The sequence below is a fragment of the Silurus aristotelis genome, assembly GCF_946808225.1.
Source record: "Silurus aristotelis genome assembly, chromosome: 4".
In the NCBI taxonomy this organism is placed as follows: Eukaryota; Metazoa; Chordata; class Actinopteri; order Siluriformes; family Siluridae; genus Silurus; species Silurus aristotelis.
Window position 1 is genome coordinate 8994031 of NC_139577.1, and position 132889 is coordinate 9126919.

The 132889-nt window shown below is 37.8% G+C and overlaps 4 protein-coding genes across 15 annotated transcripts in view; 1 reads left to right on the plus strand and 3 right to left on the minus strand.

Annotated features, from left to right (window-relative positions):
* Positions 1-908: 908 nt before the first annotated feature.
* LOC310725168 (signal-induced proliferation-associated 1-like protein 2) lies at positions 909-94057 on the plus strand. 2 transcript variants are annotated; one of them, XM_083539858.1, is made up of 20 exons: positions 909-1128; positions 10461-12167; positions 28090-28223; positions 48360-48548; positions 49673-49847; positions 50094-50197; positions 53547-53704; positions 53953-54529; positions 55710-55984; positions 57630-57881; positions 58571-58720; positions 62564-62676; positions 63595-63677; positions 70960-71342; positions 71741-71894; positions 73840-74059; positions 82731-82862; positions 91374-91491; positions 92010-92091; positions 92425-94057. In XM_083539858.1, exons 2-20 carry the CDS (start codon positions 10805-10807, stop codon positions 92578-92580), a joined length of 4818 nt encoding a protein of 1605 aa, XP_083395984.1. In that variant the 5' UTR covers positions 909-1128; positions 10461-10804; the 3' UTR covers positions 92581-94057. The 2 variants fall into 2 exon arrangements, with proteins under 2 accessions (XP_083395984.1, XP_083395985.1); XM_083539859.1 differs by having other exon boundaries at positions 71741-71882.
* A 4786-nt stretch (positions 94058-98843) lies between these two features.
* On the minus strand, positions 98844-104865 carry tsnax (translin-associated factor X). 8 transcript variants are annotated; one of them, XM_083540108.1, is made up of 7 exons: positions 104527-104865; positions 103458-103571; positions 103151-103225; positions 102712-102826; positions 101735-101865; positions 100888-101009; positions 98844-99466 (listed from the first exon to the last, which is right to left on the minus strand). In XM_083540108.1, the coding sequence occupies exons 2-7, from the start codon at positions 103471-103473 to the stop codon at positions 99098-99100; spliced, it is 828 nt and encodes a 275-aa protein (XP_083396234.1). In that variant the 5' UTR covers positions 103474-103571; positions 104527-104865; the 3' UTR covers positions 98844-99097. The 8 variants fall into 8 exon arrangements, with proteins under 8 accessions (XP_083396234.1, XP_083396228.1, XP_083396232.1 ...); XM_083540102.1 differs by lacking the exon at positions 104527-104865 and adding an exon at positions 104357-104382; XM_083540106.1 differs by lacking the exon at positions 104527-104865 and adding an exon at positions 104323-104382.
* A 2706-nt stretch (positions 104866-107571) lies between these two features.
* On the minus strand, positions 107572-117305 carry cacul1 (CDK2 associated cullin domain 1). 4 transcript variants are annotated; one of them, XM_083540114.1, is made up of 9 exons: positions 117151-117291; positions 116628-116733; positions 114725-114851; positions 113970-114072; positions 113778-113873; positions 113538-113640; positions 111895-111984; positions 110125-110263; positions 107572-107952 (listed from the first exon to the last, which is right to left on the minus strand). In XM_083540114.1, the coding sequence occupies exons 3-9, from the start codon at positions 114847-114849 to the stop codon at positions 107913-107915; spliced, it is 696 nt and encodes a 231-aa protein (XP_083396240.1). In that variant the 5' UTR covers positions 114850-114851; positions 116628-116733; positions 117151-117291; the 3' UTR covers positions 107572-107912. The 4 variants fall into 4 exon arrangements, with proteins under 4 accessions (XP_083396240.1, XP_083396241.1, XP_083396238.1 ...); XM_083540115.1 differs by lacking the exon at positions 116628-116733 and having other exon boundaries at positions 117151-117305; XM_083540112.1 differs by lacking the exon at positions 116628-116733 and having other exon boundaries at positions 117125-117279.
* Positions 117306-129102: 11797 nt separating this feature from the next.
* The window catches only part of b3galnt2 (beta-1,3-N-acetylgalactosaminyltransferase 2), a 32961-nt gene continuing 29174 nt past the window's right edge, over positions 129103-132889 (minus strand). Inside the window, exons 11-12 of the mRNA XM_083540020.1 lie at positions 129983-130039; positions 129103-129546 (exon numbers count right to left, since the gene is read on the minus strand). Coding sequence (XP_083396146.1) covers positions 129418-129546; positions 129983-130039 — 186 coding nt within the window. The 3' untranslated portion in view covers positions 129103-129417. The remainder of the gene's footprint in view (positions 129547-129982; positions 130040-132889) is intronic.

Here is a 132889-nt window from a genome sequence, read left to right on the forward strand (position 1 = left end):
TGAGTTCGTGATGTTGTAAAGATTCAATATTCTTGAAATCACAGATTTGGAACGACCAACTTGTTTTGCTATGGCTGATAGGGTCATCCCTTTGGCCTTCATCTGGACAACCTGCTGCCGGAGGTTTTCAGTCACTTTAGAACGGCCCACCATCTTGCAGAGTCAGTGAAACTGGAAGTTAGGCTGCCAGTTAAATAGGGGTTGACAGATAATCAAGGAAATTAGCACCAGGTACCAGATTAACACCAATAACTGGGGGGTATCTGAAAGTGTTCTCTAATTTTGATCAGTGTGTTTTCTGCAAAATAATGTTTTTTTTTATTTTTTAAATGCCTTAGGTATTTTGTGGAAAAGGTTTTCTGGTAGCATGGTATAGACAGGACAAAAACTTCTTCAACTGTTGAGCAGTGAAGATGACATTATTTCAGAATTGTTTAATTGTTTATAAATTGTTCTCTAATTTTGATCTCCAGTGTACAAGAGACTGGGGTCAAACCCATTACAGCGATTTGTCCTCCTAGTTTCCTTCATGTGTTATTGACTGTTAAACATGTGTGTAAATATCTAAACATGTACACATCTCTATTCAAGGTATAAATGACCAAATAAAATGTATATTGCAAGAGTGCAATATTGCATATACTTTACCTTTTTTTAACCTGGAAGTAAAACAATTAAATAATGAATTCCAATTTAAAACCTTATTTAACCATCTGTTGCATTTATTTATTTATTGGCTTATCAAACAAACAAACGGTCATTTTACAGCAACATGCGAATCAGTAAGATCTTTAAAACTCTAATTTAAAAAGGGCCAGAAAACAGAAAACAACAATATCAGTGTGAGAAATTACGTACCTTTATGTTTAATGCTTCTTTACTTCTTTATTTATTTATTTACTTATTCTGTATTGCCCTTTTTGTGAACTGATGGCTGCGTTTTAGAAAAATCATGGCGTAAACGTGGGGGCGGAGCTTCCAGGTTGCTTGGAATGTCGGGGAAAGCGGTCTCAATAATCAGAGAACTGGGTTCTGTGGGAAGGGTGCAGGGATTTGTGTCTTCAGTATAACGTTCTCCTGTCTACACGTTATTAAAACTATTCGGATTTATGTCCACTAATGTTAAAGGTAAGATCTTTTTGTTTTCTTGATCGAGGCAGCATCCGGTAACGAGTAAGTGGTAAAATTAGCTTTGTGCCGTCTGTTGCATTCAGCCTGACAATGTTATTATTGATAAATAAACATAAAATATAAGCTGAATAAACGTTAACGCCCTAGGGAAACAGTTTTTCCTTGTTTTTAAATATGCATTTGTGTTTCTTTTGCCTAACTTAACCGACTAGCCTACTTTTTTTGTGATGCTCTAAGTAGGCTACGTTATTCGGTTTTTGTCTCTTTACCACCCCATAGAAAGCGCGAGCAGCATTGTGTTTGTGTTTGCGCTTTTCCCAGCATTTCTCTCAGGTCGATTCAGATCCAGGTGTATGTTTCTGATCAAGGTCAGATCCGATCACATAGTGTCCACTTCCACATTTATCGAAGGCGTTTTGGAAGAAACTGCAGGCCTTTCACCTTTGTGTTTGTGTGTGTGTGTGTGTGTGTGTGTGTGTGTGTCCCTGTTCTCCACACTGTTCCCCTCTCATGTTTCCCACATGATGCTGCCAGGCCAAATAAGGTGAACTCGGTTTCAGAAGCTGATTTCAGCAGCTTATTTATTTATTCATTTTTGTTTTAATGCATTTAAGGTTTCTTTCTGTCCGAGGCCGTTAAAGTGACCTCTGTTGCTTGAACTGTAGCATTTCTGGTACATGGCTTATAGTAGTCCTCTTGTATGAACTGTATTATTTTGTACCGTTAGTATTAGCGATATTAGTTTGGGAGCAACGATGCATATGTAATGTATAAATTCCTGATCACTAGATGTGTGTGTGTGTGTGTGTTTTTTTTTTTTTTTTTTTACCCTCCTTCATTTAATACATGTGTTTCTCCTGGGTTGTGGTTACTCCCGTCATTCACATGATCTAACAACACCAGTCGTTTTGTCCAAGAGCCGAGGCCACTTTTATACATGCAACGCCAAACCTCAAATGGAGGAGGACATATTCCATTAAAATACCACGCAGACCAGAACTATCCTTACACTCCTCTCATGATTCCTGTCACACTATACTGAACATGAGTGTGATAAAAAGATTAGGACTGAAAAACTGTGTGCATTTTTGGACATATGACAGTAAATAAAATGCTTTGCCTACTTGGGGCATCACAAGAAAAGTAGGCTAGCCTTCAAAGAAAAAAAATGGTGTCTGGCCAAGGGATTTTGCGAACAATTGAGTAAAACATAATGAGTTTTGTAGCAGAAGTTCCAAAACATCAAAGTGGTTCTAAATGGTGGACCAAAATTCTCGCCTTCTTTTGTCTTCTTTTGTCTGGTGTTTAAAATCCTCGTAAGAGATTTTTTTTTAAATGTTAAAATGTTGCTATGCTTCTATATAAATTAATGTGTTATGCAGGCTGGCCATAACAGAATGGAATATCAGGCTGTCAGAAAGTCTTGCTCTTTTTAGAGTTTAACTCTATGGGTTGTGCAGTATGGACCTCTGAGGCATCATTTATAAACGGTATTTACACATGAAAACGCTTTAAGGTATTTTTTTTTTTTTTACAGTCTCATATACAGAAACTTATTTTTGAGGATATTTCTGTCTCGAAATACCTACGTGTATCACCTTTCACAACATTTTATAAATAGCATGAATTATGAACAATCTGAGTATATGTTAAGAAGTATAGCGAACGTTGCATATACAGTGAGGAAAATAAGTATTTGAACACCCTGCTATTTTGCAAGTTCTCCCACTTTGAAATCATGGAGGGGTCTGAAATTCGTAGGTGCATGTCCACTGTGAGAGACATGATCTAAAAAAAAAAATACAGAAATCCCAATATATGATTTTTAAACTATTTATTTGTATGATACAGCTGCAAATAAGTATTTGAACACCTGTCTTTCAGCTAGAATTCTGACCCTCAAAGACCTGTTAGTCTGCCTTTTAAAATGTCCACCTCCACTACATTTATTATCCCAAATTAGATGCACATGTTTGAGGTCGTTAGCTGCATAAAGACACCTGTCCACCCCATACAATCAGTAAGAATCCAACTACTAACATGGCCAAGACCAAAGAGCTGTCCAAAGACACTAGAGACAAAATTGTACACCTCCACAAGGCTGGAAAGGGCTATGGGGAAATTGCCAAGCAGCTTGGTGAAAAAGGTCCACTGTTGGAGCAATCATATTAGAAAATGGAAGAAGCTAAACATGACTGTCAATCTCCCTCGGACTGGGGCTCCATGCAAGATCTCACCTCGTGGGGTTTCAATGATCCTAAGGAAGGTGAGAAATCAGCCCAGAACTACACGGGAGGAGCTGGTCAATGACCTGAAAAGAGCTGGGACCACCGTTTCCAAGGTTACTGTTGGTAATACACTAAGACGTCATGGTTTGAAATCATGCATGGAACGGAAGGTTCCCCTGATTAAACCAGCACATGTCCAGACACGTCTTAAGTTTGCCAATGACCATTTGGATGATCCAGAGGAGTCATGGGGGAAAGTCATGTGGTCAGATGAGACCAAAATAGAACTTTTAGGTCATAATTCCACTAAACGTGTTTGAAGGAAGAAGAATGATGAATACCATCCTTACTGTGAAGCATGGGGGTGGTAGCATCATGCTTTGGGGGTGTTTTTCTGCACATGGGACAGGGCGACTGCACTGTATTAAGGAGAGGATGACCGGGGCCATGTATTGCGAGATTTTGGGGAACAACCTCCCTCCCTCAGTTAGAGCATTGAAGATGGGTCGAGGCTGGGTCTTCCAACATGACAATGACCCGAAGCACACAGCCAGAATAACCAAGGAGTGGCTCTGTAAGAAGCATATCAAGGTTCTGGCGTGGCCTAGCCAGTCTCCAGACCTAAACCCAATAGAGAATCTTTGGAGGGAGCTCAAACTCCGTGTTTCTCAGCGACAGGCCAGAAACCTGAGTGATCTAGAGAAGATCTGTGTGGAGGAGTGGGCCAAAATCCCTCCTGCAGTGTGTGCAAACCTGGTGAAAAACTACAGGAAACGTTTGACCTCTGTAATTGCAAACAAAGGCTACTGTACCAAATATTAACATTGACTTTCTAAGGTGTTCAAATACTTATTTGCAGCTGTATCATACAAATAAATAGTTAAAAAATTATACATTGTGATTTCTGGATTTATTTTTTTTAGATTATGTCTCTCACAGTGGACATGCACCTACGATGACAATTTTAGACCCCTCCATGATTTCTAAATGGGAGAACTTGCAAAATAGCAGGGTGTTCAGATACTTATTTTCCTCACTGTATATTCTCTGACATGTAACACTTTGGATCAGATTAGCCTGCCCCATAAATGCAAACACTCGTCAAGTTAAGTCAAAAAGCATTTAATTTTCATTTCAACCATATACAGCTGACACAGCGAAATGAAAAAACATTCCTCCAGAACCCTGGTGCTATATTTAACAACATAAAGCTACATAAAAAAAAACAACTAAGGACTAGTAAGTGTCCTCGCCACATAAAGTGCACCGTGTGCAAGACAGACAGTGCAAAGACAACACAAGACCGTGTAGTACGAATACAGAAAACACAAAATAGTGCTGCCAGTAAACCTACTGTATATTATGCAGTGCAGTGTACTGTAGTGCACTCTACTTGTAGTCAAATATAGTTATAGTTATTGAGCCAAATATGCAGCATATTTTGCAGTTTAAAATGTTTCATTCTCCTTCTGGAAGAAAAGAAAAAAAACCAGCCGGCTTAAGTCACCGGCAGTAAGTCACTGTGGTTGAGGTCATCTGCAAAATGCCATAAATAAAAATGGAAGTGGTAGCTCAGTGGATAACACTTATGATCAAAAGTTTGTGAGTTTAAATTCCAGCACTACTAAGCGGACTTTCCCGGGCTCTTGAGCAAGACCCTTACCCCTTAATTGCTCAGTTGTAAAGATGAGATATTAATCTTCCTAAGGATCTTTGCCAAATCTTGTAAAATTATATTACACTTTTTCACACATTTACGGATTTTTGAATCAATTATTGAATAATGTGTTTGCCACAGTGGTGTTTTAGCATTTTTAGAGTACAAGGCGGACTGATATACAAGGCAAATGCTTGCTTTTAGAGACCATAAGCATTTGCATTTGCAAGCACTTGCATGACAATGACTTCCTGATGAGCAAGTGTACATTTTGAAGAGTACATTTTTGCAGTAACTTGAGTTGTCCTCAGGTTTAACGTCATCAAATCATGAAAAAACTCATTCACAGGTTTGACCAATTCAGGAATTCTTGGTTACTGGTTGCTTCTGAATAGAATTGTCTTATGACTAAGAAAAATCCTTAAGCCCCATCATATCAAGTGTATTCTAGTTGGCATAATTAAATTGCCAAATTTATACATTAGATTTTCTATACATGGTGAGTGAACAGGCTACTGTCGAAGCACAATTTGCTGCAGTTTCTCAAATTCATCACATGGCCCAGTGTGTAGGAAATATACATAATTGTATAGTTTATTGACTGTATAGTTTAATTGGCTTATTGTTAAGTAAAAGAAACACATTTGCATATGTATTGAGTTTTAAACCCTTGTAACTGTGCCTTACTTAGTATAACTGCCTTAAACACTGCAGCTTTCTAGCAGGTGACTGTGGATATCCGCTGCAATTATTTGGCTTCATTCCGTAACCCATAAAGTGCAGAGGAGAGGAGCTGCAATGTAGGGCTGCTGCTGGTGATTATTTTAGTAATCGAGTTTTCTAATGATTATTCCATCGATTAATCGGATAAGAAGCACCTTTTCTTTTTTAAAGAGCAACACTAAATATGAAGGGGAAAATAAGACGGGTCTCTTAAAATTATTATTTTTAGAAAAATTTACATTTTTATTGCTGAAATTGCCTACAAGAATATAAGTGAAAACTTAACCATTTAGTGATTTTAATTGCCATATTACATCTCCTTCATCTTCTTCTTCTTTTTCTTCTTCTTCTTCTTATTTCGGCTTCTTCCATTAGGGGTTGCCACAGCGGATCATCCTTCTTTATACCCCCGTCCTCTACATCTGCCTCTTTTAACCCAATTACCCACATGTCTTCCCTTACCACATCCATAAACCTATTTCTGATCCGCATGTTTGATTTGGCATGTTTTACGCTGGATGACCTTCCTAACGCAACCCTCCCCATTTATCCGGGCTTGAGACCGGCACTAAAAGTGCACTGACTTGTGCAACTCTAATGGCTGGGTTAATTGCCATATTACTTCAAAACACAAAAAAATAGTGCGTGCAAAAATTTCCTCCACAGTGGCCGTGTAGAGAAGGGTATGGGAAACTATTCGTTTAATTATTCTCACTCGTGTATTTATGTATTAAATCTCACAGAGTATCATGATGTGGTTTTCTTGTCTCCAGAAAAGCTGCTTGAAATTTTCCACGCACTAAATCTTTGTATTTATCGCCAGCTCTGCACAGCTCTGCACAGCTCTGCACGGCCACTGCGGGGGGACTTTTAGAACACGCCGTATATAAATACAAATCTAAAATCAATTTCAAACTACTTTAAAATGGTAACCGCACTGTACAGTGCTTTCTTTATGTTTTAGTCTGAAATTACCCCTTGGCTTCAATCTTCTCCTTGCCCCTCACTGTTTTCTCCCCCGTTTTTCCATTTTTTCAGTCTGCAGTGTCTTTTGTGTTTCCCTATTCAGAGCACTCCAGAGTTTAGCAGGTGGTGTGTCAGTAATAATGGTCCGTGGGAAACACAGTGCTCCATGCTTAGTTAAATGGACTAAACAAATCATCAAGGCAATTTATTTGAAGAATTTCTGTAATCTAATTACTCGAGGAATCATTATAGCTTTCCTACAGTGACACACTCTCTTTCAGTCAGTGGGTTACCCTTTGGTCTATTCAAAGGGTTATAGGGATGCAAGGTTTTGTCATGTGGAAGACTGTTATACAAAGCGAAAAAGTCTGTCACATTGAGAGGCCATGTGCAGTGCTGCACAACATAGCACAGCAGAAAGTCCTTCACTCATCATCTCCCAATATCAACAACCTGATTGCCCTGACCCTAATCCACCAGACAAGCATAATCTTCGCTGTGGGAATGGCTGGGGGATGTAACATGTAGATTGTGAATAACAATGCAAAGGTACATTCTTTTACTCACACTGTTAATGTCACATATTTTGAGATTATACCTTTTTATTGCTTTTATTTAATTTGTCTAATTGACAGCAGTAATTGTGTCTATTTGCATTTGCAACACAGCATCTGTTCGAATACTGGAGATGATGCTAGAGGCATGTCGGGAATTCACCAGAGAATCCACAAGAGGCTTGTGGGACAGCAGAAATGCTGCAGGTCCACAGTCTTGAGACCCCACCACCTTTATCCACACCAGATATTTTCTCTACTAATTTAAACAGTTTCACTTAAGATAAATCTTACTATTGTAGAATGTATTTGCATCTTTATTTAAACAACAAATCCACTTTTCTTTCAGTGGAATTCCCCAATAATCAAAATTATTTTTACATTTTATGTTTTGGGTAATAGTGTAGGAATTCTGTCTTTTGAATACTTTTTAGTATTGCTTGTGTTGCAAACATTTCTGCAACAACTCAGTAATCTTGAATTTACTGCACATAGAGTTCTAATTAGACTTTTTCTTGTTTCACTTTTTAACACAAGCACATTTACTTTAATCACCGAAATTTTCTCTTTTGTTTGCCATTGCTGCAGTGATTTTCCTACAAAAAAATTAAAAAGCCTGCATTTAAACGAGTGACTTAATTTGCACTGACCATTCATGGATCGTTGTGGCAGTAAATGAGTATGACTTATTTACCTTTTCACATTTCTAAAGGAAGTGGTTTATAAAGAAGGAATAGTCCCTAAGATGTACGAGAGAACATGTGCCACGAGCATGTAAGCCCAATAATGTCTGCTTTGTTTTGTTTTGCCTTGATTTGCTTTGCAAGCACCACTAATTTATAAAATACAGATTTCCACCATGTGGATTTCCACAATGCACATTGTGACATTGTGACATTGTTGCATGTGGTTGCATTGAGTCATGGTGTGTCATTACATCTATACTACAGTATGTAGCTAAATAACCACAATGTGATTATTTTATAGACAGTGGAGGTGCACAGTCAAAGGTTGATGTGGACAATAAGTGTGGAGAATAAATGTTTATGAAAACTGTGACAAATTATACTATCCGAAGTTTACTCATGTTGTCCACTGGGAACACTTTTGTGTTTGTGCACAGATGAACAAGCATCTCTGTTGGAAAGAAGGTCAACAGTGAAAATAATTTTTTTTGGTTGAATGTGTTTTTAGTATTTTCTTTCCTTTAACTAAAAAAAACCCCTTCCATTTAGACCATTAATTTTTGTTTATGGAAATATGAGATAATTTGGATATATACTTTTGGTCACAACTTTAATAAACGGTTAAAATAATATCAAACAGATGTTATTTGTAAACAGTTTGGCTGCAAGACCTCAATCAATTCAAAGAGGGTAGAGAATAATTTACATATATATAGCTCTAACTCACAATTGCTTGCTTGGTTTCACACAAAACCTAAAATACACATACAACATGGGAAAAACGTGTATACGAATTGGGAAAAAACAACAGTTAATAATGAAAAGCTATTTCCTACTATGTCATTAAATATGGCTGAATGCATCAAATCTGGCCCTTTGTCCCACTTACCACATCCACTCAAAGAAAATACATTTGTATATTTTCTATTTGGGTAATATTCAAACTATATTTTTTTATAATCTAGTCATTGGATTTTTTTTTTCGTATGCTGATAAAATTGGGGTCAGATTATTTAGAAGATTCTAATATTCAAGAATTATATATATATATATATATATATATATATATATATATATATATATATATATATATATATATATATATATATATATATATATATAAAAAGATAGCACATGGCATTACAGCAACGTTGATTGTTTGGCTCCTCAGAGTGATACAAGACAACGACCCCGATCATGACATTCATTCATATGATTTACAAAGATTTTAAAACCCTAATCTTTAAACCTTGTTATAATATGAGAGAATTGGTGGTAACACAGCCCAAAAAAGGTCACATTGTTGGCAGTGCTTTATTGTATTGAGGGAAAGTGTAAAGGCTATGTGGAAAAGCATGTCCTGAGGGAGGAAGATACATAGTTATTTGACCCTTTTGTACCTCGTACCATGTATAATTGTACCATGTATAATTTAAATACAACTTCTGTCTACTTTGTTGTGTTTAACTGGCTTAATATAAACATCCTGTTAGAAAAAAATGACATTAATTAGCATGAGCCCTATAATATGCACATTGCTGGTAATTACAAAAAGAACTAATTTGTTATTTAATACTGCAAGTCTATGTAGAAATCAGGCTTTCATGCTTTATAATTAATCTGTCCATAAATGATGAAGTGGCTACAAATGTAAACTTCACACTTGGATGTCTGACAAAGCAGTGATGCATTAGAATCAATTAACAGTGAAATGGTTTTAGCTGTGGATAGAAAGAAAAAACCTTTTAGACTGAGATAAGTTCCAAAATTGACCTAATAATAACTTTTAAATCACATTATCTGAAATCTTATTTTTACAAAGAATTGTATAGTAAAATAGCTTTAGTGCATAAATTCAATCAGAGCCTCATAACAATGATACAGCATGGCTAGTGAGTTTCACTATTCCACTTTTAAACCTGTAAATAGATCAGTTTAATGTTGTCACCATGGTGATAGGACAAACACTTATAATCCATTAAGAAATAATCACATATTGCTGTTTTATCAGTGGCAGTTCAGGAAAGAGTATTTGTGAGTGGTTCAGAAAAAAACATTGATAATGCATTCCCCTTTATTTACTGTTAACGCTTACCTTTGCATATACTGTTTTGTGCATTATTTGACACTATTTTTTTTTTTTTTATGAATTATATAAATTGTTAAGTCAGTGATGTACAATCTTATGCAGAAAGGGCTGATGTAGGAGCAGGTTTGTATTCCAGTCAGGCAGAAGACACACCTGATAGTCTGTTTTAAAAAACTATTTGAATTGGTGATTTATGGTTTATTGGAATGAAAACCCGCAATAAACGGACCCATTATGGCTTAGATTGGAAAACTCTTTTTGTAAGAGTTCTGTGTTTCAAGATATTGTATAGATCCGTATAGCAACATACATTACATCTTATCTGCTAATCTTTTATAGAAATTTGTCTTTATAAATGTTTCTAGATATCTGCAGATTTTCTTAATATTAATGCATTGTCTATCTTTGTGTTTTTTGTTGTTGCAGATTCCGATCTTCCAATGCACTACAAAGATCACTCCCTGTCTAAACCTTATTTTGCTCATCAGCCAGTCTTACTACCCAAATTATTTTTTGTCTGTCACTGACCAAGCCAATCCTAAGGAAATATGGACTATGGCTATTTGCCTTATTAAAGCTTATTTTCCCATCTTTAAAGAAGCAGGAAGCAGTCTTGTTTTGTTTTAGTGCAATGTAATTAACAGGGTACGTGCGTTCCTGCTTTCTCGAACATTTGCAAACAGGGTTTCATCTTCAGCATAAAACCTGGCATTGACAAGACAGTTCTCTAGGCTGCAGTGACTGGAGGCCTTCAGGTCTCCTATAAAGTCATGCAGTCTTCAGAGGAGCTGTTCAACAGGAAACTCAAGTCATTAAATGGAAACAAAGAAATTCCAACTACCAGCCTACAATGCAAATTTAATGGCACATTTGCCGTGCCTAAAATGGGGGTGCGTGCTCGGATATCAGACTGGCCACCCAAAAATGAAGGGTGGGAAAATCGATGTGGATCAAACTATGAAAGAGTTATTATGGCCTTTCAAAATGGACAGCCAGACCAAAGCAGAGAGATCACTGATGTGAATGAAGCGCCCTTAGACTTTGATCATTCTGAGACAGAATATTCACTGAGTGACCTTTTGAGTCAGTCCACTTTAAAGGGACTTCATCCTATTCGACAACGAAGCAACAGTGATGTGACTATCAGTGATATAGATGCTGAGGACATAAAGCATCAAAAAGCTGTCAATCCAAACACAGGTGCCTCATTGCACCGGGAGTATGGCAGCACATCCTCTATTGACCAACAGGGTCTAAGTGGGGATGGAGTCCTTGCACTGTTAAAGGGTTACAGAGTAGATAAATTGGGTCATTTGAATACGCACTCAACTAGTTTCCCAGAGATGCGATACAACAGTGCTCTCTCACCTAGCTTGCAAACAGCAGCTCAGATAGCACGTGGAGAGATTATTTGTATCTCAGGCTATGATTACGTAAGCAGTTCCCTTCTCTTTAGTCAAGAAAGAGACAAATCCTTTGTGCACCGGCTCAAGTCAGAGTCATCAGAAACATCTCTCTTCCGAAAGTTAAGAACTATTAAAAGTGAGCATGAAAGTTTTAGGGTCTCAATAGAACAGGACGACCGTCAATCTCTTGGTGTCCCGAAATGCTTTTCTCACTATGATGTGCAGAGTGCACTCTTTAATGTTAGTGATGCTTCGGCAAATCAAGTCAGCCTTGTTCATAGGAAGAACACTACTACTGGTGCCTCAGCAGCTTCACAGTATCAAGTCCCATGTAGTGGTCCAGTATATGGAAATACTAGTGGAACTGCACCACTGTTTGAATCTCCTTTGGGGAGTGAAGAGTTGAACCCTAAACAGAATCTTGACACAGATGAGGGGGATGGAAAGAGCAATGACCTAGTGCTAAGCTGCCCACATTTCCGGAATGAGATTGGTGGTGAAGGTGAAAGAAGGATTTCTCTGTCCAGAGCCAACAGTACCAACTACAGTGGAGGAGAAGGCTGCTCCTTTGAGTCCTCGTTAAGCTCCCACTGCACGAATGCTGGTGTTTCTGTCCTGGAGGTACCTCGGGAAAACCAGCCAGTCCATCGTGAAAAAGTGAAGCGATACATCATTGAGCACATTGACTTAGGCGCATACTATTACCATAAATACTTCTATGGAAAAGGTAAGCATTGTTTGCTCTCATTATTATTAATTGGGTATAATAATAATAATAATTATTAATGTTGTTGTTATTAAAAACTGGGATTGGAAATGCACGATGCAGTGCTAATTAGAGGGGATTATGTACAATAACAAGCCAAGACTGGGTGAAGGACTATTATTTATTCATCTTCATTTTTCCTTAAGGTTTCTGGAAAATTATATTATAGAATTAGCCTTAGACTTAGGATTACTTTATTTGTCTTTAGTTCTTAGTTTGTTTCCTGTTTTTATCCTCTGGAAAACAATTACTGTATGTAGTATTTAGGAAATCTCAACCATGCCTAGTTATGGATTAAAGACACAAATTTATCCATCAGAAAACATCGTACGACCTATTGGTTTGGCTATAAGGTTTACTAAATTAAGTAGCATGAATGTTGTTCAGCTAAATAATTATATTTAAAATATAATAATAATCATATTTAGTAACCCAGCCATTAGGGGGGCACAAGCCAGTGTACTCTTAGTGCCGGTCCCAAGCCCGGGTAAATGGGGAGGGTTGCGTTAGGAAGGGCATCCAGCGTAAAACATGTGCCAAATCAAATATGCGGATCACAAATGAGAATTTCATACCGGATCGGTCGAGGCCCGGGTTAACAACGACCGCCACAGGTATCGTTAGCCGACAGGGTACCGGTGGAAATTGGGCTACTGTTGGCCGAAGGAGGAGAAGGAGAGGAGGAAGGCGTCTACAGAGACGGCAGGAAAAGGAGCAGTGTAGGAGAGTAGAGGTTCGGGTTGGTACTTTAAATGTTGGTACTATGACGGGTAAAGGGAGAGAGATAGCTGATATGATGGAGAGGAGAAAGGTAGATGTGTTGTGTGTTCAGGAGACCAAGTGGAAAGGGAGTAAGGCCAGGAACATTGGAGGTGGGTTTAAACTGTTTTATCATGGTGTGGATGGGAAGAGAAATGGTGTAGGGGTGATTCTGAAGGAAGAGTACAGTAAGAGTGTAGTGGAGGTGAAGAGAGTTTCTGATAGGGTGATGATCGTGAAGGTGGAAGTTGAAGGGATGATGATAAATGTCATCAGTGCCTATGCTCCACAAGTTGGCTGTGAGATGGAGGAGAAGGAAAGATTCTGGAGTGAATTAGATGAAGTGGTAGATGGTGTACCTAGGAAAGAACGATTGGTGATTGGGGCAGACTTTAATGGGCATGTAGGTGAAGGGAACAGAGGTGATGAGGAGGTGATGGGTAGGTATGGTTTTAAGGAGAGGAATGTGGAAGGGCAGATGGTGGTAGATTTTGCTAAAAGGATGGAAATGGCAGTGGTGAACACGTATTTTAAGAAGAAGGAGGATCATAGGGTGACATATAAGAGTGGAGGAAGGTGCACACAGGTGGATTATCTTCTGTGTAGGAGATGCAACCTGAAGGAGATTGGAGACTGTAAGGTGTTGGCGGGGGACAGTGTAGCTAGACAGCATCGAATGGTGGTCTGTAGGATGGTTTTGGAGGCGAAGAAGAAGAGGAGGAAAGTAAGGTTTGAAAGAAGAATAAGATGGTGGAAACTGAAGGAGGAAGAGTGTAGTGTGAGGTTCAGGGAAGAGGTCAGACAGGGGCTTGGTGGTGGTGAAGAGGTGCCGGATGATTGGGCAACTACCGCAGGAGTGATGAGGGAGGCAGCTAGAAAAGTACTTGGTGTGACATCTGGAAATAGAAAGCAAGACAAGGAGACGTGGTGGTGGAATGAGGAAGTGCAGGAGAGCATTAGGGGAAAGAGATTGGCAAAACAGAAGTGGGATCGACAGAGTGATGAGAAAAGTAGGCAGGAGTACAAGGAGATGCGGCAGCAGGTTAAAAGGGATGTGGCGAAAGCCAAGGAAAAGGCATATGAGGAACTGTATAAGAGGTTGGACACTAAAGAAGGAGAAAAGGATTTATACCGATTGGCCAAGCAGAGGGACCGAGCTGGGAAGGATGTACTGCAAGTTAGAGCAATAAAGGATGGAGAGGGAAATGTGTTGACTAGTGAGGAGAGTGTGTTGAGAAGATGGAGGGAGTATTTTGAGCAGCTGATGAATGAGGAAAATCAGAGAGAGAGAAGGTTGGAGGATGTGGAGTTGGTGAAGCAGGATGTAGATAGGATTAGTAAGGAGGAAGTGAGAGCAGCGATTAAGAGGATGAAGAATGGAAAGTCGGTTGGACCAGATGACATACCGGTAGAAGCGTGGAGATGTTTAGGAGAGATGGCAGTGGAGTTTTTAACCAGATTGTTTAACAGGATTCTGGAAGGGGAGAGGATGCCTGAGGAATGGAGAAGGAGTGTGCTGGTACCGATCTTTAAGCATAAGGGAGATGTGCAAACCTGCAGTAACTACAGGGGAATTAAGTTGATCAGTCACACCATGAAGTTATGGGAAAGAGTAGTGGAAGCCAGGCTGAGAGAAGAGGTGACCATCTGTGAGCAACAGTATGGTTTCATGCCGAGGAAGAGCACCACAGATGCCTTATTTGCTTTGAGGATGTTGATGGAGAAGTATAGAGAAGGACAGAAGGAGCTGCATTGTGTATTTGTGGATTTAGAGAAAGCGTACGACAGGGTGCCGAGAGAGGAGTTGTGGTATTGTATGAGGAAGTCAGGTGTGTCAGAGAAGTATTTGAGGGTGGTGCAGGACATGTATGAGGACAGTGTGACGGCAGTAAAGTGTGCAGTAGGTACGACAGACTGGTTCAGGGTGAAGGTTGGACTACATCAAGGATCGGCCCTGAGCCCTTTCCTGTTTGCAGTGGTGATGGACAGGTTGACGGACGAGGTCAGACAGGAGTCTCCCTGGACTATGATGTTTGCAGATGATATTGTGATTTGTGGTGAGAGTAGAGAGCAGGTTGAGAAGAGCCTGGAGAGGTGGAGATATGCGCTTGAGAGAAGGGGAATGAAAGTCAGTAGGAGTAAGACAGAGTACATGTGTGTGAATGAGAGGGAGGGCAGTGGAGTGATGCGGTTGCAGGGTGAAAAGGTGAAGAAGGTGGAGGAGTTCAGGTACCTGGGGTCAACAGTGCAAAGTAATGGAGAGTGTGTTAGGGAAGTAAAGAAAAGAGTGCAGGCAGGGTGGAGTGGGTGGAGAAGAGTGACAGGAGTGATTTGTGATAGAAGAGTATCTGCAAGAATGAAAGGGAAAGTTTATAGGACTGTGGTGAGACCTGCGATGTTGTATGGATTAGAGACAGTGGCATTGAGTAAAAGACAGGAGGTGGAGCTGGAGGTAGCAGAGCTGAAGATGTTGAGGTTTTCGTTGGGAGTGACGAGGATGGACAAGATTAGAAATGAGTTTATTAGAGGGACAGCACATGTAGGATGTTGTGGTGACAAGGTGAGGGAGGCGAGATTGAGATGGTTTGGACATGTGCAGAGAAGGGACATGAATTATATTGGTAGAAAAATGCTGAAGATGGAGCCACCAGGTAGGAGGAAAAGAGGAAGGCCAAGGAGGAGGTTCATGGATGTGGTGAGGGAAGACATGCAGGTAGTTGGTGTAAAAGAGGCAGATATAGAGGACAGGGTGGTATGGAGACGGATGATCCGCTGTGGCGACCCCTAATGGGAGCAGCCGAAAGAAAAAGAAGAAGAAGAATCATATTTAGTAAAATGTGGCAGGAACCTTTGAAAGGAGTATATTTTGTTTAAGGGATCTGACTTTTTAAACTAAAGCATGATATATTATTAGAGCATGCATATAAAAAGGTCATTATCACCCAGGTTTTGTTCTACATGAAGTTAGGTGGGTCGAACCAGACCTGGCTGTAATCTCAAATATCATTGGCTAATTTATTATTCTGGGAAAAGTTCTTATTGACATTTTGTCACTGGATTTTCATTGAAACACTTACAACATACTACCTTATGTAGCTGTAATATATGTGAGAAAAAACAAATCTTTACATGTTTTCAAAAAAGTATTATTAATAGGTGTTTTCTTTAAATTTAAAATTTCGTTTTGCAATGTGAAAAAGACCAATGGTTTCAATTTATTTACTTTATTTCATATATCCTTCTGAAATGCTTTGGAAGCAACCTTCACAATATTTAACATTTAATACACTATGTTTTTTCTTTGGTGACCTGCATTGATAAAGAAGAATTAATTGGTTGCTTTAATGTAGTTTTTGTTAATCAAAGATCTGACATTTTGTGGTATTTACAAAGATTACAAAAATACTTCCCACTGGGAAGCACAATGCATGGCTCTAGTCTTTAAAGTTTAGTGGCTCCAGAGTGTTACTGTTCTATCCATTTTGGCTACTTCAGCTAGCTTTTAAAGCTACCTGCATGTAAAATAATGATATGATTTGCTTAGCCCACTTTCTTACATTTCATTCTCCCTTTGCCACATTTAGAGACATTTGGCTCACATTTCTATTTGCAGCTAATGAATCCCATGCAAAGTCCATAGAATGCTGGATAATATTTGGATTCAAAGGGATTAACACATTGCATCAAAGACAGAAAGAGTCCACAACTTTAGCCTCTCTGCATTCACAGTTATTAATAAGCAGACAACTAGGACTTGTGTTGCACTGTGTTGCACATTGTGTTGACAACTAGGACTTGTGTTGCACTGATACTTAATTAATCGAGGAGCCATATCTAAAATCCAGAGGAGTCCTAACGTGGCCTCATTTAGATACATAAATATTAGCACATTAACAAAGTCAATGTTATTGTCACTGTATTACAGTATATTAGAATAGAAACTAAATTCTAAGTGATGTAGATTATCACCCTACAAACTACACAATTAGACAAATGTTTGTAGACACCAGACCTTAAGATTAAAAGTTAATAGGTTGGTGTTATAATAACTTTCACTCTTTGGGGAAGATGTTCCTCTAGATTTTGAAATGTGGTTGTGGAGATTTGTGCTCATTTAGCCACAAGGGTTTTAGTAAAGTATCAATACTACCGCAACCAGAGATGTACAGATGTCCTATACAAGTGTGTGCCTCCAGCTTTTTCGCAACAGTTTGAGGATGAACCACATACGACTGAGAAAGGCTGGAGCTTACATGAAGACTGATCCACTACCCTTAAATCGTTTGAAATTGGCAATGACTGTATTTGTGTGCGTGTGTTGTGTGGGTGTGTGTGGTGTGTGTATACACCATAACATTAAAAACACGGACATGTGAGTTGAATAAAATTTATTATCTGGATACATTGGCTCTGTCAAGTTATAAGATATAGCAGGCAGGAAGTGAGTAGTCAGTTCTTGCATTAACATAAACACGTAGGTTTTCTGAGAATTTTCAGTTTTAGCATTTTGAGCTAAGATCGAACTATCAACAAAAAGTCTAACTTTGTTTAGAAGGGCTTTAAGCCATTTATAACTGCACCGGTTTACTGAGAATCTGGTTGTAATGATCAGGGATTCCCTCTGTTGTTTGTCATTCTGACAGGGGTTCTCTAAAAATATTGTTTTGTCAGCAGTGTGAGCTGTTCTTGAGTGGAATCAGTCAATGGAGAGTGGTCAATGGAATAAAGGAAAATCGGAGAAATGTCAGGTACAGGTTGCAGGAGAGCACTTGATGATCACAAGGGGCTTCTTAGCTGCAAGTCAGTCTCATCTAGCTGTTCAGGGGCAAGAACGTCTGAAGGTCTTGATTAGCACGGCCTCTCCCGCAGTGGTTGGTCAGACAGGCTCTCGGTTGGACTCAATATGGCAAACATCAATGTGAGTTAAATGTCTCTAAATGTGGCACAGAGAGAATAAAAATGAAGAAAGCGCACTAAAGTAAAACTTTGCAACCCCAAATGATTCAATACATCCTTAATGGGCTGAGCAAAGCATTTAATTATTTTTTTTTTGCATAATGCTGAAATTTTGTGGAATGCCAGAATAAAGGGGGAGAAGGTGTTTTCCTGTGGTGTTATCTGTATGCTCTCAAGGACACAATACAGAGCCATCTGGTCTTGGCTAAGGCTGTAAATCCATGTGTTTGACAAAGGTTGGTTCTTGGCTTAGACGGTACCCTGTTTGGTCAGCTCTCCCAAAACACAGACTAGTCAGTTGCAATCATGTCATATTCGATATATTAAAAGTGTTAAAAGAAAACATATATATGTTTTCTCTGAGTCTGGATGGGCAAAATTAGAGACGAAATATAATGCCTTTTGCTTGGATTATTCAACCTACATGCATCAGTAAGCCCCATTTATGACTTAAATTTTGAATAGATTTTTTCTTTATCTGTGCATGTGTCTTGCATGAGCGTTTCTCTAAAATAGCATCAATCGTATCACTTGATGAAAGGACATTTGTTCCTTTGTACTTCTCAGGATGTTATTTATCTTATAAAAAACAGTGTAAATATTACATGGCACCAATTATCCCTATGAGCTATGGCTTCTACCCATATAATGTGTTTATCACCTTTAGTTTGCTTTATGAGTACAAAACGTATATTTCATGTACCAATATGATCACACCATTGTGCCATGGCAAATATGTCTGTCTAAGATGGCATGACTAAGGAAGGCCTGCCTACATTAATGCTCACCACACCTCTTAGTGCCTACATTAGTGCTTGCAATTATTTTATACATTGTTTTCTAAATTATTGTTTGCATTATGCTTAATGATAAACATTTAACAATATCTGGTTTAATAATAATTAGGACTGTAATGATTTCTAATTTGAATAAAAAAAATTAGCTTTGTAATAATAAAATTCAATAATTGTCTAATTATTTTGCCTCGATGCTTAGTTTAGTCTATTTAACTAAACATAGAGCACAATGTTTTCCACGGACTATTATTACTGACACACCACCTGCTAAACTCTGGAGTGCTCTGAATAGGGAACACAAAAGACACTGCAGAATGAAAAATGGAAGAACGGGGGAGAAAACAGCGAGGGGCAAGGAGAAGATTGAAGCCAAGGGGTAATTTCAGACTAAAACATAAAGAAAGCACTGTACAGTGCAGTTAACGTTTTAAAGTAGTTTGATTGATTTTAGATTTGTATTTATAAACGGCGTGTTTTAAATAATGGACAGCAGCAGTCCTAATAATAACCACATATAAGTTCAACAAACCTAATTCAACTTAAATTTGAATATACCGTATTTTTTCAGACTTTAAGCCGCTACTTTTTTCCCACGTTTTGAACCCCACGCACACGCCTCACCACACTACGTATCCTTAAACTTTACAATTTTTACTTTTTCTTCTTTGCTTATCTTAATTTTCGTCACAGTCTTCGCTTTCTGGCTTCGCTTCGCCATCTTGCAACGGCGTCTCGAGCTCGTACCTCAATTTTTTGCTTGCGTAACAAAGCAAAAAAATCGACTGAGTGATGCTCGTACCTCGGAAAACTCGTACATTAATGCACTCGTAGGTCAAGGTGCTACTGTAGTTGTGAAAGGAAGGAAGAAGACAGTGAACAATGACTTACTTGGTCGACTACTGTTTAGATACAAGCCGTTGTAACGCGTTGAGTCTGGGTCATGGGAGAGCTCGCTAAAACTCCAGTTGCAACAGAAATCATATAAGCACAGACAGGTTTCCAAAACTCGTGCTTTTTTATTTTTCTTGGCAACAGCGTTACGGGTTAGTCAAAGAAACTTAGAAATGAGCATCAGAAAATAATAAGGACATAATCCTCAGTCTCACACGCGCACACACACACGCAGTAATAGCGGAAGAATGCAGTGACATGCTTTTCCCAAAATACCGCTATGCTCCTAATAGAAGCGCAACATATTGCATTTAGTGTCTTTCGTTAAAGCCTGTGTAAAGTTCATTAGTTTCAGTGTAGACAGGCGGCTTATAGACAGGTGCGGCTTATTTATGTTAAAAATAAAGATCTTTGTAAACTTCAGTGGGTGCAGCTTATATAAGGGTGCGCTTTATAGTCCGGAAATTACTGTACTTTACAAGTTTTCTGCTTGACCCTAACTGGCCTTTGGGGGTCACTCTGTGTCATGTAAACAATGGACTTGCTTTCCTTAGAGCAGTGGTCCCCAACCTTTTTTGCGCCACGGACCGGTTTAATGTCGGATAATATTTTCATGGACCGGTTTAATGTCGGGGACAACAAGCCATGGCACATTGCACACCAATGCTCCAACTTGAGAAAGATTCGGGGTAGTGGTGTGCATCAGCTACAGATGGTAGAGGTCAGAGAGCACCCACCTGCTCATGGAATTACTTTCATGACGTGGGAGGTGCAGCACTGGGATTACCAAGCATAAACCATGTGACAAGATGCGCATCTCTGAAACATCTCTGATTGCATCAGCAGCGCTGCTTGGCTATACAGAACATCGGATAAGAGAGACAGTTCCCACATGATCCCACATGAAAAAACTTTTTCCCCAGTCAGAAGCCATTGGTGCATTGATCAGTGAGGAATCTCTGTATGTGTGTACAGCTTCTTACAATGCAGGGCTTTAAACTGGCAACATGAAGGAATACACAGAGGCTTACAACTCTGAAGCCCTGCATTGTAAGCAGCTGTGACCTGTTCTTTTCACAGTTTAAGATTACCACCTCAAGCACAGACCAGCGAAAAAAGCAGAACAGGAAAAAGTGTATTAAAAAAAGTTTAAAAAAGAAAAATATAAAGTTAACTCCACGAACAGCAGTTTAGAATGTATCCTAAAAGTCGGTGTTAACTGGTTAGCACCGACTTTCAGTCGGAATGGATAATGAGTGACTACCATTCTGTAGCACTCAATTCCACAGTGATGAAGTGCTTTGAAAACTGGTCATCAGTCATCAGATGATGCCAACCACCACACCTTCACACTTCTCTTCCCCACTGGTTCAAGGAAAATGTGTGGATGCTTTGGTTTTTTTTTTGTTTTTTTATAAACAGCTCTACCTTTTTACACCCTCATATCCTCACATCTCTGTAAAAAAGTTCTAGGACCTGTAGCTGAATCGTAATTGAAAACCACACCTCCTCCATGCTCACTCTCAGCATTGGAGCCTCCTCAGGGCTGTGCCCTCAGCCTTCTGCTGTACTCCATTTACACCAATAACTGCACCGCTTGTCACATCACTTACATGTTAGTAAAGAAAAGAAGACTCTTTACTTGGAGTTAATGGACACTAAAGAAACTATTGATTAGGGGGAAGCGGGTGAGGAATTGAAGTTCCCCAATGATCAAGTTGCCAGAGAGCGCAGCTTCAAATACCATGGGGACCTACTCATAAGAGTTTTTTTCTGTTTAACACAAGCAAAACAAAAGTTTTACTTCACAACAGACAGAATATTTCTGGAACTAGCAGGACTATATTACTAAATTTGTATATTTCTGTAAAGGAGACAGTATAAAAAACTGCTGAGGTCTGACATTGTCCTACACCACTGTAGTTTTTAGGAGGACATGTTGAGCATTTATCTTGAAAGTAGCTGGCCCTCTTAACCCTCATATTTGTATGGTTTGTTAATGTGAGCAATCAATGTCTCACCCTCAAGTGATGGATAGCTTCTCAAATGTCTGCATGCCTGTAACACTGTATTTATGTGAATGGTTTGCTAGCTCAGGGTTTGTCAGTATAGACAGTTTTGATCAGGAAACTTTAGTGGGGGATTGCAGAGCATGTGGAAGACATGTGGAAACCGCACCACATAGCATTTGAACATTTGTACACTCTATCAGGTTTTGGTGGTCTACCAAAACATTTAAAGAGCCTAGTACTGTCATTGATTGCTTAGGCCAGTGGTGAACCTTATCTATTTGGAACCCTAGACCATTTTTCTTCTTACGGCTGCTGCTGTTACTGGTCGCCACAGCGTATCATCCGTCTCCACACTACTCTGTCTTTTACATCTGACTCTTTTAAACCAACTACCTGAATGTCTTCCCTCACCACATCCATAAATCTCCTCCTTGGTCATTCTCCTACCCATATACCCCATGTCCCCCCTTTGCACATGTCCAAGCCATCTCAATAACACCTCCCTCACCTTGTCTCCAAAACGTCCTACATGCGCTGTCCCTCTAATAAGCAATTTTTTTTTTATTCTGTCAATCCTTGTCACTCCCAATGAAAATCTCAGCATCTTCAGCTCTGCTACCTCCAGCTCCACCTCCTGTCTTTTACTCAATGCCACTGTCTCTAATCCATACATCGCAGGCCTCACCACAGTCCTATAAACTTTCCCTTTCACTCTTGCAGATACTCTTCTATCACAAAGCACTTCTGTCACTCTTCTCCACCCACTCCACCCTGCCTGCACTCTTTTCTTCACTTCTCTAACACACTCTTCATTATTTTGCACTGTTGACCCCCATTCATCCACCTTCACCACCTCTTCTTCCTGCAACCGCACCACTCCACTGCCCTCCCCCTAATTCACATACATGTACTGTGTCTTACTCCTACTGACTTTAATTCCCCTTCTCTCCAGCACGTACCTTCACCTATTTACAAGTACACTCATGTATACAGCTCTCTTTTGCACATTGTACTGTATAACATACAGTAGGTTTACTGGTGGCGCTATTATGTGTCTTGTGTTGTCTGTTTGCGATGTCTTTTGTCTTGCACTGTTTGCATTCGGTTGCACACGATGCACTTTATGTGAAACTTATGTAGGTCTGTGTTGTGTGATATAGCTCAATGTTTTATGTAGCACCAGGGTCCTGGGAAACGTTGTCTCATCTCACTGTGTACTGCATCAGATATATAGTTGTAATGACAGTAAAAGCTTTTTGACTTGACTTCACCTCTCCAGGCTCTTCTCAACCTGCTCCCTGCAGGTCTACACATCTCCCTTATTCTTAAAAACCAGTACCAGCACACTCCTTTTCCATTTCTCAGGCATCCTCTCACCTTCCAAAATCTTGTTAAACAATCTTGTTAAAAACTCCACTGCCATCTCTCCTTAAAATCTTCATGTTTCTTGGGTATGTCATCTGGGCCAACCGACTTTCCACTCTTCATCCTATTAATCACTGCTTTCACTTCCTCCTTATTAATCCTATTTACTTCCTGCTTCACCATCTCCACCTTACCCAACCTTCTCTCTCACTTATTTTCCTCATTTATCAGCTGCTTTTCAACACACTCTCCTCACTATTTAACAGATTTCCATCTCCAACCTTTATTGCTCTAACTTGCAGCGCATCCTTCCCAGCTCGGTCCCTCTGCCTGGCCAATCGGTACAAATCCTTTTCTCCTTCCTTAGTGTCCAACTTCTCATACAGCTCCACATATGCCTTTTCCTTGGCTTTCGCCACATCCCTCTTCACCCGCTGCCGCATCTCCTTGTACTCCTGCCTACTTTTCTCCTCACTCTGTCGATCCCAATTCTGTTTTGCCAACCTCTTTCTCCATATGCTTTCCTGCACTTCCTCATTTTACCACCACGTCTCTTTGTCTTCCTTTCTATTTCCAGATGTCACACCAAGTACCTTTCTAGCTGTCTCCCTTATCACTTCTGCAGTAGTTGCCCAATCATCCAGCACCTTTTCACCACCACCGAGCCCCTGTCTGACCTCTTCCCTGAACCTCACAATACAGTCTTCCTCCTTAAGTTTACACCATCTTATTGTTCTTTCAGTCCTCACTCTCCTCCTCTTCTTCTTCACATCCAAAACCATCCTACAGACCACCATCCGATGCTGTCTAACTACACTGTCCCCTGCCAACAGCTTACAGTCTCCAATCTCCTTCAGGTTGCATCTCCTACATAGAACACAGTCCACCTGTGTGCACCTTCCTTCACTCTTATACGTCACCCTATGATCCTCCTTCCTACAATAAGTGTTCACCACTGCAATTTCCATAATTTTTGCAAAATCTACCACCATCTGTCCTTCAACATTCCTCACCTTAAAGCCATATCTACCCATCACCTCTGTTCCCTTCACCTACATGCCCATTAAAGTATTTCCCAATCACCAATATTTCTTTCCTTGGTACACCATCTACCACTTCATCTAACTCACTCCAGAATTTTTCAGAATCTCACAACCTCCTTGAGGAGCATAGGCACTGATGGCATTTATCATCACCCCTTTAACTTCCAGCTTCATATTCATCATCCTATCAGAAACTCTCTTCACTTTCACTACACTCTTAATGTACTCTTCCTTCAGAATCACCCTACACCATTTCTCTTTCTATCCACACCATTATAGAACAGTTTAAACCCACCTCCAATGTTCCTGGCCTTACTTCTTTCCACTTGGTCTCCTGAACACACAACATATCTACTTTTCTCCTCTCCATCATATCAGCTAACGTCTCTGTAGACATCGTCCTCCTCTCCTTCTTGTCCTTTGGCCAACAGTAGCCAAATTTCCGATCTGCTATGTAATTTAGGTTTGTGATCCGCATATTTGATTTGGCACATGTTTTACACTTGATGCCCTTCCTAACGCAACCCTCCCCATTTATTTATACACTGGTGTGTGCAGCCCTAATCGCTGGTTTGGACCCCTAGATCATTTATTTCTATTTAATTCTGTTCTACTTTAAATTATTAGGAAACCAAGCACTGCTTGTTTATTATTACAATTATTATAGACCAGAAAAGGCTGGCCCTTCATAATGATCAATTTAATTTCTTGCCTTAATCGAATAAATGGAATTTATGCGATTCATGCAAAACATTAAATACAATAAAGGTTTCGGAGGAGTTTTTACTCTTAAACTGAAATTTCACATTGTCCTAAGTGTTCATACCCTTTACTGTCATATGTTTATCTCGTTTTGTTTGATTTGCATAAACTGTGTATCATTTACCGTATTTTTCAGACTATAAGCCGCTACTTTTTTCCCACGTTTTGAACCCCGCGGCTTAAACAACGAAGAGGCTTATCTATGGATTTTTTCTGGGTTTTTCCCGGTTTCACAAACTTTAAGCCAAAAAACTGAGCGACATAACATTTAGACCAATGAAATTTCCGAACGGAAACGAAAAAACGCACCTCACCTGTGTTCTGAGCTGCACGGCATCGGGAGAAAAAACTTCCACCGGTGTTGATTTTTAAACGCACGACGATGACAAAAGATAAACTCCCGAGAGAAATACAGTGGTACCTTGACCTACGAGTTTCATTAGTTCCGTGGACGAGCTCGTATCTCAGTTTGTTCGAACATCAAATCAGTTTTCCATATTGAAAATACTTAAAATGGCATTAATCCGTTCCAACCCTCAAAATGACACCCCGTTTTTATGTTTCATGTTATTAAATTGGAAAATACATTTCTAAATAACAAATCTTGTATAAAAACATAATAAAAGAGTATGTAAAGATATAATAAGGTTTTATTCAGTGTATTTTCCTTTGAAATGAGACGACTTGAGCTAACGAAAATGCCGGTGTGGGGTGTGTGTGTGCGCGTGGAGGTGGGGGTAGAGGCGATAAGCGGAGGTGGAGGTAAAAATCGTTTTTTACTATCACTCCTGTACACTACGTATTCCTAAACTTAAAATTTTTTACTTTTTCTTCTTTGCTTATCTTAATTTTCGTCACAGTCTTCTCTTTCTGGCTTCGCTTCACCATCTAGCAGCGGCGTCTCGAGCTCGTACCTCAATTTTTTGCTCGCGTAACAAGAAAAAAAAATCGACAGAGTGACGCTCGTACCTCGGAAAACTCGTACATTAATGCACTCATAGGTCAAGGTGCCACTGTAGTTGTGAAAGGAAGGAGGAAGACAGTGAACAATGACTTACTTGGTCGGCTACTGTTTAAATACAAGCCGTTGTAGTCAGAGTGAGTCAGGGTGAAGGGAGAGCTCACTAAAACTCCAGTTGCAACAGAAATCATATAAGCACAGACAGGTTTCCAAAACGCGTGCTTTTTTATTTTTCTTGGCAACAGCGTTACGGGTTAGTCAAAGAAACTTAGAAATGAGCATCAGAAAATAATGAGCGCACAATCCTCAGTCTCACATGCACACACACACACACGCAGTAATAGCGGAAGAATGCAGTGGCAGGCTATTCCCAAAATGCCGCTCTGCTCTTAAAGGAGCCACAACATATTTCACCCATTACACCATGTAACAGACACTCCCTTTCGTTAAAGCCTGTGTAAAGTTCATTAGTTTCAGTGTAGACACTACACACGGCTTATACACAGGTGCGGCTTATTTATGTTAAAAAAATAAAAATATTTGTAAAATTTAGTGGGTGCGGCTTATATAACGGTGCGCTTTATAGTCCGGAAATTACGGTAATATATTTTTTACTTCAAATGGAGTTTAAACTGCCTGCAGAGGTCAAAAGTTTTTGTGTTGAGGCACATATTTGGGGGAGTCTAAAAACTTTTTCTGCTCTATTGAAATTTGTCCAGTGGCCTCCATTATTTTCAGATAAAAAGTTGAGAACAAGCAGGACTCTTTCTAGAGTTGGCCACACTCTCAAGCTGATCACATGCTTGAAATTGGCAAAACACATGCCTTACACTGAGGAGAGTCTTCCCATCCAAATGGGAATCTCCATACACAATCTTTGACACTTGATCAGTGTGATCCTCAGGTTTTTGGTCATCTCCTATAACAAGGTTCTTCTGCCTTCATTGCTTGATTTGGCCAGATGACCAGCAGTAGTCTAGTTTGTTCCAAACTATTTTTCTTCTTCTTCTAAAAACTTAGTCTTAAGCATCACTGAATTTAACATTTCCATATATGGGATGTTTTGTCCATTAAACACACAATGTTTGTTTTGCAGACAAATTATAAATATTAGCAATCTACACATCTAGACTTTTTGACTTGACATTAGTATCTAATGGCCGAATATGAAGATCATCATCAGAGCATTGTTAGGGCATACAAAGAGTAACTGCTAGGTTTTCCATTATTCTACTTGGAGTAAAAGGTTAAAAAAAGAAAAAAAAAATCAAACTCTTCAGCTCCTTCTCAGTTCTCAGAAGTCCTTCTAGGTGTCCCACTCTCCCTTCCATGCACTGCACTTTATCATATACATTAACATTTCAACAGTGATAATTAATTGCTGACAGTGTGCCACCACAGCGCACTTGTATATGTGCACTAGGGCTGAAACCATTCCTCGAGTTACTCGAGTAATTTAAAAACTAAAAATCCCAGAAGCAAATGATTTGCCTCTATGCTTTGTTTAGTCCATTTAACTACACACGGAGCATTGTGTTTCCTCCCGGACCAATATTACTGACGCTCTGACCGGCCGCATAATAAAAAAAAGGTGGAACAAGGAGAAAACAGCGAGAGGCGAGATGTTTATAAGAAATGAAATAGGAACTGAGAGAAAAAAGTCGGAATCAGCCAAACTTTTTTGGTTCCGTAGGACTCAGGCCAAAGAAAACGACAGACATTTTTCACATTTTGGGATAATTTTAAACTAAAACATAAAGAATACACCATACAGTGCATTTACTTGTTTTAAAGTAATCTGAAATAAATGTTTGTTTTTATTTATGATTTATATATTTGTATTTGCATTTTGATGTAATATGGCAAATAGGTGTAGTTTTCACAGATATTGTTGTTTTTCAGCAATTTCAGCAATAAAATGTAAATTTTTCTAAAAAAGGAAACAAATTACTTGTTGATTTTAAGAGACCTGTTTTATTTTCTCTTGTACATTTTTAGTGCTGCTCTTTAATAAAGAAAAAGTACTTCTTCTACTCGATTAATCTGAATAATCTGTAGAATACTCGATTACTAAAATAATCAATAGCAACAACCCTAATGTGCACTGTGTTTTGAGTGCTACATAGTGTTTTAATACAGTATAGGTGTTGAATTTCACACAATGCAGTTGCACAGAGGGCATCCAAGGTTTTCACCACCTGCACACTTGTAGTTATAGTGAAGTGATTTGATTTAAAATTATTACTTTGTACTTTGATTAATATATGAAACAGTGCCTACCTTTATTGTCATAAATTTACTTTTCCACTATGATCTTCTCTGTTGTGTTTATTTCAGAACATCAGAACTACTTTGGCATGGACGAGAATCTGGGTCCTGTGGCCCTCAGTGTGCGACGAGAAAAGCTTGAAGAAATGAAGGAGAAGGACTGGTCGCCATACAATTACCGTATAGTCTTCAGGACCAGTCAGGTAACACAACTTATAAATCTATGAGTTGTTGTCTGTGGGTTGACTGTATAAACATCATCATGCCTCAATGCAATTTTATTTCTTTTCTGATTTATCCATGCCCGATGCTGGTTCGGTTAGGTTATCTCCAGGAGCCAGTTCTTGTAACCAGTGGGCAATTACAACAATAGTGAACAACAGTGAAACTCCTGTTTGGTGGACCAGCTGATTTAGAGGATCGCTTTTAATAGCTTTAGTCTCCCACAATAAGTAATATAGCAATAATTTATAACTTAATAACCTACCTTGGTTGTTATGGATACTATAGCAAAGAAGATTACAAATATATTTAGTGCTTGCTGTAGTGATATAAATATATCAGTGATATAAATTTTTTGATATCATCTTTTCAATATATTTTTCCTTTTAAGCTTTGTGTTACTGTCCTACACTTTCTGCTATTATACTAATTAAATTGTTCACTTCGGAGATGTTCGCACTGCACTGTCACTTTAATTATCCTTAAGTCTGTTTGTGTTTATAATGTTCACACATGAAACACTCTACTGCACTACCACATCACACCCTCTGTACACATCTGGTGTTACGTTTTATACTTATATATCTCTTCATATACTGTATATATGTATTCCTTTTATCTTTTGTCTATAATGCAAATACTTTAGTGTAGGGCTGCTGCTATCAATTATTTTAGTAATCGAGTATTCAAAAGATTATTCCATCGATTATTCGAGTGATCGGATAAGAAGTACTTTTTCTTTATTAAAGAGCAACACTAAATAAGAGAGAGAAAATAAGAAGGGTCTCTTAAAATGAACAAGTTATTTGTTTTTCTTATTTTTTTTTTTTTAGAAAAATTAAAAATTTTATTGCTGAAATTGAAGAATATTGGTGGAAACTAAACGTATTTAGTGATTTAATTGCCATATTACAACGAAATACATCAAAACAGTGCTTACAAAAAGTCCCTCCACAGTGGCCGTGTAGAGCAGGTTATGGGAAACTATTCGTTATATGAAACTCATAATTATTCCCACTCATGTATTTATTTATTAAACCTCGCACAGTGTGGTGATGTGGTTTTCTTGTCTATATAGAAAAGCTATAAACGTGCTCCACTAAATACTCTATGCAGCTACTGTGGGCCTTTTTTTATGGAATGTATATAAATAAAAAATGTGGTCTATTGGTTAGAATGCGGCGCTCTCACCGCTGCGGCCCGGGTTCGATCCCCAGCCATTAGGGTTGCACAAGCCTTAGTGCCGGTCCCAAGCCCGGATAAATGGGGAGTTTTGCGTTAGGAAGGGCATCCAGCGTAAAAACATGTGCCAAATCAAACATGCGGATGATCCGCTGTGGCGACCCCTAATGGGAGAAGCCGAAAGAAATTTGTATTTTTTTTTATAAAAATCTATTTGAAATTACTTAAAAAAAAAAAAAAAAAGGTAACTGCATTGTAGGGGGGTTTCTTTGTTTTAGTTTGAAATGACCCCAAACATTTCTTGCGTTTTCTTCGGCCTGAATCTTCTACACGAGTTTAGCTTCCAGAGTTTAGCGGGTAGTGTGTCAGTAATTTTGGTCCGTGGGAAACACAGTGCTCCGTGTTTAGTTAAGTGGACTAAACAACACAATGGTGCAAATTTATTTAGGATATTGTATAAATTTATTTGGGATATTATTTAGGGTTGTAACGGTACACATTAAAACCGGAATTTTCGGTTTGATGCACATGTGTACCGAATGCAATCTTTTTTACGTGCAGAACAAAGTTAAAATCTGAGTTCCCTTAGGGAGGTATTAAGTGGAATTAAGTTTGTTTAGTCTCCATTTCACACTTTGAGTGTATATTTTTTATTGTTGTTATTAAACCTGAAAACATACACAACAATGCCAGTGGTATAAAAAAGAAACACAGTGTCACTGTGGCTACTCACTCCTTACCGTAAATAAGATTTCTTTTGTGCATGTGTGATAACGCTAAAGAATCCATAGTGCTAGTGTTAGCCGCTAATCAGGAAGTGGCTAGCAGCTAATGCTGGCATTATGGATTCTTTTGTGTTTTATGTCCATCTTCAAGAATGTCTCTTAAAAAGACATTAGTCAAGTAGATGTAGTAGTGTTACACACGTATAAATGATTACATTCGGTACACGTGCGTGCCGAACCGAAAGCCCTCCACCGTAAAAATTTCGGTATGACTATGTGCACCGTTACACCCCTAATAATTACTGCTTGTATAAACTGGCTTTCAGTAGAGCATTGACATTGGTTCTAGATTGATGTTGGATAGTGTTTACGTTTGAGCAGCTGCACATACGGCTTTATTGCGATTTGAACTTGTATTTTATTAAGATGGGACTGATGTCATGTTATCCATATTTTTCTTGGTACCTGCAGTCTTACAACAGTCTATATTTTGTTTTTTTTTCTTCTTTAATCATGGTAATATCTGATAAAGATGCTTGTCTGTGATGTTCAGACAGAATGCCCCTGTGCTTCACCTTCAGAGATCTTCCCTCCAGACTTTGGTAGAGGTATCCATGTCCTTTAAAGCGTTTCCATTTCCATTTGTGCCATGTGCAGCATGGATCCCAGCAGCTGAGGCTGGACATTATTTGGTCTCATCAGTGATATATGGTGACAGGTGGTCTCTGGCATCTGAAGTCACAGCTCTTGCTCAGCTGTTAGGTGCACTTTAGAAGCAACACTTTCTGTTCCCAGATGAACATGCCCAAAATCCTTGAGTCATGTGACTGTAATCATCTTGACAGTCTCCTGAGTAAAAATTCATTCCATACGGGAGTTATGCAGTTGGTCCCAGGTTTTTCAAATAATCCTGCACACATTTCCCAGCCCCGAGTTATTAGTGTATTCTTACCAGTATACTGTGTTGATATGAATAATATTGACCTCAACCTGTTTGAAAGGCACTTTTTTGGTCTAAGGTTATACATTTAAACTTTGTGTCTATTTTGCGTAGAATACTTCTTCTGAGAATATTAATGGACAATGCTGGGGCATTAAAGGGGGCAATGTTTTATCCCCCACTACATTATTTGAGGCTCAGCAAATTGGACAGTTTGCAGTAGTCCTGAGTAGAGGGCGATATGGTTTTTTTCTCTGGCCGATGCCGATATTTATAAATCCGGGCAGCCGATGGGCAATATATGATGCCGATATGTTTGGCAGATTTTCTTTTTCCCCCTCTTCATCTCATAAAATCTAACAGTTAATAAATAAGATATAATACAGAAAATTGCTTACCGTAATTTCCGGACTATTAAGCGCACCCAAATATAAGTCGCACCCACTAAATTTTACAAATATTTTTATTTTGAACATAAATAAGCCGCACCTGTCTATAAGCCGCAGGTGTCTACACTGAAACTAATGAACTTTACACAGGCTTTAACGAAAGACAGTGTCTGTTACACGGTGTAACGGGTGAAATATGTTGTGGCTCCTTTAAGAGCAGAGCGAAAATGTTACTCTTAGTCTTTCTCCAAATGTTATTCTCAGTCTTTCTTTAAATGTTATTAACAGTCTCTCTCCAAATGTTATTCTTAGTCTCTCTCTCCAAATGTTATTCTCAGTCTCTACTCAAATGTTATTCTCAGTCTCTACTCAAATGTTATTCTCAGTCTCTCTCCAAATGTTATTCTTAGTCTCTCTTTAAATGTTACTCTCAGTCTCTCTCCAAATGTTATTCTCAGTCTCTCTCCAAATGTTATTCTCAGTCTCTCTCCAAATGTTATTCTCAGTCTCTCTCCAAATGTTATTCTCAGTCTCTCTCCAAATGTTATTCTCAGTCTCTCTCCCCAAATGTTATTCTTAGTCTCTTTCCCCAAATGTTATTCACAGTCTCTCTCCAAATGTTATTCTTAGTCTCTCTCCCCAAATGTTATTCTCAGTCTTTCTTTAAATGTTATTCTCAGTCTTTCTTTAAATGTTATTCTCAGTCTCTCTCCCCAAATGTTATTCTCAGTCTTTCTTTAAATGTTATTCTCAGTCTTTCTTTAAATGTTATTCTCAGTCTCTCTCCCCAAATGTTATTCTTAGTCTCTTTCCCCAAATGTTATTCACAGTCTCTCTCCAAATGTTATTCTTAGTCTCTCTCCCCAAATGTTATTCTCAGTCTTTCTTTAAATGTTATTCTCAGTCTTTCTTTAAATGTTATTCTCAGTCTCTCTCCAAATGTTATTCTTAGTCTCTTTCCACAAATGTTATTCTCAGTCTCTCTCCAAATGTTATTCTTAGTCTCTTTCCCGAAATGTTATTCTCAGTCTTTCTTTAAATGTTATTCTCAGTCTCTCTTCAAATGTTATTCTCAGTCTCTCTTCAAATGTTATTCTTAGTCTCTCTTTCTAAAAGCAGCATCAAATATAACCAATGAAATATTTATGGCTGGATTGGGAAGAAATAAGAACTTGCGTCAGTTCATTGATGTTTGAGGATTATACATGTTTATACCCAGCTCCCTAAGGAACTTGCCACAGCAACTCAATCGAGCTGAAGTCTGGACTTGGATTTGGCTGTTCAAACGCCTTAATTTTTTTTCTTTATTAGTCATTCAGATGACAATTTTCTAATGTCCCTATGGATCATTGTCCCTATTCAGTGTCTGCAATAATTAAAAATTCATTTAATCAGTTCAGATGCAAGTATTCCTTATTCAACAAGAAGAAAAGAAGGTATGAAATGTACAAACTGGCCGTTAACAAACTGGTAATTTTCATTTTTTAAATAAAATGGCTGAATTATTTGAAGGAACAAGGCTCTGCTGACTCACTGATTTCAGGTTGGCTGATTTATCATGATTTATAATTTGTTTAGATCACCATCCTTACAACCAGAAGACATAAAGGGCAGTGAATTGAAAAATAGGTAGCGCTAAGACAGTACACATCTGTGTATATATAATGTCATGTACAGGTAGTCGTCGACTTACGACCTATGCGAGTTACCACCATTCGACTTTATGACCACAATCGCTAGCCGTAGTGTTTCACAGTACTGTACATATAACCTACTCTACTCTATTCTACCCAATCGTGGTCGTAAGTCGATGACTACCGGTTCATTGTTTCAGACTGGGGGACTGATCAGATAGGACATGGAATTTAACTTCTGGCAGCTGCAGACCACAGATGGGACAATGCTGATTAATTTAAAAATGGCAAAAAAATTAAAATTGGCCTGATTAATTGGTCAACCTCTAGTCCTCAAATGGCAGACATCTATACACATAAACTATAGTATTTATTATATGTACAGTAAATATGTATGTGGCATTTGGCGGATGAGCGCATGGGTGTCGCTAATATATTTTCCTGCCCTGTGAAACATATTTTTATTTTGTCGTATTGATATCATCTTCATAAAATTGACAAATTTTAAGTCAAATCGTTGTAACTCTGGGACTACCTGCATTCAAAAACATTTAGATATTCAACAAGCAACAATATGCTGATTATACAGTTTAATTTAGCAGGGTTACCTGGACAGATAAACACAGAAGATACTACAGAATGAAAATTTGAGAAATGTAAGGAAAACAGCAAGAGGAGTGGAGAAGATTCAAGCCAACAGCACAACAGAAAGTTTCCAAAGTTTGGGATAATTTCAAACTGAAACAAAGAAAACACCATACAGTGTTTTTTTAATAGATTTTTGTTTATTTAATTTTTTTAATTTATCTATTAGTATTTGCAGTTGAAGTGATATGTCAATTAAATGCATTAAAAAGGTTTAGTTTTCACAGATAATCTTGTATGCAATTTCAGCAATAAAAATTCAAGTTTTTCTAAAAAGGAAACAAATTACTTGTTCATTTTGAGAGAGAAGAGATTATTCGATGGACTAATCTGTAGAATACTCAGTACTCACTAAAATAATCGAAAGGCTGCAGCCCTAATCGACAAAGATGGTAAAAGATCCAACTTGTACTGATTATACAACTTTACGTCACGTAATAAAAAATGCGTAATTACGTAATTATAACATTTTATATCTAATAATACAAATTCATTAATCCACTCAAATAAAAATGGCAAAATACTGAGGGCAGATAAACAATCTATAAACCCACACATAATGAAAAATACCCACTCATCTATCTTCTCTCTCTCCCCCATTATCTCCCGTTCTCTAAGAATATTTACTGCAGCACAAACATCTGGTTTAAATATTAGAGGCATCAAATTTTGCCTATTACTCTGAGTGGTTGTGCCACCTGTGGCAAAATCTGTACAAGGCCTTGATTTTGAACTGTACAAGGTCAGCAGTGATTATTCTCCAAGAGGCTCGGTAGAGCTTGCTAGAGTTATACTAGTGTGGGTACTGTGCAGACCATGCAGAAGAGCTGACCCTTGTCCAGTAGTTTATCTTTACTGAAGTAAAAAGTTTAGATGAATATCTTGAATTAAAACCACCTCCACCCACTCAAGCAGTCAGGCTGTTTTTTTCCTCACCTCTTGCTACATACAATGTGTTTATTTTACATTGCCATCTGCTCACCTTTGTCTTTTATAAAAATCAGATTATTGCTTATTCTCCAGGGGGCATCATTGTGCTGTAGTAGAGTGTGTACTGTGCAGAGGAATTACTACTAGAGTAATGAAGAATTTGATTAAACCACCTCTGCCTACCATTTTTCCCCATAGTGACCAGCAGTCTTCCTCTGCCTGGGCAGTTCCACCCCTCAGGGTAATTGCCTTCCTGCCTGCCTTGCCAAATTTTGTTGTGGGGAATTTTGATCTGGCTTGCACTTCTTGAGGAAAAACTTCCCCAAAATCAGTAACACACTTTATTACAGAAGAAAATCTCTTGAATGAGAGTAAAAACTAAAAAGCTGACCATAAATCATGTCCAATGGGCAGGCTATGCTTGACTCCTCCATTTGGAAATTAGCAAACAAAGTTTGTTGATTATTTGTCTTATGATAAGTTGACTTGTGTATCATATCAATGTATCTTAAGTCTGTTAGGATTCTTCTTCTTTTTTTTTTTTGGTTACTATTTTTCGTATGATCTTAGATTTTTTTTTTAAATGTATCTTACTAAGTCTGATAGGATTCTTCATATAATTTCTTTATTATTTATATATAGATTAATTATTATTATTATGCTTATGTTCTTTCATCTTTGAATTTTTATCATGTTGGTTTTCATCTTTATTTTGTTTATCTAGTCCTTCTTTGGTACTCTCACTAAATTAATCATGGTTCATTCTCACCCAGCAGTTCTCACACTACTGCTACCAACCAATGAGAGCTAGATACCTCTTGTGAGACACATTAAACCAGCTGATTGCATCAATTTGAACTTCTGATTATTGCTTAAATTTTTGGTGCAACATATTGCACTCAGAGGAAATCACTGTCCATGCACTTCTGTATGTGTGAGCTCACAAATGCCCGTGATTGTTTAATTTTTCTGTGTTTGTAAACGGCGCAAAAGTAGGCCACTGTTAAATTACCGATTTTGCTTTCAGACTTTCAGTGGTTTACAGTACACAAATGTGTACTTGGATGAAGAATACAAATACTCTGTTTAAATATTAATCCAGTAAATCTTTTTCATTTCTACTTGAGAAAAATGTAAGTGTACTTCTACACTACTTGAGTGTACGCTCAAGGTTTGATATGCTGTGCATCCGAAAGACCAGGGCATATGTAAAGGCTGCATACAAATAAATCAGCTTCTAGATATAAAAGTACTAACTACTTTGATTGAACTATATTTTAATCATTTGTGCAATTCAATATTCTATTATTTTGTGCATCTAAAGTAGAGTGGTTTGTTATGCACAGACAGTGAGAGTACTTTTACTATGCAGAAACTATTCACATGATGAGGAACAGCATGTTTTTCTAAAAAGTAAGGTACCGTAATTTCCGGACTATTAAACGCACCCAAATATAAGCCGCACCCACTAAATTGTACAAAGATTTTTTATTTTGAACATAAATACGCCTTACCTGTCTATAAGCCCCAGGTTCCTACATTGAAACTAATGAACTTTACACAGGCTTTAACGAAAGACAGTGCCTGTTACACGGCTTGTATCTAAACAGTAGCCTACCAAGAAAGTCATTGTTCACTGTCTTCCTCCTTCCTTTCACAACAATTTCTCTCTGGAGTTTTTCTTTTGGCATCGTCGTGCGTTTAAAAAGCACCATCGGTGACGCTTTTCTCCCGATGCCGTGCAGCTCAGAACACAGGTGAAGTGCGTTTTTTTTATGCCCGGTTGTTTTCAGCGTGACGAATGATTCGCATTTCCTGTTGACAGTCCGAGTGAGCGGCAGGTCAAACGTCAGAAGAACCTCATCCATATTTATGATGTGGTGCGGCCCGATTCAGTGGGAGCGCATCTGATTTAATATAAAGAGTTTCATTGGTTCACCTGAACCCGTTTCGGCAATTTAATTGGTCTAATGCAGGGGTGGGCAATACATTTTTACAATGGGCCACATGAGAAACCTGAATTGTGTCAGAGGGCCACACCAACGATAATATTTTAGGGATGAACCGAAATTAAAATTCTTGGCCGAAACCAAAAACCAAAAATGAGGTAACCAAGGACAAAACCGAGGAAACCAAGGACAAAACCGAAAACCGAAACACCGCAAGAAAAGATTGTCAATTATTAAAACCATTGCATTTATGGCTATGAGTGTGTACTAACCTCACTAAAATCAATGCATTGCAATTCAAAGAATAAATCAATTACAAAAGTGTTTTATTTATTATTATAAATTACTGTTATTTATTTGTTACCATTCATAGTATTGACATACAGACAGAGGTCAATTATTATTAGCAACGGTCTGTTAAACGAAAATAATTGACCGCCAAACATTTAAGTGAATGGAACGTTCTAATCTACAGCATTAAGAAGAGCTGTGTAATAAATAATATTATAATATAATAATTATTATTTTTGGGATCCACAGGGGATGTTTCAAAGATCAACCCGTCGAGCCACTGGCGACCACTGATCTAAGGCAATGAATTCCATAATTTTTTGTGTTATGCCTTTTGCCTTGGCACCATCACTGGAAAACTTTCCTGCCTTTTAAAAACGTCCTCTCGGATTGACTTTACTTTTCTGCGCCACGTTCTTCTCATATTTAGAATGGCAATTCGGGATGTTTGGATTTCAGGTGATAAATTAAACCCGACGTGGAGAAACTCTTTACAGATACACCCCCTCTTGAAATTTCAGCATCGCATGTTTTGCAAATCACTATCCGCACACCGCAGACTTGTTGGCTCTTATCCAGATAACCGTGTGCTGGCTGCGCTTTTTTATTGCGTCATTACAATTGTGTTTCTGCCGTGTTGTTTTGGTGATTTAGGTATTTCGGGCCGAAAATTTTTGGTGGCCAAATTTTCGATGCATCCCTGTAATTTATGATTGGCCTCACGCGGGCCGGACAGGGACGTACAAAGGGCCGGATGTTGCCCGCGGGCCGTAGTTTGCCCAGGTCTGGTCTAATGTTATGGGGCTCAGTTTTTTTGGCGGCTTGAAGCTTGTGAAACCGGGAAAAACCCAGGAAAAATCCATAAATTAGCCGCTTCGTTGTTTAAGCCGCGGGATTCAAGTCAAGTCAAGTCAAGTTTATTTGTATAGCGCTTTTCACAACAGACATTGTCTCAAAGCAGCTTTACAGAAAACAACAGTGAAGGTGAATGGTGTGCGTTTGTCCCTGATGAGCAAGCCGTGGCGACAGTGGCAAGGAAAAACTCCCTTAGATGATATGAGTAAGAAACCTTGAGAGGAACCAGACTCAAAGGGGAACCCATCCTCATATGGGTAACATCAAGAGTTTGATCATAAATCTTTCAACAATACAGAACAATTTGTGATCATCATAGATCCAGCATCAGCTTCTCCATGCCAGGGCCTTTAAACACTCGGCATCTACTTCTCCATGATCATCCATAGGTCCATAATCTTCACGAGGTGGGACGTGACTGGAGCTGGCCAAACCTCAGGATGCCTCGGGATGGGGAGAGAAAGAGAAGCAGTGGAGAGGAATTAGCGTAGCTGCTGTTCATGATATTAACAGCACAAGTTAATAATGTGCATGTAATCATATATTCTGGAGCACAAGGTTGTGATGTGATGTGTGTGATGTGTGTTATGTGTAGGCTTTGCTAAAAAGATATGTTTTTAATCTACACTTAAACTGGGAGAGTGTATCTGAACCCCGAACACTGTCAGGAAGACTATTCCAGAGTTTAGGAGCTAAATGTGAAAATGCTCTACCGCCTTTAGTGGACTTTGCTATTCTAGGAACTACTAGAAGCCCAGAGTTTTGAGATCTCAGGAAGCGTGACGGATTGTAGCGTGTTAAAAGACTGGATAGATACATGGGAGCCAAACCATTTAGTGCTTTATAAGTGAGTAGCAGTAGTTTGTAGTCTATTCGAAACTTAATAGGAAGCCAATGTAGGGACGATAAGATTGGGGTTATATGATCGTATTTTCTTGACCTAGTAAGAACTCTTGCTGCGGCATTCTGAACTAACTGAAGCTTGTTTATTAATGATGCAGGACATCCACCTAGTAATGCATTACAGTAGTCTATTCTAGAGGTCATAAACGCATGGACGAGCTTCTCTGCATCAGATATGGATAACATGTTTCTTAGCTTAGAAATATTTCTAAGGTGAAAGAAGGCTGTTTTTGTAACTTGATTGATGTGATTTTTAAAAGATAAGTTGCTGTCTAAAATAACTCCCAGGTCTTTTACCGTCTAAATGCAGGCTGAGATGCTGGAGCTTCTGTGTACTATTTTTTGGGCCGATGAGCAAAATCTCCGTTTTATCAGAATTTAATAGCAGAAAGTTATGGGTCATCCAATCTCTTATTTCTTTAACACACTCAGTTATGCGAGCTAATTGAGCTGTATTGCCTGGTTTGGATGAAATATATAGCTGGGTATCATCAGCATAACAATGGAAGCTAATTCCATGCCTTCTAATAATATTTCCTAATGGAAGCATGTATATTGTAAAAAGCAGGGGTCCTAGAACTGACCCTTGTGGCACGCCATAATTTACTAGCATTATCCTGGATAGCTCTCCATTTAAATCTACGAAATGGTAACGATTGGACAGGTAGGATTTAAACCAGCTTAATGCCTGTCCCTGAATACCGATGTAATTCTGTAAGCGATCGAGGAGAAGATCATGATCTATAGTGTCGAACGCAGCACTAAGATCTAGTAAAACTAATAGGGAGATGTAGCCTTGGTCTGAAGCTAAAAACAGGTCGTTAGTGATTTTAACTAGAGCAGTTTCTGTGCTATGATGGGGCCTAAAACCTGACTGAAACTCTTTAAAGATATTGTTCTCCGTCAAGTGGTTACATAACTGGGCAGCGAAAATCTTTTCTAAAATCTTAGACATAAATGGGAGATTTGAAATTGGTCTGTAATTCGATAGCGTGTTTGGATCCAGATTAGGTTTTTTAATGAGGGGCTTAATAACTGCTAACTTGAGGGATTTAGGGACATGACCTAACGATAGTGAGGAGTTAATAATATTGAGAAGAGGCTCACCAGCTGTATATAACACTTCCTTCAGTAGTTTAGTGAGAATTGGATCTAACTGACATGTTGTTGATTTAGCTTTCATAATAGCATCATACAGCTCTTCCTGTCCTATACATGTAAAACAGTGTAGTTGTGGGGTTGTAAGTACGATTGTGTCGGGAGATGCTGTCAGAGGTTGAACTGCCACAATTGTTTTTCTAATGTTATCTATTTTTTCAGTGAAGAAATTCATAAAGTCTTCACTACTAAACTGTGATGGAACACATTTTTCAGATCCCTGATTTGTTGTTAATTTAGCGACTGTACTGAAAAGGAACCTGGGATTGTTTTTGTTATTTTCTATGAGTTTGCTCAGGTGTTTAGCTCTAGCAGCTTTTAGCGCCTGTCTGTAGCTAAGCATACTGTCTTTATACGCAATTCTAAATACCTCCAATTTAGTTTTCCTCCATTTTCTCTCCAGATTACGTGTTGTTCTCTTTAGGGCATGCGTATGACTATTATACCAAGGTGCAGGTGCTTGTTCTCGAACCTTTTTTAACCGGATGGGGGCAACAGTGTCTAAAGTGCTAGTGAGGATAAGGTCTATGTTGTTCGCCATCTCATCAAGATGATCAGCAGTTATGGGTTTAATGTGAAACTGAGATAAATCAGGCAGGTTATTTATGAATCTGTCCTTAGTGGTTGGAATAATAGTCCTACCAGTTAATCTGCTCTACCGGTAGTGTGTACAGTAGGAGATAATGGTCTGTGATGTCATCACTCTGGGGTAAAATATCTATATCAGTGACGTCTGCTCCGTAGGATATTATTAAGTCTAGTGTGTGGTTAAAACGGTGGGTTGGTCTGGTGACGTTTTGTTTAACTCCAAAAGAGTTTAGTAAATCGACAAATGATAATCCTAGGGCATCGTTTGCATCATCTACATGAATATTAAAATCTCCTACAAGCAGCACTTTATCAAAACTGATCAAGAGGTCTGAGAGAAAACAAGCAAACTCATGAAGAAAATCAGCGTAGGGCCCTGGGGGTATGTACACGGTGACCAGAGCGAGTTTTCTATGCATGTCTGAAAGTGCAATTTTAAGAACGAGCACTTCAAATGATTTAAAGCTGAATCCTAATCTCTGACTAACATTAAGAGAAGCACTATCAATGGTTCCTACACCCCCCCCCACGACCAGTCTGACGGGGCTCATGCTTATAAACATATCCTGACGGTGTCGACTCGTTTAGACCCATATAATCACCTGGTTTAATCCAGGTCTCAGTGAGACAGAGTGCATCGAGATTATTATCTGTGATCATCTCATTTACAATCAGTGCTTTGGGTGCAAGTGATCTAATGTTTAAAAGACCGAACTTTAGAACTTTGTTGTGTTTGTTTATCTGGCATTTTTCAGTTTTAACTGCAATAAGATTATTTCTGGATCTTGTGTATGTAATTCTTGGTTTTACTACCCGAGGAATAGATACGGTTTCTATAAACTGGGCTGTGTGTGAACTTGTAACTATTTGGTCTGTAGTATGCATGTTCTTATAGTTGAAGATTTCTTGATGTCTTACCAGTCAGATGGTGTGAAGTATCCTAGAGATGTTATCTGATAGCACTGCTGCTCCAACTCTGCTGGGGTGCAGGCCATCAGGGCGGAAGATCCTAGGACGCTCCCAGAAACAGTTCCAGTTATTAACAAAGAGAAGTTTATGTTCTCGACACCATGACTGTAACCATTCATTTAGAGCTAAAAGTCTACAAAACTTCTCAGCCCCTCGCTGGTAAGTGGGAAGAGGTCCTGACACAATGATCCTCGTTGTGGGTGATGTGCTGCGTACTGTCTCCACCAGGATCCTGAAGTCCCTCTTTAAGATCTCTGTTTGCCGCAGCCTGGTGTCGTTTGATCCGGCATGGAGAACAACCGCTCCGAAGTTCTCGTTCAGGATCGCGGGTACCTGCGCAGCGACATCCAGAACACGAGCACCAGGAAAACAGCGAGTGTGCACCTTACCTTTAGCTCGGGTAGCGCGGACATGCCGGGTAGCGCGGACATGCCGGACGATGGAATCTCCGAGAATAACAGTGTCGCGTTCCGTCTCGCGGAGGGGGACGAAGCGGTTCTCGGTCGAGATCTCGAAGGCCGGTGGTGGAGGTGGAGACGTCCTCGATCGGGGCTTGGCTTGTCTCTTCCGCCGCGGCCGCATCCAGGGTCCATGTTGCACCGGTGCCGGAGTTGTAGGTGCGCTGGGCCTGGGCAGAGAAGCACGCGGAGTTGATGTGCTGGGAGCGTTAGGTTCAACCCGGGAGTTTACCTGGGATGAGTGCGCGTCCGCCCGGGATGTTTCCAGCGCCGCTTTCCGCTCTCGCAGCCGGGCATGCTTTACATGCAGCTCGCGAATCTGTTTCTCCAATGCCTCCATCTCCAACGCCACCGTTTGCAACTCGAACGAGTCCTCACCTGTGCTCGAATGCAGACAAACAACCGGCATAGTGCTTATCGTCACGAACAGCTTTATTATACAGAGATGTGAGTGAGAGAAAATAAATATAAACAACACTAGTTATAGTCGAGTTAACTAACTACAGGCACAAGTCAGGAAGACAAAAACAATTAAGGATTATTAAAAGAGGAAAAACGGAGAGGAGAAAAAAAAGTACCGGCTTATAGTCCGGAAAATACGGTATTTATGTTATAAGGTTTATCAAAATGAAAACAGATGCGGGGGAAAAACGAACGACAATAACAAGATAAAAACATTTGAGATCTAAAAACACTTTTCTGTAGTGTCACTAAGGAGCCGGTTTAGAGAAATTCTAAGACCATGTCTATTATGTTTCACTGTTCACTTGTATCCCTAATCATCATGCAGAGACCTGTGTTGTGCCACATAGATCAATCCATTGGGCTTTGCTTTTCTCTATATCCCAACCTCGGCAAAACAACCTACTTTCTCATTCACAGTATTTAAGATCTGGGACATTCTCTCTACTGCAGACAGTAAGAAACCTGTGCATGCTTTTGTCCCATCAAGATTAGACTAATTCATTTTTATCTGCTTTAGCAAAGAGTTCAATTACATAATGCTGCTGATAGAGTTCTAACAAGCAAGAAAAAGGAGGATAAAATTACACTTGCCTGTGGCTTTCAGAATTTATTTTAAGATTCTCTTATTGATTGTAAAATGTCTCCATGGACGTATTTCGCTGAAATGATTGCTAGATACGTTTTTTCAAGAACACTTTTTCCCATGGTAATATGCTAGGGTTCCCCAAAGTATAAAGAGTGGGACGTTAACATTTTGGACACTGTTGTGGTCTGTTGTAGCCCATCTACTTCAGGGTCTGATGTACATTATAAGACACTTTTCAGCTGACCATGGCTGTAAAAGGGTTTTTATTTGACTTCCATTCATTCAGAACATGACTATTTCCCTCCAATCACTCTTATTAACAAGGTGTTTCAGGCTGCAGACTCTTTGCTCTGCTTATGTAAAGGTTACATAAAAATAAATCAGTTTCTAGATGTAAATGTCGCAAATAAAGTAAGTTCGTGTGACACACCTCATCAAACACTGTGGGAAACGTTTGGCCTCGTTTATCAATGTAGGTAAGTGTACATTTTTCATTAAGCCATACATAATTTTGGTAGAAAGATTTAGAAGATTAGAAGAAAGATTGGGAAACCCTTGCATTCATGCATGCATTTGTACAGTGCAAAGCTTGTTCCTGACACTGATTCAAGTTATTTTGACTCACTTTTATGCCAGAAACATATTTTGTAGGGTAACAGAATCTGGCAAGATTCCAGGATAGCTGAATAGTACATTAAATGAGATAACAAATCTCATTTTGTTGTAGATAGGGATCTACACTGTACCCATGAAATGTTCATCCTCTTTAAAATATTATGAAAAAAGTATTATTACATCTTTTCTATCATAAGTGTGACATTAATCTTCAGTGAGCCAAGACATTTGCTGTACAGCTTACGGCTTATGGCAAAGAGAGCCTGTTTGCTGCCTATAATGGTCATGTGACAAGTGAAAAGCACAAAAAAACAAAGTCCACTTAATATATACATGGGATGTACATTAGATTAGCAAATCCATTTTTTTTTCCTTGTAGGCATGTGGTGATGGTATTGTTCTGTTGCTATCATTTTGCACTCCAGCAACTTACAGTTGATTAATACTTTCCCTATTACTTTAATCCATACACTGTTACTGTGAAAAAGCTTCATCTCATTTTTTTTATGTCCTTTATTTGAAAATAAATTATTTAAAAATCAGACAATGTGATTTTCGGGATTTTTTTTTTCCTCTCATTTTGTCTCTCATAGTTGAAGTGTACCTATGATTAAAATTACAGGCCTCTCTCGTCTTTTTAAGTGGGAGAACTTAAATTGACTAAATACTTTTTTGCCCCACTGTATGTTGTGTATCTGTTTCACTCAGGGTTTAGTCTGTTTTATGACCCACACATTTTTTTATTTTATTTTTATTTTATTATTTGCCTATTTGGGTTTATCTACCTCCATTTTAAATGCAATTTTGGCAGTTTTTTTTAGGCATGCAGTTTAAAATGTAAACATTATAAGATTAACTTACTAGTTTTTTGTATTATGTTTTTTCTTTTAGCCAAATTATTGCTTTTAAATACATTTGATGAAGAAAATCTAAACTGAGTATTAATGAATACAATTGGGTAAAAATGACAGTACACTCTTTTTGAAACCTATGGGTTCGTGTACCAAGACATAATAAAATCATTTTGTCCTTATAAGGTCTTAGAATTGGGTAAATACAACCTCAGATAAACACCACCACATGACATTACAAGCCGAATTCCAGAAATGTTGGGACTTTTTTACATTTGAATAAAATCAAACTAAAGACTTTCAAATCACGAGTCAATATTTTATTCACAATAGAACATAAAGAACATAAATGTTTAAACTGAGAAATGTTATACTTTTATGCACAAAATGAGCTCATTTAAAATTTGATGCCTGCTACAGGTCTAAAAATAAATTGGCATGGGGGCATCTTTACTATGGTGTAGCATCTCCTCTTCTTTTCTAAACAGTTTGAAGACTTCTGGGCATTAAGGTTATGAATTTCTGGAGTTTTGCTGTTGGAATTTGTTCATATTCTTGCCTGTTATTGGTTTCCAGCTGCTAAAGAGTACTTGGTCGTTTTTGGCGTATTTTTTTGTAATGATGCACCAGATGTTCTCTATAGGTGAAAGATCTGGACTTCTCTACTATGAAGCCATGCTGTTGTAATAGCTGCAGTATGTGGTTTGCATTGTCCTGCTGAAATACACAAGGCTTTCTCTGAACTTACTTGTTTTTCTCTAAAGATTTTTTATATACCTTATATAGCTGCCTATACAATATGCCCTTATGCACCACCATAGCATTAGAGATGCTGGCTTTTGAACTGAACGCTGATAACATGCTGGAAGGTCTCCCTCCTCTTTAGCCCTCAGGATACGCGTCCGTAATTTCCAACCAAAATGTCAAATTTGGACTTGTTTAAAACTTTTCCAATTCAAAACAGTCCATTTAAATGAGCCTTGGCCCACAGGACATGATGCTGCTTCTGGACTTTCATGATAGAGCTTCAGTTGGCATATGCAGATGGATTGTTTTCTCGACAGTGGTTTCTGGAAGTATTCCTGGACCCATTCAGTAATGTCAATGACACAATCATGATATCAAAGATAAACCTTTTATAGCCAATCATGTTACAGACCTGATGTCAATTACTTGATTAGTTGTTCTTCCAGCGGAATATAAAAAAAAATTAGCAGACATTAAATTTGAAATGAGCTAATTTTGTGCATAAGTATTCAATTTCTCAGTTTAAATTTTTTATGTTCTCTGTTCTATTTTAAATAAAATATTGGCTCATGCGATTTGAAAGTCTTTTAGGTTTCATTTTATTAAAATGTAAAAAACGTCCCAACATTTCTGGAATTCGGGTTGTACACTGTCATCATTTTTTATACAAAAAAATCAACCTTAAAAGGATTCATGTGTGTAAATGTATGTACAGTGGTACCCCGCTTATCGACCGGCTTGGACATCGACCTTTTCGCTTAGCGAACAGTTTTTCGACCGAAATTTGCACCCGCTGAACGTCCAAATGCCCGCTTATCGACCTTTTTTTTTTTTTTTTAACCCCGACCCACGTGGAGCGAGGGAAAGGATCTTCCCAGTCTCGCCGCAGCCTTCGTGGAAGAGCATCTATTGTAAATTAAACTTCGGTTTGTGAACAATAAAGTGTTATTTAGCGGTCAATATAAAAAATTTAGTGCGTGTATATTGGACGTATTTTGTATATTGCATGTACATTCGCTCTTCGACCTTTTCACATTTCGACCGGTTTTAAGGAACGGATTAAGGTCGATAAGCGGGGTACCACTGTACATATTATTTAATAGGTTGTAGAACCTTAAGCAGCAATAACTTTAAATTGTTTGGAAATGGCCTTATAACCCTTCCCAGATTGATGAGCAGCAACAATCGCTTTCTAAGACGATTGCTGATATCTTTCCTCCTTAGAATTGTGTTACACACCTGAATGTTCCAGACCAGCAAACTGATAAAACTCTTAGAGAGAAGTTTCATATTGTGAATGATCAATTAATCAAGGGCATTTAATTAAGAGCACCTCGATGCTACTTGGCCTCTTAATTCCTGTGAAAGCAGTAAATGGTGTAATACAGGGGTCACCAACGTAGTGCCCGCGGGCACCAGGTCGCCCGCAGGGACCACGAGTCGCCCACGAGCCTTTTCTAAAAATAGCTGTTTCCTACCTTGTTAACTCATTGTTGATAATTATTGTGAGAAATCATTAACGTGATCAGTGTCTTCACATAGATCAGGGGTGTCAAACTCGGTGTCAAATCCGGCCCGAAGTACAATTATATCCAGCCCGCGAGATGATTTTATACAAATCTATTATTATTGTTATTATTTTCCCGGCGATATGAAGCGCTGATAAACACAAACTACAGATCCCATAATGCAGCGCTTCAGCTGCCTTACCGAACACTAGACTACCTGGGAACATTCCAGTGTCAATCAAGTCGAGCTTCTGTTGATGTATTTAACCCTATTGTAGTAAAGTTACTGTGAAGCCTCACACAATGGTGAAGAAAAAAAAATTATTCTGAAAACCGATGGGATTCTGAGTATATGTTTACTGACGCAGCCGGTAAAACCGTGTGTCTTATTAGTGGAACGAATGTGGCTGTAATTAAGGAATTGAATCTAAGACTGAACTACGAGACAAAACATCAAGAGAAGCTGAAAAACCTGAATGCAGAGCAGAAGATACAGAAAGTAGAAGAGTTAAAGAAGAATCTGACATTTCAGCAGATGTTTTTCACCAGAGCAAAATCACAAAGTGAAGCTGGTGTGAAAGCAGAGGAGAAATAAGTCACATCAGCCGGTTATATAGAGAGGGAGAGTTTCTGAAGAGCTGCATGATGAAGCTGTGAGACATCTTGTGTTTGACAGGAGATATTTTTATGGAGAGCAAAATATTTTTAAGTTATTTAAAGTTTAAGATTATTTTTTTATAAAATGGCATAAGAGCAAAGAAATCTGATTGTTTTGATTTGTTGTGATTTTAACGTTTACTTAAAAGCACAATTATTATTTATTTGTTCAGGGTTTTTTGCAGCATGTTCATATTTCTAACTTGTATAATTTTGACAGGAGATATTTTTATGGAGATCTATTTATTTAAAGTTTAAGTTTATTTATTCTGGAATAATATTCCTGTCTGTTCTTATTCATATTTATGTTAAAAAAACATTGTTTTAGTGTGTTCAATAAATGTTTATCCTGTTCGGCCCGCGACCTAAAGTGTGCTTTGAGATTTGGCCCCCTGTGCAATTGAGTTTGACACCCCTGACATAAATAAATATCATTAATTATTAATATTAACATATAATTAAAGGTAAATTGAGCAAATATTTTATTTCAGAATTGTGTATCAAACTGGTAGCCCTTCACATTAGTCGGTACCCAAGAAGTGTCAAAAAGGTTGGTGACCCCTGGTGTGATACGTCATGTGGGGGAGGTGGTAGCTTAGTGGTTAAGGCATTGGACTTCGGAAATAAAGTCCTTAATTTTACATCCCAGCCACACCAAGCTGCTACTCCAGGGCCCCTAAACAAGGCTCTTAACCCCATAGCAACTCAGTTGTATAAATTAGGTCAATGTTAGTCGCTCTGAATAAAAGCGTCTGCCAAATGGCATAAACGTAATGTAAATGTCATGTGTTGTTCATCTAAGGCTGTATTTAAAATTAAGGCCTGCTAAGGGCCAGATGATTTTTTTCATTCAAAGAGGGTGTACTTTCTTTTTCACATGACCATAAAATTTAATAAAGTTGAATATGGTTATTCATTAAAGTACCCTTATTAATAGTGCTAAATAGTCCACTGGTCATTTAGTTACTTGCTTCTTATCATAAATGCAAAAAAAAATTATATTTGATATTAATTTTCACATTTATTTATTTATTACATAGCTTACTTCTATATTTATTCTCTTGCCTATTAGCTGACAACTCTTCGAGGAGCAATTATGGAAGACGCCGTGCCTTCTACAGCAAGGCATGGCACAGCCCGTGGCCTCCCCCTAAAGGAGGTGCTGGAATATGTTGTTCCTGAGCTCAACATTCAGTGTCTCCGACTGGCTCTCAACTCCCCCAAAGTCCCTGAGCAGCTTCTCAAGCTGGATGAGCAGGGGGTGAGTGATTTATGCACTTCATCACCTATCATGATGTGTACTTTCACACATACATACAAAGAAGGGACCATTACATATTATCATTTAATCTATTTGGACCTTGGTTTAAGTTTTTTTCTTTCTTTTTCTTTTAATAAGTACTGTTTAGTTTTGCTGAATATGCTGATGTTTGGTTGATTTGTAATCCTTTGCATTTTATTTGTTGACTGAAAGAGAAAATGCAGATATTGCAGGACAGTATGACAAGACATTAATTCATATTTGAATGAAATAATAAAATATTTAATTTATAATTGTTATTTTCCTAAGAATAATAGTAAGTAAAAGCCCTGGCCAAATGGGTGTTTTTTATACTCAGCATTAGTTCTTCAGTAGTCAATCAATAGTGGAAAATAATAGGATATAAAACTTTAACAGATCAGAACATTTTTAGGGAGAAGCAGAAAAATAAACACTTGCAATAACCTAGTTGCATAAGTATGCACACTCCTCAACTAATACTTTTTTCTAGATTTGCCGAAAAGTAACAGCTCCAACTTCACTCAATTGCAGACATCTGAAGATTTTACACTGAAATGGAATGTAATTTGTAGCTATTTAAAATTCCCTTTACTTTGTTACAGTTTTGGATAAAGAAAAGCAGCCCTAATGATTGTCGCTGCCACAAGGTTTGGGGTCATTTAGTTGAGCACATGTCACATGCAGAGAGAGTAATCAGTACCTGTCAGATTTAGCAGCAGGTTCTTCAATTTTGAATAATGTTAGGTGTCTTTGCATCCTTTCTGGTAAGTTTCTAAAGGGACATCTGGGTGATGGCACTGTAAACATGGCCACATCAACCAATTTTTAAAGGGCATGTACAATTTTATCGTACCTTTTATTTTCATGCAATCAGAATTTTATATTGTATTTTAGAATTCAGGGTGTAAAATGACATGAATGATCATTCTGGAATTATTTATTTGGTTCATTTTTTGTATATTTTCACCAAAACCATTTCGCCATTTTTGCCCATTTAACAGGGGGATGTGGAATTTTTACATCCATTGTGGGTGTAGTTTTGTTGCTGAAATATTACAGAATATTGGCTAATCAAGATGTCAAAATGCCTGTGTGTTTTTCAGCTAAGTTTCCAGCACAAGGTGGGTGTATTGTACTGTAAGGCGGGTCAGAGCACAGAGGAAGAGATGTATAATAATGAGAGTGCTGGGCCTGCACTGGATGAATTCTTGGACCTGCTTGGACGGAGAGTGCGACTAAAGGGCTTTAATAAGTACAAAGCACAGCTAGATAATAAGAGTATGTTTATTGAGCATATATTTATATACCTACATATACACCAGTCTCATTTATGTTTTCTTGTATGTTATTTGGTAGTGGTATATTGAGTTATGTGTAGTTTAACTGTATGTAAAATCACCTAAAAACATGGTTTCCTTTGCTTGGGATTAATAAATGGCTGTAGATGGATCACATCTGTTTTAAGCATATTGGTGGTGTGCTGCGTCTGTATGTCTGTGGCTCATGGTTCTTTCTCTGATACAGCGGACTCTACAGGAACCCACTCACTCTACACTACTTACAAGGACTTTGAACTAATGTTTCATGTGTCCACTCTCCTACCCTATACACCCAACAACCGACAACAGGTCAGTTATTGTTTTATTTGTGGGTTTTCCATGAAGCATATTTCTTATGAAGAGAAGCTGTGTATCTGTGGGAATGAATGGGGAAGTAAGTAGGTGGATTATTGCTTAGACAACACACTGCAACACTTATTAAACAATATGTCCATTGTTTGCACCTGGATGCATGTCGTCTTATGATGATTAGTAGACATCTCAATGGGGCGGAATATTGTAAGCAACTTCCAATTCAAGATTAATGAACAGGAATGACAACTCAAATGTATCACTTTTAGTCTAAAGTGCTTGGAGCTGCATGGGCAGGTGGTTGTGCATCCTAATAGTGTTTTACATGCTAGTACACTGTATTGTCAAAAAAGTGGTTTAGCGAGGCTGAAGTCTGCACTTTTTACTGGACACTTGAGCTCTTCCATAAAACCTAGTCCAACCATAACTTCATGAATCATACACAGGTGATGTAGTGCTGCAACATGTTCAGGCTAGGCCTTCAAATTTCAGCATAGGGAAACTGTAATTGTATAGTACAGTAAAACCCTGTTGGACGAGCAGAATTCGTTAGAACTAATTTTCCCCATAAGAATGAATGTAAAAGTGATTTAATCCGTTCCGAGACCTCATTCGATCGCTTATTTCTGCACTTAAAAAGTATTTGTAGCCTATTTTAACAAATACACCGCAAATTACCGTAATGTAAACATAATTTAACGCTTACCCATCTGGTAGTGGTTGATTGCGAGTGTGAGACGCACACCACGCTCGTAACCTTTATGGTTTCAATGATAATTCTATTTACTTTAGTTTTCACAGCACCATCACTGATTTTCTTGGGAGACATTATGACTATGTTTTTGCTGCACTGAACAACGAGAGTGACTGAGTGATACGTCATCAACTAAGCAACTGATGCTACCCTCGGCCGAAAACCTGAACCGGCAGCGTGGGTTTGCTCGTGCCTTCGAAATTTGCTCGTGAAATAGGGTAAAATTTCGCGAGCAAGGTCACTTGGATCCCCGTTTGCTCGTACTATTAGTTGCTCGTACAACAGGGTTTTACTGTATACATAAACCTTCTTTTTAATTGTGCTTGTCCAGCTTTGTGGTGACAGTTCAATCTTCAACAGGAAGGTCCAGAGATATAATAGCAGTGATTGTCCCCAATTTTGGCTAATAGTGTAAATCTTGTTTTTCTATTTTTTTTTAAATTTGTAAACAATTCAAGTATAATAGGTTTATATTTGCATTAATTTTATTATTTATGTTGACCAGATTACAAATATTCTTTTCATACTCATAGTTAGAAATTGAGAGATAGTGGAGCACAGATTGAATCTTGAAACAAAAAGGAAGACCAACAACCAAGTGTCTAATTCATAAGTTACATGATTGGTTGATTGGATAACTCGTAGATGAGCAGGTCTGCAGGTGTTCCTATTCAACTAAATTAACAAGTAAAGGTAACTAGCATGAAAGCCTATTAAAGGACTCTTGCTGGCAGCAGTGGCTCATGATAGATTTTGGTGGGGAAGGAGGACATTAATAACAACATAGTTTCAGACTAAATTAGGTCAAGGGTCTATCACACTTGGCTTATACTGTAGGATACTATCTTGTATGTTTTTAGAGCAACCCTGTAATAGGGAATTGAGTGTAAACAACATGCAACGTACAGTCTAGCAGCTCAATTTGATTATATTTTTAGATTATTATTCGTTCCGCTGTGTATGAGAAAACTTATTAGATATCTTAACAATCAGGGTTAATAAGTCTTGGCTAAATATTAAACCTAGTAAAATATACGTTGGAAAAAAATGTTTTAGCATAATGGTACCCCGACTCTGGAACTCTTTCCACAATTATTATGGTCCAATTAATTAAGAAATATGGCTATCACTAGCTTATCAGCTTTCAGCATGAATTTGACAGTTAAAATTTAACTATTGTCACAAACTTGGTAGGAATGGTAGGTTCTTGTTGGGACCAACAATAAATGGGTGCAAATTTGCCTTTTAAATTATTTAGTTTTACCCCAAATAGTTCCCATATCCCACCCCCTAATAGTACATACATATACCTACTTAAAGGGGATGCTTAATAAATTAATTTACCTTCTGGTTTATTTCACCACAGCTATATCTGATAAAGTAAAGCTTGTTAGATTAGCAAACTTCCTGTGGCCTATTGGATCTTCTTGTGCCAGTTTGTTAATATTATTTCTTTTGCCAAAATGATTCTCTCAGAAATTACTGGAAAAATAACTTTTTCTTACTCCTAATTTTGGGCAATTGCATGTATGTACTTTTTTATTCGTAATTTCCAATATGTAGTGACAAATTCCCAATTTTCATCATACTGGGAAAATAAATGGTACAACAACTAAACATGCATACAGTACATACATTTCCTTTATTGTTTAATACAGGAAGAAAAATTATGTTGTGTTTTTCTTAGGCTAAAAAACTTCATCTGCAATAATTTTTTTAATTAATACATTTGGGACAGAATCATGGCCAGCCTAATAGTGCATACTCAGAGTTGGCAGAGTTTTAGACCCAGGGGCTTAAGAAAAGGCAGCATTGACATGCTCCTGGAAAATGTGATGAAATTATGTGATGTAGCCATACCAACATAACATGTTCGAAAGAATGTTTCAAACATTATGAGGACTCCATGTTGCAAAGCATGTGAGCATCGACACTGGTGTACTTTTTCCTGATCGAGGCGTGTAAAAAGGGACTTTACTTAATTACTACATCTTTCATTTCATTTAAACTCTCAATATTATGTTGTACAAAAAAGGTTAATGGCATAATGTTGTTAATATACAAATATTTCTGGACTGTATCCAAATCTAAATAAGTGATATTCTGAGTGTTATCCTTCTGGTCATTAAAATAGTTTTGTACTTAATTTTATGCACTCGTGAAAATTATAAACTGCATTTACAAAAACCAGGCTACATCTTTCAAATTTCTTACAAACACTCTGTTTACAATAATTGTATTAGATGCACCTGCTTAGTACCAAGAGGAAGGTACTCTCTTAATTTTAAATATCATGTGACAAATTATATTATTCATCTTTTTTAACTGTGGTACTTTTAACTCTTGATCAAACTACTAATGCAGCAACAAGCTTGCGAAGTTGGTGATTATGGTATAATTTTTTTTTTTTTTCGGAGTCACTATATACAAACGGTTTGCTTTTAACAAAGATAAAATTATACTGTTTATTATGCAATGTGAAGTTTAAAGTAAATGATTTAAAACTGAGGGACTAGATGTCATTATAATTGCATAATACTTTGTATGTAACTTTTAAAGTGTTCTTCTGCACCTCTTTCTTCTTCCTTCCAGCTGCTCAGGAAAAGACACATTGGAAATGACATTGTCACCATTGTGTTTCAAGAACCAGGAGCATTGCCCTTTACACCTAAAAACATTCGCTCCCACTTTCAGCATGTATTTGTTATTGTTAAAGTCCACAATCCATGCACTGAAAACGTCTGCTACAGGTATGTTTCATATAGTTATTTATTTAACCCATTGAAGGTATTACAATATCTCTTTCACTCCTGCCTGTTATTCTTAAAAAAATAAAAAATAAAAAAGACTGGTTACTTTCAATTTAGTTAGTCAAATAATGCATTTTTAACTGTTTTTAGCTTCAGTCTGTTGAACTTTTACTTCTATGCCTTATTGAGTAACAATATAGAGGTGTCACAATATAAAGATGTGGTTCCATTTCTTCCCCCTTGAGCAGTGTGGCTGTATCAAGATCAAAAGATGTGCCTCTTTTTGGTCCTCCAATTCCTAAAGGTGTTACTTTTCCGAAGTCATCTGTCTTCAGGGACTTCCTCCTTGCCAAGGTCATCAATGGTGAAAATGCAGCACACAAGTCAGAGAAATTCTATGCTATGGCTACTCGAACACGCCAAGAGTACCTCAAAGACCTAGCAGAGAATTGTGTAAGCACGGCTACTGTGGACTCTGCTCTGAAGTTCAGCTTCATCACACTGGGAGCCAAGAAAAAAGAGCGGCTCATACCACGCAGGGATGCCCACCTTCATAGCATTGGAGCTATCATGTGGAGTGTGGTGGCACGGGATTTCAGCCAGTCAGTGGATGTTCAGTGCTTGCTTGGCATTTCCAATGAGTTCATTGTTCTGATCAATGAAGAGTCAAAGAATGTGATCTTCAACTGCTCCTGTCGTGATGTGATAGGCTGGACGTCCACCATCATGAGCATTAAGGTATTCTATGAACGTGGTGAATGTATAATGTTCTCAGCCCAGGAAGGCTATGGAGAAGACATCAGGCAAATCGTCTTGCGGCTTGAGGTGAGCAATTAATTACAACACAAGACTCACACTAGAGCAAGTCGTGAATGGCGCAGTCTATGACTAAAGGCTAAAGCTGGTAATAAAAGGATAATTAAATGAAAAAGATTAGACTAAGATGGGGCAGTCCTCAGTGAAGTTTAGAGACTAAATTCAACCGAAGGTCATGTCAACATTTAAGCAGGTTCTACATGACATGTTTTGATCTCCATCCCCAAATGACTTCACTGTTTAGAAAAACAGTAAGATAACCCTTGCCATTCCAATACTTTTGAAGGGGGCTGTACATCATAAGACATGAACTGTATTAAATAGAGTAGGCAGATATTATATTTTTAATATAATATAATATTATATATATATATATATATATATATATATATATATATATATATATATATATATATATATATATATATATATATATATATATATATATATATATAATTTTTTATTTTTTTATTTTTTTACTTATATTAGGTTTGTAAAAGTGTGTTGATATCTAACTCGATATGTGGGCATTCTCCAAATTGTTGCCACAAAGTTGGAGGTACATAATTGTTTAGGATGCCTTTGTTCATTATAGCTTTATAATTTCCTTCACTGGAACTAAGACGCCTAGCTACAGACGACAAGTAATTATATGGAGCAACTATTGAACATGAGCCAATTGCATTCTTCTGTGACTCATGTCTCTTGTCTTCAGAGCCGAAAAATCAATCAAACTGAATCTAAGCAAATGTATTCATACCAACTCTGTAATCTGCTTCGAATTCCATCATATTTACATGTACTTTACCAAATTGTTTCCTTTTGCTTTGCCATTAAAGTTTATGCTTTTAAATTAAAAAAGACGCAGCTAGTCTGTTTGGCTTGCCATTGGTTGTCCATCACACTGACGCAGGGCTAAAAAAAGTGCTACATTGCCACTGAAATATTTTAAAGTAACATCATGCAATGCATTTTGTTAAGGCAATATTCAAATGCAGAGTTAACTGTGTCAACAGTACCCAAGTATTCTGCAGTATTTTACAGCACAAAGTGTCCTAGAAAGACACAAATATAGTTATTTTTAAACACACTGACAGCTGCATGTTTTTGTTTTTTTTTTTAGTCTCCTTGCTTTTTGAAGTGTACTGCTGGTTTACTTACCACTGTCCCTCTCTGTGCATGATATTAGATAACCACCCATGGCTGCGAGACTACAGAAATGACACTACGCCGGAATGGCTTGGGACAGCTGGGATTCCATGTCAACTTTGAAGGCATTGTGGCTGATGTCGAGGCATTTGGATTTGCATGGAAAGCAGGCCTGCGCCAGGGCAGTCGCCTGGTGGAAATTTGCAAGGTGGCTGTAGCCACACTTACCCATGAGCAGATGATCGACTTGCTACGCACATCCATCACAGTCAAGGTGGTGATTATTCAGCCTTTTGAAGATGGTACTCCCAGAAGGTATTTCATTCTTTAGCTCCTTTTTTCTTTTTTTTTTTTTTTTTATCAAACCCTGTTTTCCCTTCTCTCTCTCTCTCTCTCTCTCTCTCTCTCTCTCTCTCTCTCTCTCTCTCTCTCTCTCTCTCTCTCTCTCTCTGCCTATCCTTTTTAGGCTTGCTCACTGGACAGAATTTGTTGGTTAAATCGGTTTCTAAGCAAGATATAATTTTGGTTTAATTTTAAGTCCAAACAAAACTCATATGAGTCAAATATGTTTTTAGATATGGTTGACCAACACAGAATTTCTTATCATTGCTTGTTATGCAACGATGAACTCCCTTTTCTCTCTTTCACACATACACCCCATTGCAGTTTGACACCAGTGAAGAGCCTGCATAAAGCAGATTTGCAGATATTCCAAGACTCCTGAAGATGGACAAGATTGTCTTGTGGATGACTGTATTGAATGCTGCAGAAAGTGATACATTGATGTTGTATACAGTGATGCAGTGAAATCATACACTGTTCTAACAGAAAACTCCATATCCAAACATCCAAACTCTTTCATTGTTATTGCTAAATATATTTTTAATGAAACTAACTATGATCTTACTACCGGCCAAAAAGAACAGAAAACTTTGGCTCTCCTGTCAACAAGTGTGAAGGATACATACATTTAATCTGTTCTGCCCCCACCGTGAAGGTCTGACCACAATCTCTTTTTACTGACAACTGTGACAATGAAGACAATAAGGAGGTGGCCACAGGAAGCAGAGATGGTTATGCAGATTATGCAGACAGATTGTCCTCAAAGTTGATGTGTTATAAGCAAAAAAAATGGGCTTTGACAAGGGCCAAATAGTGATGGCTAGACGACTGGGTCAGAGCATCTCCAAAACTGCAGTGTTTTGGGGTGTTCCCAGTCTGCAGTGGTGGGTAACTATCAAAAGTGGTCCAAGGAAGGGAGAGTGGTGAACCAGAGACCGGCTCATGGGTGGCCAAGGCTCATTGATGCATGTGGGGAACGAAGGCTGGCCCGTGTGGTCAGATCAAACAGACAAGCTGTAGCTCAAATGTTAATGCTGTTAATGCTTGATGGGTCAGGACTGTTTTGTCAGCAAAAGGGTGGCCAACACAACACACGCTCGACAAACTCAGCCATTCTGGACAATAAACAGCATCCTTTCTGTGACACGCTGATTAAACAGCTAAGAAGAACAACCTTTGTAGAACACACGTTCAGACCTTCTTGTTTTGTACTAACAGCAGTAACACTGTATAATAGCTCATCATTGTATTTGATTTGAGACATGATTTTGCACTGAGCCAGTCTTAGGATAAGCTAATTGAACAATACATTACTCCCATTAACTATCCATATCTATATGCACTTTAATTCTTTGTTTGTTTTTTGTCTTTTCTGTGCTTTTCAAATATCACTTATTAAAATACTGTATGTTTCTGTTACACTGCACTGCAAAATGTAAAATATATTCTTATGGCTGTAAGAGCAGCATTATTGCAACGTTTGCCTCAACAATCCGGATGTGCTGATCAGAAAGCTAGTGGAAACTTTAACTTAAGTGATGGAATTGTTTTAACTGATTCTGCATGTTAACATTTTTTAAAGAGAAACCTTATTTAAAATTATTGCCTGCACTTTCAGAGGCTGTTCTGAGCTTTACCGCATTCCCATGGTCGAATACAAACTGGATAGTGAAGGCACACCCTGCGAGTATAAGACCCCATTCAGGAGGAACACTACCTGGCACCGTGTGCCCACCACTCCAGGGTGCCAGGCCCTACCTCGAGGCTCACCCACTCAAGGTCCGGAACAATTGCAATGCCAACTTCAGCACAATGAGATCTCCATCCCATGCAGCACATCATTTGACAGGAAACTGTCAGATATCTCCAGGTATTCCCACAATCTAACCCTCTAACATTTAACATCTCTGCATATTAATAATTGCTATAAACTGATCCCTTGTACCCAAAAGACACACATTTGACTTTTTACACGAAGTAATAACTATACCCTGTGAGACAATTTGTCTTATTTTATAATACTCTTCTTGAACAGTTCATCCAAACTAATTTCCAAATTAAAACTCAATATGAAAATGTAATAGGATTTTCACAAAACAGGAAATATGTTGATTTTAATTTTAGACTAATATGCAGGTATTATATTAAGTCGAAACAAATGTTGGAAATGCCCTGTTCCACTCCAAGCTTCTACCACCCATAGCATTTTAAATAACTTCAGCAATTTTTGACTCTATCCAAAATGTTATCTTTAAGATCTGTAACTGGATTTTTAATCGTTGCTTTATTATATAAAAATCATGAGCACTTTTAGTCAGATAGCATTTAACAGAAATTTTGAACATATAGCACTGATCATCAAAAACCCTGATCATTATGGTTCTCTTCTTCTCCTTTGGAAGAGCTAATCTCAAATAACATGATTTAAAAAACATGGTCAGCAGGACCTTCTTGCCTTCACATTTCATAACAGTTGTTTCACAGAGCTTTATTCTGCAGTGCTGGTACACCACTACGTACAGCTTGTAATCATTTATTAGAATCCATTGCTCTCTGCAGGATGATACATGATCTGGAAAACCCACAGATATCCTGCAGTAAGTCACAGGCCAGTCAACACTACCGTAGTTCACCCAGTAATCAGTCGTCATCCAGTGACCCAGGGCCAGGTGGCAGTACAACTTGGATCCAACAGCCAGGATATGAGGGGTACGTCATGCAAACATGAATGCATGCTCACATACTACTTCTTATTGTTTAGGTTTAATGTCAATACAGTGGCTTATTCAGAGAAGCTTATTTAAGTTCAATTTAAGACAATCTTCACACAAACATTATTTTTCAATATATATAATTAAAGGTAAGAGATCTTCAACTCATTTATCTACACCTTTGTGTAACTGTGAGAACCTACAGCCAAGAAGTTAAACATTAGCATGATAATGAACATTATCTGTTTATTTTGTTTTACTCTACAGTCTGGTTATTTTTATGAAAGATGTAAGTCCTTTTTCTGCTCATGAAATATTCAATGAGAATGTTTCTATCGTGTTAATAAAAAGTACCCCCTATTTAACTTCTTGGGTTTTATGTATTAGGACATAAAAAATGTCCTTATCAAGTTTTAGAATGAGGTAGATACAACCTCAGATGAACACCAATGACACATTATGCTGTCATCATATATATATATATATATCTCAAAAAAAGCTAAAATGGAGAAACTATGTGTGTCAAAACTAAGCACACCCTACGATTCAGTAGCTTATAAAACCAATTTTAGCAGCAATAACTTGAAGTGTGTCACATTATTGTGGAGGAATTTTGACTCACTCTTTTTTACGATGTTGCTGTAGTTCAGTGAGGTTTGCTGGAATTTGTTTATGCACAGCTTTCTTAAGGTCCTGCCTCAACAATTGAATCAGGGCGAGGCCTGGGCTTTGACTGGGCATTGCAACATTGTGAGTCTGTTCTTTAACAGCCATTTACATTTACTCTTATCCAGAGCGACTTGCATTAATTTCATACACACAACTGAGAAGTTTTGGGGTTTTGGGGAAGTTTTGGGGTTAAGCCATTCTGTGGCACACTGGTGTGCCTGAAGGACATTGTTTTTTGTGGTTTGATCGAAGCAATTTTGGAATCCTAGCTTTGCTGCCATGTTTTTTGTTTTATACTTGTTCAGTCTTTTTCTTATTGTGCTGCCATGCCATGGCGCTGTAGAGTCTGAGCTGTAGTCCATGTCTTAGAGGATTGCATGGTCTGACCCCCGGGGTGTATTTCCTCGGATGTCCACTCCCGGGAAGACTGGCACCTGCCTTGAATGGTTTCCACTTAAAAATGTTTTTTGCTTTTCTTACTGTAGAATGATGGAAAGTTTGTAAATGGTCTTATAACCCTTCACAGATTGATGAGCAGTTACAGTTGCATCTTATTGCTGATGTCTTTCCTCCATGCTGTTGTGTTCATACACACCAGAATGCACCAGAGGTGGTCACACTTGCTGATGATCAGTTACTCAAGGGCACTAAAATCCTATGGAAGCAGTAACGGTGTTTCTTACTTAGTTACATAGTTTTACACACATTGGTTTGTCCATTTTGGCTTAATTTTTGTACAATAAATAATGACCGTTTAAATATCGTGTTGTTAATTTGGTTGTATTTGCCTAATTTTAAGGTGTGCTAAGGACAAGATGTTTGTTATTATGCCCTGATACATAAAACAATAGAATTCAAAAAGTATTTTCTTTTATTTTCACATGACGGTATAACACTCTTAACAATAAGCACAAAGCAGCTTTACAGTAATCTAGATAAGAGCTTCCAACTCCATAATGGGGTGAATTTAAATAAAGAATAACAAAATAAAAAGCGGACAAAAACATAAGCCAATCAAATTCAGTTAACCTACAAACCAAACAATAGTCAATAAAAAGGCTTCCTAAACTATGGTTGTTAGGTTTATGTCTATGATAAGTAGGGCTGCTCCTATCGATTATTTTAGTAATCGGGTATTCTAACGATTATTCCATCAATTAATCGTATAATCGGATTAAAACCTTTTCTTTATTAAAGAACAACACTAAATAAGAGCGAGAAAATACGACAGGTCTCTTAAAATGAACAAGTAATTTTTTTAATTGTTTTTCTTTTTAGAAAAATAAAAAATTTTATTGCTGAAATCACATACAACAAAGCAAAATAGCTGTGAAAACTAAACCCATTTAGTGATTTAACAAAATACAAATACAGTGCATTAAAAAAAAACCTTCGCAGTGACCTAAATCCGTGTATTTATTGCCAGCTTTTAAAACATGCTCCGCTACCCTCCTAAGCGGCCACTTCGAAGGGATTTTTTGAACATACTTTATATAAATAAAAATATAAAAATCTATTTCAAATGACTTTTAAAAGGTAACCGCACTTTCTTCGGCCTGAATCTTCTCCTCACCCCTTGCTGTTTTCTCCCTGTTCCTCTATTTTGCATTCTGCAGTGTCTTCTGTGTTACCTGTCCACAGCGTTCCAGAGTTTAGCAGGTGGTGCATCAGTAAAAACTCATGAAAACAGTAATGAGTTCATTTACAAATTGACAGTTCATCTGATTTTTTTCATGTATCCTGCTCAGATTAGAGAAACCACAAATCCAGTCCAGCACCAGCTACATCATTGATTTAAAAAAACAATGAACACCTTTAATAACAAAAATATGAAATTAAGGGTATACCTTAATATGCCTGATGCTTGAATATTGTATAATAGAATGCTGGATACCCTGTGTCATTTCCTTAAATTTTCTGGGTGATGCCCTGTTACCATTTGAAGTCTAACACACACTTGTGCAGTGTCTAGTTCAAGTTAGAACTAGAGTAAGCAGCTTAGCGAGACCCGTCAATAGACATGACACAGGAGAGTAAACAGTAAAAGTCATCCCTAAAAGTTTCTCTGAAATGGGGTGTTATATCTTGTACTGTGTTATAAGCAATTAGAGCCTTATTATTTAGCCACTATGAAAGTTCAGGGAGAGTATATAGGCAGGAAATATTAAGTCTTTTTATTTTATATATATATTACATCACATTTATATTACAAAAAAATAATTGATCAGTGAATTACTATGACACCTTATAATGAATGTGTGCATTTATTTTTTGTTAGTTTGTTTATTGCATTGAGGTACAGACATTTGGTATATGTTATTAAAAAATACAGAGGAGAAGCTTATGTGACACCCTCGTGTTACTTCATATTTTTAGTTAGTAAAAACATTAGCAAACCATGATCCAGTGCTGTCTTTTTGATACATTGTAGGAAGGGAGGCAGTTTGCAGTTCATTACAAGGCTTTGCAAATCCGTATTTATTGAATTATCAATGTTTCCTATAATTCCCTTTGCTGCATTTCATTATTAGCTACTGTCACTTTTTTGCCTTTGTTTGAAGATATCACTCTGGCATGGTTTATAGAATTATATATAAGGGAGCCCTTAAAGGCTTACCTAATTTTATATTCCTCTACTCTCACTATGTAGTTCTCTCAACTCAGAAGCTGCCTTTCTGATGGAAGTAAAATTGCTGTATGTATAAATCAGAGACATTGTGTGGACAAGTTGCCACAGGGTTGTCACCTATTCCCCACTTTATACCGGCTTTCTCTCTCTGCCTAAGACATTCAGAACGAAATCAGTCAAATAAATGTATATTTCTTTAACTATCACTGGTGCCCTCCAACATACTAATGCACACAAGTGAAACTATTCACATATTTTAGTTTACCTACTTTTGTTAAATAAAGAATAATAATAGTAATATTATAATAATTATTGATTTTTAAAAAAATATATTTTGTTTAACTGTACAATAAAATAATTATTTTAAATATTCAATATTGAAGAATTAATATTTCTTCAATCAGAGAAAAAAAAGTTATTTGTGTCAATTTAATAAAACGTCTTTGCTAAAATCTTGAATATTTTCTCAAACTGCATTTAATTCACTCTCAATCTGGAAGGATTAATGGGCCACTGATCTTTCTGAGTGTGTATTTCCTTCAGGTGTCATTCACCCATATTGCATCAACAATCGCCTGATCCTTCTGCACAAGTCACTGAAGGTGGTGAATGCTTGAGAGAGAAACAACCGATACTGGAGAGGACTCGCTCTGCAGGTAAGGTACAATTCAAGATATAACCTCAAAGACTATACAGGTTTAATATGGAAATTGTTGAAACCCACTGACTACCCTTTCCCCAGCCCGTGTGAGTTCGTAGTAAAGGTGTAACAGCGACACCTCTTAATTTGTATTAGGTGCACAAAATGAAATTACATGGCTTTTATTTTTAAGGCCACTATTGTTTTTCTTTATTAACATCATCTGTGCGCTTATGCATGACAGCGAATGTGTTGGACAGTTATTAGCCCTTAAATATGTCAACTATGTTGATGCAGAATGTAGAGTTTTCAACAAGGCATGGACTTCTAAATATTTATTTGCTGAAATCAAAAACAAGGCAAAGCTGTGTGCTTAGTGTGTGGAGAACATATATCGGTGTTTAAGGATTACAATTTGAATCGTCATTACGAAAGTAAACACGGAAAAAAAGACAAGAATTTGACTGATGCAGAGCAGGCACGAGCTTTGGAAGATTTACTAGCTAAACTGCAAAATCAAGGATTTTCTACAGAGCTTCACTCATCCAGGGATGCAGCAGTCAGGACCAGCTTTGTAATATCCAACAAAATTGCAAGATACAGTAAGCCATTCTCTAATGGGAAGTTTATCAAAGACTGTTTGGTGGAGTCTGCACTGCTAATATACCTTGAGAAAAAAGTCGCTTTAGCAAATGTGTCTCTCTCAAGGCTTGTCGAGAACATCGGGGGAAATTTGGTGCTTCAACTGCAAAAGAAACCGGACAATTTTGTCTTGTTTATCAAAGTAACTTGCTGTTTCACGTTCAGTTATTATGCTAGTTTTTTAAACATTGCAAAAGTTAAAGTTTTCCAAACTGTTTTTGTGATTATTCATATATATATATATATATATATATATATATATATATTTCTTCATGGTTTCTTCCCCATCCAGAGGCCAAGTGGCACAATTCCTCCACAAAGATCCTCAACTCTTCGAATGATAGAATCAAGGACTCACCTAACAAACTGTCCAGGGTGAGTTTCATTCTAATTTTTGCTAAAAAACTTCTTAAGGTTTTAGGCAGACTGTAATTGCTTAAGTCTTATTCATTTTTCTTAGTTCTACCCATCTCGAAGACTTCAGGACAGCTCTCAGGTGTTGTAAATCATTGTTTGTGCAGAGAATTATTTCAATAAGAAATTTTAAATGTTGCTATAATTAACCCAAATGGAAGGGTGACAAATTTTTGTAATTCACTGTCACTGTGTAATCACTTGATTACTCTCATGTCATGGAGCATTTTTGAGTCTTCTACTGCAGACAAAGTACTTGGTCAGCTGGCATATTGTTCTGTGCTTCAAATTGTGTAGAAATTGTTTAACTCAATTCAATTAATTGTTATTTGTATAGCGCTTTTAACAATGGACATTGTCAAAAAAAGGTTTACAAAAGGCAATGTGTTTTTAAAGAATAAATAAGATTGTTCTTAATAAGTGTAAATTTGTCCCTAATGAGCAATCCCATGGCGACTGTGGCAAGGAAAACCTCCCCGAGATGGCATAAGGAAGAAACCTTGAGGGAACATATCCCCATATGGGTGGCACCAAATGTCCATTTATTACAGCTATGGCAGCATAACCAAAAGGGAGAGCCAGAAGGTAACATAGACATGAGGGATCTCTGGGATAAGAGATGACCCACCACACCACCGTCAACAAACCTGAGTAAACGTGTAAGAGTTAGAGGAATATCCAAGCTCACCGAACACTCTATATCCATGATCCTTCCAGATCTGCTCCTTTACCTACGAAAAACCTACCAATGAAAGGCTTGAACAATTAGGCTGAGTCTGAGTCCGAAACAATTGGAATGCTGTTTCATAATTGTGGGGCTTTATAAGAGAAAGATCACTTTTTAATCTAAGTAGGTGTGGGGGGATCATATTGGTACAGAAGTTCACTCAGAACTACATTTCAAAAATTTTATTCCTAAGTAGGTGTGAAAAGAACGGCTGTGCTATAACGTTTTCTAGAATCTTAGAAATGAAGGTGAGGTTTGATATTGGCTTAAATTTGGATAGCTGGCAGGGGACAAGTTCAGGTCTCTTAATTGGGGTTTGATAACAGCCAGTTTGAAAGATTTAGGTACATAACCAGTGCTGATATAAGAATTTATTATTTTTTAGAAACTTGAAGGTAAAGGATCGAGAATACGAGTTGAGGAAATTACTTAAATTTATTAATTCTCTTGAAATTAGTGTACAACTTTGTAATTAATTATCAGTTATAATTATAGTGCTATCTACAGGGATTTTTATAGAATCATTTGTATTAACATTAATAGTATGGATTTTTTTTGCCTGATATTTTAAATTTTATTATTAAAAAATCATCACAACCTATTGATGCTGTGCATCTTTGTGCAGTGCTTTTATTCCCTGTTAATTTTGCTCCAGTACTGAACAAAAATCTATGATTATGCTTGTTATTTTCTATAAGGGTGGAGAAATATGCTGATCTAGCAGCACTAAGAGCTTTTTTTTTATAACTCAGGAGGCTCTCCTTCCATGCTATTTAAAATACTGTCAATTTATGTTCTAATTTCCGAGTGGTCTGATTTAAGGTGCACATGTGATTTGTTATACCACAGTGCTAATTTATTCTCCCTGATCATTTTATTTTGAAAGGAAACTTCATCAATTAGAGTGTAATGGAATGTTGATTCTAGACATTCAGTGGCCCAGTCAAGCTCTGCGGGGTCAAATAAAGATCAAATTCATTAACTTTAGAAAATTATTGATAATTTGTTGATCTTACTCAAAAAGATAAGTTCTAAAAAGTTATAGATGATGAAATACTGTAAAAAAAAAAATTCCAGAATTGAATTTCTTTTTCTTTATATATAAATACAGGTTTCTGTCACACAGTACATTAAACTCTTGATCAGTAATCATTTAATTTATAGTCAGCAACTTTAAAATAAGAGATCCAATATGCTGGCTGTGCATTCAGTCTTATTTAATTTAATATTAATCAAGTTACTTATACAGACTTTATGAGAATTTCTATATTGTGGTTCAGGAGACAGATCTCAATTTGATGGACCCTGAGTGACAACGGTTGATTTAGCCTGTTTGTCTGTTTGTCTCCCTGGCCTTGGCTCTGGACAGTCACTGGTTAACTAGTGACTGTAACTGTTCTGAGACTATATCCTATACTACAAGGAATAAGAGCAGCACCTTTCCGAGTGAGATGGATACCGTCCCGCCCTAACAGGCCAGCTATGCCCTCTAAATTGTTATCTATGAAGCCTACATTGTTTTTGGAGCACCACTCCACATCCTGCTTTTCAGTGACCATTACCTGCTGTAAGCTACATCGCCGTGCCACATTGGGTTGGGGCCAAAGCATATAAAAGCATCGGACATTGCCTTTGCTAATTTACACAACTCTATAATGTTACTCTTAGTTACCTCTGATTGTTGAAGGTGTATAACATACTTCTGTGTGAAAAACTACATTTATGGCATTTGGCAGACGCCCTTATCCAGAGCGACTTACAACTAAGCAGGGGAGGGTTAAAGGCCTTGCTCAAGGGTCAGGAATGGCAGCTTGGTGGTGGTGAGATTTGAACCTGTGACCTTTCGATTCAAAGTCCAATGCCTTAACCACTAAATTACCACCCAAGCTATCTTAGAGAACCTATGCTTTCCTAGAAACCTAAGCTGACCTGCTATGTCTAGTGCCCTGGCTGCCGGTATACACCGGTGCCCCTCAAGGTCTACACTGCTGGTGCCCCTCAAGGTCTAGCTAATTTCATGTGCCTCAGAATAGTCACCTATATCCAGAGCTCTAACAGGATTCTTAGTGGGTGCTTTAGTATGGAGAGCAAACCCGTTGGACACGTGAAGCGGAGAGGAACGGTGCTTCCGTGGGCAAACCTTAGCTTTAGCTTTGGCTTTGTGAGTATGCTGCCAAGTCATCACTAACTCGTCCAGCTGCAAGGACACTAATGCTGGAGTCGGGGGTATGCTAACTCGACCTAAGGCATCCAGACTTTCCCCAGAAGAACTCGCACTGACTCATTTTCTTTAGACTCTGGATGTGCTCATCTAATGCTAGGATCCTCTCTGTCAAAAAGCTAACTAACTTAAACTTCTCACAGATAAAATTATCGCTGGCGACGGAGAAAGATACACTAAGATACTATACATTCCACTCTCCACACACTGAATGAGCTGGGTGCTCGCCATATCAGAGGAATTGCTTATCTTAATGTGGCTACTGCAGTGTGTGTGTTTGCAGTTCTGATGGTAATGGCCTCCACTCACTGCTTTAAAACAGGGGAAAAAGCGCTCTTTCAAAAAGAAAAAAGAGAAATGCAGCCGACAGAAAGTAGAGAATACAGGAAATCAAAAAGATAAGTCAAGATTTTGTGAAATTGAAATTGCAATGCAGACACGAACATGAAATTTGTGGCAAACAAATCAACAACAGGAAACTGTCATAAGTAACTCCATTGTTCTTATTGTTTAGGGAGAGACCATGAATTCTTTATCTCTCTGATAGTGTAGGACACGTTGCCCTTGTTAACGTGTAATCAGTCCAGAAGGCAGTGTCCCAGGTTTTTAGCAGTGTGTGGACTTCAGCAGTCATCCACAATTTTTTGTTTGCATATGTGGTGATGGTCCTGCAGGAAATCAGATCTATGCAGATAACAGTCATTAATATTGTGTATTACTCCATGCAAGTGGTGTCCTCTCTGAATATACAGTATTTCTGGTCATGCTCTCAATTGTCTTAAAGTGCTCAGATGGCTCCCTCAGACCAGGTTCTTGGTTTGACATATCCATAGTGGTCTATATGGTGGGATTAGAAAAACAGATGGGGGTTGTACTTGAGCACTGTGTTAATGTCAACAAGGTCAAAAATATTTTTCCTCAAGTTGTGAAATCAACAGGCTGGTGGAATTTTGGGAGCATTAATTTAGGTTTACATGGCAAAAGTCCCTAGTGACAGTGAAGAATCTGGCTGGGTGTGCTGTCTGATTTACTGACCGTTAGGGTAGAGGCTGACCGAGTCATCGGTTTTGCTGATTAATCAATATCGATAGTTAATCTCTGCAAAAAATCCATCCATAGATGGTTGTGTCTGCGCTGGCGTTGCTGAGAAGGTCCGCTGTCATTATACAGTACGAGAGCTGCCTCTAGAGGCGAATCACTGACACCACATGATTTTTGTTTTAACACATCAGTTCATGGTGCATTAACTAAAATTAACATATAAAATAAAAATGTATTTAATTTAAAAATGTATTAGTAAATGTTGAATTAACAAACATATATATATATACAGTGAGGAAAATAAGTATTTGAACACCCTGCTATTTTGCAAGTTCTCCCACTTAGAAATCATGGAGGGGTCTGAAATTGTCATTGTAGGTGCATGTCCACTGTGAGAGACATAATCTAAAAAAAAAATATCCAGAAATCACAATGTATGATTTTTTAACTATTTATTTGTATGATACAGCTGCAAATAAGTATTTGAACACCTGAGAAAGTCAATGTTAATATTTGGAACAGTAGCCTTTGTTTGCAATTACAGAGGTCAAACGTTTCCTGTAGTTTTTCACCAGGTTTGCACACACTGCAGGAGGGATTTTGGCCCACTCCTCCACACAGATCTTCTCTAGATCAGTCAGGTTTCTGGCCTGTCGCTGAGAAACACGGAGTTTGAGCTCCCTCCAAATATTCTCTATTGGGTTTAGGTCTGGAGACTGGCTAGGCCACGCCAGAACCTTGATATGCTTCTTACAGAGCCACTCCTTGGTTATCCTGGCTGTGTGCTTCGGGTCATTGTCATGTTGGAAGACACAGCCTCGACCCATCTTCAATGCTCTAACTGAGGGAAGGAAGTTGTTCCCCAAAATCTCGCAATACATGGCCCCGGTCATCCTCTCCTTAATACAGTGCAATCGCCCTGTCCCATGTGCAGAAAAACACCCCAAAGCATGATGCTACCACCCCCATGCTTCACAGTAGGGATGGTGTTCTTGGGATGGTACCCATCATTCTTCTTCCTCCAAACACGTTTAGTGGAATTATGACCTAAAAGTTCTATTTTGGTCTCATCTGACCACATGACTTTCTCCCATGACTCCTCTGGATCATCCAAATGGTCATTGGCCAACAGTAACCTTGGAAACGGTGGTCCCAGCTCTTTTCAGGTCATTGACCAGCTCCTCCCGTGTAGTTCTGGGCTGATTTCTCACCTTCCTTAGGATCATTGAGCCCCCACGAGGTGAGATCTTGCATGGAGCCCCAGTCCGAGGGAGATTGACAGTCATGTTTAGCTTCTTCCATTTTCTAATGAATGCTCCAACAGTGGACCTTTTTTCACCAAGCTGCTTGGCAATTTCCCCATAGCCCTTTCCAGCCTTGTGGAGGTGTACAATTTTGTCTCTAGTGTCTTTGGACAGCTCTTTGGTCTTGGCCATGTTAGTAGTTGGATTCTTACTGATTGTATGGGGTGGACAGGTGTCTTTATGCAGCTAATGACCTCAAACAGGTGCATCTCATTTAGGATAATAAATGTATTGGAGGTGGACATTTTAAAGGCAGACCTACAGGTCTTTGAGGGTCAGAATTCTAGCTGATAGACAGGTATTTCTGCTATTGTAGAATTGCACAATTCTGTTTACATTTCTCTGTTTAAATTTTTCTGCTACTGTGCACCTTATTCTGTCACGACAGGTTTTACTGGCTATTGCTGTTTTTATTTTTATATTTTGTGTATTGTGTATTGTCCTGCACTGTCCTGTGTTGTCTTGCACTGTCCTGTGTTGTCCTGCACTGTCTTGTGTTGTCTTTTGCACTGTTTGCACCAGATGCACACATGCACTTTATGTGGCGAGGATCTTAGTTCCTGGCCCTGTGTTCTTCTGTTCTGTGACTGTTGTTTTATGTTGTTTTATATAGCACCTGGGTTCAGGAGGAACGTTGTTTAATTTCACTGTGAACTGCATCAGCTATATATGGTTGAAATGACAATAAAAGCTTCTTGACTTGACTTGAGTTGTTCAAATACTTATTTGCAGCTGAAATACAAATAAATAGTTTAAAAATCATATATTGTGATTTCTGAATTTTTTTTTTTTAGATTATGTCTCTTACAGTGGACATGCACCTACGATGACAATTTCAGACCCCTCTATGATTTCTGAGTGGGAGAACTTGCAAAATAGCAGGGTGTTCAAATACTTATTTTCCTCACTGTATATATAAGATAACAAAAGCATTTATTAACTTAAGTTAATATTACAAATGTAATTTTACTGTAAAGCATTACCATTTCGCATAAATCCAAACAGTCGTGCTTACAATATCTTCACAAAATCCAGATTTCACATTTATTCATTAGTGGACAGTAAAAAAATTACTCTTTAAAAAAATAAAAAAATAAAGGAAACACACTGTATGGTGTTTTCTTCGTGTTTTAGTTTGAAATGATCCCAAACAATGGAAACCCGTTGTTTTCTTTGGCCTGAATCCTAACTAAGCTTGTCTCATGAGTTTTTTTCTCTCAATTACAAGTTTATTTTTTATAATTCATACTTTTTTTTATAAGCATCCAACATTTCTGGTACATCCACTGGTCACCAAGTTCCTCTAGAGCTGATTGTTAGACAGAGTTCTCTCCAGGGATAACATTCAATTCTATTACTTGTAGCCCATTTTATTTTTAATGTGTAATGCCTTCCAGCACTACAAAGGGAGTGATTTTTGCATGCTTCATTTTTTTAAAATTCTGCAACATCTCCTGTGTTACCTGTCCAGAGCGCTCCAGAGTTTAGTGGGTGGTGCTTCGATATTAATGGTCTGTGGGGAAATACAGTGCTCCATATGTATTTAAATAGACTAAACTAAAATTATCTGCCTCAATGATTTTTTTTGTATGTAAGTTACTCTCCATTCGGGGAGTCTTTTACTTTAACTTCACTACATTTTAAAATGTAATCAAAGTGGAGTCAAAATGCCAGCATTTTAAGCTCTCCAAATAAGAGAATTACTGAAAAATATAATTCACTCATTTACAAAGTGACAAATAAATTCAGATTGTTAGTCTGCAGCAATAATTTAATTCAATTCATTTTTATTTGTATAGCACTTTTAACAATAAACATTGTTTGAAAGCAGCTTTACACAGATAATGTGGTGATTAAAAATTTATAAGATGTTCATTGTATTAAATACAAACTTTGTATTGAATAATGTATTATTGCAAATAAATATATGTATTTGTATGTGTTTACCAGGGTGGAGATAAAACCTCAAGTCACTCAAGCAGCAACACACTGTCAAGCAGTGCCTCTAGCAGTAACAGTGATGAGAAGCACTTTGGTTCAGGTGACCTGATGGACACAGAGTTGATTGGTCTCACTTGTATCAAAGGAGCTTCCACAGACAGTGGCATAGACACAACAGTTCCACCCACAGGGGATCCCCTTGCTGCCATGGCTCACCTGGTGCTGCAGTGCCAGGTTGCAGTTGATCGGGGCCATATTTGGACCCAGGAGAATCCAGAGAAAAGAGGCGAGAAACCTATACAGCTGTTCCGGCCTCAGAGTTATACTATGACCAGACCCCCAGACATGAACAACAGTATAAAAGATCTGAGAGAGATTGCATCACACTCAAGGTGAGAGACAAGTAGATTCGGTTTAATATAGCTATGTTTTTATTTGAGTAAGATTGATAAATGTACATTTGGTTGAATGAATCGCTTTTTTTTTTTTTTTTTTACAACAATTTCTTTACAGCTCTTTTAGGCTACTGGCTATCTTGCTCTTTCTAGACTTTTTCTATTGAATATCTTTAATTTAAATGTTCAGACTACAGTCTATTATTACTTTATGTACTATGATCACTTTGAATTAAATAGATTCATTTAATAAGTGTTATTAAATAAAGGTAATTGAAAGTGTCTGATCTGAATCTTACCATTGTAAAAATATAATCTCCTGTGCCTAATAATAATAATAATAATCCTGAAGTTGTAACTAACTTTAGGCTTTATTTGGCATTTGTTCTTTATAGACAGATGTATGGGATGGAAGCAGCATGCCATATCCAGGAAGGAGAAAAAGAAATAGGGGGCAGGGACCAGTCAGAAATGACGAAAACCCATTCAAAGGTTATGCTTCCCAACAGCCTTTCTGGACAGGAGGTCTGCAGAAAGGTAAACGGCAAAGTACACAACAGCCATATACTTAATATAATAATATTATTCGACACTAAAGATGCTTCACATTAACAATAGGTGAGCAGCAGCAGAGAAACAATGTCATCAGGTCTAGAAGGAGAACTGGGAAGCAAAAGATCTGAATCAGAACAAAAAAAAGATTTTTTTTTTATTTTTAAAGTGAAAAAAGTTCTCATTGAACCCTGGACAAGAGTTGAACTAAGTTCATGGTAGTTAATGGTAAGGTTTCCTTAGAATTACACCTTAACCACTGTTCCACAGAGCAAACAAAATTCCTCATAAACAGATAAAGCAGATTTCCAAAAACAAGTTATGAAGTAAAATTGATAAAATATCCAAAAACCTCAATATCAAGATTAAAAAATGACAACAATTACAAAATATCCAGCAAAAATTCAATTCATAAAGTCAAAAGACAGTTGCATGGTACTCACACAATTAAAAGTGAGGGTTAAATTAGCATAGCAAATCAGAGACATGAAAACTGTAAGATTAACATTTTGAAAATCCAAAAAAAAAAAAAAGAAATGTAGAATGCCTTCATCTAGTGTGTAAAATTTATCTAGAGAGAAAAGATGGATAGATAGTAAACATGCTACATAAGGCTTTTTTTGTTTGAGAGAAGCCTTTTTTAAGTTTGAGAGAACATTACTGTCTTGTGCATGTAACTGAATGAAAATAATATTCAGGCTGCACACCATGGAGGAATATAGGAAAGAGTATGTAGATCAGAGTTAACACTTTTAAAAGAAGGTCTCAGACAAATGTTTTCCAAAGTCTTGCATTTCTGGACTGCGTAGCCAATTATGTAGCAAAACAAGCATAATTTGTTTTTCTTACTATTTGCATTCCAAGCATTTAATTTAGAAATGTAATGATCTATTTTCTAAAGCATAGCTCTGGGTGTTGGTTATGTGGATAGCATATTAGTGTGTACAGGGATTGGTCAAACTCAACTGCTCCAGCTGACTGTAGATTAATGCTGAGTGGTGACATCATTACCAGATGACAGTAGTAAATAGCCGACACACTTGTAAGTGTGCGATGAATCTTCTGTGGCTTCTGCATTCTCTAATGACTGGCAAAATAAAACCCGTTAAATTGGGATGTTACCCCAGAATTTTGCGTGTTGGTGGACAAGGGCAAAGTGTTATCACAACGTTGACTTCCCTCTGCTACTGCTCAGTAGGCGTGATTGCTTGCCACCAGTCTGATATTTGCTGTCATCTGCTGCATTTATGTTATTACCAAGTTTTCTTTCATGTGATGGAGACTGTGCAGGATAAAAAGCTTTAATACTTGTTTGTGAAAGCAGTCTAGAAAACTAGAAAAATATAAGGTAAAAAAAAAAAAAAGCAGGCTTGGTTAGGTGAATAACTACAGGATAAAGTGGGTTAGGCAAGACACAGAAACATGAGTAGAAACAAACAGGTCAAACCACAATATCTGTGGCAGAGAAAAAAGGCTTAGTAGCATCAGAAAGGTAAGCTGAGCGCATGTGTTGCATACCTTTGGAGTCTTATGTGTCAGCGTATGTGATTGTGAACAAATGTCACTAATCGAAAGTCCAGTCAAAGGCCAGTCATGTTTATAGACTGTGCTGCATGTTGAAAGCTGGAGTTTGCAGTTTTGGTTGATTTGACACCCACAGCCTATTTCTCTCTGTATACTGTGTACTATAACATACCATAACCCTTACCACTTACTGTCTGGTTCACGACTACAGCTCATTTTATGGTTTATGTCTACCTGACCATCTTCCCATACAGGCATCAGTCCAGAATTGACCATTACATTCATGATATTTGGCAGACATTCTTATCCAGAGCGATTTACAATAATGAAATGATTATATTAACATTGCCCCACCATGCCATCTTTCTGTGTAGTAAGTGTAACCTCTGTCTTGTTGTGTCTGTCTGTCTTTAATCAGGCTTTGGTATCTGAAATTCATCTTCCCTGCCGTGTACTGTACCGTACTCTGTCAGAAGAGAGTATGTGCAGTAATCGCAAAGGCTCATCCTATGCCAGCTCCCGCAGCTCAGTGCTTGACCAGGTTCTACCAAATGATATACTGTTTAGCAGCACTCCACCTTACCACAGCACTCTCCCCCCTCGCATTGGCCGCACTCAGCCGTTATCCAACCTCCGGAGTGAGTACTTTTATTGTTACCAATGCTTTATCTCTTTGGGTGTATACAATTTTTTTTTTTTTTAAACCATTTTGACCAACCTGTTAGCCATTATTTTATCACAGCAGATCATATTACATTGTAGTAACAATACAAAAATGATCATGTAGCTCTTTTGTTTGAAAGACAGAATAAAATAGTTTCTGCTATAGCTATATTTAAAAAAAATTTAAAGGTTATGAAATTATCTGGATTTTCGGTGTCAGTGTTGCCACTTTTTAATATTGTCTGAGACACTGTAAAGCATGTCAAACACTTAGTCCCTCATTTTCATCCGTTTTTATTCATTTATTCTGTTTATATATATATATATATATATATATATATATATATATATATATATATATATATATATAAATGTGTGTGTGTATATATATATATATATATATATATATATATATATATATATATATATATATATATATATATATATATATATATAAACAGAATAAATATATATATATATAAATGTGTGTATAATTATATATATAAAAACTGAATAAATGTGTGTGTGTGTGTGTGTGTATATATATATATATGTGTGTATATATATATGTGTGTGTGTGTGTGTGTGTGTGTGTGTATATATATATTTTATATATATATAAAAAATGTGTGTATATATATAAAAGTGTGTGTGTGTGTATATATATATATATATATATATATATATATATATATATATATATATATATATATATATATATATATATATATATATATATACACACACACACACACACACACACACACACACACACACACACACACACAGTGTTGTGCTAGTTACTAAAAAAAATAGTAACTAGTTACAGTTACTCGTTACTTTATTCAAAAAGTAACTCAGTTACTTTGTTGATTATTTACACCAAAAAGTAATGCGTTACTGTTAAAAGTAACTTTTTAGTTACTTTTTTAAAGAACCTTCTTTAATGTTCCTATTAATGCCCTTTTATGCGTTATGGTCTATACAAACACAAAACTGACTTAAACACAAAGTAATTTTTAAACACTATTTTATTTAAGTCAGACCAGCACAAACTGAATATATTACAAGGATTTCTGAAATAAATAACAAAACAAGCTGAATAATATATTCACAATCAAGTAGTATGAAAACTATCAACAATGTAGAACAGAACACCGGGTTAGCTTCTAGCTTCTAGCATGAAGTTCCTGGAGGAGCTTCAACAGATTGGAGTTGCTGTTTATCGCAGTAGATACAAGCTTCGAACCAGAAAGACACAGCTTACATTTGACTAAAAAGTTTTTGTATTTATACTCAACTAAAGTGAAATAATGAGCATATATCCACTTTGAGGAACTCGTCTTGCTCTCGCCTCGACTCTCCATTACTGCCGCACAGACCCAATTAAACGGAGACACGCCCACAGTGCGTCTTCTACGGGTATACAGAGGGTAATCCTCCAATCCTACAATGTGTCTCTGCTGTAAACAGGTTAGGCTGTAGTCTACACTTCAGCCGAAATTCATTCATTTAAAAAAGTAATGGGTAACACACCACACGGTAACGGTAACGAAGTTACTTCATTTTTATAGTAACGCTTTACAGTATTAGTTACTGTCAAAAGTAGCGCGTTACTTCCCAACACTGTATGTGTGTATATATATATATATATATATATATATATATATATATATATATATATATATATATATATATATACATACATACACACACAGTGGAACCTCGGAGCTCACGGGCTCAGCGCTCACGACTTCGCATGCTCGCGACTTTCATTCCGACCGGCGACTCTCATTCAGATCGGCTCGTGAGCAACCGCGAGCTGCTCAAAACGCTAGTTTTAACATTTCTAATCAAGGTTTATCTCATTAAAATTGTCTAATAATTAAGTGTTATGGAGTGAAATGGTGTTATTTACTCATTTAAATCGATTTCGTATAGTGTTCTTTGGGTTTTTACTGGGTTAGAAGGGGCGTATCAAAAGGTCGCGAAAATTGCGATCGGTCTTAGTCCCTAACCCTCGCGAGCTCCGAGGTTTCACTGTATGTATGTATGTATGTATGTATGTATGTATGTATATATATATATATATATATATATATATATATATATATATATATATATATATATATACAATGTGTGTGTGTATGTATGTATGTATGTATGTATATATATATATATATATATATATATATATATATATATATATATATATATATATATATACATATATATATACAGTGAGGAAAATAAGTATTTGAACACCCTGCTATTTTGCAAATTCTCCCACTTAGAAATCATGGAGGGGTCTGAAATTGTCATCGTAGGTGCATGTCCACTGTGAGAGACATAATCTAAAAAAAAAAAATCCAGAAATCACAATATATGTTTTTTAAACTATTTATTTGTATGATACAGCTGCAAATAAGTATTTGAACACCTGTCTATCAGCTAGAATTCTGACCCTCAAAGACCTGTTAGTCTGCCTTTAAAATGTCCACCTCCACTACATTTATTATCCTAAATTAGATGCACCTGTTTGAGGTCGTTAGCTGCATAAAGACACCTGTCCACCCCATACAATCAGTAAGAATCCAACTACTAACATGGCCAAGACCAAAGAGCTGTCCAAAGACACTAGAGACAAAATTGTACACCTCCACAAGGCTGGAAAGGGCTACGGGGAAATTGCCAAGCAGCTTGGTGAAAAAAGGTCCACTGTTGGAGCATTCATTAGAAAATGGAAGAAGCTAAACATGACTGTCAATCTCCCTCGGACTGGGGCTCCATGCAAGATCTCACCCCATGGGGTCTCAATGATCCTAAGGAAAGTGAGAAATCAGCCCAGAGCTACACGGGAGGAGCTGGTCAATGACCTGAAAAGAGCTGGGACCACCGTTTCCAAGGTTACTGTTGGTAATACACTAAGACGTCATGGTTTGAAATCATGGATGGCACGGAAGGTTCCCCTGCTTAAACCAGCACATGTCCAGGCACGTCTTAAGTTTGCCAATGACCATTTGGATGATCCAGAGGAGTCATGGGAGAAAGTCATGTGGTCAGATGAGACCAAAATAGATCTTTTGGGTCATGATTCCACTAAACGTGTTTGGAGGAAGAAGAATGATGAGTACCATCCCAAGAACACCATCCCTACTGTGAAGCATGGGGGTGGTAGCATCATGCTTTGGGAGTGTTTTTCTGCACATGGGACAGGGCGACTGCACTGTATTAAGGAGAGGATGACCGGGGCCATGTATTGCGAGATTTTGGGGGAACAACCTCCTTCCCTCAGTTAGAGCATTGAAGATGGGTCGAGGCTGTGTCTTCCAACATGACAATGACCCGAAGCACACAGCCAGGATAACCAAGGAGTGGCTCTGTAAGAAGCATGTCAAGGTTCTGGCGTGGCCTAGCCAGTCTCCAGACCTAAACCCAATAGAGAATCTTTGGAGGAAGCTCAAACTCCGTGTTTCTTAGTGACAGGCCAGAAACCTGACTGATCTAGAGAAGATCTGTGTGGAGGAGTGGGCCAAAATCCCTCCTGCAGTGTGTGCAAACCTGGTGAAAAACTACAGGAAACGTTTGACCTCTGTAATTGCAAACAAAGGCTACTGTACCAAATATTAACATTGACTTTCTCAGGTGTTCAAATACTTATTTGCAGCTGTATCATACAAATAAATAGTTAAAAAATCATACATTTGTGATTTCTGGATATTTTTTTTTTTTTAGATTATGTCTCTCACAGTGGACATGCACCTACGATGACAATTTCAGACCCCTCCATGATTTCTAAGTGGGAGAACTTGCAAAATAACAGGGTGTTCAAATACTTATTTTCCTCACTGTTTGTATGTATGTATGTATATATATATATATATATATATATATATATATATATATATATATATATATATATATTTATGTGATTGTTATATCATTAACTATTACCTGTTAAGCAATCTTTAACTTTTATAAAATATATTTATGAAAGAATAAACTCATCACCAAAATATTTAGATCTCACACAATATACATTACATTAACAGTAATTACATTACATTAATAATAATAATAATAGTGTATTACCCCCAAATGTTAGTGTTTTTTTTATCCAGTGCTCTCAATCCCTGTCCACCCTCAGTGTTAAAGTATATGTATTAAATGTAAGCAAAAAAATTACATGGAACTTTTTTGAAAAATGTTAATTTTTCCAATAATTTGTTTCCATAAGTGTGCAGATTCTTTTTAATTAGTTAATTTGACTGTTTTAAGAAAAAAACAATAATAATTTAATTACAGCTGTAATCGATAGAATAATTTTTTTTTTTTAAGTCCTTAAATAAAGCTGGAGGATTTTCTTCTTTCTAGATTTATGACACTTTGAGTTTTTGCGCATAGCATAATCAATTTCACTGTTGCACCACCAGTGGGCAGATAAGACCGATCTCAATAGCCTGACTATTACCTATTGATCAAATTTTATTTGCAGTTTGGTCTGTACAATTATTTTTAGGTTAGAAAAAAACCAAATAAATATAACTGCAAGCGGTGTACTGGCCAAGCATTGGGTACATGCTATTACTATGGTAGCTTTGTGCTAAAATGGTAGATTAATACTAAAACTAAATTTGTGATGCAATGTGAAATGGCTGATGGCCCTTATTGTTTTGGAATAATCTAGTTCATTCACTGTAAATGACTCCTAATGTCATTTTAATATATATATATATATATATATGGTACAGTACACACTAGGGGTGTAATGGTACACAAAATTCGTTAGTAATTTAGTTTATAAAAAAATTAATTTGAATAAATCAAATTAATACGTTTTATTATATTGATTAAAATGAGTAATCAATTAAAGAACTGCACATAAATTAAAGAACACTAAACAGAAATGCACATCTCCGCTGTCCTCACTATCCGCTGTAGGGTCTTGTGGTCTGAGACGTTGCCGTTTCCAAAGCAGGCAGTGATGGATGCTTTCGATGGTCCCTCTGTAGAAGGTTGTGATGATGTGTGGTGGAAGCTGTGCCTTTCTGAGCTTTCTCAGAAAGTAGAGACGCTGCTGGCCTCCCCTTTTGTTATGAAGCTGGTGTACGCTGCTGGGACCAGGTGAGGTTCTCTGCCAGGTGAACACCGAACTATTTGCTGCTCTTCATGATCTCCACGGAGGAGCCACTGATGTTCAGCGGGGAGCGGTCGATTTGAAGTTGAACTGAAGTCAACAACCATCTCTTTTGTTTTGTCTACGTTCAGAGACGGGTTGGCTTTACACCGGTCTGTAAACCTCTGCACCTCAGCCCTTAGGGGCCTCTTTGCATCTCAGCCCTGAGGGGCCCCAGTGCCCAATGTGATGCTGTTCACGATCCGGACTGCCAGAGGTCTTCCGATCAAATAGTCAAGAATCCAGTTACAGAAGGAAATGTTCAGGCCCAACAGGCTCAGCTTCGTAATCAGGTGCTAAAGAATGATGGTGTTGAATGCTGAACTAAAATCTATGAACAGCATTCGTACGTATTAATCCTTGTTTTCCAGGTGAGTGAGTGCCAGGTGTAGTTTGGTGGAGATGGTGTCGTCGGTGGAGTGGTTTGGGCGGTATGCAACTGCCGTGGATCCAGTGTTACAGGCAGCAGCATCTTTATCTTTATGCGCCTCATGACAAGTCTTTGAAGCACTTCATGATGATAGAAGTGAGTGCAATGGGACAGTAGACATTGAGGCAGAACACAGATAGTTTCTTCGGCACAGAGACTATGGTCGTTGTCTTGAAGCACGTTGGAACAACAGTGCTGCTCTGAGAGATGTTAAAGATGTCGGTGAGAACATCTGCCATTTGGTCTGCACATCCTCTGAGCACTCTGCCAGAAATGATGTCTGGTCCTGCATGTATAAAAAACACCCAGCTTGTTTTCCCCTCAGGTTGCAAAGCACAGACCTGAAATGTGAATGATTGTTTATTGTCGCCAGAGATTTCAGTCCATCAGGTTGTGTGTTCTGCAGTTCACTTATGGTCCCATAGAGTACACAGTGTGGCTCCCTAGCATTAGCGCTAGGTGGCAACGCTTTTTTTACTTTCCGCGCTTCCGCTTCCTCGCGCAACGCTTTCGAGGCCCCCTTCTCTGTCGGTTGGCCATTTATTTTTGCAAACTTTAACAAATGTCTTCATTCCATCTTTCATTCATTCACTCCCTTAAAATGCAGAATTGTCAGGATTATTTCCTTTATTCGCTAAACAAAATCTTTTATAATGCACTATGAATTGTATTTCCGGTACAGAGTGAATAGCCACAGTGATACTGTGCTAAATATAATTAATTTTTATACCCCTGGCATTGTTATGTCTGTTTTCAAGTTTAATTTTTAAAAAAAAGTGCTAGGCGGAGACTTTGGCGGAGACAGACTTGCGGTCCACCACTTAATATGTTTGCAAGGGTACTCAGATTTTATCTGTTCCCCAAGTAGAAAGGATGGATTCGGTACACACCTGCACCGAACCAAAAGCCCTGTACCAAAACGACTCGGTACATATGGGTGTACCTTTACATCCCTAGTACACAGTGAAATAAATCACCTTTTCTTACATTTTATGGAGACCAGTGTGCTTTATAAAACAACGTTTAAAACAACAATTACCTAAAACAACACTAAAATAAGGACGACACAGAGGACAGCATAAAGGTGCAAACATGCAAACAATGTGATAGTACAATACATTTTCAGGGCTGAATGTACAAAATGGTAAAGAAGTGTTCCTTGACTGTGTGTATTCAGTCTGTGTGTATTTAGGGAGTGTGATGGCTTTGAGGGAGGAGGCTGTTAAACCATCTGTGAGAACTAAATGCTTTAGTACCTGTAGTAGTAGGGTGACATTTTAATGTAAGGGACATGTGGGAACATTCGCAATGCTGGTGGCTTTGCAAATGCAGCTTGTGATATAAATGTCTGTGATGGAATGAGGAGGGACCCAAATGGTTTTCTATGTCCTAACTGTCTGCTGCAGGATCCTGTGAACTGAGATGGTGCAATTCTCACACCAGGCAGTGTGGGTTTTTCTTCAGCCCTCTGAGAAAGTAGAGATGCTGCTGGGCTACTTGGCAGGGTCCTCCGTTCCATTTCTGAGTGTAGAAGCAGTTTAGCAAATCTGGAAAAGATTTTGCATTACATTCACGGCCAGGTGATGTCATCCTGTAGATGCTGATGGTCTGTCTGGATGTCCTGCCACAAAATGTGTCACTTTTGTGCTGAAAGTGGCTGTGGGTTCTTTGTTAATGTGAATGCTTTGGTTTTCCGATGGCCTGAAAAAGTTTGGTTCTTGCTGTTCTTAGGGTCACCTTGTCACCTGTATTGAAGAGGGAGTCTTGGAACCTTAGCAGCACACAAAGCTCTAGTATGAGGTGTTTGTCACTGTGCATTATGGCAAAAATCTCCATTTTAACCACCTTTGTTTCATCAGAATTTTTCAAGAAGTCTTGTGGTTTGTTCAGATTCAACTTTGCAAGCTGTGCTGCAGTCCTCTTTTTAGAGAGACAAGGCTTTCTCCTGGCAACCCTTCCAAACAACTGTGCTTAGTCATGTTCTTATTGTACTGATGTGAACTTTAACATTTAACATACTAACTGAGGCCTATAGAGTCTGAGATATAACTCTTGGGTTATTTGCAGTTACCTTTTGTACCTTTTGGTGAATTTGCTGAGATGTCCACTCCTTGTGACTGATGTTCCTCACAGTAGAATGATGGACTTTGAATTGTTTGGAAATGGCCTTAGAATTCCTTCCCAGCCTGTTGGGCAGCAACAGTTGTTTTTCTAAGAACATTGCTGATGTTTTTCCTCCTTGCCACTGTATTAACACACACCTAAACACTCCAGACCAGCAAACTGATAAAACCTTTGTAGAAGTGGTCACACTCGCTGATGATCAAATAATCCGGGACATTTCATTCGGAGATTTCGGAGATTCTGACATTTCAATCTGGCTGCTACTTGGCCTTTTAAATCCTATGGAAGCATAATTTTTTTTATTTTATTTTTTTAAATAAATGACGGCATAATATGTTGATGTGTTGTTCATCTGAGGTTGTATTCCTAATTTTAACACCTGCTGAAGACCAGATGATTTTATTATCTGACAGATAACACCATAAAATTCAAAGAGGATATAGTATAGTTGCTGAGCAAATAGAGATGCAGCTCTGTGCAAATAAAGATGCAGCAGTCTCAACACTGTCTCAACACTGTTTAAGTCAAAAGTAGTCCAATTGACTGTTCAGAAAGCAGACATCGACGAGCAGGATGGATAACTTTGACCATTTGTTGTGCTTACCTATACAATTGCAACTAATTGTGATCATACAGAAAACCCCTAGAACAATCATAGCAATCAGTTGGGATAGCATGGGAACAAGTTATCATAGTAATATTTTTAGAACCAACTTGAAGCCAACAATATTTATGGGTTTATTCTTTAACATATATTTTAATTGTTTTGTAACTTGCATGCCAAGTAGGTGGATTTCAGCAGTTCATCCTGTAACTAGCGTGAAACGGCCCAGCGCTGAGTGGTGGAGTGGAACAAATACATCCTTGCGATTGTGTAGTAGGAGTAAGTCATTGATTTGTGTGTGTGTGTTTTTAGATGAGGTCTGGTTTTCTGATGGCTCCTTGGCAGACAGGTCAAAATTTAATGATCCAGGACTCCTCCCCCTCCCGGACACTGCCACGGGTCTGGACTGGTCACATCTTGTTGATGTTGCACGAGCCTTTGAAGGTAGGAACAGTAGTATAAATGTGTGTAGAAATATATACACATATATACACATATATAATATATATATATATATATATATATATACAGTGAGGAAAATAAGTATTTGAACACGCTGCTATTTTGCAAATTCTCCCACTTAGAAATCATGGAGGGGTCTGAAATTGTCATCGTAGGTGCATGTCCACTGTGAGAGACAATCTAAAAAAAAAAAAAATCCAGAAATCACAATATATAATTTTTAAACTATTTATTTGTATGATACAGCTGCAAATAAGTATTTGAACACCTGTCTATCAGCTAGAATTCTGCCCCTTAAAGACCTGTTAGTCTGCCTTTAAAATGTCCACCTCCACTACATTTATTATCCTAAATTAGATGCACCTGTTTAAAGTCGTTAGCTGCATAAAGACACTTTCCACCCCATACAATCAGTAAGAATCCAACTACTAACATGGCCAAGACCAAAGAGCTGTCCAAAGACACTAGAGACAAAATTGTACACCTCCACAAGGCTGGAAAGGGCTACGAGGAAATTGCCAAGCAGCTTGGTGAAAAAAGGTCCACTGTTGGAGCAATCATTAGAAAATGGAAGAAGCTAAACATGACTGTCAATCTCCCTCGGACTGGGGCTCCATGCAAGATCTCACTTCGTGGGGTCTCAGTGATCCTAAGGAAGGTGAGAAATCAGCCCAGAACTACACAGGAGGAGCTGGTCAGTGACCTGAAAAGAGCTGGGACCACCGTTTCCAAGGTTACTGTTGGTAATACACTAAGACGTCATGGTTTGAAATCATGCATGGCACGGAAGGTTCCCCTGATTAAACCAGCACATGTCCAGGCACGTCTTAAGTTTGCCAATGACCATTTGGATGATCCAGAGGAGTCATGGGAGAAAGTCATGTGGTCAGATGAGACCAAAATAGAACTTTTAGGTCATAATTCCACTAAACATGTTTGGAGGAAGAAGAATGATGAGTACCATCCCAAGAACACCATCCCTACTGTGAAGCATGGGGGTGGTAGCATCATGCTTTGGGGGTGTTTTTCTGCACATGGGACAGGGCGACTGCACTGTATTAAGGAGAGGATGACCGGGGCCATCTATTGCGAGATTTTGGGGAACAACCTCCTTCCCTCAGTTAGAGCATTGAAGATGGGTCGAGGCTGGGTCTTCCAACATGACAATGACCCGAAGCACACAGCCAGGATAACCAAGGAGTGGCTCTGTAAGAAGCATATCAAGGTTCTGGCATGGCCTAGCCAGTCTCCAGACCTAAACCCAATAGAGAATCTTTGGAGGGAGCTCAAACTCCGTGTTTCTCAGCGACAGGCCAGAAACCTGACTGATCTAGAGAAGATCTGTGTGGAGGAGTGGGCCAAAATCCCTCCTGCAGTGTGTGCAAACCTGGTGAAAAACTACAGGAAACGTTTGACCTCTGTAATTGCAAACAAAGGCTACTGTACCAAATATTAACATTGACTTTCTCAGGTGTTCAAATACTTATTTGCAGCTGTATCATACAAATAAATAGTTACATTTAAATAATTTAAATAGTTAAATAATAGTTTTTTAGATTATGTCTCTCACAGTGGACATGCACCTATGATGACAATTTCAGACCCCTCCATGATTTCTAAGTGGGAGAACTTGCAAAATAGCAGGGTGTTCAAATACGTATAGTATCTATATATTATATTATATAAAATAAAAAACAGAATATATTCTACAATATATTCTGTTTTTTATTTTATCCCAAACAATCTACACTATGTTTTTTTGTAATTGGAAAGCAAAAACCAGATAAGTGATCACATCTCTAGGTTACGAACGTAACCCTAGTTCCCAGAGGGAACGAGACGCTGCGTCGAAACGCTATGGGAATGCCCCTGCGTGACCACGCTCTGAACCACGTGTGAAATCTAGCCAATAGGCAAGCCGTGACGTCATAGACAGGCGACGTCGCGTAAACCAGGAAGCTACAAGATGGCTGTGCGGTGGTAGCGACATTAGCTTCTGCAACGAGAGAAGGTAAGGGATGCAGGGAGTGTGGCACGAAGACGCAGCGTCTCGTTCCCTCGGGGAACTAGGGTTACGTTCGTAACCTAGAGACGTTCCCCTTCAGGAACTCGAGCTGCGTCGAAACGCTATGGGAACGAGAGTCCAATCACGCCACACTGACCAGACCCTGCCGAAAGAGTGAGGGCCTCGGCACTAGCACGCAGGACAGAGGAGCCCGGGGTGGCTCTGAGGTCAAGGCCATAAAACCTGACAAAGGTCAGCGGGGTGGACCAACCCGCAGCGTCACAGACGTCCCGGAGTGACACTCCAGTGGACTCGGCCGCCGAACAACTGCACCCACCACCTCCAAGGACTCGTCCTGTGGAGATAAGCACCCAGTGCTCGCACTGGACACAGCCGGGCCTCGTAACCCCTGGTCGGGGGCTATAAACAGAGGAGGGCAGAAAGCCTGTAACACGACACATTGTGTGGGAGCACCCAGCCTCGTGTAAAGAAACACTCTGGCCATGCCAGGGGGCAACTCCAGGCGGGACGAGGCAACTGCCAAGACACAGGCACTCTGAGTCGCGTCCCGGGCCACAGCCTCCGGGCGGCGCGGAGGAAACGTGTCACCAATGGGACCTACCCAGCGAACACGGAAACCCTCAGGGTCGAAGGGGTTAACCCTGCGGCAAACTGTACCTGCAAAAACACCAGAACTGAACCGACCGGGCAGTTAACTGGGTCCAAGTCATGGTGCTCACACCGTGACCCGGACAGTCGCCATCGTGCGGCATACGACCTCCTCGTGGAGGGAGCTCTGGAGTGGAGAAGAGCCTCTACTACCTCGGTAGAGAGAACAGCCGCTATGAACCGTGCCCCCTCAGGGGCCACCGCCTCCACACCATGGCGCTCAGAAGGAAGCTCGCATCATCCCCCATAGCAGGCCAGCCTGGTATGCCAGCAACACATCCATCGTGTGGAAGCAACCTGTAGCTTGACCTGCCGCGTAGCCCTACCCACCAGAGCCAAGCGGCTCTTCATAGGCAAACCGATAGCCGTCACAGACGCAACACTCGGGGAGAGATAGCTAGCTAGCGAGAGATAGCTAGCTAGCGTCTCTACCACAAGCGGCATCGACCCGTAGCCGCGCCACTTAGCTCCAGTAACATTCACGCCCAGCGAGAAACATCTGAAAGCACGCGCGCACACGGGCCTCCCAGGACCCAGACACCTCGGTGCGCAAATCAGGGAAGGCGTTGAGGCTGTGACACATGGCGCAGGAAACGCTCATCCAGCTCACTGGGTGCGCGCTGCTTCTGCTACGCGACCGGCTAGATCTAGTTCAGCATCCATCATCTCATCCTCCTTGGAGAGAGAGACATGCAATGCTGCGCCGCCCGCACCGGGAGAAGAAGCAGCCGCTAGGCATGCTTCCCCTAATTTCCCGAAATTTCATCCACCTCGGAGGAAGAAATACGGAGCACCGCATCACACACACTGGGAAAAGAACCGTTTCCAAACGAGCGCTCTCCCCGGGGAACGGGAGCTCGGCCAGCAGCCGGGAGCGCATAGCCACACGGCTAAAATGGTAACAGCCGATACCATCGAGAGCCGAAGCCTCGAGGGAGAGCGCTCACCCCGGAAAGCGCTCTCCGAAATTCTCCCACCTCGGAGGAAGAATACGGAGCACCGCGTCACACGCACCAGGAAAAGAACCGTTTCCAAACGAGCGCAATCCCCAGGGGACGGGAGCTCGGCTAGCAGCCGGGAGCGCATAGCCACACGGCTAAAATGCTAACAGCCGATACCTTCGGGAGCCAAAGCTGTGAGGAAGAGCACTCGCCTCGGAGAGCGCTCCCTGAAAATTCTCCCACCTCGGAGGAAGAAAACGGAGCACCGCGTCACACGCACCGAAGAAGGAACCACCAAATGAGCGCAATCCCCGGGGAACGGGAGCTCGCCTCGCAGCCGGGAGCGCCGCACGGCTAAAATGCTAACAACCGATGCTAACCAACAGCCGACTAAGCACGCTCCTAAGCTAAGCAAACAACACATCGGCTTTCTGAATTCGGAATTCTGCGTATAAGCTCATGACTGCACAGATAACACACTCAAAGCGCTTACCTGAACGAGCAGAAGCTAATGTCGCTACCACCGCACAGCCATCTTGTAGCTTCCTGGTTTACGCGACGTCGCCTGTCTATGACGTCACGGCTTGCCTATTGGCTAGATTTCACGCGTGGTCACGCAGGGGCGTTCCCATAGCGTTTCGACGCAGTTTGAGTTCCTGAAGGGGAACTAGGGGTGTAACATTACACGTTTTTTGTACAGGTTTCAGAGTGCAATCCTTTGTGTGGAACATTGTTCGCACATTCAGCATTTTTATTTAATAAATTTTTTTTAACTTAAACATACACAACAATGCCAGGGGCATAAAAAGGAACTGGTGTCACTGTGGCTACTCAGTCCAGACCAGGAAAAATAATGTTTTGCGAATATAGATTTAAGATTCAAGATTTTTTTATTTGTTACAAACATGGTTATATGTAGGAAACAACTTGCAGTGAAATAAAAAGTTAAAAATTTTTGTTTGAATCCTAGGGCAATAGATTCTTTAGCTTCAAGAATTTATCTTAAAAGGAGAAAATCCTGACAATTCCACATATCGAGGGAGTGAATGAATGAGAGATAAAAGGAATGAAGACATTTGTTAAAGAATGCTAAAATGAATAAAACAGTTAAGTAGAACATATATTTAGAAAATTCTATATTTAAATGTAAAACACACACTTGCACACACTTACACATCTGGGTGTATATAATATATTATTATATATTATTTTATCAAGCAGATATTTTTATTTAAAATTGTTTTCAAATTTTAAAACGTTGAGCACAAATATTAATAATAAAATTTTTTATTTATTATTTTTGAAAATTATTTGTTTTGCATTTCTTCCCATTAACTGTAGCAAAATTGAACTGAACCATGACTTAAAAACTGAGGTACGTACTGAACAATGAATTTTGTGCATCGTTACACCCCTAGTGATAACTGATGAAAAAAAAAAAATAATAATAATAATTTAAATATCACCTTCTGTAAGTATTCAGACTCTTTGGCATTACATTTAAAATTTTGCTCAGGGCCATTCCTTTTTTTTCTGAATCACCTTTAGAGATGTTTTTACACTTTAATTGAAGTACACTTTCATTCAGTGATTAGACATGTTTTGAAAAGGCACATATAATGTCCAATTGGGGAAATGCAAGAAGGAAGTGCCTTCCGAGCTCAGAGACATGATTGTGTTGAGGCACAGATTTAGGTAAGGCAAAAAAAAAAATTATATAAGACTGCTGCAATAAAGTATCCAAGAGTACAGTTTTTAAATAAAAAAATATTTGACACAACCAGGAGTCTTCCTAGAGCTGGCCATTCATTCAAAGTGTTGATTATTACAGTATAAAAATGAAAAATAGACAGATACCAGTATAGGATACAGATGATATCGCAAAGGATCTTAAAGCTTTTTTGTCCAAGATCATCATCTTTTTTTCTCTAAATCTCACACCTTATTTATCCCTTTTGTCCCCCAGTTTATATTTACATCCAAATATCACAATGAAGCACAACAAGTTTTTAAATGTTTAATAATTGAATTATTAGCATTGTTTTACTGTTCCCTGCAGTCAGCCAGCTGTATATACTGTACTTACTTTAGATTCCAGTGCCCTCACTTTATATGCTTGCAGTTCCATTACTCATGTATGAGGTACACACATCATATTTCCCAGATCCTCTTATCTGGAAATCATACATTTAAAATAATAAAACTTTCTTTTCGGCTTCTCCCGTTAGGGGTCGCCACAGCGGATCCTCCGCACGTTCGATTTGGCACATGTTTTACGCTGGATGCCCTTCCTAACGCAACCCTCCCCAATTTATCCGGGCTTGGGACCGGCACTAAGAGTGGCTGGGGATGGTTCCCTGACCGGGAATCGAACCCAGGTCGCAGCGGTGGGAGCGCTGCATCTTAACCACTAGACCACCAGGGGACCCATACATTTAAAATAATAAAATGTAAAAATAAAAAGGACATTTAAAAATTTTTGGAGAAAGATTGGTTAAAGAGATATGAACAGCAAACAGGGAATAGAAACACAGCTGTTTTTATTGTGTGCATATACATTTATTGCAAATATTTTGCCAATCTGAAATGTAAAAATGTTTTACTTATTGCAAAAGGATACACTGAATAAATGTTTGCACCTTTATCTTTTGGCTGGTTTCCTGGGGTGTAGTCAGACTTTTTACATTGGGGTAGCCAGGATAGAACAGTGTTTCTATCAGTGTAACATTTGTTATCTGCATTTGTTGTAGGGCTGCAACAACTAATCGATAAAATTGATAATGATAATAAATCCGAATTTCATCGGTTTTTTAAAGTAAACGAATGCCGTTATCATATTATAGACAACGAGACAATGCAGCCGCTTGCGAAAATGGCGGAGAGTACAGTGTAGTGACCTGCACAGGACGGATTTTTCAGTCTCACTCCCGCAAGGTTTTGTCTCGCTCCCACAAAAATAGATGTTATTTTCTCCTGCTCTCTCCACCATTGGATTCCCCCTTCATGCTGAATTTGGACATTGGACCACTTTGATGTTTAAAGGCTCTGGGAGGGAGAAGCTGGTGTTGGATATATAATTAATCGCAAATATTGAGATGTTTTATGAGTTGCTCAGTAGCTCCCGGTTCCATAATCTCAAATGACTGTATAAGACTGTAGGGAGTACATTACTCATAATCTTACATTTCAGTGCTCGTTAGTTCTCACTCTCCAGTGTTCTGTATTGTTTAAAGATTTATAATCAAACTCTTGATATCACCCAAAAAAGGATGGGTTCCCCTTTTAAGTCTGGTTCCTCTCAAAGTTTCTTCCTCATAACATTTAATGGAGTTTTTCCTTGCCACAGTCACCACGGCTGCTCATCAGGGATAAATGCACACCATTTTCACCTTAACTGTTGATTTCTGTAAAGCTGTTTTGAGACAGTGTCTGTTGTCTTAAAATGAACAAGTAATTTGTTTTCTTTTTAGAAAGATTTACATTTTATTGCTGAAATTGCATACAAAAATATCTGTGAAAGCTAAACCCATTTAGTGCATTTAATTGCCACTTTACATCAAAATGCAAATACAAATATATAAATAAAAAAATAAATAGGAATATAAAAATAAACGCCAGATTTCTATAAAAAAGTAAACAAAGTGTATGTTTTTTTTTTTTTTTATGTTTTAGTTTAAAAAGGTCCCAAACTTTGGAAACTTTGTAGTTTTCTTTGGCCTGAATAATTTTTTCTTTTTTTTTTACATTTCCGACTTTATTTCCTGTAAATATTCAACATTTCTGGTGTATCCACTGGTAACCATGTTGTCAGCCTGAAGTTTGAAGCTGTTGGTGAATAAACGAGGCTCCTCTGCTTCATCTGTCTTGTTCCGTCTCCTCCAGAGCTGATTGTTAGACAGAGTTCTCTCCAGGGATCAGAGACTGAGAGTTTGATAGCATGCGATTCTACTGATTAAATTGAAGCCCATTTAATTTTCAATATGTAAAGCTTTCTGGCACTACAGAAGGGGTGATGTTGCTTGATTAGCCGGAATTGTAAGAAATAAATTCGGAATTGTAAGAAATAAATTCGGAATTGTGGGAAAAAACTGAATTAGGCAAACTTTTTTTTATGTGGCGGAAACTGACTTCCATATGAATCTTCTCCTCGCCCCTTGCTGTTTTCTTCCCATTCTTTTTTTTTATTTTTTATTCTGCAACGTCTTCTGTGTTTACCTGTCCAGAGCGCTCCAGAGTTTAGCGGATGGTGCGACATAATGGTCCGTGGGCGGGGAAACAGTAGTTAAAAGTCTTAATGAAGCATTGAGGCAAATCATTTGCGTTGATTTTTTGTATTTGAGTTACTCAATGAATTGTTTTAGCCCTAGTCTGCTGTATTTGATTATTTGTCTCAATCAGAGTTTAGGGATCTCCTCTTATGTCTGGTGTGAGTCTTAAGGTCCTACATTGGTCCTTTGTCAGATTAGCCTTTCTGTTTGCTATGGTGTCCAAGTGCAGACAACATTACATTACAGACAACAATGTCATCTTGGGTTGTGTTTAAACATGAGTTTAAGCAAATATTTGTTAATAAGCAAGAACACCTTTTCAAAAACCTATGCATGTGAGTATGTTTGTGTTGTAATTCCATGTCAAACAGAATTATATACCATCTCAGAAGCCTCGGGTTTTGATTCCATATGTGAGCTGTATGAAATGTTTGAAATTGTATTAACTAAAAGCCATTTGAATGAAGGATCTTCATGCATAAAGTATTTTAAAGGAAATTAAACACCAGTTAATAATTTGAGAAAGTTTGAGCTTACCTTTAAATAGTGAAAATGTTTTCAATGTTTGTCTGTTTTTAATCAGAAATCTCTGTGTGTGTTTTGCTGCTAGATCAAAACATGGCCTCGGTCTACATCATGACTGACATGCAGGGAGCTGAACCTATTCAGATCTCTCAAGCGCCCACCAGACAGGCTGCTGCAGTAGAAAGATCTACACTACAATCTGGGTGAGATTTTACACTGAAAGTTCACTAGGCAGTGACACAAATAAGATTAATCAATTGTTCAAAATAGACTTTTTGACTTCCTTGACTTTTTTAGTTTTAACAATGCAGGTCAAAAAATTTATAGATTGCTGTGCATTTGATGTAGAAGAAGGAAAAAATGGAAATGTCAAAATTAACGCATAAATAATGCGTTAACGCAAGTTTATTTTAACGGCACTAATCCAGAGTGTAAAATAATTAAATAAATATAAAATAATAAATAACAAAGGGGAGAGATTTTGAGTGATATTAATATATTTATAAAATCTGTAACAATTAGTTAACAATTAAGGTACATTTAGAACAAATAAAAATGTGCAATCAAGTCACGAGTAAACTCCTGACAATCATGTAATTAAATATTTAATTGATTGACAGCCCTAGTTATTTTACTCTTGACTATATTTCAACAAAGGGTGCTGTAAGTAAAACTATATATATATGCAAATAAACATGCTTTTTTTTTTTTTTTTTTTTAGAGATGGCTCATCTGCCACTCTGACTGGAAAAGTCAACCAGCTAGAAGTCATCCTGAAGCAGCTCCAGCATGACTTAAGAAAGGTAAGCAATCTCACTGTTGTCGTGTTGACTTAATTAAGATAATTAAGAATTAAATAACATATAATTAAGATAATTAAGAGGCGCTTTCAAGCATAAAATGTGGCTCAAGTCAGAATTTTGACAAGGCTACTCCAAAATTGTAATTCTATACTTTTAGGCTATTCAGAGGTGAACATGGTTTTTTACTTTAGATAATTGTTTTGCTGCACATCCTAAATGACCCTGAACCTAAGGTCATTGACTGAATACTGGAATTCCCTACTTTATAACTTTGTGCTCTTTTGTGGGGTTTTTTATTTGTTTTCATGGATGTATCTTGCTTACTCTTCTTAGGAGAAAGAGGATAAAGCCATCTTGCAGGTGGAGGTCCAACATCTTCGACAAGATAATATCCGTCTACAGGAGGAGAGTCAAACAGCAGCTGCCCAACTCAGGAAATTCACAGAATGGTTCTTTAATACTGTTGACAAAAATCCTGAGAACAACTGAGCCTAATGTGTAAGTTAAGTGCATAGGTAACCCTTTAATAGTGCAGCTAGTTTCCCAGTGTGAGTTTGTTTTCAAAAGCTAAAAAGACCCTTTGGCAGGGTAGATCAGCTGCTGTGGCATTTCAGTCGATGCTAACAGACTGCTGGGATTCCCAATGGAGAAATGAAAGAGGCTTTGGAAAGGGACTTGTCTGATTAATGAACATGAAATCTTGGTAAGTGAAATGAAGATGGAAATGAATGTATTTCACATAATAACCTACTTTTGCTTGGCATATCATTCATATTGTCTGTATATCCCTAAATAGCTTTGTTGGTTTTGTTTATCTCCAGCATTTTAAGCTGAAGTTGTTGGTAATGTTGCTGTTATGGCACCAGCAGTGCCATAATATTTGATGAGCATATTTTATATGCATTTTTAACAATATAGTTTTCATAGTAGTTTATAATCACAGACATGTCCTAGCAATGACGTGGTAGAAGTAGGAGAGTTAGTGCAAAATGTGGTCAGTTCCTGTTAAGGTTGCAGTTGTATAGTATTTATGCTTTATGCTTGAAAAGGTAGAAAGGATAGGTTTATAGTGTTTATCGAAATGATTTCTCTCTTTTTCATTATTGACTGAGCACAAGCCTTGTCTATGGCTCAATAATTTCCTTGTGTGTGCGTGTGTGTGTTTGTTTGTTACATTAGCAAATTGTTTAATAGAGTTAGTTTTTATTTCAGTGTGTAAGATAGTAAACCACACTCAATGCCAAAATGTATTATATCTGTACCTCAGTTGAAGTGGCTTCTATTTAACAGCTATTTATGTTTATTTAATCTAATTTTGTTTTATATATATATATATATATATATAATTTCTTTTCTTTATTTTGGATTTTGGCTTTTGCTTTTGCACAAAGATTTGAAGAGGGTCTAAGAAGGATAGACTAAAATGTAGGTGCCTGATCAGGGCTGTGTTAAATATACAATTCTTTTTTCCATTCCAACATTTGGATGCTGCTAGGTTACTTTTGTTGTAAATGTGTTTTGGTGGTGGTTGTGGGGTTTTTGTTTGTTTGTTTTGATTTTTTAAGTAATTTTTTTTAGGTTTTTAAAGTAAATGTAGTGTGTAACTACGATTTTGGTAGTTTATGCAAATGATTATTTTAGCGGTATCCAGGAGTAGATAAGATTAATGGAGGAAGATAGAAAAGCACTGGTTTAATACTGAATTTTCAAAAGCACTGGTTTGATATTGAATTTCCAAATTGACTGGTTCTTGGTGCTTACAGTTATTGTGCCCTTTGACATTTTTTTCCCTCAAATTTAATTGACATCAGAATTATATAGGGGCAGCATATGAACTCTGAACCTGTTTAGTTGGAAATTATGATTTCACAAGTAGCCATGGTGGAGTCATCTTTTTGTTTTGTTTTTATTTGGTTTTTTTTTAATGTTTGTACCATTTATACCAATTAAAATGTATTTCCGTCTATTACTGCCTTTGTTGATTTTTCTGTTTGTTTCCTTGACCAATAGCAGTTATATATTAGAATTAAATTAATATTGTATAGTAATTTAATATACATTAAAATATTGCATAGTAATTTAAATATTTCCACAATCTGCAAGGCTAAACAATTCATGCAAATAACGTGCGCAGTAGCCAGCTCTTGCCAAGATATATAGAACAATAAATGTAACAGATGAAGTGTGGAATATCTGAAATTGTGTGATTTATTGTTGGCAGCCAAATGGCTGAAAGCAGCCATGTTTTAGATGTAACTAAAATCAAATAGAAATTAAAGTTGAGCAGATCAGTGGATCTTCAAACAACTATGTGAATTTAATCTGCTTCATTTACACTGCAAACTTTCCACATCTGTTCACATTTCTGAAACTTTCAAATTTTTCAGCTAGCCCTCTGTAGTGTTTGGTAGGGTGGATTGTTCTGTGATCGTATGCATGCCTAGTGTGAAGTGTTCGACTAGTTAAGTTTTTATATATATATATATATATATATATATATATATATATATATATATATATATATATATATATATATATATATATATATATATATAGGCTGTGCAATGTAATGCGAGGTTGTTGAGTTTTTTTGGTAAAGCAAGTAAACGGAGCACTAACTGCCAAAAGAAACCACCTCCTTCTAAGTATTTTGTGTACGCATTATTCTGCAGACGAGGATGGCTGATTGCTCATAACCCCCGCCGTCAACTTTCCTCACGCTCCCAGGCGAGCCGCCCATACCATGGCCCCACTGGCTGCAATCTTTTGAAAATTATCTCGTCCGGTCTCACTAAAGTGAGCGCAGCCAGGAAAAACACGCTGCTACAACTGACAGCGAGCGCTTGGAATGCTCAACGTGGAGAACAAAATCACGTATGACGAGGCTGTGAGTCTGCTGAATGGACATAACTGCTCCGCATTAACCAGGTGGAAACTGACATTATCCAGCTGTTTCACACACCCCCTACAGGATATAGTGTCGTTACAGAAATTCAGAACAGCCTCTGACCAAGACCCTGTCCTCTCACAGCTTTGTATATACATCCGGGGCGGCTGTCTTTCAAAAGTAACGGGGGAACTAGCTGCATATCACTGGGTCAACGACAAACTGTCCTGTTGCATTCTGGACTCCCTGTTCTCACGCTGGGGCCTGCCAAGGATAATTACAATAGATATTGGCCCCCAGTTCATCTCAAGCAACTTCACATCTTATCTGGAGAGCAAGGGCATCCAGCACATCTGCACGACTGTTTATCATCCCCAGGCCAATGGTGACGTCTATCCCTAGCATCTTATCGTTTGAGCTCTTTGTGAAGTGCCAGCAGTATGTTCAGACCTTATTCAGGGCAGTGACTGCCTGCCCCAGGCCATCCCCACAGTGCAACAGGATGTTTTGGTGAAGAAAGTAAACGGAGCACTAAGTGCTAAAAAGAAACCTTCTCCTTCTGAGTATTTTGTGCACACAACACCCTTATTTATAGCTGTTTTAGTAAATCAAAAATCTGCTATTTGGATTGATTGACATATGGGGACCGTGCTGTTTCTAAATATCAACGTTTGATAATGATATATGAACAAAAGTTTGCACTTGATACCCAGCCAAACTGAGACGTTAGGGAAAGTTATGCTTTAGCAAGGGGGTGTGACCAAGAAACCGTTGATTGCTACAGAAATCATGAAAGAAGCTTGCAGAAGGTCAACCATCCCTGCAACACTTCAGAAATCTAGACAGTTCCGTTAACAAAGGAGTGGTGCATGTTCCCTAAAATAGTATGCACCTTTACCTTTGCGATTATGATGTATCCAGGAAGTGCTGAGGGGCAGAGATTTTTGTGAAAAGGAAACAATCACACACACAAAAAAAAAACCTGATCATGACTCCTGGGTTAGAGCTGTAGACCCATAGTGCAGATTGAAAAAAATTAATGCTCAGAACACTGTCTCTAACTATTCATCGGTTTTATATATATATATATATATATATATATATATATATATATATATATATATATATATATACACACATAGCCTACACGTGTGCAATGGTTCCGTTCAGTCTTCATTAGCTCCAATGATATACAGCAAATGTACTGAAAGGGCTCTGACTGTTAAGGACAAAGGGCTCCATAATTGTGGCTTATCTAAACGTCTTTTATAGAGAAACACATATGCATTATTAACACATTTAGTAAAGTTTTTAATGTAAACCAAATGTAAACTGTTGCCTTATTTTGAAGTGAAAGGTTAATTAATAAATTAATAAAATGAGAGGTTAATTTTAGAAAATGGTAACTCAATCCACCTTGGCTCCGATTTTTGTGTTCTAACCTTGATATTATATAGCCTTGATCAACATTGATATGTTAATCTTGAGAATAGAAGTGCAGAATTCATACCAAATCCAAAAGTGTTCTATTTTTATACATATGTGCCTAGTTTTACAGCTGTGACTAGCATGCAGACAGATCCCACATAAAAATATATGATAAATAAATTGGATAGGGAAACTCTTCCAGGCATTTGTAAATAATCCTTTAAATGTTTAATACTAGACCACTTTAAGACTTTGCTAATCATATGAACGTTACCTGTTACAAATGTTTTTAATGTGCTGGGATTTTCCTACACTGAATTATTAAAATGGCCAAATGATGATGCTGACATTAACCAATCTTCATATACTGTGCAAATGATTAATTAACTTGAATTCTTCATTTAATTCATTCATTCTTCTTTTTTATGACCCATGAGCAGTGTTGGGCAACGTTACTTTTTAAAGTAATGCATTACAATATTGAGTTACTCCCCCCAAAAGTAAGTAATTACTTTACTTAGTTACTTTTTATGGAAAGTAATGCGTTATATTACTTTTGCGTTACTTTTGCGTTACTTTCACGCCTTACAGGTGTAACAGGTGTAATATAGATAATTGCCATTAAGAAATAAGTTATATTAGGGCAAAAGACATGTCTTAAACATTTAAAATGCTTAATAACTTCTTAGAGAACAATAAGATGATCGACAAAATTTTGACTGAACACTTTCCAGTCGCACTTCTGTACACTGCTTTTTAATCTGCCTTCGCCATCAGAAATGTAACTGTCGTTCGTGTATATAAGGTTGAGGGTGTGGGCTGCACACCGGTGATGTGGAGGGAGAACATACCTTTCGCTGTCATCACGTAAAACTTCGTGCAATTCCGTAAATATGACCTCGTCCTCGTCTACATCATTCTCTGCTTCATCATCAGCTTGAAACATTCTGAACGCTTTTACAAATTTAGCGCTATTATCAGTGACCGTGACAGTTTATCTTCCCACAAAGAGCAAATGAGCTGTGAATTTGCTCTCTGTCTCCGCTGCGATGGCATCGTACATGTGTCTCCCACGGAGAACTTATATTCTGAGCAGTCCATAGAGCTGCAGTGGTGGAAAGTCGGCAAACGTTTTCTATATTTCTGTCTCCATTTCCAGATATGCATTGCATAATGTTGCATATATTCAACATTATACACACACACACACACACACATCTGTAGTGCTGTGCTTTGCATGCAGATGTTGTTGTTTTTTTTAAGTGGTATTTTTTGCAGTTGAAAAGAGCTTTTCACCAACACATAATCTACACTTAACCATTATTCCTTTCTCCTTTTCCTCGACTATTTCAAAAGAATAAGAATACTTCCATCACAGTAATGTAATTCTCTGGTTTGCCATCTCCGCTTCTGACCAGCTTCTGTTCCCGCGGCTCGCACGTGTGAGTGCGCGATTCTACGTGACTACGTTCATTTTAATTCAGTATTTATTTTTTATGCAAAATAATTTAACTGAAAAGTAACTCGCATTACTTTAAAAAAAAAAAAGTAACTTAGATATTAATGTGTAAATTTATAAATTAACGCGCTACTTTACTCGTTACTCCAGAAAAGTAATATTATTACGTAACGCACGTTACTTGTAACGCGTTACCCCCAACACTGCCCATGAGTTGTGTTACAACCCGCGGGTTGTATTGTATTTGTGTGGTTTGTGTGTACAGGTCTTCTCTACACTCCAGTTAACTGAAGCACCGCCCACCACCCGTAAATGACGACCTATAAAGTCAGATCGGAAGCAGGACTCAGGAGTTCACTTTAACCGAAGTTCGCTTTGATCATTATAGTGATTCTGTTCCGTGTTTTGTGATTATCTGTTATTGACTACGCTCGTTCTGACTCTGAGTTTGCCCTGTCTCGCTCTGAAGTTTGCTTAGCGTATTGTGAATACTCACTGTGTAGTGTAGTGTGTGTGTAATATACACACATATACAGTGGAACCCGGTTATGTCGCCGGCCTAGGGGACGCCAAAAAGCGTCGAGATAACCGATGATGCGGCAATATATTAACGTGCTTGATCAGCATGACTGCGAGGAGCGCACGGGAGAAGAAGCAGGGTGCTTCGGGGAATGACCCCCCCACCCCCCTTGTGCTCGAGATATTAGGGTTCGGCGACATAAAAAAAAATCGACATAACCGATTAAAAAATGCTAAGACAAAGCGAGAATTTGGCGGTTCCACTTCAAAAACGTCGACTTAATAGGGTTGGCGAGTTAACCGAGGCCGAGATAAGTGGGTTCGACTGTGTGTGTGTGTGTTATATATATATATATATATATATATATATATATATATATATATATATATATATATATATATATAAAAAACACACACACACACACAACCGTAGAATACAGTAAGTAGCTCAGACATCTGTTCCAATCAAAAACAAGCTTTATTGGAATTTCTTATTAAATTTACACAGAGCAGAGTGTAACATGATAACGTGTTCTGACATGCTAAAAAAAGCAGGTTTTATAGATGTAATGAAATCATGCTACAATTAAGTACCTCTAAAATCAATTACAGAGGCAAACATTTATAATTATATAGAACAAATAACAACTGACTGTTCAACCATACACAACATGCATATTTTAGATACAAGAGAAGCAGGAACTTTATACTGCTCAGTCATCTTCCTCCAACACAGCTACCCTGTTTAAAAAGACATCAGCTAGCATGTGTTTGGGAATCTCTGAACCACGCACTCTGAGTGTATAGCAGGCATCCTCCACCTTTCCAAGGCTCTGTCGGAGAGTATGTAACTTTTTAGAAACCTCATAAGGACCTACGTTACCGATAAATGAAAAACCATCATGGATCTGACGCAGGAAGTTACTGAGCTCAAACGGTGTGTCCACATCACCATTTCCCACACTGCTGATGCACATGCGCATCAGCTCACCAGTCAGATCAGCCACACCCAGAAGGTAGTCGGTCGGTGTAACTTGGAATGTTAACACGCAGGCTCCTGGCCACAAGCTCCTGCCACAAACCTGAACCAAAGGGCAGGTCACATAATGAACAATTACACAACGAAGAGAATGTAAAACCACTAACATGATACAGTAACATGCAAGTAATACGAGAGGAAAATTACAGAATGAAATCATTGTTAGCAGAACAATAAAAAAAAATAATAATAAAAAAAAGCATAATGTGATGGCAATCTCCATATGCTCTTTTGGTAACGCTATGAGGTTATCAGAAGGGACCAAATGACACTGGTAATGAAATGTTGAACACATTTCTGCTACTATTCTGATATTTTAGCTTATTATTATTACTCAAAGGCCCCAATTTCTAAACACTACTCCACTTAAATTATCAAACTACATGCACTAAACCTGCCACAGAGCTGTTCTGGCTTTCTTGCTTTGGACCTTAAAAATGGCCAAAATTCCCATTGAATTTTATTTTAAATTCTGGACGTATAACTACTAAACCTTTCAAACTACATTCACCGAAATCTGCATAGCACTTCAGGCTGTTTAAATTGGTTATCCTAGATTTTTTTGAACTGATTACCTTGCATAAGGAGTACACTAATCATATCTCTATCAATCTATCTGTATTACTCTCTCACTTCATCTGATTTTTGACTTGTGTCACTCTATTATCTCTCTCTCTCCATATATAATATATAATTTTATATATATATATAAAATTATATATTATATATATATATATATATATATATATATATATATATATATATATATATATATATATATATATATATATATTTTTTTTTTTTTTATATTAATTAATTAATTAATTTTTTAACCAGTAACTGCCTTTCTTTTAACTTTAAATGATGTTCAAACATATACCAGCTTTATCAGGCCAACATCAATGTTTGTTCGTGTCAAACTTGAAAAAACCTGTCCTTTAAGCCTTTATTGCGGTCTTCTCTATGTGAAAGACATGCTCAGTTGGGTTGAGGTCAGGTGACTGACTCAGCCATTTAATACAATTTCAGTTCTTTGCTTTAAGAAGCTCTTTGGTTGCTGAAATGGAACTCATGCATGTGGATTGGATTACATTGGACTTGATTGCATTATATGCAATCCAAACCGATTTACTCCAATCCTTATTTTCCCAATATCATTGTTTTATAGATTATTTTTTAAACATCACTAATACACAAATATTTTTTACCTAAATGGCTTCAGAGAAGCATTGTATCAAATTGTCTGACATGAAAATAACTTTTTCTTTAAAGCATTTACAAATTTATGTTCTGCTGACGCTGGTTTCACTCCACAGAAAACAAGACAAAAAAACTGTAACACAAATACAGACAGAACACCATTCAGTGGTAACAGATGTAAACGTCTACGTAAGTGTTTATGTGGATCACTGTCAGCATTAAAACAGTTTTCTGTACATTCCTGGCTTTTAAGTATTCAAATACCTTCGCTTCTGTCTTCTCATCTCTCGTGAACACAAGACGGGCATTTATCTCCTCCAGACTGATCAGGGTTCGATGTTTAATGAAATGATGGAAGGACACTGCCTCTACATACTCCTGAATACCTTACAGAGGAAAAAGAGGTCATCATTTTACTTAATGCCTTACATGATGCAATAAAAATATATCAATCTTTGACTACAAACTAGGCCAGGGGCATGAAACGTACAGCCTGCGATCTGAAACAAAGGTTCAGCACACAAAATTTATTTCAAATCTTGAACCAGTGGTGTGGGATTAATTCAATAATAAGATATGAACAATAAGAAAAATCTTAAGAAAATCATTATTATATTAATAATAATTATATATTAATACAAATATTTATCATATAAAATATTATTATAAAATAATAATTATTAATTCAATAATAAGATAATATTAATAATAACCTTGAAGCAACAAAGCTTAAAATGACCTTCATGAAACAAACAATAATGGAGACTTATATCTGTGATATGAATTATCAATCCTCAAGGACAGAAAATGTAATGCTATTTTTTTTATATAGTGAACATTCTTGAAAGCCTACATTGTTTTAATAAAATCATCTATGAATTTATCAAAACAAAGATCTGCTTACATTTTTTTCCTACAATTTATATTTTAATCAACATGACAATTATTTCACACATTTTTACCAAATCTTTGTTATTTTTTGTTATTAACAAGTATACATTTGTCTGCAGTTTGTAACATTATACTTTTAAAAGTCCTTGAATGGTCTGATGAACTCTGCTTTCTACCACCTAATTAAACTTTCTTTCGATTCCATGATATGAAAACTAACCTGACATGAATGCTTTGTGGAACTGATAGAGATCATCTTCTCCAAGCTCCTCTGCTATGTGACTAATCTTCTGCCTCACAGCATCCAGTCTCACTTCTGCCTCATTCAAAACCTCCTCGACATTGGGTGCACTGTGTATCAGTTACAAGCAAAAATATCATTATTGTTATTCAAATTCTTCAAACAAATTGTTAGCCGAATACTATGTTTGATACTGTGTTTGATTTTCGCCTCCCAATTAAACGTAACAAATTCTATCTAAAGTATATTTCCCCAAATTAAAAACTTAGTATGTATAAGAACAGTGTGACAGCAGTAAAGTGTGCAGTAGGAACGACTGGTTCAAGGTGGAGGTTGGACTGCATCAAGGATTGAGATGGTGAAGGTGGATGATTGTGGGTTGACAGTGCAAGTAATAGTGTGTGTGTTAGAGAAGTGAAGAAAAGAGTGCAGGCAGGGTGAAGTGGGTGGAAAAGAGTGACAGGAGTGATTTGTGATAGTAGGGTATCTGCAAGAATAAAAGGGAAAGTTTATAGGACTGTGGTGAGACCTGCAATGTTGTATGGATTAGAGACAGTGGCATTGAGTAAAAGACAGGAGGCGGAGCTGGAGGTAGCAGAACTAAAGTTTACGTGACCCTCCCATAAATAATACATTAATGACCTAGAGGAGTGTGTGAGTGTTTCAAGAATACTGATCAAGTTAACAGTGATTAGTAGTGTGCTGTGAGGCATTTCTGTGTGTTTGTAAGGATGTTCTGGTGGCTCCTTGGTCCCGAGACAGTGCTATTGATATAAAGACTGTGGTAGATCAACAGGTTTGGAAGCTTAACTGAAAGAAAGGAAAGAAAGGAAAGAAAGAAAGAAAGAAAGAAAGAAAGAAAGAAAGAAAGAAAGAAAGAAAGAAAGAAAGAAAGAAAGAAAGAAAGAAAGATTATGTAGCTGTATATATAGATACCAGACATGGCCAGCTTTTACCTTGTCACTCTGTGCAGAAGGAATATCGTCCTCTTGCTCTCAATAGTGATGTCTCGACTCAGTTTCACCAGACGCTCATATTTGTCATGCTTGGTGTCAAGTTCTTGTTGAAACACTAAGGTTAAAAAAAAATCAACAAACACCACAATTTTATTTTTCTGAAATAATTTACAATCAGAAACGCAGCTCTTTCACTCATCTTCCTCAAAGTCAAATGATAATATGATTTTAAACAAACATTTCAGAACCCAATGGTTTGAAATTTAGAGTTAAATTTATTTTAGATTTAGAATTGTTTTTAGCAAGACTGATTTCACTTCTTATGCAGGAGATTCTGTTCATGTCTTGAAACTGCTGGTGTTGGTGACACTTAATCTTTAAATCCAAGAACTGACAGAAACCATGATCTCACAGTTAGACATGGTTATTCAAGTATTACCTCTAAAAGCCTCAATGACAGAAGAGGATCTGTTCACACATTCCTCTGTCTTCCTTTTCCGGGCGCATCCGTCACCTGAAACAAAGCCCAATCAGTTTATTATAGCATCCACAGATCAATCGGTTTATTATAACATTTACAGATCAGTCAATTAGAACATCTACAAATTATAACATCTACAGATCAGTCAATTATAAAATCTACAGATCAGTCAATTATAACATCTACAGATCAGTCATTTTATTATAACATCTACAGATTTATTTTTCAAGTTAGTCAATAGGTGATAGAAAAATGTAAAGCCTACCTTCTCTTTTACTCATTTCTCTTGGGAGAGAGAAGGTTGCAAATAAAAGTGTGTGTCAGATGGCACACAGCCGTTAATTTGTTATTGAAGCTGGTGTGTAACTGTAAGCTGGAACTGTGCGTAGCAGGTGATAGAAAAACAAACAGACAGAAGTCATTAATGTCAGGGTTCATTGTGATAAATGAACAGCTCGTGCAATACAGAATAATTTACAGTTTAGTCTTAACGCGCGTTTATATATACAAAGAAACCCATTATGTTCGCATCCCAGTGTGGTGTGTACCGTGTCTAACCTGTACACGTTACTGCACGCAATGGAGTGTGTACCATGTCTAACCTGTACACGTTACTGCACGCAATGGAGTGTGTACCATGTCTAACCTGTACACGTTACTGCACGCAATGGAGTGTGTACCGTGTCTAACCTGTACACGTTACTGCACGCAATGGAGTGTGTACCGTGTCTAACCTGTACACGTTACTGCACGCAATGGAGTGTGTACCGTGTCTAACCTGTACACGTTACTGCACGCAATGGAGTGTGTACCGTGTCTAACCTGTACACGTTACTGCACGCAATGGAGTGTGTACCGTGTCTAACCTGTACACGTTACTGCACGCAATGGAGTGTGTACCGTGTCTAACCTGTACACGTTACTGCACGCAATGGAGTGTGTACCGTGTCTAACCTGTACACGTTACTGCACGCAATGGAGTGTGTACCGTGTCTAACCTGTACACGTTACTGCACGCAATGGAGTGTGTACCGTGTCTAACCTGTACATGTTACTGCACGCAATGGAGTGTGTACCGTGTCTAACCTGTACACGTTACTGCACGCAATGGAGTGTGTACCGTGTCTAACCTGTACATGTTACTGCACGCAATGGAGTGTGTACCGTGTCTAACAGACTGTAGAAGTTACGCATGTACGAGCGCTCCGGAAGAAATGGCCAGGAAAAACGAAAACAAATCTTTCAAAATAAAAGACACAAGAAACGAGGCGCATTAAAAGAATAAAAGTATTTAAATATAATTTAAGGTGCTCCTGAAAGTATGCATTTCACACCAAGGCCTTTAGTGGTATCTGACCTGAATTAATCCACCTCTTAATACCATCAGAGACCCTCTAGGGCATCCTGTGCAGCTGCATCACTGCCTGGTTTGGAAACTGCACCGTCTCGGATGGCAAAACCCAACAAAGGATAGTGAGGACAGCTGAGAAGATCATCAGAGTCTCTCTCGTCTCTATCAAGAACATTTACGCCACACACTGCATCCGCAAAGCCAACAGGATTGTGGACGTCACACACACTTTTCACCCTGCTGCCATCAGGAAAGCATTCGGGCTGCCACAGCCAGACTGCGTAACAGTTTCTTCCCTCAAGCCATCAGGCTTCTCAACACAGAACTGAACTAAAACTGAAACTCACACACACTCACTCAACTGTGTGTACTGAACTGCTACAAACTGAACTCAAACTCAAACACACACTCATACTCATTTTACACATTCATGTCTTCATTGTACATTCATTGACTGCTGCTATTGCTGTTTTGCACAACCTATTTTTACATTTTTTGTTTATTTTATTTTTACAATCCTATATCCAGTTCTGTCTTGCACACTGCACTGAATAATACAAATTAGGTATCCTGGTGGCACTATTTCATGTTTTGTGTATTTGTCCTACACTGTCTTGTCTTGCACTATTTGCACCAGGTTGTACATGATGCACTTTATGTGGCGAGGACACTTACTAATCCTTAGCTCTATGTTTTTCTTTTATTTAGCTTTATGTTGTTTATGTATCACCAGGGTTCTGAAGGAACGTTGTCTCATTTCACTGTGTACTGTGTCAGCTATATATGGTTGAAATGACAATAAAAGATTCTTGGCTTGACTTGATGACACCACAGCTAAAAAAAAAAAAAAAACATCCATATTACAGAGAAACACAGTGTAACAGATATAATCCTACAGGTATCTCTTGCACTAATAAAATGAATTCATTACTAAAGAAAAAAACCAACAATGATGAAACTAAAATGAGTGCATATTCAGTCACTCATGAGAATCACACATGAGGATAAGTTCCACTATTGAGTCTGGTTTCTCTAAAGGTTTCTTCCACACTCCAATCTCCAAAATCTCAGGGAGTTTTTTCTTGTCAACATAGCCTTAAAACTTTTTATAAACCCCCCCCCCCCCCCATAAGAATAAACAAACTATTGCATAATAATTTCTATCTTAATTGACAGATATTTTATAATTGCCTGTAATTTTTTGTTAAGTTTGAAAACCATGACGTGTAAAATCCTAGATCAAATCAATAGGGATTATGCTTCATGTCAGCTACAAAACTTTAAAAATTGTTATATTCTTTTCATAACATGGTCCTATTCCCTTCTGCTCCTGTTGAGTTGAATTGTGAGCGTTGAAATTTTATTTCAAGCATTCAGAATAACGGTTGCCAATTTAACTATAATCTGCAATTAAAACCATTGCTCACCTTAACTTTTTATATTGATCTTTTTTTTTTTTTTGGAAGATTGTTCCTCATGTGACCTTTTCTAGATTAGACTAGAACTCCAAGGTGTAGCGATTAAAAAGTAAATTCCACATATTATCACTGGGCAATGGAACAACATATGAATTTGAATTAACAATCAAATGCATTAATTTTGTATCTCACCCTAAACAACCTGCACATAGATCTATTGGGTGATCGTGTCTTTAACTCTTTGTAATTAGAACAACATGCTGCCAGCTGCTGATTAATACAGAATCCTGCACTGTCTGCACAACTCAACTCGATTACACTGCTGAAATCTGCCTTCTAGATTACTCCCTTAAAAAACAATAATAATAATAAAATAACTTTTACCCTGTTATAAATAATACAAGCAACTAAATTGGAAGAATTTAAAATAGAAAGGAAGAAGAGCTTCCTGAACTATAGAAAAGCACTTGGGACCATTAGATTAATGTAGTAGATTATGTTAAAGCCAATGTATTTATTTAACACTGCACAAACATTGCCTAGGAATAAGACCACAACAGAATCATACACATCAATGTGTAGCAGAAATTATTTAATTTCATGTTACTTAATAAAAAATGTAAATGTCAGATGAAGAAAAATCCAGTGTATTATATTAAAGCCAGACAATTTGGTATTTACAGTATTCCTCAAAATTGAGTACACCCCTCACATTTCAGCAACCATTTTATTATAACTTCTCAAGGGACAATACAATAGAAATTAAAGTTGGATATATTTTAGAGAAGTCAATGTACAGTTTGTAAAGCAGTACAGATTTACTGTCCTCTAAAAAAAAACTCAACATACAGCATTATTGTCTAAATAACTGCCAACAAAAGTTAGTACATCCTAAGTGAACATGTCAAAACTGTCTAAAGTGTCAATATTCTGTTATCTAGCACTGCTTTACTCCTCCCGGGCATGGAATTCACCAAAGCTACACAGGTTGTTGCTGGGATCTTCTTCCACTCGTCCATAATGACATCCCAGAGCTGCTAGGTGTTAAGACACATGGCGCTTCTCCATCTTCCGCTTGAGGATTCCCCACAGGTGATCAATAGGATTCAGGTCTGGAAACATATTTGGCCACTCCATCAAATTTACCTTCAGCAAAGCAGTTTTACATCTTGGTAATGTGTTTGGGGTCATTTTTATGTCAGAAAACGTCCTGCAGTGCGTATGGTCTGAGCACTGACAAGCAAACCCTCCTCTTCTACAACCTCTAAAGCAATGCTGGTAGCGTCTGTCTTCTGCACCTGATGCACAGAATGAAGATTTGACTGCTTTGATTGAACTTTGCGAGGCCTGTTCCAAGTAGAACCCATCTTGAAAAACCTCTGTATGACCCTGGCCACTGTACTGTAACTCAGTTTCAGGGTGTTAACGATTTTTCTATAACCTAGATCATCTTTGTGGAGAGCAACAATTCTGATTCTGACATGAGGTGTCATGCTGAACATCCAGTGGTCAGTATGAGAGAATTGTACTCAAAGCACCAAATTTAAACTGCTCTAATACAAGATACACAAATAAAAAAAAAAGAAAAAAAAAAAAAGACTTTACAATACTTCAACTTGAATGTCAATTGTTTATTGCCCTTTATGGTTTGTCAATGCATTTTACATCAGTTATTTTTCTTTAATGCCACACTATTTTAATTTCTAACACAGCTAATGCACTGTTGTTTTTAATATAAATGTATTTCTTATTAGCATAATAAAATAACATTTTATTATTTATGTTTTGTCATCTGCATAAAATCATTCTCCCTTTCATATTTGCGTTCCAGTTTATACATAGCCTAGTCCATATATCTTTCATAGGTAGCATGCAAGCTTTCTTGTTTCTGAGTTTTTCTGAGCTTTTCTTATGAGTTTGCATGTTTTCCAGATTTTCCAGATCCAGGTTTTCAAGATTCTTCATTTGCCCTTTTACGTGATTGGCCACTCCTAGAAAAAAGTAATTATACATAATTTGACATCACTGTTATACAAAACATATTTTGTAATTTACACACAAAAATATTTATGCAGTGGAAGTATTTTGATATAATTGCTATTTTCTATTTTGTTCATTAGGCAGAATAAGAACTTAATAGGACACAGCACACATTGAATAGAAGTCTGAATATGTGTGTGTGTGTGTGTGTGTGTGTGTGTGTGTGTGTGTGTGTGTGCGTGCGTGCGTGCGTGCACATGCATGTACTTAGATCGTAACACAGTGTCACACGCTGACTGACATTTTTCTATAAACTATCCTTGCTATAAATGTTGCTCTTGCTTCTGCTATCTGCACAATCTTCTGATACAGCACACAGGAGACATCTACCATCCAGTAGGCCTACATTTGCTGTCCATCTGTATTATAAATCTCTATATCTGCACCTAGGAACTACAACCCTGATTCCAAAAAAGTTGGGACACTGTACAAATTGTGAATAAAAACAGAATGCAATGATTTGGAAGTTTCAAATTTTAATATTGCATTCAAAATACAACATAGATGACAAATGTTTAAACTAAAAAAAAGTATAAGTTTGAGGGGAAAATAAGTTGATTTTAAAATTCATGGCATCAACACATCTCAAAAAAGTTGGGACAAGGCCATGTTACCACTGTGTGGCATCCCCTCTTCTTTTTATAACATCTGGGGACTGAGGAGACAAGTTGCTCAAATTTAGGAATAGGAATTTTGTCCCATTCATGTCTAATACAGGCTTCTAGTTGATCAACTGTCTTAGGTCTTCTTTGTCACATCTTCCTTTTTATGATGCACCAAATGTTTTCTATGGATAAAAGATCTGGACTGCAGGCTGGCCATTTCAGTACCCGGATCCTTCTACTACGCAGCCATGATGTTGTAATTTATGCAGTATGTGGTCTGGCATTGTCATGTTGGAAAATGCAAGGTCTTCCCTGAAAGAGACGACGTCTGGATGGGAAAATATGTTGTTCTAGAACTTTAATATACCTTTTAGCATTGATGGTGCGTTTCCAGATCTGTAAGCTTCCCATGCCACACGCACTCATGCAACCCCATACCATCAGAGATGCAGGCTTCTGAACTGAGCGCTGATAACAACTTGGGTTGTTTTTGTCCTCTTTAGTCCGGATGACATGGCGTCCCAGTTTTCCGAAAAGAACTTTCAATTTTGATTCGTCTGACCACAGAACAATTTTAGACTTTGCCACAGTGCATTTTAAATGAGCCTTGGCCCACAAAAAACACCTGCACTTCTGGATCATGTTTAGATATGGTGTTTTTTTTTTTTTTTACCAATAGAGTTTTAGCGGGCAACGACGAATGGCACGGTGGATTGTGTTCACCGACAATGTTTTCCGGAAGTATTCCTGAGCCCATGTTGTGATTTCCATTACAGTAGCATTCCTGTATGTGATGCAGTGCCGTCTAAGGCCTGAAGATCACGTGCATCCAGTATGGTTTTCCGGCCTTGACCTTTACACACAGAGATTGTTCCAGATTCTCTGAATCTTTAGATGATATTATGCACTGTAGATGATGATATTGGTGATCCTCTGCCCATTTGACTTCTGAGAGACACTGCCACTCTGAGGCTCTTTTTATACCCAATCATGTTGCCAATTGACCTAATAAGTTGCAAATTGGTCCTCCAGCTGTTTTCCTTATATGTACATTTAACTTTTTTTTGGAATGTGTAGCTTTCATGAAATCCAAAATAAGCCAATATTTGGCATGACATTTCAAAATGTCTCACTTTCAACACTTGAAATGTTATCTATGTTCTATTGTGAATAAAATATAAGTTTATAAGATTTGTAAATTATTGCATTACTTTTTTATTCATAATTTGTACAGTATCTCAACTGTTTTTGGAATCGCGTTTGTAATATACTAATTGTTAGTTAATAAAAAAAGCTAATAACTTTGGTAGCTAATAAGTTATGGTAAACCCCTGTAATGTCTCAGGCCTGCAGTGTGACTTCATATCTGGTGTGTGCATATGAGTTAATTTTAAATCCAAATGAACTAAAATCAATCACAAATAATTTTTCAAATAGATGCCAGGTCTATTGTAAGCTGAATCATGTTTGACAAATCGTATTTAATTCAGATAGTTTCAGATTACTATTATCTATTACCTGGGAAAACCATTTAGCGAAAGCTCCATTTGCAGTTTCTGGTCTTCAGCTGCATAACATAGCAGATCAGACTCCAAAACAGGAGGGTGAATTTGGGGAATAAATCTAGAAAACAGTTCAGGGGCGAGTTTAGCCCAGTCTGAAGGAAAATAAAAGAATTACAATTACTGACCATCATTCATCATTCATTCATCCATACACATATATTGTAAAAATGTATATTATAGTTCTATGTTTAAGTTTTGCACATTGCAATTTGCATGTTATAGCAAGTTCAATTAACTACAAAAGTGAGAAAATAGAAAGATGCAACTGTAAAGTGCAAAATTTTTGCTAATACAAATTTGATATTTATTGAGAATTTGGAGATATGCTTACAATATTCTGTATATAATAAAGATGAAAGTTTCAAAATTGTTAAGTTTAACCAAAAGGCTTAAAGTTGCAAACTCCACTTTAGAAGCACTTCCATAACATCAGTTTGCTCATCGATTTACATTGGAACTACAGCTGGAACCCTACATGTTTTCACCTAAGATCAAGAAACAAACTCTTGCCATGCACACCACAGATAGGACTAGAATTAGGGACTTGGGTTTGAATCACACTTGTATTACTCATGACTCAAACTTGTACATTTTTAGAAGCTGATTGAGGTCATACAAAAAGGAGACTACAAAATGGAGGTTCACATTTCTTTCTGGTTTGACCATCATTGGAAGACCATTAAAAAAAAAGAAAAGATTTTTTTTTTTCATATTGCTCCTCAAAGTGAAATCAATCATGGTGCTCAGTACGCTGCCCAGAGTCCCTGTCTTTTGGTTTTCTCCATGCATGTCCACTTTTAACTGCAAGCAAAACAACTGATTTAGTGTGGTCTAGTTTTGCTAACAGCAAATCCATAAAGCACCAAATTCCTTTGTATTCACCTGGTCAGTCAACACCAGCTGAATAATCAAGCAAACACAGCAGAATCTCTACTTTCTAAAAAGAAAGCTAATCTTTCACCACCCTTACCCCCCTGGCAAGGTTCTGCAGCAGCCGTAAAAACAGCTGAAAAAAAAATCATTGTGTCTCATCCCTCCTTCAGTGGCATTTACACCAAACAGCAAAAGGTATCTAATGGTTAACCCTGTGTTTGTGGCAGCAGCAGTAAATTATCCTGCAAAGCAGCAACCAATTCTCCAATCCAGTATGAAAACCTCTCTCTGAATTAGAATCTTATTTTAACTTTTTTTTTGGCTACACAAGTCTGGTCAATAAGGTGCCTGAGTCAAACAAAATCTCCGGCTCTAAACTGCTCTCAGTCTAAGCCTGATTCAACTCTTCAGTTATCAGTTGGGTTAAGTAGTACAGACATGGACAAATTTTTTGGTACCCCTAAAGGAAGATCCCACAAACTTGTAAAAGACAAAATTAATTGGTGTTTTCACATCAATCATTGCTAATTTCATATAAATAAAAATCAGAATTTTATTCTGTTATAATGTTTTAATTAATGAAATAAATTAAAACAGCATGGACAAACAAGATGGAACTCTTAACATAAAATTTTGTTGCACAAACTTTAAGACAATCACTTTAAACAAGTGACTTCTGTCGCTCTGAATAAGACTTCTCACATTATTTATATTTCTTATTTACTTATGCCAACATATTTGTCCATATCTGTATATTTATTCTGGATTGCATTGTAAAACATGCACACAAACTAAACTATTTCCTGAAATATAAGAACTAAATAAAAAAAAAAATCCCAAACATTTTCACCTGGTTGCAGAGCATAAAGGCCTTTTACCACACTTGCCATGGTCGATGGATTAACTTGAAATGGCATGGCATCAGCTTTCTTAAGATGAGCTAATGGAAGTTTTAATACAAAAAACAAAGACCAAACATTACTGACATACATGCTGGAATTCTACACATGTGTAAAACTTACTTGAATTGAATTTGGCAAATTGGGGTGGGGGGAAACATACCATGCAATTAGGTCAACTGTGTGTTAGAGCAAAGAAAAAACATCATTGGCCAACCAGAAATAAAATGAAAGAACTTCTAAGTTAATACGTAAGTCTGTACCCAGGATGGATTCTGCATTATCACAGGTTTAGTTTGATACAGATGGTTTCAGACAGATTAATATCCCAATTTTAAATTTGTAAAAATTGTGTAATTATCAAGATTATGAGGAACAACACTTATTGCTGGTGTGTGGCACAATTTTACACAGGAGACCAGTAAACCAATTGCTTTAAGACTACATGGAAAATCCTTGAAATGCAGAAATGTTTAGCAAAGGGTCTATAGTCAACATTTTAGGGACTTAAATTATCATGATTTAGGGACTTAAATATCTATCCACAATAATTTATGTGTTGTGCATTCTGAAATGTTTTCATGCTCACCACGTTTGTAGTGTTTTTTAAATTTTTTTTGGAGCTACTAAAATCAGGTCTAATTATTCCCCATTTATCTCGATCATCAACAACGTGTTCCAGTCTGCTGGCCCTCACAGGATGTTTTTTGCACCATTCTCAGTAAACTCGAGAGAATGCTATGTGTTAAAATCCCAGGAGATCAGCAATTTCTGAAATACTCAAACCAGCCCATCCGGTACCAACAGCCATGATTAAAGTCACAGAGACTTTTCCCCATTATTAAGTCTGATGTTAACACTGACATGCACACTGCCTTATAAACAAGTATAACACAGTAACATCTGCATACAACGCGACAGCGATTGTAAACATTTCGAAATTACCTTAATTAGTGTAATTATTTATTATATATAGTGAATTTGGGATTTAATAAATAGGCCAAAACAGACAATGAATTTGACACATGAGACAAGATATTTTAAAAATTAGACATATTACAAAAAATTACCAACATTATTATTAGAAGAGACGCACATGCAATTCACAGGTCCAGAACCTTTTTCCCACACCCACTCTCAAACACATACGGGAATGATGCACTAATATTGTTAATTATTTAATTAATGGGTCATTAGATCTAGAGTTCTGAACTCTAGATCTAATGACCCATTACCTAAATAATAAACAATATTAAACATAAATGGCAAGGGATCTGAAAACATTCAGAATCTCTCAAGATCCTTCAAATTTCGAAGTCCACATTCATGGACTCTTCAGTTCATTTTGCACAAGGGTTCAAGTCAAGGGACTGGAATGTCCAAAGCAGGAAATTGATTTTGTAGTCAGTGTTGTGTTGCATTATGATGTATGTTCTGGATCGTTGTCCTCTTGAACAATGAAAACGGCCTTTGACGAAAACACTTTTTTCGGTTTTAGATGCTTTTAATCTCTAGATTTGTAAATGTTGCACTGTGCACTGGAAAAATAAGGAAAAATTGTTTTTTACCCCCATATGTGTATAAATTCACTTACATATTAGAATACTAATATGCTTCTCAGCAACATGAGCTGAGAAAAGGTCCATGAGGTCATCCTTCAAGTTTCTATTCAGCTTAGTTTCAACATAGAATTTGTTCTTTAAAAGAAAACAAAGCAAATAAATGAATACATTCAACTGGGTTCAATCAAAAGCAGTATTATAGACAAATAAGTAAGTTATGTTGAGCTGTAATAATAATCTTTTAATATAAACCAAACAAAATAATAAATTACCATATAAATGAACACGGGAATGATGCACTGAATTGCAGCCATGTATTGAGTGAAAGCAAGATTGTAGTTTTCAACAAAACTTTCAGGTCTGCTGTCCTTTGAAAATAAAAGGAGAAAATTAAGATTTATTACTAAGTAACGACCAAAATAACCAGCAGCAAGGATGTTTAAGTGAATACACACTACACGTACTTGTAACTTAAAGCACACTTGCTGTAAGTAAGACGTTATCTTCAATATCAGGTCACTGTAGAGATGTTCTGAGTATTGCTGACATACACACTTATAAACAAGACTGAACCAGAAGAAATTTGGTTACATGCAATCAAACATTTGCAACAAAAATAATGACTTGCAGAAAATATCAGCAGATGGACAACGCTAGAAACAAATCCACACACACATAAACCAGCCAAATACAAATGATTTGAATGCAGTTAAATTTCCAGGATGCAAATAAGATACACAAACATAAAAAACACTCTACTTAAAATAAAAAAAAAAAAATGCAAAATTACCCAAACAATCAAAATCAATTTTAGGAAACACCAGTGGATTACTGATGGTATTCCTGAATGATTACAGCAATCACAGGGTACAATGCGCCTTACACACTTATTCACACTTAAAGTGCATTTATCTTAACTAATTCACCTTTTGCTATGTTTTGGAAAAGCAGGAAGAAATTATATCACCCAGAGGAAACCCTGACAGATAGAAATGGAAATATTTATTTACCTGTTCAACTTATTCAAATTATTAAGAAAGCAGCATGCTGTTGCTCTCAAACTATTTTCAATCTTTTTATAAATTGCAGATTTTATTCTGAAGTCAAGACGAAGTTTTATAGTTGAGGATAATTCTACAGAATTACCATGCAAATGTTAATGTTGTGAATAGAGCACTGTGATTGTAGTGTTAAATAAATAAAACAATAAATTACCAACCTGTAAATCTGTTCATAGGAAATAGAAGTGTATTCCATTGGGCTTTGGGTCAGCAGCTGTTCAACTGCTTTTTCCAACCTGGGCCAGTAGGTTTTCTTGTAGACATCTGCTGTCATGGCATTCATCGCTTAAAAGAACACATAGTTCACAGGATTAGTTAATTTTGTAAAAACATGGCTGTACCGTAATTACCTATAGTCTTTACTTAGATGTTCCATAAATGAGTTCTTCATTTTCCATATACCATTTCATTCCATGCACTAATTTTTGCATCTTTGCTTATTTAACATGCCGATTGAGTTTGATCATATTGTTTACAAACCAGCCCCTTTAAGTCACACTAGTGAATTGTTTGACAACAAACTGGTGTCCCTGAATGAAACTTATAAGTGAATGAATCATTCTAGTTCACTTCCATGTACTGAGTGAAACTTTTCTTTCACTTAATTCCTGCTTGTGAAAATTATGTTACTGCTTAAATGGAATTGTGAATACAGATTTAAGAAGAAAAATATTGGTTAAAAAGATGACATAAATGGTGGTTCACCTGCCCCAGTGGATAAACCGCCACAGAATTCTGAACTCTCCCTAGCTCCATTTACTGTATTTACACTGTCACAATTTACAGTAACCACAATGTCCTGAATTAGCAAACCATGTCAGGTAATTTGGAGCATCTTGAAGGCTAAACTGAATTTGATTTCAAAATGCACACATTTAAATGCTTGTACAGTAGTACCTCTTACACATTCAAACAGGTAAATACATGTTTGGACATTGACAACTGTACAGTTATTCTTAGTTGTCTGTGACAGTATACTGAAGTTAAACCTTTAAAGACTTTTATTTTGATTTGAGGGCAATGTATGTCAAAATCGAGTGATAAATATAGGAATTACAGCCCTTTATATACTTTGTGTTCTATTTGGGAGACATTTAACAAAAAACAGATTGATCGGGTGAGCTAAATAGCACCATAAGGCCCAGACAATCACAGAAAAATAGATGAAAAAGAATGAAAAGAATTCCTGAAAAAAATACTTTAACCAACTCACTGACGACTGTCTCTAAAAGGAGGATGCTGTCCAAAGTGGATTCCATCTTTGACAACTTCTCACACCCACTACATAAACCCCTGGTCAGTCTAAGGAGTATGTTCAGTGACGATGCACCACAGAGCACCGTAGATCATTTCTGCCTGTGGCCTTCAAACTATATAACTATATAACTCCTCCCTCTGAGTGTTAAACAGCTGCTCCACTATATAGATGTTATACAATATAGATAATATAGATAAAGATTTTCATGCCACACATATATTGTTAATATTTTGGGCAATTACAGTATGTGCAATAAGCTCATTGCAATAATAATAATAATAATAATAATAATAACCTTTACATCATCTGCACATGTCCAAACCATCTCAATCTCGCCTCCCTCACCTTGTCACCAAAACGTCCTACGTCCTCCTATTATTATTATTGCAATGAGCTTATTGAGATGGTTTGGTCATGTGCAGAGGAGGAACATAAGTTATATTGGTTAAAGAATGCTGAGGATGGAGCCACCAGGAAGGAGGAAAAGAGGAAGGCCAAAGAGGAGGTTCATGGATGTGGTGAGGGAAGACATGCAGGTAGTTGGTGTGAAAGAGGCAGATGTAGAGGACAGGGGGAAATGGAGACGGATGATCCGCTGTGGCGACTAGTAATGGGAGAAGCCGAAAGAAGAAGAAGATTGTAGTCTGACTTTTCTGATCTGTTTTTCACTGCTGCTACAAATTCCATTTCTCTCTATACAGGATGGGAACTAGGCAATATTTAAAGGCTTTAGATCTTGGCGAGCTTGCCATGGAGATTGCCATCTCCATGCAGGATGGTGCACCACCCCATTGGGCTCCTTCTGTGCGTGTGTGGTTAGACCAGCACTTTCCAGGACTCTGGCTGGGGCGATGCAGACCTCATAAATGGCCTCCAAGAAGTCCAGATCTCAGTGCATGTGAATGTTTTCTGTTGGGTTACGCAAAAGAGAAGGTGTATAAGACAAGCCTCACACACTGGAGGACATGAAGGACAGATACAGCAGGTTCTCAGCAATATCGCAAACAACCTCCTTCAGAAGCCTTCAGTGCATTCCATTCCCGGCCGTTTAAGGAAACTGGGTGAAACTGGTTGATGGTGCGTTCGTTAAAATGTTTTCATTTTCATTCAAAAGATTTGTTTTCATTTTCCTATGTAATAGTAAAAGTACATGCACAATCTGTTTTAATAAATTAGAAATATGAGCTTTATTACCAATTTTTAATGCCTAGTTACTTTTCACCCACTGCCTAGGAGTTCTGCTCTGTGCATTAAACGCAGAACATTCAGCTTGGCTGCCTAAAGCGGATTCAATACACACCTACACACCGCACAGCTGGAACACACCTGGATTCACTATGAGCTGCAGTTGAATTCAGATAGTTTTCCAGGGTTTTCACAGAAAGGGTCATCGCGCGTCTGCAGAACCTGTTCACCTCCGTCCTACTACTGTCCTGTGAAGCCTGCTGCAACACCTCACATCCTGAACCAGATTACACAGTAAAAGTCACAGAAGTATCAGTGCAGATTTAAATACTGCATCTAAACGTGATGCTGAGGTCAAGCAGGAAAACCCCAGGAGATGCTAAACTAGGGCTGCACGATCAGGGATAAAATAATCCTCACTGATCATCATTTCATCACAATTAATAATCACGATTATCCTCAATTTACTTCAGCATGTTTATTACACTTTCTACATTCAGATCAACAAAACTATATAAACAATACAAAAACACAAGAAGTCACTCCATTTATAAATGTTTTTTTTTTTTTATCTGGTCAAAATGAATGTAGACAAAATTATGATATGATTTTGAAAAATTAATTTAAAATTATAATAAGACTCAAATGTTTACAAATGATTAATCGATGAATGCACTGAATGGTCTATACATACATGTGCTATATATCTATCGGTATTAAAATATTAGGCAAAAGACAAGTCTATGAACATGAACAATTATAATGGAGTTGATTAGGGTTAAATTAGGGACTTGGGAGTTGTTAATAGGACTTTGCAAGAGGCTACACTTTTCCCTTTACTCTTGAGTGCATTCAGCTTCAGAACTTGCACTGGTCTCTTCTGTTAAACAGACTGGTCTTAAACAGACACTGATCACACAGCCATATTTCTCACTATTACAGTTCATCTGCCAACTCAGCTACAGGGTGCAGAGATTTATTTATAGCTGCTTGCATTTCACTTTCCTGCCAGACGACACTGATGCTGGGATTTCTGGTCAGAAGACAGAACATGAGCAGTGGTCTTCTGCTACTAAGTGACTCTCTCGATCTCAGCCTGACATGATCCCAACCTAATGACATACAATACTCAGCGAATGCTCAGGAATATTGAGCTCATTTTTTGCTGCAAAACCTCCTGCATCCTACTTCTGCATCCTACTTCTGCAGTAGGAAAAAAAAAAAAACATTAGGTTTTTGCAAATGCCCACTGCTCTTTTCAGAATGATAATTTAATTAAGTGTAAAATAGTTAATCATTGGTGTGTTCAGTGATTTTATTAGATAGTTTATTTCTAAACTTTTTACAAGAACTAAATTAGTATTTTTAAATTATAATATAAAACTATATTTGTAAGCACACATTATGAAAAAAACATGAACATAACATAAATTACACTATATCAGGAAAACAACAAATGACCAGTAGCTAAATGAAGTTTCATTCAGGTATTCAGAGAGATTACCCTGGTCATATTAGCTGCAGTGCCTCGTTTCTTTAAACTCTTGGCCAGTATAATGTATAGTCAGGTTGAGGTATGGTTCCTCAGTTCTGTTTGACCACAAAATGGTTGTGGCAGCAAAATATTCGTGCCCCAATGTTCTCTATTTCTAGTCTGCATATTGCATACAACTGAGGCAAAGCAACGTTTAAAAAAAAGGGTAAAAAGACTCATTGTGTGCTGTGCTTATTTAGCACATATCCCTGATTAAATGAAATTCTCCATTATTTCTACATCTTCACAAACCACATACTCACTGTAGCTGTCTGTGTCTATGTAGGCCAGGATAAAGCTTTTTGTGCTTTAACATTTTTGATATCGCATTTTATGTTGAATTATCTGGTGGATGATGGGGTTTGTTGTGTTAATCCGAAGGTTGGTGAGGTTTGTTGTGTATTATTTACATTAAGTATTATTTACTCAAAAAACTCTACCTCGTGTCTTTTAACATGGATTTGCTGCTTCCTGTGTCCCCATATCACTTCCTGTGTGCATAATTTTACCATGTTGTTTAATTCCTGAAGTCTTGGGCAGACTTTCTTTCTGCTAATTAAATTTACTGATTTATTAAATTTAAGTATGTCTATGCTATTCATTTGATCAAAATAAAATATGAAATGTAGCTAGTGGATGCTAGATTTATACAGGTCACTAAAATTTTAAACAGTGGAATTTACAGTAAAAGTTTAGGCAGGTGTGAAAAATGCTGTAAAGTAAGAATTATTTTCAAAATAGAAGTGTTGATAGTTTATCAATCAAAAATGGAAAGTAAATTATCAGAAGAGGAATCCCAATCAAACCATTATTTGGTGTGACCACACTTTACCTTTTTTGAAAAACAGCATCAACTGGAAAACTAACTACAGATCTTCTGTAGTACAGATGGTAGTATCTGTCAGGTAGGCATCTGATTAGACCCAAATTTATTCTGCTGCAGACAGAGAGGGATTTGAGGAGAACTCTAAATCCCTCTCTGTCTGCAGCAGAATAAATTTGGGCCTAATCAGATGCCTACCTGATTGTACTTCATGATAGATAAATCTGCCTGTATATCTCAGCATTAAGAACACCATAAATCCTGACCAAAATCCCTAACTGTTGCCTACAGATACTCATTGTTGTACTGCTCTTCAGCAAACAAATTGACTCTTGCTACAGCCAACTATTTTCGATTTTGACTCATTAGTCCACCTGCTGCCATTTTCCTGCTCCCAATGTTTTTGTGCAGAGGTCAGTCCCTTAGCCATTACTTCCACATTAGAAATTTGTTTTTCTTGCCTGCAATTCTTCCATAAAGACCACTTCTGACCATACTTCTCCAAACAGTTTCACTTCTTTTTTGTGTTTCTTCAAATTAGCTTAAAGAGCTATGTTGAAACCTCAGTCAACTTTGAGAATTTTGCCTGCTATTGACCTTGCTGATGCAGTAGAACTACCTATTGTCTTGTTGCTGTGCTCAGTCTGGCAAAGGTCCCAGCCAACATTGTCATGTGGGCCCTATGTGGGTTTTTGATGGGCTGTCACTTGGGCCCTGCATGGGCAACCCAACTGGGGCCTAGAAAAAGTGTTCTTTATATGGGCCCATTTGGGTCCCAAATAGGTGTTAAAAATGGGGCCAAATTGGGCTACATGTGGGCCCCTCATGACTTAATCATGGGTCAACCCACAAATGGCCCCTTTATGGGGTTGTTATGGGACCACAGTGGGTGAGAATTGGGTCCCATTTATTAATTTCATCATTGATTTCTGTGGGTGAACTTAATGTGTACTTAATTTTACTATGGAAAATCCACTGTCAAACCATTTCAAACCTCAGTTACAATGTAACACTGTGCCTGACCAAACAAAGAACTAATATTAGTTGATTTTATGTGCCGCTATATGTTTAAAATTACATGGTTGAGTATTTGAACTGTGAAAAAGAAATGACAAACTCAGAATGTGTAAATCACATTTAATTTAAATTAATTCAAGTAAAAAAAAAAAAAAAGGAAGCAGGAATAACAGAATTACAAAAGTAGAATAGTGTCTATGCAGATTCCTCGGCTGCACACCTACAAAACAGTAAAGAAAGAGAAGACAGAAAAGGCAATTTAGTACATTTTAAAATACTACAATTCACAGCAACATCTAAAAAAACATGCATCAATATAATCAAGACATATCCTAGAATCTCATCAGTGAATTGTTCCCACCTCTGCCTCGCACAGTAATAACCTATGCCAGGGGACCAGTCATGGAATCAAAAACTTATGAATGTTTACTCATTCATTCATTTTCTCCCGCTTATCCGTAATTCGGGTCACGGGGGCAGCAGTCTAAGCAGGCCCCCGCCTTCGACTGCTGCCCAATCCTCACAGCACCGTCCCTTACGGTCCCTCCTGCAGGTGGTGAGCCCACGGGAAGGCGGCCCCACGTCACTCCGACGTCACGGACCTTGATATTTCCCTCGTAAGGGACCCAAATTATGAATGTAACAATTAAAATATCAACCTTGCATCTGAACTTGACTCTTAAACAAATATTTGGCTTTTGCCAAAAGCCAGTGATTGAACAATGATTCTGATCAGCTGAAAGATGTAAGTCACACCTCGGATCACGGTGGACCAGAAAGTTCAACGCACTGCAACTGAAGAAAACATAGCAAATAGAATAACCACCAGCAAATCATAAAAACATCATCAGTTAAACAACACGTGCTGCAAATCCTCACAACGCAACTAAATACAGAAACGTCCTGCAAATCCTCACAACACAACCAATTAATTTGCACTGCAAATAGCACAGACCACAAAATAAATGTTTCATGGGGACCCTAACAAGTGACGAACCCGGGACTGCTTGTTTAGTGTCTATTTATTAGCGGTGTTGTTGTTCATGATCTGAAAGGTGAGTTTTTTGTTAATTTTAACATCCTGATCATGATTCCTTGGCTTTGCCAGTTAACATAACATTTTACAGTTAATTGTGTTTTTCATCAGATTATTTAGGGTAATAATATCCAAAGGCCAAGGAATCATAAACAAACAATGATAAAATAAACAAACAACTCACCTTTCAGGTCATCGACAACACCTCTGACAAACAGACATTGAACAACAAGCAGTCCCAGACATGTTTGTCACTTGTTGTGGTCCCCTTTAAACATTTATTTCGTGATCTGTGCTATTTGGTTGTGTTGTGAGGATTTGCAGCGTGTTTCTGTGTTTGGTTGTGTTGTGAGGATTTGCAGCGTGTTTCTGTGTTTGGTTGTGTTGTGAGGATTTGCAGCGTGTTTGTGTTTGGTTGTGTTGTGAGGATTTGCAGTGTGTTTCTATGTTTGCTTGCATTGTGGGGGTTTGCAGCACATGTGTTGTGAAACTGATAATGTTGTTTTTTTTAATTTGCTGGTGTTTTTTTCTATTTGCATGTGTTTTCTTCAGTTGCAGCGTGTTGAGCTCTCTCAGCCACTGTATAGGATGCCTTGAGAATAAGTAATTTATAAGATATTCTTTCATCTCAGGGTGGAGTACTCCTTTAATTAAACAGAGGCAAAAACAGTGATCGGGATAAAATATTAATAATTGTGCAGCCCTAGCTATAGGTTATATGACTTACACTTCCGGCTGTACTGCCCTCCAATCATGGTTCCGCTGGGCTCTCAAAGCACGGTTGCTTTCTCTGTCTCTTGCATTTGTGAACCATTTACCAAGCGCAGTCTCCAGCTCTTTCTTACGGAGTTTTCAGCAAACGGTTCTGCTTCAGACTAAAGCAAAAAAATTTATATAAAGTAGAGCATGCTACTGTATCAACCAGGGCACAATCCATTATTTGTATACATGCAAGTTACATGAGCATAAGACTATCAGTCAAAAAAATAAAAATAAATAAATCACAAGGTTGTAAGCACCTTCTAATCCACCATTTGCCCAAACTGTTAACTGATCTGAGTAAATGATGTTAAAATTACACAATACCATGCAAAAAGTTAAATGCATTAATATGCTTTCAGGCTTTGTTGTGATTAATGTTTAGAATAATTAGTGGAGCCTTGAACACAGATCGATTATTAAATTCGTACTGGTTCACTTTGGACCGTGAATTTGAACTGACCACTGTAACATTAGTTTAATTTACTTACTTATAACAATGTTTTGTCTTTAAAAAGCCTTAGTGGAGCTAACACAGTAAGTGTTCGATTTGACTGCACAGACCGAAGCGTGATTGACATAAAAATACCGTGAAAGTGATTCGGAGTTGTCTGCTCTCGAATTTGTCTGTCTGCACTGCACAGTTTCAAATCAAACACATCTGCGCATGCGTGAAGCCTCGGAGCCGAGAGCTGTGTGTGCGTGCGTGTGTGACTGACTGACTTTATGAACGGCGCAAAATTACATTATCTTTAACGTAATCATAACGTATCATATTTTAAGCAATGTTTAGAAATGATTAAAAAAACGTTCATATTTATATCACCTCTACCTATTTTACCTAAATCACATTAAAATAATCTTCAGTATTGTCACAGTTTCCTCACAGCTTTACTTTGTGTATTGTATATACACATGTTATGAAGGTAGTGAAAGAGAAAGATTACTCCACAGTGCTTTTACTGTTCCACCCTCCTGTTATCATGAGGACACTATATGGAGAAAACACGGGTGAAAATGGTTTGAAAAGTCGTTATTTCCACATTTTAGTAGACAATTTCCTAGTTATTTGCCAATCGTTAAGAATGTTCAGTTTTCCACAGGTGTTTATCTCTGAGGTAAACCAGTTCACTCTCCACACTTACCTTCTTTATATCGTGTCTGTAACTTTAATTACCACAAATCTTTCAAAAGTATACATTAAATGAAAGCAAACAGTAAAATGTGATTAATTTAAAACAAAAGATAATTTCTTACCGTGACAGAGATGTCAGGTTATCCAGGTCAGGTCAGGTGCTCCAGTGTTAGTGAGTGATGACCTTTTCTTCAGAATCAGAAGGCGGGAGACACAGGAGCCAATGGAAGACTCTGTGAGCTGCACAAGCGATTTTTTTTTTTTTTTTTTTTTTTTTAACTGAAGTTGTTATTGTTAATATATAAAATTTTCGTTTTGATCATATAAAACATGCAAAAAACATATCAATTGAATTTATCATCAATTGAATAATATAGCTAAATATAGCCCAAATGTGGCCCATACAGGGCCCTCGAATAAACAAAATTGGCAACCTAACTGGGGCCCACAACCCTGACTAAGCTGGGGCCCACATTCAGCCCATCAAAGTGCCCACTCTGACCCCATGCCCACGTGATGCCCATATAACCCAGATAAAACCCATGTGGGGCCCACATGGACATGCTGGCTGGGTGTAGGACCTAAAACTCTCTTCCACAACCTCATCTTAGTAGAAGGGTTAGCTGTTCCTTACCCAGTTCAAGTTGCTGCAGTTCAAACCGAGCGCCAGATTGGGGAAGAAAGGTGATTTAAGTGACTTTGAATGTGGCATGGTTGTTGGTGCCAGACGGGCTGGTCTGAGTATTTCAGAAACTGCTGATCTACTTGGATATTCACGCACAACCATCTCTAGGGTTTACAGAGAATGGTCCGAAAAAGAGAAAATATCCAGTGAGCGGCGGTTCTGTGGGTGCAAATTCCTTGTTGATGCCAGAGGTCAGAGGAGACTGGCCAGACTGGTTCGAGCTGATAGAAAGGCAACAGTAATTCAAATAACCACTCGTTACAACTGAGGTATGCAGAAGAGCATCTCTGAATGCACAACACGTCGAACCTTGAGGCAGATGGGCTACAACAGCAGAAGACCACACCGGGTGCCACTCCTGACAGCTAAGAACAGGAAACTGAGGCTACAATTCGCACAGGCTCACCAAAATCGGACAATAGAAGATTGGAAAAACGTTGCCTAGTCTGATGAGTCTCGATTTCTGCTGCGACATTTGGATGGTAGGGTCAAAATTTGGCGTCAACAACATGAAAGCATGAAGCCATCCTGCCTTGTATCAACGGTTCAGGCTGGTGGTGGTGGTGTAATGGTGTGCGGGATATTTTCTTGGCACACTTTGGGCCCATTAGTACCAATTGAGCATCGTGTCAACGCCACAGCCTACCTGAGTATTGTTGCTGACCTTTATGACCACAGTGTACCCATCTTCTGATCGCTACTTCCAGCAGTGTGTATATATGTGTGTGTATATTATATATATATATATATATATATATATATATATATATATATATATATATATATATATATATATATATATATATATATACACATACACACACACATACACACATACACACAATACAGACCAAAAGTTTGGACACACCTTCTCATTCAAAGAGTTTTCTTTATTTTCATGACTATGAAAATTGTAGATTCACACTGAAGGCATCAAAACTATGAATTAACACGTGGAATTATATACATAACAAAAAAGTGTGAAACAACTGAAAAATGTCATATTCTAGGTTCTTCAAAGTAGCCACCTTTTGCTTTGATTACTGCTTTGCACACTCTTGGCATTCTCTTGATGAGCTTCAAGAGGTAGTCACCTGAAATAGTCTTCCAACAGTCTTGAAGGAGTTCCCCGAGAGATGCTTGGCACTTGTTGGCCCTTTTGCCTTCACTCTGCGGTCCAGCTCACCCCTAAACCATCTCGATTGGGTTCAGGTCCGGTGACTGTGGAGGCCAGGTCATCTGGCGCAGCACCCCATCACTCTCCTTCTTGGTCAAATAGCCCTTGATGCCTTCAGTGTGACTCTACAATTTTCATAGTAATGAAAATAAAGAAAACTCTTTGAATGAGAAGGTGTGTCCAAACTTTTGGTCTGTACTGTATGTGTGTGTGTATATATATATATATATATATATATATATATATATATATATATAAATATATATATATATATATATATAAATATATATATACAGTGAGGAAAATAAGTATTTGAACACCCTGCTATTTTGCAAGTTTTCCCACTTAGAAATCATGGAGGGGTCTGAAAATGTCATCGTGGTGCATGTCCACTGTGAGAGACATAATCTAAAAAAAAAAAATCCAGAAATCACAATATATGATTTTTAAACTATTTATTTTTCCAACTACTAACATGGCCAAGACCAAAGAGCTGTCCAAAGACACTAGAGACAAAATTGTACACCTCCACAATGCTGGAAAGGGCTACGGGGAAATTGGAAATTGGAAAAAAGGTCCACTGTTGGAGCAATCATTAGAAAATGGAAGAAGCTGAACATGACTTTCAATCTCCCTCGGACTGGGGCTCCATGCAAGATCTCACCTCGTGGGGGTCTCAATGATCCTAAGGAGGGTGAGAAATCAGCCCAGAACTACACGGGAGGAGCTGGTCAATGACTTGAAAAGAGCCGGGACCAACGTTTCCAAGGTTACTGTTGGTAATACACTAAGACGTCATGGTTTGAAATCATGCATGGCACGGAAGGTTCCCCTGCTTAAACCAGCACATGTCCAGGCACTTCTTAAGTTTGCCAATGACCATTTGGGTGATCCAGAGGAGTCATGGAAGAAAGTCATGTGGTCAGATGAGACCAAAATAGAACTTTCGGGTCATAATTCCACTAAACGTGTTTGGAGAAAGAAGAATGATGAGTACCATCCCAAGAACACCATCCCTACTGTGAAGCATGGGGGTGGTAGCATCATGCTTTGGGGGTGTTTTTCTGCACATGGGACAGGGCGACTGCACTGTATTAAGGAGAGGATGAGCGGATTGCAAGATTTTGGGGAACAACCTCCTTACCTCAGTTAGAGCATTGAAGATGGGTCGAGGCTGGGTCTTCCAACATGACAATGACCCGAAGCACACAGCCAGGATAACCAAGGAGTGGCTCTGTAAGAAGCATATCAAGGTTCTGGCGTAGCCTAGCCATTCTCCAGACCTAAACCCAATAGAGAATCTTTGGAGGGAGCTCAAACTCTGTGTTTCTCAGCGACAGGCCAGAAACCTGACTGATCTAGAGAAGATCTGTGTGGAGGAGTGGGCCAAAATCCCTCCTGCAGTGTGTGCAAATAAATAGTTAAAAAAATCATATTGTGATTTCTGGATTTTCTTGTTTTAGATTATGTCTCTCCCAGTGGACATGCACCTACGATGACAATCTCAGACCCCTCCATGATTTCTAAGTGGGAGAACTTGCAAAATAGCAGGGTGTTCAAATACTTATTTTCCTCACTGTATATGTATGTGTGTATATATATATATATATATATATATATATATATATATATATATATATATATATATATATATAATATCCATAATAACAAGGTTGAGATGGAGTATGATATCCTGATGAAAGCAATAAAAAGGGTTTATCAGAAGGAATGTATAAAGTATAAAAAATATTATTTTATATTTATATATATATATATATATATATATATAAATACACATACCACGAGAGAGAGAGAGAGAGAGAGAGAGAGAGAGAGAGAGAGAGAGGGGAGTAAATATATATATATATATATATATATATATATATATATATATATATATATATATATATATATAATTTGTTAATCAAATTCTGTCCTGCTAAGAACAATCATGTCCATAGGGACATGATTGTTCTTAGCAGGACAGAATTTGATTAACATGAACCTACACTTTAAGCCATATAAAAAAGACATAAAATGTAACAACTCTGCTGAAGTCCCTTGATTGAGTTTTAACCATATGAGCATTTGTTTATTTTTTCAATCTCATGAAATTATATCCTTATCATAGTAAATGGAAAGTCAAGTAAAACTTTGCAACAAAACTTTTCAAAATCCCAGTCAGCATGTGCCTCCTATGTTTAAGTCATAATGTGCACAATACAATGGCTGTAAGAATAGATGGTTAATCTTAAACATTAAAAAAAAAAAATAAGAACCAGGATTAGATTTAAATAATTATTTCTAATGGTTGCAAAATCCAATCAAGTAAGTTTTTACTGCATAACTATTTTAGTCTGTAAAATGATTTTTACTATTGGCTAGGTTACTTAAAAAAATAGCATCCATTAGTCAATCAAATTGAAGCACAAACTATTGAAATTTTTTAATTGTATGTTCATCTATAATTGATTTGGTGTTCTATACAAGTTAGCAAGAACTTGCCATTTAATAAAAAATTGTATTTATGGTCTCTTAATATTTTTGTGTCTTTGCAAGAACTGTCTACTCAGGTGCCCCACAAAATGTCACTTAAAATGATATTTGTTGTTTTCTAATTCTTCACCAGAATAAATTGTTCAACTTATACAAATACACAATATACAGAAACATTTGTGCTTGTTTACTTTGTATACCATTTAGCAATAGCTATGTTTTTGTAAAGGAAAGTTCCTGCTGTAGCCTTCCTTACTGGAGTTTGGTCTTATTATATCAATAAATGAATCTGCACCATGTGATTATAATTGGCAGGGTGTAAAAGAAAAACATATGTTGTTTTAGGTAGTGTACTCAGAGAGCTATCAATGTTTGTAATCAGTGCAAAGTTTTACTGTGTGCCAGTGCAGTGTGGATTAGAGAGGGGGAATGTGGTCTGAACTGGAGTTTAATTATGCACCTACTGGAACATTCAGACAAAACGGCATTACAGTCTAACCTAGAGTAACTTTCACACACAAAGTCTTTTAGTATATTATAGTGTAGTAAATAGTATAATGGATGGATCAGCTGAAACAGCAAAAGACCACACTGGGTCCTACCTGTCAAAAACTAGACTAAGTGAAGATTCAGCATGGGGAAAAATAATCACTCGATCTTTTTCCAGTCAGTCAGAAACAGACATCTTTTTCACTTCTACATTACAGTGCATTGAAATTCTTTCTTTATAAACCAGTAATAGAAACTCCAGCTGGTCTTTTATAGAGGTGGGAAGTAAACTGTACTGTACATTTTTAGCTCACCAACCTATTTACTGTCATTGCGTGACAATTTTCAACCTACAGCTGGTGTATAATTTACTGGCTATCACGCACCACGGATGTAGGCTAGTTTACAAAGCTAACAATGAGCAAGGCAGTATGACTATGCTAACATTCACGAGACAGAGGCAGTCAGCGATTATGACTAAGAATAGTGACATTCCTGATCACCATCTTTGCTCTGCTTGTGTTCTATATGATTGATGTTCAGCCTAGATACATTCATTAGGTAACGAAATATTAAAATTCGTTTTGTGTTATTACACTAAGATCATGTGAGGTCCAGTTGCCAGCGTGACACAAACAAGTAGTAGTAATGGCTACTTTTTACTTAAGTACATGTCAGAGCCCAAACGTCTTTACTTTAACTTGAGAAAAACCATAAAGTGTAGTCGGTACTTCAACTTTTACCAAAGTCTTTTTAAACATGAGTATCTGTACTTCTACTTAAGTGAAGGATGTGTGTACATTTGCCACCTCTGGTCTTCTGCTTGTGGCCCATACTACCACCCATACTACCACCTGTGCCAACATCCTACCTAGTGTTGCAAATGTTAACTTGGCAACACAACATTTCCAAAGTTTACAAGGTAAAATAAGTGATGCATTGTAAAGGTGTTTCATAATTTTTTTATGGAAGCAGAGTACAATAAAAATCAAAAATACATTAAGAACTACATGTAAATAATACAAAATTAGATAGAAACCAACTTCAAGAATACAGCAGTCTTGAAAGCTTTGCCAAATGATAACTGGGGCTGCATTAAAAGTATGTCACCTCAGCTGTAACAAACTCTCCCAACAAGTCCAACAAGACTGCATTAGTGAATTACTGTTAATGCATGTGAATAGGTTTTAATAAATATCTTGGGTTACACTAAATTGTAAGACATTTTCAAGTACCACAGAGGCTTCAGCTATGATGCTAAGAACAGCCACATGGATCTCCACAAACTCTTTTCTGTTCCCAAAGCAAGCGTAGCTCCTTTACTGTATGTTGTGGTGATGACAACATGTCGACATAGCACTCTTTTTCACACAGCCAGCCTGGATCCTAAACATATACAGCATGAAGAGAACATTACAGCACGCACAACAAATCCAATATTGCCTATATAAACATTTCTTCAGTGATAATGATGATTTAATCAGTTATTTTATAACTAATCAACTTTATTACATACAGTCAAGTTTTTTCATTTATGTTATGTCAAATATTTGGTGTTATCATAATAAAAAAATCATAGATAACGCAAATCATTATTACTGCCATTCTGATGCTCCTATATACTGAAATAAAAAAAACAAAAAACATTAGCATTCCTGTCAGGGTGCGAGTGAAACGGGAGGCTGATAGTGGAGTCCGAACAGAACAGGGAGAGTGGAGGCATAGAGAGCCACCAAAGGGGGCGTGGCAGGTGGATCCCTGACAATTACAGACAAATTGGGCAACTATTTTAACTTATTGTTTCTTTGATAATTATTTTTACCTGATATTTTTGAGGCCCTACTGCAGCCATCCATATTCCCATGCTCACATCCTCTCCCTATAAAACAACACATATTAAAAAAGTTTAATCAATATATATATATATATATATATATATATATATATATATATATATATATATATATATATATATATATATATATATATAATAAGACTAATCACACACACAAAGAGTCGCTCTATTTTAAAATTATTCACATTTTTTTCTTTTTCTTTAGATCGAGCTCTTCCACGGTAGAGCAACATGGTTTTAGATTTAATGTACATTATCCACAGCCACTAAACATGCTCCTGCTGTTGACCCATTATAGCTTCTTATGGCATTGGGACCATTTACAGTGTTTTTTAGCAGGCTTTTGATTGTCAGCTTTTAGGGATTTTTCACTTTTCTCAGCGTTTGATGAATGTCTTTAAATCTGTACATTTTTAAATCGAGAAAATCGAAAAAAGTTTAAACTCCCACTTTGTTGTTACATCATCCACTGCAAAGCAGACTGAGCTGTCACTAATGTGAATAGCTTTGGCTTTAAGGAATGTTATTTCTGAAGGCCCCAAAAACTGCAATAGAATAGTTCTGGTCAGTTCTGTTCAGGGCTTAGCTTAAGATCATGCTTGGGGTCTGGACCAATTTCTGGTCAGCTCCAAGGCCTGTGCCACTTGCTTATAGCTAATTAAACACATGTTGACTGTGGACATGATAAACTGTGGAAACTCTTTACCTTCTTACATTTAGAAGGTCACAAAAATACACTGACCACATACATTTCCAAAAATATTATCCACCAGCCTTTGAAACCTAGAAGAATTCGAGACCAAATATGCTAAAATTGTAAAGACCTGATGGGATAATGAAAGCTGTTTTGGCTTTAATTTCAATACAATATAAGTCTACTTGCCAATAACCACTTTTCAAATCAGTGGTGGAAAAGATGAAAAACACTGCAGGAGATTCAAGGATTTCAGAAATGTTTGTGGATTACAAGTTTTGTCGACATCCTGCAGTCAGCATTTCATTAAACTGTTCAGGATGGCCTGCTTGGACAAATTAACTAAACATTTTTTATACTTTATACATTCCTTCTGATAAACCCTTTTTATTGCTTTCATCAGGATATCATACTCCATCTCAACCTTGTTATTATGGATATATATATATATATATATATATATACATACACACACACACACACACACACACACACACACACACACACACACACATATACAGTGAGGAAAATAAGTATTTAAACACGCTGCTATTTTGCAAGTTCTCCCAATTAGAAATCATGGAGGGGTCTAAAATTGTCATTGTAGGTGCATGTCCACTGTGCACCTGTCCACATAATCTAAAAAAAAATAAATAAATCCAGAAATGTATGATTTTTTTTAACTATTTATTTGTATGATACAGCTGCAAATAAGTATTTGAACACCTGAGAAAGTCAATGTTAATATTTGGTACAGTAGCCTTTGTTTGCAATTACAGAGGTCAAACGTTACCTGTAGTTTTTCACCAGGTTTGCACACACTGCAGGAGGGATTTTGGCCCACTCCTCTACACAGATCTTCTCTAGATCAGTCAGGTTTCTGGCCTGTTGCTGAGAAACACGGAGTTTGAGCTCCCTCCAAAGATTCTCTATTGGGTTTAGGTCTGGAGACTGGCTAGGCCATGCCAGAACCTTGATATGCTTCTTACAGAGCCACTCCTTGGTTATCCTGGCTGTGTGCTTCGGGTCATTGTCATGTTGGAAGACCCAGCCTCGACCCATCTTCAATGCTCTAACTGAGGGAAGGAGGTTGTTCCCCAAAATCTTGCAACACATGGCCCCGGTCATCCTCTCCTTAATACAGTGCAGTCGCCCTGTCCCATGTGCAGAAAAACACCCCCAAAGCATGATGCTACCACCCCCATGCTTCACAGTAGGGATGGTGTTCTTGGGATGGTACTCATCATTCTTCTTCCTCCAAACACGTTTAGTGGAATTATGACCCAAAAGTTCTATTTTGGTCTCATCTGACCACATGACTTTCTCCCATGACTCCTCTGGATCATCCAAATGGTCATTGGCAAAATTAAGACGTGCCTGTACATGGTTTAAGCAGGGGAACCTTCCGTTCCATGCATGATTTCAAACCATGACGTCTTAGTGTATTACCAACAGTAACCTTGAAAACGGTGGTCCCAGCTCTTTTCAGGTCATTGACCAGCTCCTCCCGTGTAGTTCTGGGCTGATTTATCACCTTCCTTAGGATCATTGAGACCCCACGAGGTAAGATCTTGCATGGAGCCCCAGTCCGAGGGAGATTGACAGTAATGTTTAGCTTCTTCCATTTTCTAATGATTGCTCCAACAGTGGACCTTTTTTCACCAAGTTGCTTGGCAATTTCCCCGTAGCCCTTTCCAGCCTTGTGGAGGTGTACAATTTTGTCTCTAGTGTCTTTGGACAGCTCTTTGGTCTTGGCCATGTTAGTAGTTGGATTCTTACTGATTGTTTGGGGTGTACAGGTGTCTTTATGCAGCTAACGACCTCAAACAGGTGCATCTAATTTAGGATAATAAATGTAGTGGAGGTGGACATTTTAAAGACAGACTAACAGGTCTTTGAGGGTCAGAATTCTAGCTGATAGACAGGTGTTCAAATACTTATTTGCAGCTGTATCATACAAATAAATAGTTTAAAAATCATATATTGTAATTTTTGGATTTTTTTTTTTTTTAGATTATGTCTCTCACAGTGGACATGCACCTACGATGACATTTTCAGACCCCTCCATGATTTCTAAGTGGGAGAACTTGCAAAATAGCAGGGTGTTTAAATACTTATTTTCCTCACTGTATATACACACACACACATACATACATACATACATACATACATACATACAT

Bases quoted from the DNA above. Each gene is read 5' to 3' on its own strand.
- LOC310725168 (XM_083539858.1), top strand. From the start codon at position 10,805: ATGCAGTCTTCAGAGGAGCTGTTCAACAGGAAACTCAAGTCATTAAAT. The intron at 28,224-48,359 runs GTAACACAACTT...CTTGCCTATTAG, and splicing joins TAGTCTTCAGGACCAGTCAG to CTGACAACTCTTCGAGGAGC. The intron at 57,882-58,570 runs GTATTCCCACAA...TGCTCTCTGCAG, and splicing joins AAACTGTCAGATATCTCCAG to GATGATACATGATCTGGAAA.
- tsnax (XM_083540108.1), bottom strand. The intron at 101,010-101,734 runs GTTAGTTTTCAT...TTCCTCTGTAAG, and splicing joins CCACAAAGCATTCATGTCAG to GTATTCAGGAGTATGTAGAG. The intron at 99,467-100,887 runs GTATTTGAATAC...CCTTTGGTTCAG, and splicing joins ATGAGAAGACAGAAGCGAAG to GTTTGTGGCAGGAGCTTGTG.
- cacul1 (XM_083540112.1), bottom strand. From the start codon at position 117,215: ATGACCCTTTCTGTGAAAACCCTGGAAAACTATCTGAATTCAACTGCA. The intron at 113,874-113,969 runs GTACGTGTAGTG...TTATTTTCAAAG, and splicing joins AAGTGTGCTTTAAGTTACAA to GACAGCAGACCTGAAAGTTT. The intron at 111,985-113,537 runs GTAAGTGAATTT...AACTTCCATTAG, and splicing joins GCATATTAGTATTCTAATAT to CTCATCTTAAGAAAGCTGAT.